This window comes from Bufo bufo, chromosome 9, assembly GCF_905171765.1.
Source record: "Bufo bufo chromosome 9, aBufBuf1.1, whole genome shotgun sequence".
NCBI classification, from domain to species: domain Eukaryota; kingdom Metazoa; phylum Chordata; class Amphibia; order Anura; family Bufonidae; genus Bufo; species Bufo bufo.
Window position 1 is genome coordinate 185,473,262 of NC_053397.1, and position 144,179 is coordinate 185,617,440.

Genomic DNA, 144,179 nt, shown 5'->3' on the forward strand with positions numbered 1-144,179 from the left:
AGAGGTGTACAATGACACTATATCAAACGATGCCAGAATCGCCCCCTTTGGGACCCGCGTCCCTTCTATCTTGGTGATGAAATCTCCGGTGTCCCTAACATATGATTTAGCGCTCATAGCGTATTCCCTCAAGATTTTATCCAAAAAAACATTAACATTCGAAAAAATCGAATTCCTGCCTGAAATTATTGGCCGTCCAGGAGGGTCAATCAACCGTTTATGTATTTTAGGTAGTATATATATAGTGGGAGTAACCGGAGACTTCACCACCAAGAATTCCTTAAACTGCTTATCAATAATGCCATCCTGTACCACGGTATTCAAAACTGCATCTATTTTCCTGGCTATGTCGAATCTGGGGTCCCTGACCAGTGGTTCATAGACTCCAGGTTCTCCTAATTGCCTTTGTATCTCTTTAACATATCGAGAGGTGTCCATAACCACGATCCCACCACCCTTGTCCGCAGGCTTGATGGTGAGATCGGGGTTCCTGGACAAACTCTCTAAAGCGGACATTTCCTGTACCGTGATATTAGGTTTTACAAATGCATTAGTTTTGCTTCTTTCTCTTAACAGGGCTACATCCCGCTTGACTGACTCTGAAAAACACTCTAGAGCATGTGAATTTACAACAGGAAAAAAATCACTTTTTAAATGCAAACCAAATTGTTTCAAAGTCAACCTCCCATCAGGAGCATTGACCTCATGAGTGTTAATGGCTCCAGAGGAACCAGAGTCGAACCACACCCTCAGTTTTAAATTCCTGAAGAGGCGGTTCAAGTCCAGTTCCAACTGGAACCAATCAGGCTTTGCCTGTGGACAAAAGGACAATCCTTTGTTTAATACTTTCAATTCATGCTCAGATAATGAATAAGATGAAATATTTATCACCACATTTGACTCTATTTTTTCTTCATTGCATTCATCTGCCTGCAGTTGTTGATCCTCATTAGTCTTTGTGCTCTGGTTTTTCCCACCTCTTCTGTGTCTGAGGCCTCCCCTTCTTGTGGGGCGTATCCCGTAGCAACACGTATTCCTAAAAAAGTTCCAGGCTGATTAGAGTTGGCTTCATCATTGATATCTTTATTTCTCCCCCATTTATTTGCTTCTTTATTCCGTTTTGTTGTTTTCTTTAACATCGGACCTCGATCCATATGCCAGGGTTGTTCCCAGATATAGACATGACCAGATCCATAATCATTCTGGTCTCTGTGCCATTTTGACCTTTTAATCTCTTCCAGATCTTTCCGCATTTTATCTAGGAAGGTTTGTTGTTTTGTCAGAAAAGCGTCAACTTCATTAGTGGACAAGGACGATTTAAGCTGTTGTTCAGTGTCCAGCAATTTACTCTTTAGTGCCACCGATTCCTTCTGTGAAAATTCAATGTTAAGTAACATAACATCCATGGCATACTTATTTGCAATGGCTTCAAAACGTGCTCTGAATTTGCCATCTTGTGAAAACATATTAGGTTTTAAACGGGATCTCATCCCTCTCGGTATGCGCTTATTTTTGTAATACTGCGCCAGTGTGAATGAATGTAGCTCAATGGATAACAGCTTTTTAGTAATGCTTTCATAGTCCCTCTTAATATTAATAGCCGAGGGTATATTGAGGAAGGCAGCGTCCCCCTCCACATTTCCCATAATCCTCTGTATGTCCACATCACTGTATGAAAAGACATGTGTATCAATGTCCAGTTGAGGTAAAATACCTTGAATGTTGGTAAGGTCGGGTGCAGAGCCTTCAATCGCAGATAGATTCATAACAAAGGTCAGGCAGCACTCCTTTTTCTCAATTATGCGGTGCCCGCGGTGGTCCCTCGATACAGGACGGATAAACTAATAAAGAAAGTCCGCAGCACTCCTTGAAGTAAAAAATGACATTTTTCTGACATGTGTGAATAAACTGCACATTTTTTACTTCAAGGAGTGCTGCGGACTTTCTTTATTTGTTTATCCGTCCTGTATCGAGGGACCACCGCGGGCACCGCATAATTGAGAAAAAGAAGTGCTGCCTGACCTTTGTTATGAATATATATATATATATATATAATATATATATATATATATATATATATATATATATACACTGCTCAAAAAAATAAAGGGAACACTTAAACAGCACAATGTAACTCCAAGTCAATCACACTTCTGTGAAATCAAACTGTCCACTTAGGAAGCAACTCTGAGTGACAATCAATTTCACAGGCTGTTGTGCAAATGGGATAGACAACAGGTGGAAATTATAGGCAATTAGCAAGACACCCCCAATAAAGGAGTGGTTCTGCAGGTGGTGACCACAGACACTTCTCAGTTCCTATGCTTCTTGGCTGATGTTTTGGTCACTTTTGAATGCTGGCGGTGCTTTCACTCTAGTGGTAGCATGAGACGGAGTCTACAACCCACACAAGTGGCTCAGGTACTGTAGCTTATCCAGGATGGCACATCAATGCGAGCTGTGGCAAGAAGGTTTGCTGTGTCTGTCAGCGTAGTGTCCAGAGCATGGAGGCGCTACCAGGAGACAGGCCAGTACATCAGGAGACGTGGAGGAGGCCGTAGGAGGGCAACAACCCAGCAGCAGGACTGCTACCTCCGCCTTTGTGCAAGGAGGAACAGGAGGAGCACTGCCAGAGCCCTGCAAAATGACCTCCAGCAGACCACAAATGTGCATGTGTCTGCTCAAACGGTCAGAAACAGACTTCATGAGGGTGATATGAGGGCCCGACGTCCACAGGTGGGGGTTGTGCGTACAGCCCAACACCGTTCAGGACGTTTGGCATTTGCCAGAGAACACCAAGATTGGCAAATTCGCTACTGGCGCCCTGTCATCTTCACAGATGAAAGCAGGTTCACACTGAGCACATGTGACAGACGTGACAGAGTCTGGAGACGCCGTGGAGAACGTTCTGCTGCCTGCAACATCCTCCAGCATGACCGGTTTGGCATTGGGTCAGTAATGGTGTGGGGTGGCATTTCTTTGGAGGGCCGCACAGCCCTCCATGTGCTCGCCAGAGGTAGCCTGACTGCCATTAGGTACCGAGATGAGATCCTCAGACCCCTTGTGAGACCATATGCTGGTGTGGTTGGCCCTGGGTTCCTCCTAATGCAAGACAATGCTAGACCTCATGTGGCTGGAGTGTGTCAGCAGTTCCTGCAAGACGAAGGCATTGATGCTATGGACTGGCCCGCCCGTTCCACAGACCTGAATCCAATTGAGCACATCTGGGACATCATGTCTCGCTCTATCCACCAACGTCACGTTGCACCACAGACTGTCCAGGAGTTGGCAGATGCTTTAGTCCAGGTCTGGGAGGAAATCCCTCAGGAGACCATCCGCCACCTCATCAGGAGCATGCACAGGCGTTGTAGGGAGGTCATACAGGCACGTGGAGGCCACACACACTACTGAGCCTCATTTTGACTTGTTTTAAGGACATTACATCAAAGTTGGATCAGCCTGTAGTGTGTTTTTCCACTTTTTTTTTTAGTGTGACTCCAAATCCAGACCATGGGTTGAAAAATTTGATTTCCATTTTTAAATTTTTGTGTGATTTTGTTGTCAGCACATTCAACTATGTAAAGAACAAAGTATTTCAGAAGAATATTTAATTAACTCAGATCTAGGATGTGTTATTTTTGTGTTCCCTTTATTTTTTTGAGCAGTGTATATACTCTGTATATAGGTTGACTTAGGGCTACAATTCTCCTTCCACTGTAAATTATTCTCATTTTTTCTACCAAGTGGGTCAGCTGTTTCTTTTCCTTCAAAGTCATACCTAATCCCAGTAGGCAGATAGAGAATTGTGAACTCCTGCATCTATATTGGATAGTCGTACCTTTTAAATGCAATGTCCTCTTTTTTATGTGGTCTCACCATAACCACAGCAAATGGAGCTAACAGCCATTTCCTAATTTTCTGCCCCAATGAATTAACTCCACCAGTCAGAAATGCCCATATTCTACATGAACTCTCTTTAACAAAGCAAAAAAATATTCTTTCCTTCCATTATTATGTATTTCTACATATACAGTACCTGGGCTAGATCTTGTCTTTCAATACAATAAAGAGAAACAACGCGTTTGCCCATCTCTTGTTATATTCTGATAACTATAGCGGTTACAAAGGCTGCGGGGGGGCTCATCAGCCACATCACTGCTTAGGGCTCTTTCACACTTGCGTTATTGTCTTCCGGCATAGAGTTCCGTCGTCGGGACTCTATGCCGGAAGAATACTGATCAGGATTATCCTAATGCATTCTGAATGGAGAGTAATCCGTTCAGGATGCATCAGGATGTCTTCAGTTCCGGTACGGAACGTTTTTTGGCCGGAGAAAATACCGCAGCATGCTGCGCTTTTTGCTCCGGCCAAAAATCCTGAAGACTTGCCGCAAGGCCGGATCCGGGATCAATGCCCATTGAAAGGCATTGATCCGGATCCGGCCTTAAGCTAAACGTCGTTTCGGCGCATTGCCGGACCCGACGTTTAGCTTTTTCTGAATAGTTACCATGGCTACCGGGACGCTAAAGTCCTGACAGCCATGGTAAGTGTAGCGGGGAGCAGGGGAGCAGCATACTTACCGTCCGTGCGGCTCCCCGGGCGCTCCAGAGTGACGTCAGGGCGCCCCAAGCGCATGGATCACGTGATCACATGGATCACGTCATCCATGCGCATGGGGCGCTCTGACGTCATTCTGGAGCGCCCGGGGAGCCGCACGGACTGTAAGTATACCGCTCCCCCGCTCCCCGCTACTACTATGGCAACCAGGACTTTAATAGCGTCCTGGGTGCCATAGTAACACTGAAAGCATTTGGAAGACGGTTCCGTCTTCAAATGCTTTCAGTACACTTGCGTTGTTACGGATCCGGCAGGCACCTCCGGCAACGGAAGTGCATGCCGGATCCCAACAACGCAAGTGTGAAAGAGGCCTTATTATTCTATCTGTGCTCATTACCTCTATACTGTGACATCACTGTGTGCATTATCCATGTATTATCCATTTTGCTACGACATTACTGTGATCTTTAGCCGGTGGCTGTGGCTGTGACATCCATGTGGGACATGCAGGGGCGGATTGGCCATAAACTCTACAGGGAAACTTACCGGTGGGCCGATATTCATGGGGCCAATGTTGTAGAGGTAGAGCACCGCACACCGTTATTGCCAGGGCCAGCAAGGACTGGTAAGTTGTAGCCAAATAATAGAGAATTGTGGCACACAGCTTCTTTTGTCAGCAGTTTATAGCAATTATTAGTGGATTTATGATCCAGTTACATTTCAGAAGAAAATTAGGCCTCATGCACACGACCGTTGTTGTGTTCCGTTCCGCAAAATGGGGTTCCGTTGTTCCGTGATCCGTTTCCGTTTTTGTTTCCGTGTGTCTTCCTTTATTTTTGGAGGATCACCAGACATGAAGGAAAGTAAAAAAGTCAAGTTTGCCATGCAAATGATAGAAAAAAAACTGACGCGGATGACAATCTTGTGTGCCTCCGCGTTTTTTCACGGTCCCATTGACTTGAATGGGTCCGCAAACCGTTTTCCGTGAAAAAAATAGGACAGGTTATATTTCTTGGACGGACTGGAACCACGGATCACGGACGCGGATGACAAACGGTGCATTAGCCGAGTTTTCAACGGACCCTTTGAAAGTCAATGGGTCCGCAGAAAATCACGAAAAACGGAGCAACGAACACGGAATAAAACGACGGTCGTTGTGCATGAGGCCTTAGTCACATACACTAGATTTGGCGACCGGACGTTTCCGTCTATCAAGGCCTTCCTCAGCGGTCTATTATCTAAGATGAAACAATATGGATGCAATAAGTGACTGGATATATACGGTATGTGAAACAATAAAATTAAGAAATTCATAATCAAACAAATCAATAGAAAGTTAAATAACTGAATCAAAATATATGCATAGTCGACAGGAGAGTACACGACATCCAATGCATAAAACTGAATATAAATCAGAGGTTATGGTGTAGGCAGGTATGGTGGGAAGCTAAATCCCAGTTCCTGGTGGGGCTTCTATGGTGGAAGTATAGGAGGGATGCTAATCACCTTTATGGCTGTGTAGGGTAGACTGGACATCATTGGTAATGGTACATGAGGTCATCCACAGGTGGCTAATATAAAAATAATTTACCTTAGGCCTCTTTCACACGACCGTATGGCTTTTTCAGTGTTTTGCGGTCCGTTTTTTTTACGGATCCGTTGTTCCATTTTTTGTTTCCGTTGTGTTTCCGTTTCTGTTCCGTTTTTCCGTATGGCATATACAGTATACAGTAATTACATAGAAAAAATTGGGCTGGGCATAACATTTTCAATAGATGGTTCTGCAAAAGGAACGTATACGGATGCATTTCCGTATGTGTTCCGTTTTTTTTGCGGACCTAATGACTTGAATGAAGCCACGGAACGTGATTTGCGGGCAATAATAGGACATGTTCTATCCTTCAATGGAACGGAGAAACGGTAATACGGAAATGGAATGCATACGAAGTACATTCCATTTTAGTTTTTTTTGCGGAACCATTGAAATGAATGGTTCCGTATACGGAACGCAAAAAACGACCCGTAAACGGGGAAAAAAAACGGTCATGGGAAAGAGGCCTTAGGCTACATGCACACGACCGTATGTGTTTTGCGGTCCACAAATTGCGGATCTGCAAAAAAACAAATCGGACACGGAAACGAAATACGGTCATGTGCATGAGGCCTTAGTGTGACTGCTTGTACTCAATGGCGCTGGATCACAGACACCTGTCCGTGTGCGCGCCATTTTAAAATGTATGGGATCCCGGGAGCGCTGGTCACGTGATCCGGACGTCCCACGACGCCAGCGGCACTAACGTGCGTTCCACCTCTGCGTCATCTGGCTCCGGATTCCGCGTCCAGCGCTCCACGGGACCACACAGAGGAAGTTAATGAGGGATTATACAACGTGGACGTCTCGTGATGAGAGTGGCGCTAGAACGCGTTCCCCCTGGGCGCCACGTGATCCCAATCTATATGTTCTGTATACCACTGTGGTTGGCAATGAAAACTAGATAGTAGGGTTTGATTTATGTGTCTCTGGGTGTATACAGACAGTGCTTCTGCTTATATATGGTATACATGTAAGGAAAGCCCGAACTGGGAAGAAAACCACAAATATTGATAAAGCACTGAGCACATGAAGGTATAGATTGACAGATTCCATATTGGAACAACCATATCCTACACTGAAAATACCCTAAAGACATTTCCTGATTATAAGGATGGGGCCGTCTGAGCCCTCCCAGTCTTTAGGGATGTATTTTGTGCTGCCGAGGCAGTATATTGAGATGGACTGTGGTATTTGGCTCTGCTGGGGTGGTATAACGTGCAGCCATATGGTATTGTTGGTCCTGCCTTCTGTCAATTTGGACAAAATGGGTCCACTTTTAGTTTTTCTTTTTCAGGGCCACTTTACGTTCCCAGTCTGTACTGTTGCGTGATTGCTATTCCTGTTTTGTCTTCATACTGTGACATAACTGGGACTATTATGCCTGTTCTGTTACTTCACTCTGCTCATTACCTATGTGCTGCGACATCACTGTCTTCATTATCCTTCTGCAGGTAATGAATTCAATTGATTAAATTAAATTAACCTTGTATTGTGACATCACAGTTTTTTTTATCCATGTGGGATCATTTTGTCCATTATTAAGGTTGCCTGTGCAGTGACATCACTATGGGCAACTTTAGGGGAGTAATTATATGAGGTGCAACAGTTTGACTAACGGTTCCTCTGCCAACCTAATACTATAAATTACAAGTTGGGGGGGGGGTTTTAAACACTTTGGAGGTTATTTACTAACAGAAATACATCTATATCAGATGTATTTACGGTGCAGATTGCGGCGCAAAGATTCTTTGCACTGCAGTCTGCAACTTTTGGCTGTGGCATGGGCGGCCTGGCCCGTCTCATTCATCATTTTCTATGCCTGTTTTTCTATGTCGCATGGTCTGCCGCTATGGTAGTTACGCCCCTGGCGGCAGTAGATTCGCCAAAGTTATGTAGAGGCCGATATAACTTCCGTGGATCCACCGCCAGCGCAGGGGTTTTTAAGACTGGCATTTTAGACCCCCTTTGTATCTGATATAGAAACTAAATGCTACAGTATCAGATTTCTGGTATTGATTGCAGCATTTGTAATATTACTTAATTATTGGTTCACCTTGCATGGACAGTTTCGTTCTGAATGTATAACGTTAAATATACCAAGGTTCTCAACAGATATTGTACAAATCATGAAAATATATCACACAGAGGCTTCTAGAGTCTCTCTAAGGTACTTATTCTCCTTGTGAAGGAGACTTTACAGCAATGCTTCCCATAAAAAGACATAGGGTGTGCTGTGATCTGGGGCTGCTGCCTTTTGAAAGAAAACCAGAGTACGAAATGTTCTTAGAACTGATTCTATAGAGAACTGCATTGCAGAACGGAACGGGCTGGCGGAGAGTAGAGGAACAAGAGGAGAGGTGAATTAAATGTCTAGACTACTGCGACATCTTTCTCAATGGCCTTCACACTAATACCAATCCATCCTCCTTAAAGGGGTTCTGCAGTTTGTTTAAACTGATGATGTATCCTCTGGATAGATCATCAGCATCTGACCGGCATCTGACCGACCACCGGGACCCCCGCCGGTCAGATGCTGATGATCTATCCAGAGGATAGATCATCAGTTTAAACAAAGTGCAGAACCCCTTTAAGGAGGATGGATTCGTATTAGTGTGAAGGCCATTGAGAAAGATGTCGCAGTAGTCTAGACAAGATGTGATGGGGGCATGCCCTAGCATTTTTGTTCGGGCACAGGGACTGGCAAAGACTTTGACATGTGGTGTGAGAGAAGAGGAGGAATCAAACATAATACAAAAGCAGCGACCCTGTGAACATTTGTCAAACCCTCTACACAAGAAAAGTGATGCCAAAAAGCGACAAGTTTTCACAAGCCCCCTTTAGTGCACTTGTATTGGTCCCGCAGTCTGGCTATGTTAACCACCTACAGCATAGTTTTTTTTTGTCCAGGGTCTGTTTACATTTCAAATCAGCCCATGAATATACACTGCTCAAAAAAATAAAGGGAACACTTAAACAACACAATGTAACTCCAAGTCAATCACACTTCTGTGAAATCAAACTGTCCACTTAGGAAGCAACACTGAGTGACAATCAATTTCACATGCTGTTGTGCAAATGGGATAGACAACAGGTGGAAATTATAGGCAATTAGCAAGACACCCCCAATAAAGGAGTGGTTCTGCAGGTGGTGAACACAGACCACTTCTCAGTTCCTATGCTTCTTGGCTGATGTTTTGGTCACTTTTGAATGCTGGCGGTGCTTTCACTCTAGTGGTAGCATGAGACGGAGTCTACAACCCACACAAGTGGCTCAGGTAGTGCAGCTTATCCAGGATGGCACATCAATGCGAGCTGTGGCAAGAAGGTTTGCTGTGTCTGTCAGCGTAGTGCCCAGAGCATGGAGGCGCTACCAGGGGACAGGCCAGTACATCAGGAAACGTGGAGGAGGCCGTAGGAGGGCAACAACCCAGCAGCAGGACCGCTACCTCCGCCTTTGTGCAAGGAGGAACAGGAGGAGCACTGCCAGAGCCCTGCAAAATGACCTCCAGCAGGCCACAAATGTGCATGTGTCTGCTCAAATGGTCAGAAACAGACTCCATGAGGATGATATGAGGGCCCGACGTCCACAGGTGGGGGTTGTGCTAACAGCCCAACACCGTTCAGGACGTTTGGCATTTGCCAGAGAACACCAAGATTGGCAAATTCGCCACTGGCGCCCTGTGCTCTTCACAGATGAAAGCAGGTTCACACTGAGCACATGTGACAGACGTGACAGAGTCTGGAGACGCCGTGGAGAACGTTCTGCTGCCTGCAACATCCTCCAGCATGACCGGTTTGGCATTGGGTCAGTAATGGTGTGGGGTGGCATTTCTTTGGAGGGCCACACAGCCCTCCATGTACTCGCCAGAGGTAGCCTGACTGCCATTAGGTACCGAGATGAGATCCTCAGACCCCTTGTGAGACCATATGCTGGTGCGGTTGGCCCTGGGTTCCTCCTAATGCAAGACAATGCTAGACCTCATGTGGCTGGAGTGTGTCAGCAGTTCCTGCAAGACGAAGGCATTGATGCTATGGACTGGCCTGCCCGTTCCCAAAGACCTGAATCCAATTGAGCACATCTGGGACATCATGTCTCGCTCTATCCACCAACGTCACGTTGCAACACAGACTGTCCAGGAGTTGGCAGATGCTTTAGTCCAGGTCTGGGAGGAGATCCCTCAGGAGACCGTCCGCCACCTCATCAGGAGCATGCACAGGCGTTGTAGGGAGGTCATACAGGCACGTGGAGGCCACACACACTACTGAGCCTCATTTTGACTTGTTTTAAGGACATTACATCAAAGTTGGATCAGCCTGTAGTGTGTTTTTCCACTTTAATTTTGAGTGTGACTCCAAATCCAGACCTCCATGGGTTGAAAAAGTTGATTTCCATTTTTTTTTTTTGTGTGTGATTTTGTTGTCAGCACATTCAACTATGTAAAGAACAAAGTATTTCAGAAGAATATTTAATTAACTCAGATCTAGGATGTCTTATTTTTGTGTTCCCTTTATTTTTTTGAGCAGTGTAGTATTCCAGTGGAGCCTGCATTTGAGTTCTTATTGTGGTTTTTGCTGTTGTATATGGGACATTTTTCCTGCCGTATTTGCATACAGTGGGGGGAATTTATCATTTACTAGTTTAAAAAAGTTGAAAAAAGTTGCAATCCTTGTGTTTGCAACTTTTTAAACACACTGTGTCCAGTGGCGGATCCAGAGCCTGGTCTCGGGAGGGGCACTTCCAGATTATTTTCTGTCTGCTGCCACAAAACAATGGTGCTTATAGAACAGACTACACAGTGTAGCTGTATACTGTATATTGTGGGGCACAGTGTAGAGGTATACTGTATATTGTGTGGCACAGTGTAGGCTATATGTGTATAACATAAACATATTTCACATGAAAACTTACAATTACTTGGCTTGGCCCTTGGGGATCTCGGACGCCACTTCAACACTTTGGCCGGGGGCTCGGTGGAGCTGATGTTGTGTTTTATCCTAATGAGAAAGATTTCATAATAAGGATTTGGAGGCGCAGAAGGATAGAAGAGCAGGAGAGGCTGGTGCTGCTACTAGTGGGTCATACCATGGGGGAGTAATAAAGCCCCACCCAGTAAAAATAATTCTCGTTCTAATGCCCCAGTTGAGCTAATATCCTCGTAGTGCCTCCATAATGTGCCAAGATAAAATACCCCGATATAATGCCCCCAGTAAATGCCCCCATAGTGCTCCTCTCCCCCTTCCTCCTAGTGCCCCCCCATAATGTACCAGTATAAAATGCCCCAGTAGATGCCCTCAGTGTCCCCCATAATTTGCAAGTATAAAATACCCCTTCTTAGTGCCCCCGTAGATGACCCCATAGTACTCCTCTCCCCCCTTCCCCATAGTACCCACCATAATGTGTCCCAGTATAAAATTATACTGTACAGAGCCCCCCATATTAAATACCCCTTCGTTTTGGCCTCAATAGATGCCCCTATAGTGCCCCCAATCATGTGCCAGTAATAAAAGCACTCCCCCCAATCATGTGCCAGTAATAAAAGCACTCCCCCCCAATCATGTGCCAGTAATAACAGCCCCCCATTATGTGCCAGTAATAACAGCCCCCCCCCATTATGTGCCAGTAATAACAGCCCCCCCATTATGTGCCAGTAATTACAGCCCCTCCCCATTATGTGCCAGTAATTACAGCCCCTCCCCATTATGTGCCAGTAACAACAGCCCCCCATTATGTGCCAGTAATAACAGCCCCCCATTATGTGCCAGTAATAACAGCCCCCCCATTATGTGCCAGTAATAACAGCCCCCCATTATGTACCAGTAATAACAGCCCCCCCCATTATGTGCCAGTAATAACAGGCCCCCCCCATTATGTGCCAGTAATAACAGCCCCCCCATTATGTGCCAGTAATAGCCCCCCCCCCATTATGTGCCATAAATAACAGCACCCCCCCCCCCCCCCCCCACTACTCTGAATTCTTATTTGGGCTACTAGTCTATCCCCTTTCCATTCCCCCCCCCCCCTACCCTCCCTTTATCCCTATTTTTTCTGTCTTGTCTCCCCTTCTCCTTTTATCACTTATCTTTGGATTGATGTTTTATTGATCTCTATTTGTATGAAAATATTGTATATGAGAAACACAAACCTCTTATGTTTCACTACATTTCCTGCATACTATGGGTTTCAATAAACACAAATTGAACCATAACAGCCCCCCCATTATGTGCCAGTAATAACACCCCCCCCCCCCCATTATCTGCCAGTAATAACAGCCCCCCCATTATCTGCCAGCAATAACACCCCCCATTATGTGCCAGTAATAACAGCCCCCCCATTATGTGCCAGTAATAACAGCCCCCCCATTATGTGCCAGTAATAAAGCCCCCCATTATGTGCCAGTAATAACAGCCCCCCCATTATGTGCCAGTAATAACCCCCCCCCCCCCCCATTATCTGCCAGTAATAACAGCCCCCCCATTATCTGCCAGCAATAACACCCCCCATTATGTGCCAGTAATAACAGCCCCCCCATTATGTGCCAGTAATAACAGCCCCCCCATTATGTGCCAGTAATAAAGCCCCCCATTATGTGCCAGTAATAACAGCCCCCCCATTATGTGCCAGTAATAACAGCCCCCCTATTATGTGCCAGTAATAAAACCCCCCATTATGTGCCAGTAATAACAGCCCCCCATTATGTGCCAGTAATAACAGCCCCCCCCCCCATTATGTGCCAGTAAAAGTATTGTATATATATATATATATATAAAAAAAGGAATAAACACTTATACTTACCTCCTTGGCAGCGATGGCTGCAGCAGTCTCGTGAACAAGAACGAGTCTCCATCATTTCTAGTCTGCCAGTTATCACCGGCAAACTGGAAGTGTTTTTTATTTCGACAATACTATAAGGTTTAAAATTAAATGCCATATATTGTCCTGTAGCAGTCACCAGAGTGATAACGCTCCTATAAAGATAGGTAACCCATTCTCATTTGACTACTGCTGTGAGGGGCAGATGTTATCTGTTAGAATATTAGTAGGTGTAAAATTGGGATGACAACATGACAACTCTATTTTCTTCTTTATAGTCCTAGATAAAGATGTCCACAGAATAGCACTGCACTTACCAGTGTAACGTGTGACCAGGGGCGTAACTACCATAGCGGCAGACCATGCGACTGCTATGGGGCCCAGGGCAAGAGGGGGCCCAATTGGGATCATCAACTATTTATCACGGTCGGCGTGACTATCACATACGTGACGCAGAGGGAGGGAACAAGGAAGGCCCTGCCCAAGTGAGAGGGAAGGTGGTGACCCCTGACTCACCTAGCGGCTGGCACCTGGCTGCCCTGACGTCCCTAGACGGGTTCCTCACCCGTACGCCGTTCACGTGCCTAAAGCCCTGGCTTTCCCTAAGCTGAGCCCTAGATAGTGAACAGGGCGGTGGGAACACTAGTCCGCACCACTAGCTCTAAAGGAAAACACCAAGGGAAGGACAGACAATACAAACTCAACATATAATCCCAGGTGGGCGACAACAGGAGACAACAAGAAGCCCAACAGGGATCCGGAGGGTAGCACTCTGGAACGACAACCAGGATTCACAACTCCAGTGGGTCAGTATAGATGTCCAGGCAGGAAGCTCTATAACTGGCAACTAGAGAAGTGTGAGGGGAGAATATAAGGAGGTTGGGAGTGGCAGACAAGAAACAGCTGAGGAGGAGAAGCTACGGATCCCTGATTGAGACAAAAAGGATAGCAAGGCAAACACAGAAAACAATCACTAAGAAACAACGTGATCTTTAGATATAGAGCGCGCAGCCACCTGCTGCGACCTCCTGACCCCGGGTATAACGGAGTCGGACGTGGCTCTTGATACTCTCGTGACACTATTCTACCGGGGGTGAAAACTTGGTCAGGACTCTACCCTCTAAAGGAAAAACTGTTAGCAAATGAGGCAGTGGAATAAATGGCCCAAGGGTGAATGAAAGGGGGTTAGGTGGAAACCCTTCTGTTTTGTGTGGGGGGCCTGGTTTGATTTTTGCTATGGGGCCCTTACTTCTCTATGTACGCTACTGCGTGTGACGCTCTAACTGAGTCACTCATCCCATTTCCTCTCTGGCAGCAGTGAATGGTCTGACTAAGAAAGTCAAGCGCGGCCGTTTGCTGTGCTTAAAGTCTGAATAAAGGAGAAAGATAAAGAGTCAGGACAGGAAGTAGAATACATGGAGTAACTTCAAAAAGGATATCCAGAAAACCATCCACACGTTTTCTGTAAAAAAAGAAAAATACATAGAATATTCACTAGAGATGAGCGAATTTCCCATTTTGAAATTCGTTCACACTTCGTTTGGTGGTAAAAGGTGAATTGCTTTATGGATTCCGTTACCACGGACCGTAACACAATTCCAGGTCAGTTTCTAGGGAATTTTACCAACAGGGCGAACATTAAAAAAAAGCGCCCTCCCTCCCTCCCTCCCAAACATCAAATAACACTGACTTAAACAATGTTGCATAGCATACACAGCACAGAAAAGGTTTTGTCTGTCCATGGGCTGTGCCTGGTATTGCAGCTTAGCTCACTTCTGTTGAATGGAACTGAGTTACAATCACATCCATATCTCATCATAGGTAAGGGTGGTGGAGTTTCTAATCATGGACAGTGATGGTCACTTCGCAGTGTTCGTCAGCGAACACATGCGGGCTGCCATCTTTAGTAAGGTAGACTCACCCGTCCGGCGATGCACAGGTAACCACTTACGTGTGCCGGGAGCCGGTCTGAAATCAAATGCAGTCACTGGGAGCAGGCAGTTCAGAGAACAGCCCGATGAAGGCCCCCGGCGGCTTTTGTCGGAACTGCCTGCTCCCGGTGACTGCATTTGATTTCAGACCGGCTCATGGCACAAGTAAGGGCTTATCTGTGCATCGCCGGACGGGTGAGTCTACCTTACTAAAGATGGCAGCCCGCATGTGTTCACTGGCGAACACTGCGAACTGACCATCACTGATCATGGACAACCATTTTATGTATTTCTTTAAAAAGTGTCTATAGCAACACTTATGCAATAGATTGTTTTCTTACTGTGCAGTTGTAGTCCAGTGGGTGTAGTAGTTCAAATGATGCCGTCAAATTGGCGTAGTTCAGAATGTGCCGTCCAAGTTGGCGTAGTTAATTTGCTGCAGATCTGTGTTTCCACTCCTGATACAGAACAAGAAAGAACCCGTGGATATGGAAATGCTTCCCATAGACTGAGTTACAGCTAATGCCAACGCTCTCTCCCACCGCTGAACTATACAGTCCAGTACCCTCCACTATGATCAGTGTTATAAAAAAAATATGAAGAGTGATTGTCTAGGATTAGAAAGAAACACATGCTTTTGCCCAGATTTTGTCTGTCCATGGGCTTTGCCTGGTATTGCAGCTTAGCTCACGTCTGTAGAATAGAACGGAGCTGTGTGAGGGCTTGATTTTTGTGTAACGCCTTGTGGTTTTCATTTTGGGGTACATAGCGCTTTTTGATTGCTTTTTGTTCCCTTTTTTTGGTGGCAAATAGACAAAAAGCAGCAACTCTGGCTATTTTTTTAAGCCATTGTTCACTGTGGCAGTAACGCAGCCAGCTGCTCTGACATGAATGCTTGCCGTTGGCCAGGCTAAAAATGCTGCAGCATGCATTTGTTGTCTGGATGAACACCGACATTTATGCCAGAACTTGTTGTGAGTGTATAAGCCCCTGGCTTGCACTGGCTAGCATTAGGCTACCTGCATACAATGTGGGTAGCATTGGTTTTTTCTCCATGGATTCTTGTGTGGAAAACACGCAGCTTAAGAGCTCATGCACACGAACGTGTGCAGGCCGCAAACAGCGGGTCCACAGTATACGGGCCCCAGCAGTTTGCGCACCGCATCACGAATGAAAGGTGTGGTGGAGAACGGAGGCACGGAACCCCACAGAAGCACTATGGAGTAGCGCTTTGGTGTGGTTTCTACCGCATCATAAAAAAATAGAACATGTTCTATTTTTTTGTGGTGTGGATGGATCAGTGGAAACCGCACACAAATTGCGGTCCAAATGAATGGAACGACTGGTCAACAGCCGTATGCATGAGCCCAAATACAGTACAAGAAATGTGTATGAGATCCGAAATTTCATTCATGTACACTTTGCTTCTGGGACTGTATGTTGGAGGGGCTGAAGGGAGGCGTAATGTGATTTACATGGGGCTGCATTGGAGGGGCTGATGTTATATACATGGCACTGTAATATAATATATACAGTACAGACCAAAAGTTTGGACACACCTTCTCATTTAAAGAGTTTTCTTTATTTTCATGACTATGAAGGCATCAAAACTATGAATTAACACATGTGGAATTATATACATAACAAACAAGTGTGAAACAACTGAAAATATGTCATATTCTAGGTTCTTCAAAGTAGCCACCTTTTGCTTTGATTACTGCTTTGCACACTCTTGGCATTCTCTTCATGAGCTTCAAGAGGTAGTCCCCTGAAATGGTCTTCCAACAGTCTTGAAGGAGTTCCCAGAGATGCTTAGCACTTGTTGGCCCTTTTGCCTTTACTCTGCGGTCCAGCTCACCCCAAACCATCTCGATTGGGTTCAGGTCCGGTGACTGTGGAGGCCAGGTAATCTGGCGCAGCACCCCATCACTCTCTTTCATGGTCAAATAGCCCTTACTTTCAAAGTTTTCCCAATTTTTCGGCTGACTGACTGACCTTCATTTCTTAAAGTAATGATGGCCACTCGTTTTTCTTTACTTAGCTGCTTTTTTCTTGCCATAATACAAATTGTAACAGTCTATTCAGTAGGACTATCATCTGTGTATCCACCTGACTTCTCCTCAACCCCACTGATGGTCCCAACCCCATTTATAAGGCAAGAAATCCCATTTATTAAACCTGACAGGGCACACCTGGGAAGTGAAAACCATTTCAGGGGACTACCTCTTGAAGCTCATCAAGAGAATGCCAAGAGTGTGCAAAGCAGTAATCAAAGCAAAAGGTGGCTACTTTGAAGAACCTAGAATATGACATATTTTCAGTTGTTTCACACTTGTTTGTTATGTATATAATTCCACATGTGTTAATTCATAGTTTTGATGCCTTCAGTGTGAATCTACAATTTTCATAGTCATGAAAATAAAGAAAACTCTTTGAATGAGAAGGTGTGTCCAAACTTTTGGTCTGTACTGTATATATTATATGCAGCATAAGTATACATGCATGCTGCATAGCTGATTATATATATATATATATATATATATATAGTGTACGGCAGCCTTTGTATTATACAGATGTAGCAGGGGTAACACTCACACTTAACTTAAATTTCTTAACTTATCATGTTATCTTGAAACAAAAGCCATTGAAAAGCAATTGCTTAACGCATTCAGTTTAGATTACATGTCTCATAAAGCATGAGTGTTAACCCTGCTACATCTGTACATACAAAGTTGAAAGGTTGCCTTGGGCATTAGAGAAGTATATATATATATATACTTCTTGCAGCCAGATATTAGCATGATCCGCCATAGTGGAGCGCAATGGCACTTTTAGCTTAGCCTGTAAATAGATGCCGATGGCGCCCCCCTCTTCTTTCTTGAGACACGCGCCCCGTGCGGTTGCACCCCTCGCCCGGCTATAGAAACGGCCCTGCACAATTCTATGATGGAATGCATAACGGAATGCCTTTAGAGGCATGCTGTCATTCATTCCGTCATAATAGAAGTCTATGGGCTGCAAAACGGATCCGTCCCGTTTCCGTCAAGCAGGGGAGTCCTCTCCATTATATCTCACTCCACAGCAAACTAGATCAAGTCTTGTCTTAGATTTTAGTCTTCCCACTGTGGCGCATACATTATTCACATAATACTTCTAACTCCTATATGTCAATGACGTTCCATTCTTCCTAGGCCTCATGCACACTGCAGAGCAATTTTCATGGAGGCTGCACAGCGGTCCATGGATTCCCGCAGCAGCATACTACCAAGCTGCAGGCTGTCATATGGGGAGCAGCGCCATGTATAGACAAAATAAATGGTGCGGTAGTGTCCTAGAGACATCAGTAATCAAAGTTCTGGTCCTCCTTTTGAATCTAAGGGCAACATCCGCATGGGGTTGTATGTTCGCCCTGTGCTTGTGTGGGTTACCTCTTGGTACTCTGGTTTTCTTCCGTGCTCTGAAAACATAGGTAAATGGAGACCTAGTACAGTCAGGTCCATAAATATTGGGACATCGACACGATTCTAACATTTTTGGCTCTATACACCACCACAATGGATTTGAAATGAAACGAACAAGATGTGCTTTAACTGCAGACTGTCAGTTTTAATTTGAGGGTATTTACATCCAAATCAGGTGAACGGTGTAGGAATTACAACAGTTTGCATATGTGCCTCCCACTGTAATAGGGCTCCATAGGAAAGTAGTGAAATCATCATAGATTCCAATGCAAGTGCATTGGAATCTATGATAATAGCAATCTAATGATTGCATATTATGGTTCCTATGGGAACTCTAAAAAAGTGTAAAATTTTTTTTTTATAAAAGTTTAAAAAAATATATATATATAAAAAAAAATAATTTAAATCACCCCCCTTTTCCCAAAATAAAAATAAAATAACAAAAAAAAATTAAATACACATCACAATAAAAAGTGATTAAAAAGTTAAACACACCCCAGAATGGTATTTATGAAAAGTTCAGATCGCCCCGCAAAAATGACAAAAAAAATGTAACTGATTTTTTCCCACTTTTAATTTTTTTTATCACTATTAAAATGCAAGAAAAACTATACATATAAGATATCACCGGATTTGTACTGACCTGTAGGATAAAAGTAACGGTTCAGTTTTATCGCACATAGAACGTCGTAAATAAAAAAAAATGTAAAACTGTGGTGGAATTACTTTTTTTTGCTTCCCACTACATCATATGCAATACTAAATTGTGGCATTGGAAAGTACAACTAGTCCTGAAAAAAAAAGCCCTCATATAGCTATGTGAACAGAAAAATAAAAAAGTTATAGCTCTGGGAAGGCAGGGATCGCAAAAACAAAAGCGCAAAAAAAACTACGGGCCTAAAAGGCTTAAAAAATGGTTTTAGTGGTGGTACCCAGGTGTAGGAATGGCCTAGTGGTATAGGGTGGACTACAATGTCCCTTAATGTTTTGTGCACGTGTCACGGTGCTCCTACCTGGATACGCTGGACCCCAGGAGTTGTGGTCCCAAGCATAAAAAGGGTAAAAGTTAACTTGGGGATGAAGAATAAATTGGGTCCAGACCTTGTGATGAAGTTGAAAAGCAGCTTTACTTTGCATAAACGAGTCTCCAAACGATTTACAGACTTTATCTTGGTTCCAGCAGGCTTTAGCATTAAAACTGTGGCAGGCAAACTCTTTTCTGCTACATCTGTTGCTCTGCTGTACTGACAGGCTGGCTATAGAACTCAGCTTCTTCTTTATGCTGTACTTCACTTTGTAGTCTGGTCTGTCTCTAGAATTGTCCAGGAAAAAACTCCTGGCTTCTAAGGCTTTAAGCTGTGGCCTCCATGTCCAGCAGAGCTAAAGGTTCTCTAGCTGGCTTGCTTTGCTTAGCTGGGGCACGTCCAACGTCCAGGTCCAACGAAATAGGAAATGCACAGTTTTTGGACCTGGAATAAATATATAGGTGACATACAGGTTAACCAGTAAAGACAGTAGCAGGGTTCAGAAGTGGTAATTACACTCTGGGGCGTTACACATTTGCCCATGCAACAGGTCAGCCAGTTTCATAGGTACAAATCTGGTGACAGATGCCCTTTAGAAGAAGATCTGTGTGAACACCTGACAGGTCATTTTTACAGGTATCCATACAGACTAGATTTGGCAGGAAATCTCTAATGTATGTGGGGGCCTTCTACCTCTCTCTCAGAGAAAGAAAATCTTGGAAAAAGAATGATTGCAAATGTTAGATTACAACCTGCCCAATCCTTTTTCCCTACAGGTGTCTGGCAGTTAGTCTGCTGTGGGGATTCGCTCTGGTAGGCAGATTAGCAGACGCAGTATAGAGACAAAAACAAAGTCTTTGACTTAAACAGTGCAGTGTTTATTCACACAAACAAAAATGACCGTTCGTCTTCTTGGTGTTCATTCACACCATGGCAAGTACACAGAAAAGAAAACATTCATCTTGTCAGCGGCTTTGGCAGTAGCAGTCCCCAACAGGCTTTAGGACCTGCTTCCCAGCAATGCGGCTCTCAGCCGCAGCCCTTACACTGCACTTTGGCTGCTCCCAATAAGAGAGCGACCCGGCTCTACAGCCATACTAACTAACCAATAGTGTCAATCAGCACTAACTGCCACTGACACTTAAAAATAACTGGCTCTTACCTCACCGAGGCCAGGAATCTCGGTGACACATACCTTCCGTCAATGACAGACCCTTGCGCCTTCCTACACTGCCCATTGAATTCAAATATATTCGCATGAGCCAAGCATGCAAGTAGAGGAGTCAGCAAGCCTAGCTGTTATCAGACGAGCATCCAGCACACAGCTTTCTAAAGTATATGGGAAGCCTACTACGGTTAGTTATTCTTTAAAAGGCTTCTGTCACCAGAATCATTGTAGTGAAACAGGTTGACCTGAGACATGTGTGCAGGTCAGCAGAAGCTTGCAGTCTTGGTCCCATCCCCACCTGTGGCTTTATTTCTGAGAAAACTAAGCGTTCAATGTATACAAATGAGCCTCTAGGAGCAATGGGGGTGTTGCCATTACTCCTAGAGGCTCCGCTCTTCCTGCTGCTGTCGTACCCCCTTGCACTTTGACAGGGCCAGGCAGTGTAAACGCCATCACGCCTAGCCCTGATTTCTCCTTGTCTAGCGCAGTGCCGTGCACAGTACAGAGGAAAATGGTGATACTCTCTCCTGTACTGCACCTATTTCGGGTACTGCAGCGCTTGCCAAAGGTGCAAGACTAGGAGAAGCCAGGAGGGGTGTGATAACGTTTACACTACCTGGCCCTGTCAATCAAAGTGCAGGGGGTGCAACAGCAGCAGGGAGAACAGAGCTGCTAGCAGTAATGGCAACCCCCCCTTTGCTCCTTGATGCTCATTTGCATAGTTTTAAATTAGAGGGGCAAAGGTTTAAAAGTAATATCAGGAAGTATTACTTTACTGAGAGAGTAGTGGATACATGGAATAGCCTTCCTGCAGAAGTGGTAGCTGCAAATACAGTGAAGGAGTTTAAGCATGCATGGGATAGGCATAAGGCCATCCTTCATACAAGATAGAGCCAGGGGCTATCCATAGTATTCAGTATATTGGGCAGACTAGATGGGCCAAATGGTTCTTATCTGCCGACACATTCTATGTTTCCATATAATAAAACTTCACTTTGGATGGGGATGGGAACAAGAGCGCTATCTTCTGCTGACCTGCGCACATGTCGCAGGGCAACCTGTTTTAGTACAATGGTTCTAGTGAAAGCACAATGGTGTTTTTTATCTTCGGCAAGGGCATCAGATACCTCAGTTCAGAGGCGTAGCTACAGGGGGATGCTACCTTACTTTCCCTTCTTGTACGGTGGGGGTTTTCCCCACTTCCCACCGTGACAGTATGTCCCATAAAGGCCACTCTGTTTTTTTGCCTTCGGAAGAGGGCTCAGCTGTATCTTCCAGAGGGAGGGTTCTTGGTAACAGGTTTTGCCATTGTTGTGAACCGTTGCTTGTGTTGATGTGTCCCCTCTTCCATTCTCAGTGGTTCCTTGCTCTTGGTCTGGTTGCTGGCAGCATTCCTTTGGTGTACTGGCTGTGTGCTGGTTGGGGAATGCTTGCTGGCAGCTGCCCAGAGTGTGAACTGTGTTCTAGATGGATGCTCAGTACAGTTTCTCCTGACTGCTTGTTGGCTGGCTGCCAGGGGCCTAGTTGGTGGTCCTGGCGTGCTGGCGGCAGTTTTGAGGGACGTGCTGACTCTGAATCTGTACTTTTTTCCCCCCGTTATGTTTTTGGGAGGGCTTTGAGGGGAGGGAGTGTCACAGCTTGGTTGTTTGCAATGACACTTTAACAGCGCATGATGGTTGCCGGTGGCAATGTGGTGTTTGTTATGCATGGATGTGGACTTCCCCTTTAAGGCTGTTTCCCTTCCCATTTCTGGTTTGTATGGGGTTAAGGTGTGTGCAAGGTGGAGCTGAGTGTGGCCTCTTGGCTCAGATACCTCAGTTCAGAGGCGTAGCTACAGGGGGCGCAGAGGTGGCAGTCACTACCGGCCAAGGAGCCTAAGGGGGGCCCAAAGACCCTTGTGCCACATAAGAAGACAATGGTATTATAGAGAGTGCATGCAGGTCAAGTTACACCATTTCAACTTTTGCCCCAGGCAGCACAAAGGCTCTGTGCTTCTCTGCCCCTGGCCACAAAGCACTAAGGGAAGGGGGGCCCAAGCGGAACTCTTGCACCAGGGCCCATGAGCTTTTAGCTACACCCCTGTCTCAGTTCATACTAAAATGTCTATTCCTAGTACAGAATGTAGCTGAGATGTATTGTCAGGGCTTGGTGGTAGTTTGCCGTGACACTTTCGCCGTGCACGATGGTTGCTGGTGGCAACATGTTGTTTGTTATGCATGCGTGTGCACTTCCCCTTTAAGGCTGTTTGTCTTCCCATTTCTGGTGTGTATGGGGTTAAGGTGTGTGCAAGGTGGAGCTGGGTGTGGCCTCTTGACTCTTATTGTTCTGAGTTGTGAGCCTGAGAGCAGATTGTCTTCAGTGTCTTGAGGAGCTGATGCTTTTCCATCTGCCCAGTCCTTGAGGGCCACCTTATGGGACATTGATGTCCCCTGATGTCACCCCGTTGTGTCTGTTTCAGTTACACTACCTCACTTGTTGTATGTTTCGTGTGAGTTTATGTTTGGGGTTGTTGTTATGTCTGGTTTGGTGTTTCATGTCTGGCCTGTTTGGTATTTCATGTCAGTATGGATGCCAGACATATCCTTTGTATGTCCTTTCCTCCGGAAGAGGGTCCCAGGAGTTCCCCGGAGGGGGAACTACAAGCAGCTCGGCCTGGTGCCACCATGGTTCTTGCCGCAGGGTGGTCATGGTTTTTATTTCTGGTGTTTGTGTTTGGTGTTCGTGCTGGGTCCTGCCTGGTGTTTGTGTTTGGGCCTATGCGCATTACCAGGATCTAGTGGTAGCAGTGTGGACGGCTCGAGTTCCTGTTACAGCTGTTTCAGGTAGGTGTCCATGTGGGTCCTGTTGGCAGTGGTGTTTTCTGCCTCTGGACACTTACCTGTCATGTTGTGCACTGCTGGCTGCTTTCTTCCCCTTTGGTGCTAGGCCTGTTGGAGACTCAGGTTCCTCTGTGTTGGGGAGGAATCGGTGGTCTCCACATTCTGACGTGATATTGCAAGGACCGTTAGGGTCCGTAGGGCCCAGGTTCGAGAGTATGAGCCCACCTACCATCGAGGGCAGCTCATACAGTCAGGAGATCAGGGATAGGATTTAGGGATGCTTAGTTAATTACCATCTCCATTTTCCCTGTTTCCAGGCCTAGCTGCTACTTTATAATCCCCACATTGTACGGTGGGGGGTTTCCCCCACTCCCCACCGTGACATGTATTTGTTGTTCTAATACAAACCTTGTGATTTGTATATTGATTTATAGAACACTCCTGGACATCTATAGAATTTAACAGAGGCTTTTCTGTGATCCAAGACAAACTGGCTGCTCTTCTTCTGCATCCTAGGAGTTTCAACCCATCAGCTCTACCTTGACCGCCAGTATTTGTGGTATGACTCATTTCTGCAACAACAATCATATATCTTTATTACGGTACAATGTAATTACCCCATGTTTATTGCACTAATATGTTTAAGCCCAGCAAACAATTCATGTTCTTCCTTAGACAAGCCTGTAGTGACTTCATGAAATAATATAGCAAGGGTAAATCAGTGCACCCAAGGAGACAGACTACATCTTGTCTCATGGGAAAAATGATATTTCTTAATGCAGAACACATAAATTTTAGAGAAAAGGCAGATTGCTATTGTATTCTTGGACTTCATATGGGTGTTGTCAAGGACATCAGCACTTCATGAGAACAAAATTTATGTGGGAAATAATATTTATTAATGCATGGCTGTATTAAAAAAAAAACTAGAAGAGGTAGATATTCTAAATTTGTAAGAAAAGGCAGATTGCTATTGTGTTCTTGGCCTTCATAGGGATCGTGTCAGGGACATCCGCACTTCATGAGAACAAAATTGCAATATCGGCAACTACTGGAATGATCTGCACATCCAATACATTTCAAACAGCAAGATAATGTTCTTTTCACCTATAGTAGCTCCTGAAATGTTCATAGAAATTCAGTTGCCGTCAGGCCTTCCTGCACTCGGTTGCCCTCAGGCTTCTACATGAAGAGCATATTGTATATCTGATTAATGGTGACTTTCAGCCAGGAATACGGGTTTAATCAAGTCATGGTCAAGGAGAAGAAACCACACTAGCAATAGTCAAGTCTTTATGCAGTCTCATGTATGTCACAAGTCGCTGAGTGTGTTTTAAGCAAATTTAAAATCTAAATTTTTGAAATGGTATCTTAACAGGATTTAACTGAATTGCTAGACACAGTGTCAGCGTACCAAATGGCAATTTAGCAATCTTAAATATAATCATAAATTCTGATTTAGACAAGTGACTCATCCTTATTGTTTTAAACTTATCTAAAATATTCTGACTCAGTGATCATATTGTAATGGACATTTAAGCCAAATTATAGATGATTACTTACTCCTTAGTACATCCTGGATTATAGACATCCCCCAAATGGGTTGAGAAACACCATGATGTATTGGAAGTATCTAATATGAGTGATGTGGATGAGATGTAACTCTTCTGTCTGTGCATGTGCTCAGCAGGTAGCAGCCAGCGGCTTCGTGTACTCTCTATAGTCTTAGTTATACTAGATGCATTCATAACACCTATGCATTGCAAAAAAATATAAATTCTGATTGTGTTTGTTAGTTTATCCTAGATTTAACTGTGAAGCCATTTTATATTTTAGTTGAAACCTGCTTTCATCAAATATGCTCCAATTGCCAAATCAGCATACATTTCAGGATAAAGATTTATTAGCCCCTCAGTTGTCACACATTGATGATTGCCTCCAACTTGCGATTAGGGTTTTCTAGGCATCAAGAAGTGCAAATTTTTGGCCTCTACAGCCATATTATTGGCTTCACCATCAGACTGAACAGAAATATCAGGCCCTATATGGGCAGCTTTCGATATGACTCCAACTTTTGTTTTTTGTTTTAAGTATGAAAATATAATAACAAATACATTGTTTATATTTTTTCCCACCGTTGTGTAGATTCTAAGGTCCCATAACAATAAGGGCTCATTCACACGACCGTATTTATGGGTCCACATCCTTTCTACAATTTTGTGGAAAGGACGCGGACCCATTTATTTCAATGGAGCCGCAAAAGATGCAACAACATACCGCGTGCTGTCCGCATCCGTACTTCCATTCCGCGGCCCTTCAAAAAAAGATAGAACATGTCCTATTCTTGTCCACAATTGCACACAAGAATAGGCATTTCTATCATATGGCTGGCCGTGTGCTTTCCGCAAAATGCATACGGTCGGTATCCTTGCTTTGTAGATCCGCAATTTGTAGACCGCAAAACACATATGTTTGTGTGAATTTACCCTAAATCAATCTGAACAGAAAATGGTTAACCCCTTTCTTTTTATGCATTTTAGGCCTCTTTCACACTTGCGTTGTTGGAATCCGGCATGCACTTCCGTTGCCGGAGGTGCCCGCCGGATCCGGAAAAACGCAAGTGTACTGAAAGCATTTGAAGACGGAACTGTCTTCCAAATGCTTTCAGTGTTACTATGGCACCCAGGACGCTATTAAAGTCCTGGTTGCCATAGTAGGAGCGGGGAGCGGGGGAGCGGTATACTTACAGTCCGTGCGGCTCCCGGGGCGCTCCAGAATGACGTCAGAGCGCCCCATGCGCATGGATGACGTGATCCATGCGATCACATGATCCATGCGCTTGGGGCGCCCTGACGTCACTCTGGAGCGCCCGGGGAGCCGCACGGACGGTAAGTACACTGCTCCCCCGCTCCCCGCTACACTTACCATGGCTGCCAGGACTTTAGCGTCCCGGCAGCCATGGTAACCATTCAGAAAAAGCTAAATGTCGGCTCCGGCAATGCGCCGAAACGACGTTTAGCTTAAGGCCGGATCCGGATCAATGCCTTCCAATGGGCATTAATTCCGGATCCGGCCTTGCGGCAAGTGTTCCGGATTTTTGGCCGGAGCAAAAAGCGCAGCATGCTGCGGTATTTTCTCCGACCAAAAAACGTTCCGTTCCGGAACTGAAGACATCCTGATGCATCCTGAACGGATTTCTCTCCATTCAGAATGCATTAGGATAATCCTGATCAGGATTCTTCCGGCATAGAGCCCCGACGACGGAACTCTATGCCGGAAGACAATAACGCAGGTGTGAAAGAGCCCTTAGACATTTGTGACCAAGTAATTATTTTCATTTTTTTATTTTTTGATCGTTGCATTTCAAGAGCTATAACTCTTTTATTTTTCAGCCGATATAGTTGTATGAGGGCTTATTTTTTGCAGGACAAGTTGTAGTTTTTAACAGCATCATTTTGGGATACTGTTAAATCAATGATTAACTTTTATTAACTCTTTCTCGGTAGGGATGGAAAAAGCCAGTAACACCACCAGTGAGTTTTTATGTAGTAAATTTTGCAACGTTCACTTTTCAGCATAAATAACGTGATATTCTCTGTGTTAGCACGATTACATAGATACCAGATACCAAACATATATACATATTTTTCCCACAAGTTTTACTATTTTTTAGCGTTGCTTTAATTTAGCTTAGCTTGAAGGGGTTTTTCTGTATTTTGATACTGAAGACCTATCCTCAGTACACTATCTGCCAGAACGTTGTAGATCTTGTAGATATATTATTAAATGCATATAGTTTTTTATATTTAGGTTTGATGGGGGATTGTTCGGATGACAGCTGGAACTGTTGTGATCACAGGAGGAATCCTAGCAACTGTTATACTTCTATGCATTATCGGAGTACTGTGCTACTGCAGACTTCAGGTGAGTATGACCCAAGTGCTAGACACCTTCTATTATTCATGCCTTGTCCATATAAACAAAATCCAGCTCACTGTATCTTGATGAACCCTCGTGCACGGAACAAACCAGGCAAGTCCTCCAGACGTCAACAATAAGAAAAAAGTTCCAGCACTATAACATAAGTTAGTTGTAATTGCCTTTATTTCCAGTTGCACATTGACACGTAGGGACACATGCTCTCCTGCACCGTTGACGCGTTTCAAACAGTCGTTCTGAATCGTTACGATTAAGAATGAGATTGTTCGAAATGCGTCAATGGTGCATGAGTGAAAGGATGTGTCCCTACGTGTCAATGTGCAACTGGAAATAAAGGCAATTACAACTAAATTATGTTATAGTGCTGGAACTTCTTTCTTGTTGTATTCATGCCTTGTGTCTGCACATACTGTAGCTCTTTGGCACTTAAAGCCAAGTGACTGACCCTATTACATTTTTTCCTGTATTCTATACAGTATTACTGCTGTAAGAAAGACGAACTGAATGGGGAGGCAGAGGAGGATTCTGGTGACCGACCTCACTCACACTTTCCTTGCCATGACTGCTCTTCAGCCCACCTGGATGGAGGGTTCCCTCCATACGCAACCCCAACCTACTCTCCCTACGGCTCTCCATATATCATACGGACTGCAGATACCATGTGTAATGGTAGAGAGAGGGATTCATTCACTCCTACTCACTATACAGAAGCAGGACCCCTTCTTGTGATGGGGGGCACCCCTAGTCTTTCCAGAGGGCTGCAGGCTCTCAGTACACAGGTATGAACTGGAAATGACCAATACAACACGAGAGTTTCTATGTTCTGATCTTGCCAAGGATTTTACACCACTACTGTGGATCCACACGGGCCAGCTATTTTCATCGGCATTCCCTTAATTTTTTTTGGAACTAAAAGTTTAGTTGCAATATGACCTGTAAAAATGGTAAATGTACATAACACCGCGTTTCTCGAGGACAGGATTAACATTGCCATTCTCATCATGTGGAAGTTCAGGTGAACTGTGGAGAAGAACTCGTATTTCACTACCAGATTTGTGTTTGACTTTATTTTTTTCATGGAAAAAAGAACAAAAGATACAACGTTTATGGGGTTTTTAATTCGACATCATTGGGGTGAATATGAATATTATATTGAATATTATGTAGACTTTTTCTTCGGTAACTAGACTGAAAGTCTGCATTGATCAGCTATGGTTGGCCAACTATCAGCATGGAGCACAATTATCACTTGAGATCTGATCTCAGTATGTATCAAAACAAACCCTAACAATCTACTAGTATATAGTGAGATTATGATGGATTTCCTATACACCTATTGTGGACAGCGCATTTGGTGAACTTAACCAGTACTAAGAAGCAGCTGAACAATATAAACATAGCAAGTTAATATCACATTGTACATTGTAAAGCCACTTTGATGATACCCGTTGAATCGGTCACCCCAAGTGAATTTATAGGCTTCTTCCAAATCATTTCATATATTAAACTACCCGATAATCTAATCTGAAAAAATATTTTATTCGATAGTTTAGACCTGGACTAAATGGTGACTTCTGCTACATAACTCCCAAAATAAAGACTCAGCACAAAGCATAACCATGTACAATGGACTGTACAGTGACACAAGGAGTCTACTGCAGCTCTGCATTAGGGAAGCTTCATGTGGGAACATATGTATGTTGGAGATATTCTGTCCTTAAATGAGGTTAGGACAAGTTTAAAACGTCTCTCCTTACAACAGTATAGGGGATAAGCATCATATCGGTGGGTCCGATTCCCCCATATGAATGGAGTCAGGTCACGCATATGTGCTGCTGCTCTTTCCTCCTCTGTGAGACTGCCGGAAATAGTGAAGCGCAGTACTCTGCTATCTCCAGCAATCCCATACAGAATGAATAGAGCTGCTCCATTCATATGGTGATATTGGACCTGTTTTCGTGATTGCTAGGAGTTTCAGCAGTCAAACCCCTACTGATGGTCCCTTTAAACTGCTCAGCTGAGAGAGACCTGCTTGTCAGTGAATGAGACCACTGGATTTACATGCAGCGATCTCCTCCACAGTATGGGAAGAAGTGAGCGCTAATGCCATTGCTCGTCCCCATACTGAATCATTGTTTGCCTGCAGCAGAGGCTGTTTAGACATAAAGATCTGCCGCCGGCAAACAACGATTTAGGTGTCCGCACGAACAATCTTATTACCGCTCGTTCATTAGATAATTGCTGGCACCTTTACACCGGCAGACAATCGCAAACGAGAGTTCCTACGAACGCTTGTTAGCTATGATCTGCCCAGTGTTTGGGCAGTATGAAGAGGCCTTAAAGAGCTTCTGTCACCCCACTAAACATTTTTTTTTTTTTTTGTTACTTTTAATCCCTATACTGCGATTTATGCATACATACTGTAATTAATCATTTTGGTTCAGCAGATTATGTTAAAAACGTACTTTTAAAATATGCAAATTACCTGGCTACCAGCAAGTAGGACGGCTACTTGCTGGTAGCAGCCGCATCCTCCTATCCTAAAGACGCCCCCTCCGCATGTTGATTGACAGGGCCAGCGGGATCTTTCTCTGCTGGCCCTGTTTGCATTCAAAATCTGGCGCCTGCACCGTACCTATCCATTCTCAATGCGCCTGCGCCGATGACGCCGTACCTGTCCATCCTCAATGCGCCTGCGCCGATGACGTCACATCTACACCCGGCGCAGGCGCATTGAGGAAGGAGCGCCGAGCGAGCGTCCCCCTTCTCAATTCGCCTGCACCGGGTGTAGATGTGATGCCCAACTTGCTGGTAGCAAGGTAATTTGCATATTTTAAAAGTACGTTTTTAACATAATCTGCTGAACCAAAATGATTAATTACAGTATGTATGCATAAATCGCAGTATAGGGATTAAAAGTAACAAAAAAAAAAAAAAATGACAGAAGCCCTTTAAGGCAATGTTTGTAGGTGCCAATACCTCTGTAATATGATATGCAATAGAGCATATCGCAGTTTTTTCTGTCTGATTCCATATGAAAGCGACATTGTTAAAGTGTGTTTCTTTGTGATGCATTGAATGAAGGAGAAACAGGTGTTCTGAGAGCTTGCCCTTCTTTCTTTCTTGCACATATTTCTAGTTAGCCAACAGAAGGTATTGCTTTAAGGCCCCATTCACACGTCTGAGTCTGTGATGACATCCGTGACAAGATGGTCAGTGGTTAAGATGTCCATGAAGGATCCTTGCTTGGTCCATATCTTCAATTTTTGCCCCCCCCCCCCCCCCCCCCCCCCGTGTGTCAGCCATAATCCGTGGACACTGCTTAGCTGAAAATTAATTTAAAGAGCATCTCCTAGCATTGATCTGTGAAACGCGGATGAAAAATAGATGCCATCCATGTTGTGTCCGTGTTTTATCACAGATTTATAGACTATAATGGGCGTGGCGGACAAAAATAGGGCATGCTTCTGTGGTGTAACCCTGAACCCCCAGACCTTGGTAAATCATGGATGTGGAGAACACGGACAGCACACATCCATGATTTACTGACGTCTAAATAAAGCCTAAATGAACTTTCATTAGAGGGTTTGTCCCAGATAATTAGAAATCCCGGACAAGTCCTGGAATAGCCTAAAATAAAATAAAAAATCATCTTGTACTCACTAAGTTCTCCAACATTGATCTCTGCAGCTCTGGTCCAGTCTTCCTGCCTCTGCTCGTTCACAAACTACAGTGAGGATGTGCCAGTAGATATCCTCAGTGTGAGGACAGTGATTGGCTATAGTGGTGACATTTTCTACACCTGTACGTCACTGTGACATGGCACTGCTGAAGCCAATCAGCTGCAGCTCGTAAACAAGCAGTGGCAGGAGGACCGGACCAGCGCTTCAGAGAATGGCACTGGAGAAAAGGGTCAATATAGGGTGATGTTAAATTTTTTTTTTTTTACATTATTGCAGAGCTTGTCCAAGATTTTTATTATTTTGGATGACCCCCTTTAATGGCAAAGAAAATACAAAACTCTACTACTTATTGCATTTGAGTCAAATCAGAGCTACACTCAAGTACAATAGGGCTCCACTGAAGACTACGAATGCCCTATTAGGCGCCATAAAATTTGGAGGTCAGCTGTGATATTATCATTATTATTATTATTATTTATGGCCATGTGTATGAAGCCTTAGAGACAGTCAAGCATTTCAATTCACCCTATGTGAATCATGTAAAATGTGTGTGATATTTTTTCTGTGTTACGCTTTAATGTACATCATTTAGGTTTGTGATTTTTGAGTTTCCCGAGAAATGTCATGCAGCCAAAGTCACCATCTGGTCTGGGTCAATATATAACCATTCAGGGGTGTTTGGTGTTATTTGCCCAGGTCCCCAAGATTTAAACATAGAAAAATATTTTAAAATATATTGCTAGATTTATGAATAAATGATATATTAAATGTATTTGTTTTCAGAGCGTATTCTTTAAAAATATAAAGTAGATTTTTTAATTTAATATAGTTAATTTGAAAAAAGGCAAAAAAATAAAAAATTTAAGGTGTTGTCCCATCTCACACACTGGTGGCATATCGCTAGGATATGCCACCAATGTCAGATAGGTGGGGTTCCCCTGTACCTATCTCTACAACAGGGCCCCCAAAGTAAAGGAGAGCACGCCAAGCATGTTTTCAGCTTTTCCCAGGGCTCCCATAAAAGTGAATGGGGAGAGCCTCTCCATGTTTCATAAATAACCAATTCAGCACTCCCATAGAAGTAAATGGAGGGTGGCTACACTTATGCGGTGTGCCCTGGTTCACTTTGGGGGCCCGATGTACAGATTAATGCACCTGATATTGGTGGCATATACTAGCAATATGCCACCATTTGGTACATGGGTTATACATTCTTAGAAATTCTAAAATTGCATTCTGTTAATACTATGTAGCAGAATATACAGGAATGGCAAAGACTAAATACCAAAAAATCAGGGGATATAGAACTTACTAAAAAGCGACACAGTGGTAAAAACATTTCCAGCTAAAAAGGACTCATTGACTCCAGCACTCCGGAGCAAAGGTGATCTTTATTAGAATTTAAAAAAAAATCCAAAATGTTTAAATAGATAACCAATGTATATCTTTACGGACTAGTTCTTCTTATTGTAATTTCCAATAAAGTTATATAAATTTTCTTAAAGGGAATCTGTCACCTGGTTTGAGCATATTAAGGTGTTACTACTGCCATGTACAATAAAATACCTTATTTCTTGCTGTAGTCTTCATTTTTTGTTTCATGGTTTCATTATCGATAAAATCCACTTTTTATGTTATGCAAATGAGTGTCCAAGGTGCCCAGAGGGGCGTTCTTATGCTCAAACCAGGTGACAGATTAACTTTAAGTATGTTTGTGTCAATGAAGGTAAAATTTAAAGCATATCTCATTTCAAAAAATGACAATCCGTCCATGCATCTGGATATTTATGTGCAGTTACTGTGTGCCATTACTCTTGTATGTGTTCAGATCTTCACCACCCACCAGTCCTTCCCAGGTGGGTTCTTCCAATCCATTGTGATTTGAAAACTAGTTGGCTTTCAGCACTCTACCCCACCATTCACCTTGTAGACCTAGAAGTCACTATTTATGTAAGTAGTGGATACACTGCGTACTTCTAGGACCTCACTTCTCAGGAAACCTGGGGACACCTGATGGGTCATTCATTACTCCTATACAGCTGACCAAAAAGTGTAGAGAGAGGCGACCACCCATGTGCATGGTTCTCTGCACTAAAGCCTGTTTATTGTCTCAGTAGGTCCCATAGAACACTCTCTCTTATGTGTGGCCACAATAGGTGGTCAGGAGAGGTCTAGAGGTGGGATGAAGTCCTCCACCATTTTTTTTGCCAATGAACCTCCACCAGCCTTAATGCCCTATCACATTGCCCAATGTTCAGGGAGGACGAGCGCCGATCGACGATAAACAGGTGGGCACTTCTTCACCTACAGGGACAAGCCCTACAGGTGAAGAAGTCCTGCTGATGAGACTAATTAATTCATTAGAATTGATTTGCTCTTCTCTAATGTGGACCAATTATCGGAAACGAGCATTACTATGAACACTTCTTACTGATAATTGGCCCAAAAATCAACCAGTCTAATAGGGTCTTCACTCTGGTCCTGAGTAGCCCATTTTGTTACAGTGTGCCTCAGGAGCTGGATAGACACACAGTATGTAGTAGTAAACTGTATGCTCAGTATAAGCATTCAAATTTTCCAGGCTATCCCTCTACCATAGTCATGAAAATCCACTGCATTCATAGACATAATTCTTATAAAACAGTACAGGACATACTTTTACAAGGCCTAGTGTTCATTTAACTGTACTAACCATGGTAAAGAAATACAGTAACAGTTTTACTTGTAGTAAATGTTATTAAAAAAAACATAGTCCATCAATACAGTAACTAAAATAATGGAAAAGCCATAGGTGCAGTGAATAAAATTAAAAACATATAATATATGGAAAATTTCCTTGCAGTAACAAAATAATATTATTATACAGTGAATAAAATTACCAACACATAGTACATTAATTCTGAATAAAACTACTATATAATGGATACATATCCCTGTGTAGTGACCAAATAATACCACAATAGTCAAGGGCGTAGCTAGAACTGACTGGGCCCACAACAATTTTTTTTACAGGCCCCCCTTTCCTTCAGCCGCTTCCCCAATAGCTACGCCACTGGCAATAGTGATTGTATAGTACAACTATAAAGTAACAAAAAAATACTAACATTGGTATTTTACTGTGGCTAAATAGTAGTCACCTACGTGTAGCTGAATACCACCATACAGTGACTAAATAATACAACCATCATACACCACCATACAGTGACTGAAAGGTGGAATCCCATTGACAGAAACCAATAGAGTATTGTGTGAGGGTGTGGAGATAAACGTTATACTAAAGTTGACGAAAATGGACAATTTCAACCATAACGATCGTTCATCAGGTGAAAATTAACAACGAACACTCGTTTTAGGCTAGTTTCACACTAGCGTTTTAGAGCTCTGGCAGTCTGTTCCGGCAGCTGCCTGAATGCCCGCTAGTCCCAATAACTACAGTGGGGAACGGTGGAGATCCAGCTGCAAACCGGCAAATGTGCAAAGAAACGGTCGGACTAAAACCACTGCGCGAAACAGCCTGCTGGAGATCTCAAACGCTAGTGAGGAACTCGCCTTAGTCGACCAATGATCTAGATCATTATCATCTGACAAGAAATCGGCTGTGTTCGAAATTTTAGTCAAATAATCAGACCAAAGACCTTACGTTCAAAGAAAGATTGTTTATGGATGAAAAATCCTTGAACATTCCCAGAAAGAGCTTTCACCCAAAGCCCTCTCTCCTTGAACATGCATGGCCAGCTTGAACAACTGTAATGGCCAATATGGACTAAAATGTGTATGGCCGTGTCTGCAACAAGATCGTTCACCAGATTTTTGTTCAACTAATAGCCACCCTTACACTCCAAAGTTCAACCATCCTTCTAATAATAAAGGTCCGTTCACCTGTACCCTAAAAGCTGTGGATTTTCCAGACAAATTTGTGCATGGAAAATCCAGAGTATTTACCAGTATCAGCAAAGGGGATGAGATTTTAACAAATCTCAACCATGTGCTGCAAACTAAATTTCCACGTGTAAATTGATGTGTGGTGCAGACCTTTCTGCAGATTTCCTCCACAGGTTTCCCCTTCTGCAATGCATAGGCTGAAATCCGCAACAAATTATGTTGGTAAAGCGGCAAAATTCACAACTGGCTTTTTTGGGTCCTGTGGATATAACCTAGCAGATGATTTAACGGGGTTGTCCAGGTTCAGAGTTCTACCCGGACATAACCCCCTATTTTCACCCAGGCATCCGCCCATTTCATGCTCCAATGCTCTCCTTTTGCCTTGCGATGAAAGGCATTTTTGGAGATCCGGTGACGTACTGGGCTCTCCATAGGGACTGCCATGCGGAGGCTTCTGCCCAGCAGTGAGCCCGGTGATGTCATTGGCTTTAATGGGCGGGCTTTAGCAATGCCCTAGCCTTTAAAACGGCTAGGGCAGTGCTAAAGCCCACCCATCAGAGGGAACACTGATAGGCAGAAGCCTACACCTACTAGTGTTAAAAACATAAACAAAAAGCCGTTGCCCTGCGCAATGCAATCAGGGGGGCCGGAGGGGTGAAAATTGGGCTATGTCCGGGTTCAGCTCTGAACCCGGACAACCCCTTTAAGCACAGATAACCGAGTTCCAAACCTGATACAGAATGGAGAATATATTCTCTAAGCCATGAGACCTTACTATGGAAGGCAGTGCTCCTAATGACACATCACCTCCTAATTATCTATTCATTGATTACTGAGCAACCTGAGAAGAACATCAGAACATGTTTAACGGTGGCACTGAAAATACTTCCAAGTAAGTGGTTTGTGGTTAGCCTCCCTGGCCTTCCTTGAGGCTTGGTCAGTGATTCCCCAGAAGACACTTTTAGCAAGAACTGTCACCTTTACTGCACGGACAGCAACCTCAGCCTGCATGTAAGAGGGTTGAAAATGATTGCAAAAATCGTATCCTTTGACTGTTTTTCGTCTACTTTATCTACTGTGAAGAATGGCAAGTGATTAGTATTTGATATGTTACCTCATGTAAATGTGAGGCACTTTAAAATATCATGTATGATATGCCATTTTATGTGCCTTCATGTGTCTGGGAAGATGAGCACGGTGTCTAATCTGCAGGTGCAGGCATCATAATACAAAGCAGAAGGAGCTGGGCAGATTGATATATAGTTTATGTAACTCTAAGACAGTAATCAATGGTGGATATTACTGGTAGACATTCACAGGAAGATACTGCAGAAAGATTCCAGCTTTTAGACACTGATGACCGATCCTCCAGATAGGCCATCAATATCAGTTCAGTGGGGGGATGACACCCAGCACCCCCAAGGATTAGCTCTTTTCAGTAGCCGACAGTACAGGAAACCAAACAGCTCATATATAGGTTTTCGAAGATCTTTTTACTAATGATCTTTCCTCTGAATAGGTCATCAGTATCTGGTCGGTGGAGGTCCGACACCCGGGACCCCTGCCGACCAGCTATTTGAGAAGGCACCGGTGCTCGCAGTAGCGCAGCAACCTTCTCACAGGTTTCTCTAAGCCATGTGATATCACGTTCATCAGTCACATGGCCTAGGCACAGCTCAGCCCCATTGAAGTGAATGGGGTGAGCTGAGATATCAAATGGACGGCGCTGTGCTTGGTGAGCAGAGAGAAGGCCGTGGCTAAGGATAGGTAAAGATCTCAGAAAACCCTCTTAAGCGGAAGGATCGGTCTACTGTGTAGTGGCCGTGCTGGCATAGTGCAGCTCAGCTCCCATTCAAGTGAATAGGGAGATTACTACAGAGATTATCACCATTTATACCAGTTACTGCCACCAATCTAATATCCCTACCTCACACACCTAAACACAAGGGCCAATTTGTACCAGATAACTACACTAGACCATAATTTTTTCATAGACCACCAGGGAGGCAACATGTTGTCTTGTCAGGAGGTTCAGAAATTCTATGGGCTGCCTGTATTCACATGGGTGCTGTAAGCAGTATTTATCTGGGTGCAGTAAGCAGTATTTATCTGGACGCCACGTAACACTGTATCCGGCTGCTGTATGTCAATTTTGTACTCATGCAGAAGTATTCACAAGGTGGTGTTTTAGAGCTGCCCATCTTGGAAACAGCGCCTAGTTCCAAAACTACCCTGCTCGTTACTGGCTACAGAGGGGAAAGTGGTTTGGGGTCACACTCGCCATACGTGTTTCAATTATAACACACACAACATTTGACAGACTGCAAGAAATAACAAAGCCAAGACAGTATGATGAGGTGATTTACTTTAAACCTAAAATTTCTGGCGAGGCTACAGTTGACTCCATTTCCCATCCTCTGCTCAAAGTCAAAGGGGCCCAGGTGAGATATACGGAGCTATTTTCAGAGTTTTTAAACCATAAACTGATTTACATAGCTGTCTCTATGCCTGCCTGTTTTTTGACCAACAAGATTTTACAGTGAAAAAAACACCATGAAATAAATCACACTCTTCACTTTGTTTATTTTATTTTGAATAATAAAATACATCTCTTACAGCCATTTTCATTAAAGAAGGAGTCACTGTCTCAAGAATATAAAACTAGATTCTGCCATGGACTATACAATAGGATGATGGAGCATGAAGATTTTGTTCTCATCTGTTAAAGATTTGTAGGTACTCCACCTGCATACAATCTGCTTCTCTCATGAAACTTAAAGAAGCTCTGTCACCCGGATCAACCCTATACAACCAGGCATATAGCCTGGTAGGGTTTCTGACGCTGATTAAAACGATACCAATCTGTTATCTGTAGGTAGCAGCATTGTGGAGAAATTCAAAGTTGTATAAATATGCTAATGAGCTATTAGAGCACCAGGAGGTGGGCTTATGTGGTTCGAGCACTGCCCCAGCGACGCCCCTGGTGCTCCATACTGATTCCTCTCTCCTTCAAATAAGGCTCCCCTCTCTTTAGATTGACAGTGCTAGACATCTGGTCTAGCGCTGAGATCTCACGCCTCCACAGTATGCATCTTTGCTCATCGGGATGAAGCTGAAGATGTGTGCACGTGCCGTTCTACAAAGTGAGTGCGCAGGCTGTCAATCTAAAGGGAGGGTGCATGATTTGAATGAGAGAGGTGTCAGTATGGAGCACAAGGGGCGTCGTTGGAGTGGTGCTCAAACCACATAAGCCCACCTCCTGGTGCTCCAATAGCTCATTAGCATATTTATAAAAGTTCAAACTTCTCCACAACGCTACTACCTACAGATAACCGATAGGTATCGTTTTAATCAGCGTCAGCAACCCTACAAGCATATATGCCTGGTTGTACAGGGTTGATCCGGATGACAGAGCCACTTTAAGGACTAGCCAATGGTCTGTGTAGAACACTTGAAACTGGAGAACTCTGCTTGTTTACTAAAATCCCCAAACTTTTAACAAACTATGCATAAATCAATAGTACATGTGCAAATAATAATCTTTGTAATATATATTATCAAAGAAAAATTATATTTCTCCATTTAGCAGCCAGGCTATGGGCAGCTATAATCTGATCCTTTATTCAGTCTGTCTTTCTTTCAAGATGCATTTAGCAGAGAAATTTACCGTAGGTTGAGGGGTAAGATAAGTGAAGTGGCATTTTTATTAGATAATATATATTACAAAGTTTCTTATATTCAACTGTACTATTGATTTATGCAGAGTTTGTTAAATAGTTTTTAACCATTTTACATATATTTTTTGTAAATCTCTTCCCGTTAAACTCTACATTTATGTTCATTTAACATGTTTTTTGTACTTAGCCAGGACATGGTCAAGATCCTTAAGCTGCCCAATATCAGGGATCATCATTATGGTGAAAATGTATAAAAGGCATTTATTAGCTGAAGCACTTTTAGGGCTCTGATACATAATGCATTACTAGGTGAAACCCAAGCATAAAAGATGCTTCAGTGCCCTTACCACAATCCATCCAGCACAGTGCTAGAAAGATAATCACTGAACATACTGCCAGTAAATGGCTACATAGTAGTCTATTCTACATGACATACACATGACTATTATCATGCTGTGCATGTTGTATGCCCAAAAGCAAAAAAAATCTGTTAAGCTGGGTTCACATCACGTTTTTTTCCCCCATTCAATTAACATATACAAAAAACGTATACATTAAACAGATGCCTCAGACTGATGACATACAGCGGCATCCGTTCACCATAGAGCTCGATTATAAAAAAAAAGTATGTTTTTTTCAATTGTAAAAAAAAAACAAAAAAAACAGGCTCTGCAGGATACAAGAATGTGGTGTGCTGCGATCAAATGGAGGCATAAAACATGATGTGAACCCACCCTTAGAGATGGTTTGCCCTTACACTGTAGATCCAATAAACATAACTCGATCAATGAAATATATTTTAAAGGCTTTTATTGAAGGAGAATTCAGGAAATGGTAGAAATGATGTTTCCCATTGTAATTACCCAACAAAGAGTTCTTAAATGGAACCTACAAGGGCAAATTACGATTTGTTTTCTGACCATGTCCCCATACCTGCATTATGTAAAAAAGAAGTTTGAAGATAAATGTACTGCATGAAAATTCCCAGTAAGGAGTCATGGAGGTGGTACTACTGCCTGAAGAGTCACACTGGATTGGTCCCTAGGTAAACACCTCCTGGCTTGACTGATATCCCTACAGGTACAGATATTTTATTACAAACCTGCCCCAGAAGCATCCAGCACATGTACGGCAACGGGAGATGTTCTGGCTGCCAGATGTGGTTTGTAAAGCATCTCAGCCTGTTAGGAGGGCATGGTTAGGAACCCAGCCAGGGTGACTCTTCAGGCAGCAGCGACACAAATGTGACATCTTACTGGTAATTTGCATGCGGCCAATGCTGGCTTCAAACTACTTTTTTCGATAATGCAGCAAATAATAAACATAGGGACACGTTAGAAAAAGTCAACTGTGAAAGAATAAGTCTGGGGTGGCAATGTCATGGTGTAAGCTGCCTTGACCACCAATCTTTAACAAGAAGTGTGGACAGCTTGGCAATGGCAAAAAGACAATGGGACAAGTAGCTAATTGTTTAATTCCTACAGTTTTTCTTTAAGGCTACTTTCACACTTGCCTTGTTAAACGGATCTGTTTAGAGATGCATCCGTTCCGTTATGATGCAGTTGTGTGAAATCAAAATGGAAAAAAAAACGGATCCGTCACTAAGTACATTGAAAGTCCATGGGTGACGGATCCGTTTTTTAGGCTCCTATAAAAACGGATGCGTCACCATTGACTTACATTGTTTTCAGTGCCGGATCCGTTTTTATGACCGGACACAACACCGCAGCAGTTTTGTGTCCGATCACAAAAACGAATGCTGCCGGAACAGATCTCTTTCCATTCAGAATGCATGAGTACTAAGCGGAAATTATTTTTTTCCGGTATTGAGATCCTGTGTCGGATCTCAATACCGGAAAACAACAACGCAAGTGTGAAAGTAGCCTAAGACATAGTTATTCTTAGGGTATGGCCCTACACAGCCTTGGCCACATGCAGCCAGAAGCTACTCCCATTTGCAGTTTTCAAATATACTGTTAATGGCAATATCATTTAATATAAGAACTGTGAAAGAGTCCCACCACACAAAAACAAAAGTTTTAGATTTTAGAAAAACAGACTTTTCAAAAATGAAATTAGTCATAAATGAGTCCTTATCAGACTGGAACGGATTACATGGAGTCCAGGAGAAATGGGACTACTTAAAAGGTGCATTATTGAAGGCAACAGAAAATTGCATTAGACTTGTCAGTAAAAGCAAAAAAAGGAGGAGACCAATGTGGTACTCAGCAGAAGTGGCCCAAATCATTAAAAATAAAAAGCTAGCATTTTGTAATTATAAAAAAACCCAGAGCATTGAAGATAAGGAAATCTACAAGATTAGGCAGAGAGAGGCCAAGCAAGTTATAAGAACTTCTAAAGCGCAGGCAGAAGAAAAACTAGCTCAGTCTATGAAAAAAGGGGATAAGACATTCTTCAGATATATAAATGAAAAAAGGAAATTAAAACAAGGAATAACTAAATTAAAAACAAAGGACGGAAGGTATGTAGAAGAGAATAAAGGGCTAGCCGACTGCCTTAATGAATACTTCTGTTCAGTTTTTACAAAAGAAAAAGGAGAAGGACCTCCACTAGAAAGAATGACTATTAAATCGTTTGATGCATGTATCTTTACAGAGGAAGATGTTCTAAGTTTGCTGTCTAAGGTGAAGACAGATAAGTCACAGGGGCCTGATGAGATACACCCAAAATTATTAAAAGAGCTTAGTGGTGAGCTGGCAAAACCGTTAACAGATTTATTTAACCAATCATTAGTAACAGGAGTCGTCCCGGAAGATTGGAAATTGGCAAATGTCGTGCCCATTCACAAGAAAGGTAGTAGGGAGGAATCGAGCAACTATAGACCAGTGAGTCTGACATCAATAGTAGGCAAATTAATGGAAACCCTATTAAAGGATAGGATTGTGGAACATCTAAAATCCCATGGATTGCAAGATGAAAAACAACATGGGTTTACTTCAGGGAGATCATGTCAAACAAATCTTATAGATTTTTTTGACTGGGTGAATAAAATAATAGACGGTGGAGGTGCAGTAGACATCGCATATCTAGATTTTAGTAAGGCTTTTGACACTGTCCCACATAGAAGACTTATCAATAAACTGCAGTCATTGAGCATGGACTCCCATATTGTTGAGTGGATTAGGCAGTGGCTGAGTGACAGACAACAGAGGGTTGTAGTCAATGGAGAACATTCAAAACAAGGTAATGTTACCAGTGGGGTTCCACAGGGATCTGTACTGGGACCGATTTTGTTTAATATCTTCATAAGTGATATTGCAAAAGGCCTCGCTGGTAAGGTTTGTCTTTTTGCTGATGACACAAAGATATGTAACAGGGTTGATGTTCCTGGAGGGAAACGCCAAATGGAAAAGGATTTAGGAAAACTAGAAGAATGGTCAGAACTCTGGAAACTGAAATTTAATGTGGATAAGTGCAAGATAATGCACCTGGGGCGTAAAAACCCAAGGGCAGAATATAGAATATTTGACACAGTCCTGACCTCAGTATCTGAGGAAAGGGATTTAGGAGTAATTATTTCAGAAGACTTAAAGGTGGGAAGACAATGTAATAGAGCAGCACGAAATGCCAGCAGAATGCTTGGATGTATAGGGAGAGGTATAAGCAGTAGAAAGAGTGAAGTGCTTATGCCGCTGTACAGAACACTGGTGAGACCTCACTTGGAGTATTGTGCGCAGTACTGGAGGCCATATCTCCAGAAGGATATAGATACTCTAGAGAGAGTTCAGAGAAGAGCTACTAAACTAGTACATGGATTGCAGGATAAAACTTACCAGGAAAGGTTAAAGGACCTTAATATGTATAGCTTGGAAGAAAGAAGAGACAGAGGGGATATGATAGAAACTTTTAAATACATAAAGGGAATCAACTCGGTAAAGGAAGAGAGCATATTTAAAAGAAGAAAAACTACCACAAGAGGACACAGTTTTAAATTAGAGGGGCAAAGGTTTAACAGTAATATAAGGAAGTATTACTTTACTGAGAGAGTAGTGGATGCATGGAATAGCCTTCCTGCAGAAGTGGTAGCTGCAAATACAGTGAAGGGGTTTAAGCATGCATGGGATAGGCATAAGGCCATCCTTCATATAAGATAGGGCCGGGGGCTATCCATAGTATTCAGTATATTGGGCAGACTAGATGGGCCAAATGGTTCTTATCTGCCGACACATTCTATGTTTCTATGTTTCTATCATGCAGCCATTAATAATCTCATGTTGATGTGGTTTTCGGTCACATGTGGCCAGCGACCATACCCTAACTTAAAAAAATTGTATCTACAAAAACTTCCCATTGGCACATACTGGGGAAGATCATGATTTAATGTCCCTGACATCAGCACCCAACTTTGGTGACAATAATAACAATATTACTATTATGCTATAGGTATTACAGCTTTCATTATTTTAAAAAACTTTTTGTTAATGTGAAGCACCTCAGAGCAGTAGGTTGCATTCAGTGGTTGCCCAGGTAAAGCTTAGGCAAGTGCTGATTTTTAAGCAGATCTTAGATGAGGCTTTGGTATAGAGTCCCTGTGCATGTGACATGTATACATCAGTAATAGCACTGGTTGGCATGTTCTCGTTTGACAAATGTTCACTAGCATGTGCAAGTAAGCAGGAAGCTAGTAAAAAGTAACACAACAGAGATCAAGACAAGACTACAATATAGAGAACTGTATGTTGGTAAAATTCCTAGAAACATTACACTGGTGAAACTTTTAGAGTTCATTTTAAATGTATGTGGTGTTATAATTTACGCAATCAAATTCTCTATGTATAAATGCACTTTAGCTAGGTTATCCGAGATGCACCAAGATCCCATGCGGCCACCACTTCCATGATCGCATGCCATACAGTGGGCATTTGATCCTAGTCTGGGGTTAGAACCCGCATCGCATGCGTGAGTCTAAATCTCTCATGCTTTGGCGAGAGATTCAGACTCACGCATGCGTTGCAGGTTGTAATCCCAGGTTGGGATCACGTGCCCAATGTACGGCAGGTGATCCCAGAAATGGCAGGCACACAGGATCCTGGCACATCTCGGATAACCCCTTTAAGGGTATTCTAGACTAAAGCATTTCTCACAAATCCATTGGACAAATGATACACGCTAGATCAGTGGGAATCTCACTGCTAGGATCCTCACAATCACTAGATCCCAGTTCCTTGTGCCCTAAAGCCACAAGACCACAGCTAGAGGAAGTATAAATCAAGCGGCAGTGGAGTATGTGCCCTCCATTCAAAGTTCATGGCACTGACAAAAACTGCCAAGAACGGCGCTTAGCTGTCTTCACCAGACCAATGGATACTGAATGGAGCTGCAGGTACATGTTGGATCTCCGCTCCTTTCAAACTCTTCCTAGCGGTGGTCTTGCAACTGGCAGAAATTAGGGCTTGGGGTCCCTTGTTCAGGTAATGGGTGGGGATCCCAGCAGTCATATCTTCACCAAGCTAGCATTTACTTCCCATCCAATGGATAGGTCACAAAAGCTACAAGCTGGAATACCCTTTTAACTGTTTAGACTCGATTACATGGAAATAACATCGGACTAACATCTCACTTCGAAGACACATATATAATACCAGGAACAGATTTGATTTGGCTATTCAGTGGTTGCTTAGATTCTTCACAACCATTCTTATTTTCAGTTAGTCTCCCAAAAGGGGACTGGAAGGGAGCTGATACTCACATAGAGACCACTGGTCTCCATAATGCAGAAGAGGATAGAGAAGGAAAAGCCAAAGATGTTTTTCGTTCCTCTGAAGGGCCAGTCTATGTGAGTTCTACATGATCTCACAAGGCCCGGTCAATTCTAGCCTCTGTCTCCATCCAATACAGAACAGAGTGGGATGCACTAGGGAACACTAATAGGCACACTGGACACAGAAACTGACTAGAAATGCAAGATGCCTTTGTGCCTGCTATAATATAATGCCCATAGTAATATGCAATAAAATCATATGTGAATATAGTATTTGTCCTTTAAAATAGCACCTTCAATGTCAGAAAGATAATGCAGCTGCTTATTGATTCCCTTGGGGTACAGGGCTGACATGGGCAATCTAGGAGTCTCCTGAGCTCCAGCACACAGGGAGATGAAGATACACAGGTAGGGAAGATCTAGTGCAATAGAAGCCTCGTATTCACATAACAGCAGGTTGATGACTGCGCACCATTATTTTTTTTTTATATATAAATGAAGAGGTAAAAAAATAACTTCTGCCAAACACCATCTAATACACCTCAAAGTATGGCAGCAGTGTTATCGCAATAGGAGCACCTGGCATCATCCATAATGTACAGAATTCACAAAAATAAGGGACAAATACTTCAAGAAAACCCAGTCAGGAGGTTTGTCCCCCGCAGGCTCGGCAGCAGGCCTTCCGGTAATACCAGTGTGAGCAAAGCTTCACCTTTAACACCAGGGAACAGTTAGCGGTTGCCTTGTCTTCACAGGTTTCATCTGGAAGGAAACAAGACCATCGATGATCAAAATGTTATTACAGGTACAGTGAGACATTTCTTAATTGAACAATTCAGTTTGGCCCTACTTTCCTTCTGATATTTTTCACTGTTGAGATGCTGGTTGTTAATTTTAACATTACAAAGGATTTAAAGGGTTTATACATTGCTTTACTATAGATAGCCTATCCTCAGGACAGGACACATTAATATCTGATTGGCGCCGGTCTGACACCCCACACCTCCTCCATCCATTGTTTAGAGGATGACTCTGGTAATTGCAACCCTGTTATCTAAGGTATGCTCAAACAGGCATTCTCACTAAACAGTCCTAGGGACTTTCCTTGTTATTGTGTACAACTGGTATCTACTACATTGTAGCAACCACTAATGATCACTTATATGGTACCAAAGTAAATCATTACTACTCTTCTGATGTCATATGAGGTCTTAGTTTTAAATAGAAGTGCACAGATTGGGAATAAGAGTGCTTACATATTGTAAAAGAGCATATTGGGAATAAAACTTCTTAGATGGGTTCATTCTAATCCTGTACCTTCTACCAGGCTCCGCATGTAATGACCTTTGCGGGGGAAAAATAGGCCAAATGGTCAACATGTAAAATGAGTCTGGCACAGCAAATTTTATATTCACATTTAGCAGAGAATGTCATGTTCCTCTCGGTGTGATCGCCATTGGAATCATGCCAACCACAAAAAATACTGGGCTTGTATCTGATATTGCCAGACACATCTCAAGAACAAGAGGGTTGCTCTTTCTGGTAAAGTAACACAGTGGCTTTTCTATGCTCTCATGACCTGTGAGAACACTATGAGACCGTCCTGCACCAATCGCAACCTAGACCCCCAACACAACACCTTTAAACCTATTCCGTAAGAAAGACATCATGGTAAGCAGGTCTTTCCATATTGTAGACACAGGAGAACTTGTGAGTAACAGTCTACATCACAGTGGGATTAACCCCTTTGAAACTGTGGTGAAGAGCAATCATGGCGCCTAAGGGTATAAATTAAGGATAGAGAGTCTATTTTTCACACCATCGGCAGCCCGTGCAAATAGCTTCTATGGGAACGTAATTCATTTCTCAGAGGAGCTATAAAGCAGGAAATGGAATGCCTAAGGGGGCATAATATAAGGCACAGAAACTTTGTAGGTCACTGTACAGGGTTTGAGGAAAAGTAATAGACAGAGCGGCTGTACTGTCACATTGATTTATTATGTGGATAGATATGAGAGTAATGCATTAAATTGAGCAAACGTATTACTAAGGCCGGTTTACACCGGCCAAGAATCAGGTCCAATATCAGAAACCAACACTAAAACAAGCACCTAAAATCGTATCGGCAGCACATCATCCTGTGTAAACAGGGGAGATGCTACAAACACTATGCAACGTGAACGACTGTCATAATGATTGTTCATAACTCCTTTCACTTAGCATCAGACCATGTTGAAGCACTTTAAACAAGCACCAATTGACTTATATGTCGCCAATCCACGCTCATTTATTGCCCAGCACCAGCCTGGATGAGAGGACCTTTCATTTATTTGATACCTTTTTTAACTTTCTCAGGAAAACTAAGGAAGGTTTCTAGTTTTACTCTTTAATCTATGGATGCTGCATATAAACAGATATTGACCAAAGTCACTATATTGATGGGGACAAGGCTGTCACTGACCATTTGAATAGTTACTTTTGTTCATTTTTTTTCAGAAGGTGGCTTTCAAAATTGTAATTTGTATGATCATGAAATTACTGCTAGCTGCAGTGTTTTTGGAGGCTGATGTTATGGGCGAGTGTACTTTCACACTTGCGTTGTGAAAATCCGACAGGCAGTTCCCGCCGCCGGAACTGCCTGCCGGATCCAAAAATCCGTGTGCAAACGGATAGCATTTGTAGATACGGATCCGTCTAACAAATGCATTGAAACACCGGATCCGTCTCTCCGGTGTCATCCGGAAAAACGGATCTGGTATTTATTTGTTTTGCATTTTTTAAGGTCTGTGCATACGCAGACCGCAAAACCGGATCCGTTTTGCCGGAACACTTGGTGCCGGATCTAGCATTAATGCATTTCAATAGAAAATATTGCCGGATCCGGCATTCCGGCAAGCGTGCCGGAATTTTGGACGGTGAAAATACCACAGCATGCGGCGGTATTTGCTCCGGTCAAATACCGTAAGAGTGTCTGAACTGAAGACATCCTAATGCATACTGAACGGATTTCTCTCCATTCAGAATGCATTAGGATAAAACGGATCAGTTTTTTTCCAGTATTGAGCCCCTAGGACGGAACTCAATGCCGGAAAAGAATAACGCTAGTGTGAAAGTACCCTTAATTGGCACATTTAAAGTCTAACAAGGCAATGGGTCCAGATGGCATACACCCCCAGAGACCTTACAGAACTCCAGTCTGTGCTTGCTGTTCATCTCACTGATTTGTTTAACCAGTCCTTCCTGAAAGGGAATATCCCTGAAGACTGGAGAATAGCTAACGTTGTACCTATCCACAAGAAGGATAGAAGAGAAGAAGCTGGAAACTAAAGACCAGTTAGCTTGCTTGACCTCAGTAGTAGTAAAAATAATGGAAACCCTCCTGAAAAATATGATGGTTGACCGCCTAACAACTAGCAACTTGTTGGGCCCAAAAAAGCATGGCTTCATTAAGGGCAGATCATGTCAAACTAACCTTACTGATTAATTTGACTATGTCACAGCAGCTTTGGACAAAGGTTGTGCCATGGATGTTGCCAACCTTGACTTCAGCAAAGCCACTGATACAGTGCCACATAAAGAGCTAATAGATAACTTATTGAACACTGGACTTAATCCCTCAGTGGATTTGCAGTTGGCTGATGAATAGACACCAAGGTGTTGTTAATGGTGTGCATTCTGAGGAGAGACAAGTTACATCTGGGGTACACCAAGGTTCTGTCCTGAGTCTGATTATTTTAATATTTTTGTAGGTGACATGGGAGAAGGTTTGGTAGGCATCATATTGGCAGTTCTGTGTTAGCCAAGACTTCAGAAGAGAAGGATCTTGGGGTCCTGATATCAGTCAGTTTCAAAATGAGTGCTCAGTGTGGGCAGGCAGCTGGAAAAGCAACTTGGCTGTATAACAAGAGGTATAACCAGGAGGAAGAGAGAGATTGTGATCCTGCTGTAAAGAGTGCTAGTGAGACCACATCTGGAATACTGTGTCCAGTTCTGGAGCCCCCACCTACAAAAAGACATAGATAAAATAAAATGGGTGCAAAAGTAGGCGACAAAAACGGTGGTGCATCTGAAGCATAAGTAATATCATAAGAGACTTAAAGAACTTTTAGGCCTGGTGTGAGTGGGGAAAAGTCGCAGATTGCTGTGCAAAGGTCTCGATAGTAAATGACCCCCTTATTCTGTATAGCCTTGAGGAAGAAAAGAATAATGAGGACATGACTGAAACTTTTAAATATGTTAAAGACTTAGGAGTGAAGTGTTTTTAAGGAAAAAAGTCAACACAAGAGCAAAGGGGCAAAATCTATTATTAGTTGGGGGGAAGATCAGAACCAATGTATGTAGGAAATATGTTTACATCAAAAGAGTAGTTCAGGCTTGTAACAAACTTCCATCAAATGTGATTGGGAAATTGACAGTACGTGAATTTAAACATGCCTTGGATAAACACTTGTCTATCCTAAGATTAACCCCTTCACTACTGGGCCACTTTTCACCTTAAATCCCAGACCGATTTTTGCAAATCTGACATGTGTCACTTTATGTGGCAATAACTTTGGAATGCTTTTACTTATCCAAGCCATTCTGAGATTGTTTTTTCATGACAGTACAGTACAGTACTTCGTGACAGTGGTAAAATGAGTCAATATATTTCACCTTTATTTATAAAATAATCCAAAATTTACCAAAAATTTTGAAAAATTCACAATTTTCTACATTTCTAAATTTGAACTTCTCTACTTTGAAGTCAGATAGTAATACCTCATAAAATGGTAATACCTCATAAAATGGTTATCAATCAATATTCCCCATATGTATGCTTTTGTAGATGTCAGATTACAGTAATTATAAGCGTGATTATTTTATTTTTTTAGGACGTTAGAAGGCTTAGAAGTTTAGAAGCCATTTTTTTTCATTTTCAACAAAATTTCCAAAAGCATTGTTTTAAGCACCAATTCAGTTATAAAGTGATTTTGAGGGGCTTATGTAATAGAAACCACCCATAAATGACCCATTTTAGAAACTGCACCCCTCAAATTATTTAAAACTGATGTTGCAAACGTTGTTAACCCTTGAGGTGTTCCACAAGAATTAAAGGAAAATGGGGGTGAAATTTCAAAATTTCACTTTTTTGGTAGATTTCTTTATGTTAATCAATTTTTTCTTTCAACACAGCAAGGGTTAACTGCAAAATAAACCTCAATATACATTACTCTTATTCTGCAGTTTACATAAATACCCCATATGTGGCGGTAAAGTGCTCTATGGGCACGTGGCAGTGGTCAGAAGAAAAGGAGCGTCATATGGATTTTGGAGGGAGATTTTTGATAAAATGGTTTTTAGGCACCATTCTGTATTTGAAGAGACCCAGACGTACCCCTCCAGTGTAAACCCTCAAAAAGTGACCCCATTTTGGAAACTACACCCTTTAAAGAATATATTCAGGGGGGTACTGACCAGTTTGACCCCCTAAGCGTTTTACGGAAGTTGGAAACACTTGGCTGTGAAAATAAAAAGTTTTGTTTCTTCCAATAAAGTTGCTTTAGCCCCAAATGTTTTCATTTTCACAAGGGGTAACAGGAGAAAGAGCACCCCATAATTTGTTACCGATTTTCTACTGAGTACGGCAACACCCCATATGTGGTGGTAAACTGCTGTGGGCGCACATGGCAGGATTCAGAATGGAAGGACACAGTTAAAGCATTGTTTTTGTGTTGCCATTTTCTGAGAGCCCTATTTTTTTAATTTTTTGGGCGATTGTCTTAGGTAGGGGCTCATTTTTTGCAGGATGAGATGACGGTTTTATTGATATAATTTTGGGCTAAATATGCCTTTTTTGATTGCTTGATATTACACTTTTTGTGAGGCAAGGTGACCAGAAAATGGCCTTTTTGACACTGTTTTTATTTTTTATTTTTTACAGCGCTCACCTGATCATTTTTTTTTTTACTTTATTTTGGGAAAAGAAAGCTTTTTTTTTTACTTGAAGCTTTAATTTTTTTTGTAAAACTTTATTTTTTTTTAACTTCTTTTTTCACTTAATTTTTTTGTGCCACTCTGGGACTTCAACTTTTGGGGGTCTGATCCCCTTTACAATGCATTACAATACTTCTATATTGTAATGCATTGGCTGTAAGTATATTTGGGCTGCCTGCCCTGCCATTATATGGCCACCACGCACCCAGCAGGATACCGCACATGCCGCAGTCAGCGCTGTTGGTTAATGCACCAGCATCGGTGTTTTCACCGATGCCGGCGCATACAGCAGGGGTCCGGCTATCAGTGACTGTTAGACCCCTGCAGCTGATCGGGCAGGCGCAGCTGTACGGCGCTGGGATTTGTGACCCTGAGTTCAGTGCCGTATATGTACGGCGCTGGTATCCTACGGGTTAAGCGCAGACTAGATCGACCTTGATGTCATTTTCTGCTGTCAATCTTCTATGTTTCTATATTGAATTCACCAAAAAATCCCACCAAAATGAAACTTAGTAAAAGTACTTAGTAAAAGTAAACTTTTTGCAACCACATAACTAATCTTCAGTAGCCATGTGTCTATAATTTCCTGTTGTTAGATGGTATATCACAGAGTCTAGAAAGAGTAAGTTGATGCATAAATAATATTACAGACACAATATTCTCGGTGACTTTGAGAGTGTGGGACATTTTCAGTTCTTTAGAATATTTGAAAGGTTAGAAAGGGGAGGTCACCGTTGGCAGCTATTCGAAAGCATGTTTATAAGGTGAACTACAGGGAAACTCAGATGCTACAGATCAGCAAGGAAGAGATGCATCAGGCTGGGATTATACAAAGAATCATGTACTGGGCTCTGACTGGCTTAGGATACATATTAACAGGACCATGTGGGCAGATAACACATGGCAGGTATGATGGTAACAAGTAACATAGTTTTGATTTAAAGATATATGACACTATCATTGTGATAAACAATGCATACTTCAGCCATATGCTCTAATAACACTGACAATTACCAGATCTATGCCGCCACCTATAGCTGTAGTACCAAACAGCTGATCAGGGTCCTGGGTGTCAGACCCCCACAAATCAGATACTGATGACCTATTCACTGCTGGATTTTAACAATAGCTCGTAATTAATATTGACTCCACACACAACATTTTTTGCAGGAGTATAAGGGCCCCACAGCAAAAGTTAGTAAGGGCTCACCCAAGTAAGATCTCAAACGAATTTAAGATTTTTTTAATTAACCGGAATCATTTTTTATTTTAAAAGAAATCACACTCCACCTCACCCTCATGCCTCATAAATACGGAGCTCATTCTGAACGCCAAAGGGAATCAACAAGGTAAAAGAGGAGAGAATATTTAAAAAGAAGAAAAACTGCTACAAGAGGACATCGTTTTAAATTAGAGGGGCAAAGGTTTAAAAGTAATATCAGGAAGTATTACTTTACTGAGAGAGTAGTGGATGCATGGAATAGCCTTCCTGCAGAAGTGGTAGCTGCAAATACAGTGGAGGAGTTTAAGCATGCATGGGATAGGCATAAGGCTATCCTTCATATAAGATAGGGCCAGGGGCTATCCATAGTACTCAGTATATTGGGCAGACTAGATGAGCCAAATGGTTCATATCTGCCGCCACATTCTATGTTTCTATATTTCTCAAGGTATTTATACCAGACAACTGGCAAAAATACATTGATAAATCAGTCTCCTTCTTCTCTTCAGTACTTACGGTAATAAAAACTGTCTGCCAGCAGCCACCACTAGATGGCGCTGTGTGCACTGAAATTTATAGAGTTACTACTGAACTCAGTAGCAGCTGGAAAAAGCTCTTTGCACCGTGTTCCATCTGGTGGTGGAGAATGCAGTTTTTAGGAGTTCAGTGCTAGGACCTCTCTCAGCCCTGGCCCCATAGCAATCAAGTGGTCCGCAGCCATCGTTCAGTAAATACGCCACAGATGTTTTATTTTTTTTGCACAGCACAGCCAGAAAATGGAGAGAGTGACTATAATCTATAGTAAAATCTGATTTATAAGTCATAAAGGTAAAATATGACCAGACCCTAATTGTGTCAAAGGTGAAAATACACTGAGTAAAGCCTGATGTTCCATTTTCTGCACGTACAAGAAAGCCACATAGCCTCCAGGCACTGCTGTCCAGGCTCCAGGCTCATCACTCTACTTGTGGTCATGAGGCATTTTTCCTTAAAAAATGTTTAGACAACTACAAGCACCAGGTAAAGGATTTTTCAGTTTCAGTTTACAAATTTTGAGATTTGGGATGGATGAAGACTGCGAAGAGGCAGGGGATGACTGCATGGAAAAGAACTGCAGGCAAATAAGATCACAGTACATATTTTGACAATACAAATGAAGCATAAAGACTGATAAGCTAGTGTGCCCGAAGACAAATCTGCTGAGAATACTCCCATGAAATTCAATGCATGTGTCTTATTTCCTCTGGGATATGTCATGTCAGTATGTTTAGAAGTTGTCTGCGCACATTACCAGTATACAAACTGTTTAGTTTCCACTCTTGTCATGTGTGGAGTGAAGCATCCAAATCTGTTTACTTGTATTGTGTTCCTTGCAATGTGTGTGGGTGTAATCTCCATGCACATCTCTCATCAGGTTCCGTCTCAGGCTCAGGGTTCGACTGGCCCACCATAGAATTCTTCAGTGGGCCCAGTACCTGAAGCCATAGGGGGCCCCAAAGGTCCAGGGGAAAAAAAAAGTACATTTGGAGCCACTTGCCGCTAGGGTTTATTTATTTAATTAAAAACCTATTAGACTTTATTGGGGTTTCGTCTGGTGAGCCCAGGGCACCCCAGTCTGACACGGCTCATGCTTATCCCTTTATCCACTTGGTTGGGTTGTAATAGATTAAAATAAAGTGGCTGCTTTATCTTGAGGAAGACCCCCTCATTGGGTAGAAACGTTTCTGGTCATAGTCATGCATAGTCAGCACTAAAGATTATCTTTGCAGTTTGGAGAGCTGCTATTTCTCTCTACCATCTTTAGAAACAGCGCCACTCTTCACCATGGGCCATATAATGTATTGCAGCTCAGCCCCATTCAAGTGAAATGGACAATATCTTAGCTAACTCCCAATTGTTCCCTTCTTCTCACAAATTCATAGAGAGAATAGATGCACTGAAGCTGGACTGTACTGCGGTCTTGTCACACTCAATTGGTTACACCCAACAACAGCTGGAGATGTCTTAAACGGAATATGTCATCAGAAAATAACCTAGTGTTATTCACTTGAATGGGACTGAGTTGGAGAAAGGCCATGTGACCGATGGACGTCAGGTCACAGGCCAAAGGAAAGATGCTAATTGACTCTTATAATATATAATATCATATTGAAGTCCTGGAAAATCTCTTAAATAATAGACTTGCAATTCCTGTACTGAAGAGATCACTTTTCAGCAGTCGTCTCATTATCATCACAGGAAGGATTATAATGACAGGCAACACCTCTACATAGATAGCATAGGATAAATTATGGCCACAGCTTATATACTGCCTCTCCCTGCACATGTCAAAGAAAATGTCTAGAAAAGTTAATGAACATCTCATATCTATTCTGTCTGTGGTCTATATGGCTTCTGTAATGCATATCTCTAAATGCTATTAACAGCAGCGCAGGCAAGATGTCCGTCCCAATATTCATGTACAGAAAATAACATTCAAAAATCTACAATAAGAAAATAAAATCAGATTACAGAAAAAAAAACATGTTTTACTATCTGGTTTAAATTTTTTAAAAACATAGGCGATAATTACATTTAAGGTGACCATACACATTTAACTAATGATAGCCGAACTCTCGTGCATAAGCGCTGTCAGTCACAGCGAAGGGGCAGCGAGGGGGGCGCGGTTACCGTGACTTCAAGCATGTGTGGAGAAGCGTGCCGGGGGCAGGGGATAAAACAACGTTTTCAGTACATAGAAACATAGAATGTGTCGGCAGATAAGAACCATTTGGCCCATCTAGTCTGCCCAATATACTGAATACTATGGATAGCCCCTGGCCCTATCTTATATGAAGGATGGCCTTATGCCTATCCCATGCATGCTTAAACTCCTTCACTGTATTTGCAGCTACCACTTCTGCAGGAAGGCTATTCCATGTATCCACTACTCTCTCAGTAAAGTAATACTTCCTGATATTACTTTTAAACCTTTGCCCCTCTAATTTAAAACGATGTCCTCTTGTAGCAGTTTTTCTTCTTTTAAATATTCTCCCCTCTTTTACCTTGTTGATTCCCTTTATATATTTAAAAGTTTCTATCATATCCCCTCTGTCTCGTCTTTCTTCCAAGCTATACATGTTAAGGTCCTTTAATTTTTCCTGGTAAGTTTTATCCTGCAATCCATGTACCAGTTTAGTAGCTCTTCTCTGAACTCTCTCCAAAGTATCAATATCCTTCTGGAGATATGGTCTCCAGTACTGAGCACAATACTCCAAATGAGGTCTCACTAGTGCTCTGTAGAGCGGCCTGAGCACCTCCCTCCTTCTACTGGTAATACCTCTCCCTATACACCCAAGCATTCTGCTAGCATTTCCTGCTGCTCTGTGACATTGTCTGCCTACCTTTAAGTCTTCTGAAATAATGACCCCTAAATCCCTTTCCTCAGATACTGAGGTTAGGACTGTATCACTGATTTTATATTCTGCTCTTGGGTTTTTACGCCCTAGGTGCATTATCTTGCACTTATCAACATCAAATTTTAGTTGCCAGATTTTTGACCATTCCTCTAGTTTTCCTAAATCCTTTTCCATTTGGTGTATCCCTCCAGGAACATCAACCCGGTTACAATTCTTTGTGTCATCAGCAAAAAGACACCTTACCATCGAGGCCTTCTGCAATTTCGCTGATAAAGATATTACACAATATGGGTCCCAGAACGGATCCCTGAGGTACCCCACTGGTAACAAGACCATGGTCTGAATATACTCCATTGACTACACCCCTCTGTTGTCTGTCCCTCAGCCACTGCCTAATCCATTCAACAATATGGGAGTCCAAGCACAAAGACTGCAATTTATTGATAAGCCTTCTATGTGGGACAGTATGAAAAGCCTTACTAAAGTCTAGATAAGCGATGCGTACTGCACCTCAGCCATCTATTATTTTAGTCACCCAATCCAAAAAATCAATAAGATTAGTTTGACATGATCTCCCTGAAGTAAACCCATGCTGTTTTTCATCTTTCAATCCATGGGATTTTAGATGTTCCACAATCCTCTCCTTAAGTATGGTTTCCATTAATTTCCCCACTATTGATGTCAGGCTTACTGGCCTATAGTTGCTCGATTCCTCCCTACTACCTTTCTTGTGAATGGGCACAACATTTGCTAATTTCCAATCTTTTGGGACGACTCCTGTTACCAGTGATTGGTTAAATAAATCTGTTAATGGTTTTGCTAGTTCACCGCTGAGCTCTTTTAATAGCTTTGGGTGTATCCCATCAGGCCCCTGTGACTTATTTGTATTTATTTTAGACAGCTGACTTAGAACCTCTTCCTCTGTGAAGACACATGCGTCAAAAGATTCATTAGTCTTCCTCCCTAACTGAGGTCCTTTTCCTTCATTTTGCTGCATCTGCCTTCAGGAAGAAAGGCATCATCAGAAACACGCTGCTGGCTACACGCAGGTCCTGCTGGACGCTTGGGATGGTTTTGGGAGGTGACAGGTTCCCTTTAACAAAGAGTTCTACTCCACAAAGATCTTGATCCTATTATCTTTGCTATGGTGCCAAACTCTGTCGTTACATCATGTACTCACAGCAGCCTTAGTTGTAGAACTTTGCCATTGGAAACCTCATAAAAACCTCTGCTACATTCTTTACAGGATCACATAAAATGGAAAAACTGTTTATAACAAGAACAGAATGCCATACTTCTCAACTAGTATTTGAAAATACGATTCGGATGCCTTGCCAATTTTTTTTTTTTAAATTTGCTTTATGACGAATTACTTTGTCATAAAGCACATTTCTTTGTAAGAAGTGGGTGCAATGAGAGGGAGAGGCGATTGTGCTGCTTCCAGTCATTGTACCCCTCAGATGCCGCGTTCATACATGATCACGGCATCTGATTTACATAACAGTATAAAAAAAAAAAAAAAATCATACTTCCCTGATCCATTTGCTTGCGACGGGGCCGGCCGCCATCATCTTGCTCGAAGAGCTGGCGTGAAATCTCACGCGGCCCAAGATGACGTCACCGCGCATGGGATATCGGCCGAATTCTTTAAGCAAGATGGCGGCGGCCAATGCGTTGCAAGCAAATGGAGCAGGTAAGCATGATTTTTTTGTTTTTTGCACTATTTCAGGTTAAATCAATTCGTTACCATGAAGCACAAGGAAATTCGGCTTTGTGACGAATTGATTGTATCCTGAAATTTGATTTGCTCAAAACTATTCTCAACAATGTCATGAGACTGGGCTCAGCCTATACACCATTCTACAAAAAGTGTGCAACTCAGGGGACATATTCAACACATAGTTCACAATGATTACATTAAAGAGGTTTTCTGGTAATAAATACTTTTTATCTAATGCTTGCAGCCTGCCTGCTGAAACAGAAAATTCATGCTTAGCTGCTTCCCGCCACTCCAGTCCTGCGCGCTGCCTCCACTGTGTCCATGTTCCAGTCCCCAGAACATCTGGTGCTGCATGGGCATGGTCACATATTATGCTGAAGCCAATGACTGGCTGCAGCAGGGATGTGTTGCTTGTGGCCACATCAACACTAAGGCCAGTTATTAGCTGCAGCAGAACATGTGACTATGCCCATTCAGCACTGGATGTAAAAACTCGGGACAGGCAGCACAAAGTGGTGGGGAGCAGGTAAGTATGAATCTTCTGTTTCAGGAGGCAGGCAGCCAGCATTAAATAAAAATGATTACCAAAAAAAACCTTTAAAGGGAACCTGTCATCTGGATTTTGGGTATAGAGCTGAGGACATGGGCTACTAGATCGCAGCTAGCAGATCCGCAATATCCAGTCCCCATAGCTCTGTGTGCTTTTATTGTGTAAATGAGGCAAGAAAGAAGCCCAAGGAGCTGTTAATAACATCTCCGGAGCCCAGCCACGCCCACTGTGAAGGAGACCAGCACCGCCCCGCATCCTCCGAATCTCCTCCTTGCTCCCCGACGTCACAAAGCTAGAGCGCCGTTATCTCGCAATGCGCGAGCTAGCGCATGCGCAGTTCGTTCCCTGAGGCTGATGCCAGCACAGGGAAGGAACACTCATCTCTCCAGCATGGAGGAGACAGGACTCATCTAAGGTTAATTTACATATCTATAAAATCATTTTTTTGACACAATAAAAGCACACAGAGCTATGGGGACTGGGTATTGCGGATCTGCTAGCGGCCATCTAGCAACCCATGTCCTCAGCTCTATACCCAAAATCCAGGTGGCAGGTTCCCTTTAAATAGGAACTTCCACATTTCCTGACATGTCTGAATGAAAGACCGATGCTGCAGCATTGGGAAATATCAACAACCAGGAGGATAATTTATTCACACATTTTCAGGAGGAATAACATAATGACACAACACAGACTTCTAAGAAAAGGTACTCCAGCATTATTACTTCACGAGATAGGCAAGTATTCACAAAATGAGATACATCGATAAAATAAATTGACAACTGGTGAGTCAATATTGGTGATTAAAAAGAGTAATCAGAACGTAATGATAAGTATTCCCATCTTAGACATTTCATAGGATATGCTATAAATGTCTGACAGATGCAGACCTCACTTCTGGGACCTGAGCCAATCTCCAGATCTGGGGTCAGGGGCGTGCACACTTGCTCGTCTGTTTTCCGATCTCCCACAGAAGTGAATGGAGAAAAAGGCACAAGCATGGCCACCTCTCCATTCACAGTGGCTGCCTCACCAGGGTGGGATAGAGGTTGGAGGACCCCTGCTTTGGAGATAGGTAAGGGCCCTAGAGGTGGGACCCACATCTGCCAAACATGTGAAGAAGATGGGACTACCCCCTTGATGAATCAGAGTTTTCTTACCAGGGGCCTCGGTGGGACATTGGCTAATATTGCAGACCTGTCTACTCTCTGGTTTAGCAGACTGGTCACATCCCTGGCTCAGTTCTTCTCCTTGATAACACTTCACTTCTCTAAGCTGGTGTCCTGATCCACATGTCTTACTGCACTGTAAAAGAGACATAAGAAAAATACACCCACCTTTAAACACTGCAGGAGCTCTCATCTAGTAGGAGATACAGAACATTTATGTCAACCAGATGCAGTTCCATGCTGTGGGACCCAAAGCTCTCCTTTTCTCATAGAAGAGGTAAAATATGGGCACCCTGAGAGCAGAAGGCACTTAAAAAGACACTGGTGTACCTTGAGCCTACGTTATTAAAGGGGTCGTGTCACTTCAGCAAATAGCATTTATTATGTAGAGGACATTAATACAAACTACTTGCTAATGTATTGCAATTATCTGTATTGCTTCCTTCCCTGGATGGATTCATTTTTCCATCACATTATACACTGCTCCTTTCCATGGTTCAAACCATCAGTGGCGGTCGTGCACTTTTTCCTATAGTGTGCAATCACAACCACCACTGATGGATTGCAGGGTGATCGTTACCATGGAAATGAGCAGTGTATAATGTGATGGAAAAATGAATCCAGCTAGCAAAGGAAGTAAAATGGACAGTCACAATGCATTAGTAAGTGCCTGATATTAACTTTCTCTACATGATACATGCTATTTGCTGAAGTGACACAACCCCTTTAAAGGGAACCTGTCACCTTGATTTTGTGTATAGAGCTGAGGACATGGGTTGCTAGATGGCCGCTAGCACGTCCGCAATATCCAGTCCCCATAGCTCTGTGTGCTTTTATTGTGTTAAAAAAACGATTTGATACATATGGGCTCTGTGGATGTAAACTTCCCGTTTGACGCCGGGGGGTATTATTCTTACTGGGGGCACTAATGGGGAGCATTATTAATTCTGGGGGGCACTAATAGTGGTATTATTCTTAATGGGGGGTACTAATGGGGGGTATTTTTCTTACTGGGGGGCACTAATGGGGGGTATTATTCCTACTGGGGGGCACTAATGGGGGGCATTATTAATTCTGGGGCACACTAATGGGGGCATTATTCATTCTGGGGCGCACTAATGGGGCCATTAGTGTTACTGGGGGGCACAAATGGGGGGCAATAATTCTGGGGTGCACTAATGAGAGCATTACTATTACTGGGGGGCACTAATGGGGGCATTACTATTACTGGGGGCACTAATGGGCCAGTATTTATTCTGGGGGCGCTAATGAAGGCATTAATATTATTGTGGGGAACTAATAGGGGCATTATTAATTCTTGGGGGCACTAATGGGGGCATTACTATTACAGAGGGCACTAATGGGGGCACTATTAATTCTGGGAGGTGCTAATGGGGGCATTATTAATACTGGGCGGCACTAATGGGGGCATTAATATTATTGGGGGGCACTAATGAAGGCATTAATATTACTGGGAGCCACAGTATGACAGCGACTTAACACCCTGTGTTAAGCCGCACCCCCAAAACCACCCCCCCCCCTTTGGGGTTTAGCTTAACTTGGCCTGTATTTTTTGCTGGGAAAGGTGGCAACCCTACATGTGACACAGCGGGAGCAGAACACCGCTGAGGAGAACAGGAAGTTTATATACAGGGAACCCAGCAGAGCAGCCAGGAAGACGGTGCCAGGAAGCAAGTAAGTATGCTTCCCTTCGCAGGTCTTCCGAGAAGGGCTAAAAGCACTTCCTCTTCCTCCAAAGTTGTACTTCTCCTTTAAATCTTTACACATCTAAGAATTATATTCCTTTTGGATATAGATGGTCTTTGTAGTACAGTGTTTCAGCTGTCATCCTTAATCAATGGGAATAATGGAATTAGGTTTGTTTGGGGCTTCAAGGATTTAAAAAACAATGCGGGTCAAAGATAGGGATCTAGAGGGGGAGGCAGGTAAAAGGAGAAATGTTTCTATCCAATTTGGATTCCTCAATGAAGTGTATTTTTTCTGGAATTTTTAGCACTGCCAGGATGAGGCTGGATGATGTGTTGCCATAGTGTGTTTCTGTCTAACCTGGCCCATAGTAGGATTGGTACAGATTTTTAAAAGCTAGCAGGAATCTGGTGGGCAACCAAAAAGGTGCTGCTATTTAATACCCATTAGTGTAAGACCACACCATGCGGTTGAGCACGTGCAGCCAAGCCCATGGAGGTCACGGCAGAATGGCAAACTCATGAAGCCATTAGCCACCGATGTAGGCCTTGCTCAACTGCGTTTAGCCGCACCATGTGGTTTTACCTGTATCACACTGTATAACCCATTCAGAACACTCACCGGCCCCCATTCGGGTGTTGTCCAGTGATGATCACAGGGTGGGCCCAGGCAGGGCTTCTCACTTGAAGGCTTGATGCTTTCATCACACTGGTTGGATTCTGCCGAGCACTTCACTTCTCTCTTCATTACTCCCTCAGTTCCACAGGCAGCAGAACACTGAAAACATAGGGACAAAAAAGTTATATCTGTGGTATGGTGAGTTTGGAAAAGAAACCAGCTAGAAATATTCAGTGAGACTAAATGATGATGATAATATGATCCTTAGATGAATCACAACTGATCCAATGTAAAAATACGCAATAAAAGTGTGATTTACAGGAAAAAGGGCAATATACTATAGTACAGTATACCATATGTCACCCATCATGCCAATGTAGTGGTATCAGAAACAAAGGAAGAAAGACAGCAAGCTCCGTCGAAGCGGAGCGGAGGATGGGAGTGGTAATGGCTGCAGCAGTTATTCACAGTGGAAATCCTCAGCCTGATGATCCATAGGGCCAGACAGTGACACAAGGGTAGACCCTTCCCTGCCTCGGGGCACACCCCGATGTTAGGGCTCCTGCCTGATGGCAGCTGAGGTGCCCTTGGTGTTATGACTGGTTGTACAGGTGCAAGGCAGGAGATGTAGGTGCTGCGGCCAGCCTATGGTGCTGGAGTCAGTGACCAGGCCAGTTGTAGAAAATATACAAATCTCTCTTTAGTAAAGTGCAGAATGGGAGTTTTAGTATAGTCAACAGTATCAAAGACAGTCCCAAACAATTCACAGTGCAAATCTTCCTAGGTAGCAATGTACGGGCAGAGGCCAGGATCGGGACTGGGGTCAAAGTGTACCGTCGCATTAGACACAGTATCCAATAATAAATAGGCAGGGACACCGCATGAGGTATACACTTATTGTCATGAGTTATATACTCACATTACTGTAAGACATACATCACTGCTGTGAGGTCTGAAATAACGGGACACCACTGCGCTCAGCCCACAGCTCACACTGCCGTCGCATCAGACACAGTATCTAATAATAGGCAGGGATACACCATGCCGCATAATAGTCGGCATTTGTATATCTCATAGCGTTTACCACTTCTTCTTGCCACATCCCTCCCTGCCAGCATAGCCAGCGAGCGATCCCCGCACACTTCATCCAGTAGCCAACAATACCAAGCAGAGATACACATGCCGTAGCATAAGCGACACTTGGATTGTACAGAGCTGCGCTGAACACCTCTCCCAGCCTACATAGACAGAGATACACATGCCGTAGCATAAGTGGCACCTGTATTATACAGAGCTGTGCTGAGCACCTCTCCCAGCCTACATAGACAGAGATACACATGCCGTAGCATAGGCGGCACCTGTACTATACAGAGCTGTGCTGAGCACCTCTCCCAGGCTGTCCCCTCCCTTACCATATCGCTCTCCGTCAGCTGAGTCATAGAACAATCCTCAGTATCCAATAATCAAAGATAAATAAGTAAAAGACAGCAACACTTGGCACTCGCACAATACAGTGCTGAGCACCTCTCCCTGCTAACACTCTTCCCTCCCGCATCCTCCTTAAACAGAAGAATCATAGAGCGATCTCTGCTACATAAAATAAAATGAAGCACAGATACACAGATAAATACAACAGATCGTTTTATTTCACTTATCCACCGACTCATTCATTTAAATTGTCTATCGATGTCATCCTCACAGTTCCAGCGTTATGTGACAGGGCAAGAGAGGAATGTCAATTAACCCGACCCTAACACACCCACGATCCTCCTCTTGGCCTGCGCGCCAAAAATCGTTGTTTTAAATGTACTGTGAAAACCATTTGTGTACATAGTCCTGAAGAAGGGGGCAATCCAGTCCCAGAAACGCCTAGACTGTTATTAAATAAAGGTCATTGTTTATTATTATAAACATCAATCCTGAAGTTTTTATTCATCCGAGTCCGGGCAGCGCCTAAAAAGATCCTGAACCAATTTTTAAAAGTTATCCACTTTGCCTGTTGATTTCCCTGGAGCAAGCACAGAGGACCACGGCTGCAGCCTAGGACAACCGCCCGCTAATCGGGACATGAAATAACCAGCCAAGCGATCTACAGTTGTTGTGACTCCTCACAACACCATCCGGTAAGCACATCTTTACCTTTTACCTAACACCAAACAACTAAGAATAAGCGCCTTATTCTCCCTATTTTTATTTTCGCATACTTGAACCAGAATACTCAATCCTGAGACACCTACAACAAAGACAAAATCTGGTAACCCAATACACGACCATAGACAACATAACCCACAAGGATATATCCAAGAGGAATAAAGTAGAGACCTTTGGGAGGGAGGATACAAACAAAATGCTAGATTTATTTAAGACTTTTGAAAACAACCTTAAAAATTAACTATTCCACCAATTAGATTTTCTATTCTTAAGAATATATTTACAAGAAAATCTAGCCCCTAGGGGATTAAGAATAGCCATACCACCAACATTCCCTGATGATCCCATCTTTAAATACGTGTGGAATGATCAATGTGCAGCGGGCCTAATCAGGATGCTTATGAATAAACGAGAAAAAATAACAGAAACATACATCAAAGATATAGAAAACAAACATCCAATCCCTATCACAATAATCTAAACACCCTGACTTCATTACCATAAACCACAATCTTATAAATAGAATCTATCAGATGGAATCAGACACAACTGCCACAAAATCCCGTAAACTACAAAGAGACGGAAAGGACAAAGATCAAGATTCCTACCGTAATTGGAAAAAACTGAAACCATACACATCAGATGATGCTCCACAATCACTTAGTCCACATAACAACGAAAACATCACACAAATACGGGACAAAAATCCCCGACACCATAATAATCCTACATTAAACTATCTGAGCAGGAAATATCCCACTCCTCTCCAACTTAACCAAAGGAGCCGCCACTTCATAAATCAGAAATATCATAACCCACAAAACAGGGGCCAAAATAGACCTGCCAAGACTAATACCACCAACCCTACCAGGGGTGTCCCCCACACTACCCAACCAACACCACCCTGCGAGACATCAACTATGCCCCACCCAAGCCAACATCCAGAAAATACACACTTTAATCTTCTCCCCCCATCCGAAACCATACATAATTATCATAAGACAGAGACCTCCCCACCGAAAGAAAACACTAACACATCTACTTCAAACTTGGAAACTCATCCATCATGTACCGAAACCACAGACACAGATTTATTTCTGGAACGATTTGGGGCCCTCAGGTCAAAATACTTAGAAACTAAGAACCGAATCAGAGAGGGCACACTCAAAAAAAAACTCCAGCCAAATCCCATAGAGGACACATCACATCTCATTGAATTTCCCTCTACTATCCTAGATTACTCATTATAGCTACCAGAGGGAACCCCAGCTATAGATCTCACTCTAGTGCCTTTTTTTTATGTCCGGCCATTACGAACCAGTGCTCAACTCCAATCAACAACAAAAAAAAACACCCCAAGATCACACACTACTACAAACCAGCACCCGGAAAAAGAAAAATAGACCTTGAGGAAAAAGAGGAGGCACATAGAAAACAAAAATTAGAAAAACATCAATAAATCCCACTACCATCAGACCAACCACAGACAACAATATTCAATCTACCAGTAAGATCTTTAACCAGACTCTTACAAAAAGGCCTATCTTTTTGCCCCCAAAATAGAGCAAATCCCCTAAAACTATATACAGACACACAAAAATTTTGAAGAAACATAACCTTTTAAAAGACATTTTGAAATAGAAAATACCAAAAACCCTCAAAATCATACCACAGAAAACAATCATACCAGTCCAACTTACAAACACCTAGATCAGACCAAAGTCAAACTTTTTCCCCCTACAGAGCCAGGGGCACATCATCCCTACCTTTTTCAAGCTAATCTCACAGGAACTCAAAACAAAAATCAACGACAGTGATACCCTAAATTATAACGGAAACCTGAGCAAAACAGAACTAACAGCCTTAAAGGGACACTGACAGGGCCAAAAAGCATATTAAGGTATATATATGACCGTACAGGTCTTATAAAGTGTATAAGAATCATGTAAGTATCCCCCCTGTCCACCTTATAACTACAGTAATGTGAAGTTTTATAACCTGTTGGAATCGGGTTCAATCTGCCCAAGGGGCGGTGTTTCACCTCAGCTTGCGCCCAGCCAGCCTCGCCACAACTGCCGTTTGAAGCGCCGCCCAGCTCATCAATATTCACTTCGCTGGGCGGCGCTGGGCGGCTACTAGTGTCCCCGGCTATCTTCAGCGCATGCGCCCGGCACCCTCACTGGCCGGGATCGCATCGCGCCTGCGCACAGTCTCATTTTGAGAGGCTGCCTCTGAGAATGAGACTGTGCGCAGGCGCGATGCGATCCCGGCCAGTGAGGGTGCCGGGCGCATGCGCTGAAGATAGCCGGGGACACTAGTAGCCGCCCAGCGCCGCCCAGCGAAGTGAATATTGATGAGCTGGGCGGCGCTTCAAACGGCAGTTGTGGCGAGGCTGGCTGGGCGCAAGCTGAGGTGAAACACCGCCCCTTGGGCAGATTGAACCCGATTCCAACAGGTTATAAAACTTCACATTACTGTAGTTATAAGGTGGACAGGGGGGATACTTACATGATTCTTATACACTTTATAAGACCTGTACGGTCATATATATACCTTAATATGCTTTTTGGCCCTGTCAGTGTCCCTTTAAACAACCTCTAAAATAATAATGACATAATCATACGCCCTGCCGATAAAGGCGGAGGAATCGTAATACAGGATGTTCATGACTACGAACAAGAAGCCGAAAATATCCTCTGGGACCCCTGTTACTATGAAAAAATCACGAACGACCCCTTCCCCGAAGTAACCAAGAGACTAAATCTACTAGTGAAAAATGCCTTCACCAATCAGTATATAAATAAAAAAGAAAAAAACTTCGACACCCAAAACACCATGCATCCCATACTTCTACCATTTACCAAAAATACACAAAAATACTACACACCTGCCAGGACGACCAATAGTCTCAAACACAACATTTGCCACTAGTAACTTATAACAATACCTTGACTTATTCTTGCAGCCATACGTGAAACAGTTACCAAGCTATCTACATGACTCCAGCCAACTCATCCGGGAATTACAATCAATAGAGTGGCTACCTGATTATGGTCTCCTTACACTTGATGTTACCGCCCTCTACTCTTACGCCACGAACTAGGGATCCATTGCGTTAAAAACACTCTCTCCAAGGATAAATCCCTTAAACCACCCCAAATAGAATTCTTATCAGAAGGTATTCGATTCATCCTAGAGAACAATTATTTCATATACAACAATAAAACTTACCATCAACGCACCAGGACTGCTATGGGGACACGAGTAGCACCCTCGTTCGCTAACATCTTCATGGGCAAATTCGAGGAACTACACATATGGGGGCATCAGACATACAAAAAGGGGATCGTCTACTACAGAAGATACATAGACGATTTGTTCATTATCTGGAATGGTGATGAGGGATCCGCCCTTGATTTCTGCAGTAGCCTCAAACTCACCAACTAGGGCATCACCTTCACACCCAAATTTAGTAAAGAAACAATAGAATTTTTAGATATCATCATTTCCAACCAAGACAATAAACTGATCAGCAAAACATGTTTCAAAACCGTAGATACGAACAGTTAAATCCAATACACCAGCATCCACCATAAAAAATGGCTTAAAAATATCCCCTACAGGCAATAAAAACGCATTAGACGAAACTGCACTAACGATACCGACTTCACTACACAAGCAAAGATACTGGGAAAAAAGATTCAAAAAGAAGAAAATTCCTGAGAAGATCATAAGTGACGCATACAAAAAAAAGCCTACAACTAACACAAGCAGAATGCCTCAAACCAAGTACAAAAGAACCAACCACTCTGAAAAAACTCCATTTCATCACACAGTACAGCACATCAAACTCCATCATCTTACAGATCCTTCAAAAACATTAGCACATCCTACTGCAAGACCCATATCTCAAACAACACCTCCCAAACAAACCAAAAATCACATACAGACGTGCCCCTACCATCAGAAATCTATTAGCACCTAGCAAACCAAAACACCATCAGAAAGGACACGACCCCAAAAAGGAAACGACCCCAAAATACTAACAACGTGGGAAGCTACAAATGCAACACCCCACGCTGCCTCTGCTGTACAACCATCACACATAACAAAACATATTTCTCTTCCAATACGAACAAAACCTCCTTCATTATCAAACACCATCTAACATGCCAATCCTCATATGTTATCTATATGATCGAATGCCAATGCGGTTTGCAATACATAGGACGCACAACCCAACCATCGCTTAAATCAACACCGCCGCAATATACAAAAACAGTATGTCAAACATAGTCTATCTAGGCACTGCGCTGACACTCTAGAAAAAGAACAACATAATCACGCCAATAGATTTCATACTCCTAAACCCATACAATAGACTTCAGAAACGAGAAGTATACTGGATCTACCAGTTAAACACACTTAAACCCCCTCCCCCCCCCACCTGACCCCTCCACGGCCTGAATGAAATAAATGAAATGATAATATAAATTAGGGTTTTACACACCTAAAAACAAATATTGTCCAAATACATGAAATTAGGTATACACAAAGTTATGTACCTATACTCAGTATAAGGTACCATGGCATAATACCCCCGGACATGCACCCCTAGACAAAATACCTTCAGACATACACCCGACCATAACAAACAAATAGCAGCATTCACCAAAAAAACTAATAAAAAGAGGCAAAATTACAAGAATCTAGAACAGGGACAACAGGGACTACAGTACACATCCCACCGCCTAAAAATAAAAGACAGGAGCACACACCACGGGCAACCCAAACAATAGCGCACATTGCGCTCCCACTAAACTATTAATAACACTATAATTTATGAAGTAATGACCTTCATTTGAAGTAAATAATCCAGTGAACCCAGTTATTATTCTTTATTATTCTTTATTATTTTTTCTAATCTAATTTTATTTTTATTTTATATTTATTATTTCTATTTTTATCCAATCTAATGTCTACCCTTCTATTGATTTATACATCTTCAACACCAAGTAACAAACACACACACACTTACACCATATACATTTTCAATCTCATGTCACTGTTGTGAGGTATATCACAGTATCTAATAATAGGCAGGGATACACCATGCCGCATAATAGTCGGCATTTGTATATCTAATAGCGTTTACCACTTCTTCTTGCCACATCCCTCCCTGCCAGCATAGCCAGCGAGCGATCCCCGCACACTTCATCCAGTAGCCAACAATACCAAGCAGAGATACACATGCCGTAGCATAAGCGACACTTGGATTGTACAGAGCTGCGCTGAGCACCTCCCCCAGCCTACATAGACAAAGATACACATGCCGTAGCATATGCGGCACCTGTATTATACAGAGCTGTGCTGAGCACCTCTCCCAGTCTGTCCCCCCCTTACCATATCGCTCTTTTGATGCAAAGCTTTAAGTTAGGAGAACATATAGCTCCTCTAACTTCCTTAGCTAACACGCACGCTGACTGAAGTGGCGAACCTAAGTCCATCACCCAGCTTCCTACAGGCATAGAGTCATGACTGTTAACTCTGACTAATCTATACAGAGCTAAACTGGGTAGTACAATACATTAGAACATTATACAATAAGAAACAATTCGCAAGTACTCTATTTTGGGATACTGAAGAGGCTATATGTCCAACCTCTGCATGAAGAAGCTGTGGGCATATCACTAGGATATGCCATTATTTTATGATAGGAGGGGAACCAACCTCTGGAACCTCAAAATAATGAATTAGCATTACAGCCGCATCAATGCGCAAGGAACTGCAGCTATCTCCACTTACTGGAGTTGTGCAGCAGGACCCCTGTCCAGTAGACATCTGGGAGCACCACTGTGCAGGGAAAGAGTGCAAGGGCGCTGCAACACTGAATCGGCGCTCCTGCCCCTTTGCTCTAAGAATCGTGGGGTCTCATAGGTCTGCCCCCATGATCATAAAGTGGTGCCATAATCTATTGTTATGCCATCACTTTATCAGATGGGAACACCCCTTTAAGCATTTATGTCTAATCAATCACCAATAAATCTTTCTAAAGTAATGTAAGGTCTTAAACATACCTCTGTCCAGTCTGAGAACTCCCATTGAGGTCCACATGGTTTATTCTTACATGCTTTCTTCTGGGGTGGTCTTGCTAGTTGGGCACCTTCACATTGCTCATCATAGACAGAACTGTCAAGCCCCGGAGCAAGCATCTTCCAGCAACGAACCGAGCGTACTTGGACTCCTTGACCACAGGTTCTTGAGCACTCACTCCAACCACTTGACTCCCATCTCCAAAAAAAAATGAGAAAAACGAATGTAAGCCAATAACCGAAGTACCTGCTGTAGAAATATGAGAGTCTTGCATAATTGCAGTCCTAAAGCTATAAAGCTATGAAAAAATGTAACAAAAGGGGAGACAGAAGGGGAGAAGCAGAATAGAAGAAAGGGATCAGGGTTGGACTAGCCCACTGGAGTACCAGAGAATCCTTCAGTGGGCATAGCCTCGGAAGTCATAATGGGCCCCAAAGGCCTAGGATAAAAATTCTATTTGGAGCTACCTTTGAGCTAATCACTTGGCACTAGGGTCTAAGACGTTATTAGACGTTATTTATGATATAGGGGTTTTGTCCCAAGAATAATTTCCTCTAGTGGGCCCAAGGAACACCAATCCGACACTGGAAGGGATGTTGTTAGAAAAAGGTTGCCAGAGCATCTCCGCCCACATTTTATCCATTTTCTCTTAGGTATGTAATCCAGGAGGCTACATCCTACAATTAAACATGATATCAATCCAGTTATCCAGGTAAGTTCACATTTAACCAGCTTAGTATTCATTGCTGGAGAACGATGAAAGAAATCAACCTAAAGTAGGTTGAAGTATATTACCAGGGCATAAAGTAGTAACCCTAATACAAAAATTTGAGACTTTGGGACATTGACATCAGATGTGAGTTCTCACCCTCCTGACCATGCTTCTCACTGTTTATTGAAAAAAAAAATTAAGAGACAGGCCAGTGCCCAATAATAAGATGCTGCAGTTGCGAATTTTCTACCATAAGCATCCTTCAATATACTGAACATCAGCATTAAAGGGGTTTTCCCATCTAGACATTTATGGCATATCCACAAGATACTTTGCATTTTACACAAGTTTAAAAACAGTGGCGGAGAGAGCCTCACATGATCACATCTAGTGGGCATTTGTGGTATATCCAGTGGATATGCCATAAATGTCCAGATGGGACCACAGTTTTAAAGAGGACCTTTCACCTTGAAAAACATTGTGAACTAAGTATGCTGCCATGGAGAGCGGCGCCCGGGGATCTCACTGCACTTACTATTATCCCTGGGCGCCGCTCCGTTCTCCCGTTATCCCCTCCGGTATCTTTACTCACTAAGTTATAGTAGGCGGTGTCTGCCCTTGTCCTGTGGGCGTCTCCTTCTCCTAGGCTGTAGCGCTGGCCAATCGCAGCGCACAGCTCACAGCCTGGGAGAAAAAAACCTCCCAGGCTGTGAGCTGTGCGCTGCGATTGGCCAGCGCTGCAGCCTAGGAGAAGGAGACGCCCACAGGACAAGGGCAGACTCCGCCTACTATAACTTAGTGAGTAAAGATACCGGAGGGGATAACGGGAGAACGGAGCGGCGCCCAGGGATAATAGTAAGTGCAGTGAGATCCCCGGGCGCCGCTCTCCATGGCAGCATACTTAGTTCACAATGTTTTTCAAGGTGAAAGGTCCTCTTTTTAAGCTTCAATTAGTTAGCAATTTGTGGATTTCAAATGTAGCTATGCTATTATTTTTTTTGCAAAAAAGTATGTTTGGTTCATCTTTCACACATAACCCTTATTTTACTGAAAATGAATGGTAAATTACAGTGTACCCTTCTCCCATACCGTGGCATACACTCTCGTCCTATACAGAATTCCTGAGTAGGTTCTGGCCTTGTCAATGGATCGCAGTGTGACTCGTCTACTTCCCTTCCATCATAACGGATGCATAAGGCATATGCAGAACTGAGACCTGCAAACACATCAACATAAATGGTTTCAGATGTTCAACGGAGCACAACCAAGATGTAGAGGGTCGTAGCTGGAGGGCAACCGAGACTTGTTTCAAAGATGCCGAGAGCCAGTCAGTTTGCCTTGGCGAGGGTATTTAGATACAGGGATAGTGCAGCAAGCTGAACCTTTTCCTCTGGGGAAAGCTTAAAAGCTATGTATACCTTTAGGGGCATTTTTTTTTATTATTATTGCATTGTACTCATTTTGAGTTAAAAATTATTCTTAAAATTTTTCTGTACAGAGCTGACAGATGCTCCAGTAGCACCCTTTAGATTTTCTGTCTTTTCCGTCAGACCAGGAGCTGACGGCTCCTTATCTCTTCTCTCTGCCCTTATAAATACTCATTAAAGCCAGTTCAATTCTTATCTTACTGATAAGAATGTGGCTTAAATAAGTGTTTATGACCTTAGGCTTATTAGATGACCAGCACAAAGCACACAGCTAGAAAAACAGTTAACCCTTTGAGACAGAACAGCTCAATATTTTTAATAAAAGCCAATTGAAAAAATTATTTTTGCCAAAAATGAGTAACATGCAATCATAAAAATATGACTCCGAAGGTGTACATAGCCTTTAACTATGGCTCTCAGGGCCGGCGTCAGCACCTGGCAAACCCGGGCCCACTGCTCCTAGGGGGCCCACTCAGGTCTATGCGGAAGATCGCTGTACGTGGAATCCCCCAGTGTTACTGAACAGTCAGGACTCTAGTTCCCAGCTTTGGAGTCCCTGCTCTGACTCCATATATGGCTATGTCCATATATGGAGTCAGTGCTATGAACATGAAGGGGGTATCCCCAAGAATTGTCAGTATGCTTGGGGACACCCAGTGTATCTAATTTAGCCTCTATTTATGAAATGTTTCTGCCAGGATTTGAACTCACAACCTTCTACATTAGAGGCAAGAACTTTAAGCACTGAGCTATGGAGCTCAATGCTAAACTGTGCTAGAAAAACCTCATTGTAGTTTCTCATGTATTAGGTATTCCTATATAGCAGAAGTATAATTTAATATTTTTTTTAGTAATTGTAAAAAAATGTATGGCACAAAATAAATGTGTAATTATAAAAAATATACAGTATTTTTCGCCCTATAAGACGCACCGGCCCATAAGACGCATCTAGATTTTAGAGGAAGACATTAAGAAAAAAATATTTTTCATTACACCTCAGGTCAGACCACCAATCAGACCCCCAATGTTAATCAGACCTCAGCTGACAGCCCCAATTGTACCCCCAATGTTAATAAGACCCTCAATCAGACCTCAGATCAGACCCCCATGCCTCAGATCAGCCCCCAAGCCTGATGTATGCAGGCTGCAGCCTCATGCACACAGTCCCCAGCCTCATATATGCAGCCCCCAGCCTCATGTATGCAGCCCCAGCTTCATTTATGCAGCCCCAGCTTATGCAGCTGCATCTTATGCAGCCCCAGTTTATGGAGCCCCAGTTTATGCAGCCTTAGCTTATGCAGCCCCAGCTTATGCAGCCTCAGATCAGATAAAATAAAAAAAAACATTTTCCTCTCCTGCTCCTGGACACCACCGCTCCACACCGCCCGCGATCTTCTTCCTCCTGCTGTCGACTGTGCTGTGAACCGGCGCGCACAGCATGACATCACAGAGCGCCTCACGCTGTGCGCAGCCTGCACAGCCGACAGCCGAGGACCAGGAAGCGGTGAGTACAGAGTCTTCACCGCTTCCCGGTCCTCCAGTACTAATGAGCGCTTCCATAATGGAAGATGCAGGGCATTTTTCCCCCACTTTGGGGGAAGGGGGGATTGCATCTTATGGGGTGAAAAATACGGTATATATATAAAAAATAATACTTCTGATATATATGAATGCATAATATGTGGGAAACTACTACTGAGGTTTTTAGCCATAATATATGTACAGCAGGCTAACATGAAGCGCTATAGCCCAGTGGTTAAGGTTCTTGATTTTTAATGTAGAAGGCTGTGGCTTCTACATTAAAGTAGAATCATTTCATTCAGCAGAATCATTTGAAAAATAGAGGCTAAATAGACACACCAACCTCTTTAATTTGTGTAACTATTATTTTTTGTTGGGAAAGGTGGCAACCCTAACAGAACTTTTTTATAGTTATGTCTACGGAGATGTGTGGGGGCTCATTTGAGGGAAATCTGTCTATTTTGACAATACCATTTTGGGGTGTGTATGACTTGATCACTTTTTATTCAATTTTCTTGGGAGATAAAGTGATGAAAAAATGGCAAATCAGCCTTTTTCTGTTATATCCTTCACCATATGTGCTAACTTTTTTTTATATTTTATTAGTATGGGTGTTTTCGCATGCAACGATGCCCATAATGTTATTTTTTTTTGTTCATTTTTATTTTGGGGAAAGTGGGGTGATTTTAAATATTTTCAAAACTTTTTTTATTTTTATTTTTATTACTTTTCATTAGACTGCAACTTATACAGAATAATGGAAATTGCTCCATTATTCTTTATAGAAATCAGTATTTCACAGTTTAGTGCTGCCACCTAGTGGCCTGAACGGGGATATACTAACAATGAGCCTGGAAGCCTAGTACAGGCTGCGGCTCATTTTTAGAACAGGGTGCTTTCCCTGATCTCTGCTGGGGGAAGGTGCATCTGAGCAGGAAGCCCGCTCTTCCGTTTTTTAACACTCTCAGATGCCGTGGTGACATTTGACAAAGGGGGCCGTCTGAGATTTATCGAGCAAGGGCCCACATGAACCTGGAGCCGGCCCTGATGGCTCTGATGTATATAATCACATAATACATATTCATAAAAAACAGCATAAATCAAGAGGTACTCCACATTTCTATTATATAGTCTATGTTACTCTATGCGCATATCAGTTGTCTATAAAGTCCCCACCGCTCATCCCCAATTCAGCCTATGGATACAGCACGTCTTACGCGCCAGTATTTCACCTGTATCTGTGCTATTCCGAAGACCCATTACCTGAGCTGCAAGTGGAGCTGCATGGTGAATAGGCAGAAAGTTTCCAGCGATACATATCGGCCCGGCTGATATCATGACTTGATAGCAAATCACTACAAACAAGAATATATGTGGAGGTCAGACAACAGGAACTTGCCATATGGATAGACCCTAGAATTAAACATTTTGATTACTACGATGAATAATGAGCCTTTAAACTCATCTCTGCGCAGTACTTTTTAAACACCTTTAATGATGGCAAACCTTCCCAAAAACCACCCCTAACAGAAGACCAACTCTTTAACTATTCCAGATTTCAATGATCGATTTTCACGTCAATTTTACACTATGCATACTAACTGAGAGGACCATCCCTTTAAAAGAACATTTTTCAATGTAATGTTAAAGTAAATGTTTGATCAGAAAATGACCTGTTGTTTAAATCAAGTTTTTATGTTAAACATATTCTTTTTAGAATTTTTGGTGATTTTTTCCCCCATATTACTGTCTATCGTTAAGTAAAAATTCAGCCGTTTTCACACTAGCCACTAGACCTAAAATATGACTTCCTATTCCTTGAGAGCAGTCACACAGGCCATAGACACAATGGACGGGAGGGGACCTTATTGACTTCCATGGGAGAGTTTTCTAGGCACTCTCTTTGACCTGTACAGTCAGGAGGGAGGAGATAAACTGCCATATCACACATTATTAATGGTCGATCCTGTTATTTTTATAGAGGTGTTACTTGTCATTGTAATTTTGCGGTTGAAGATAAATACTGGAAAGTTACCTGAACAGAACAGGGAATCACGATGTATTATTAGGAATAGTGGCCAGTGCAAAAATTGCTGAATTCTATACATTTTTAAATATAGACACATAGAAAATGTAAAAATAAACAAATAAATAAATTTTAAAAATCTCATAAAAATTTTTATTAAAAAATATATATTCAAAAATATATTTAACATAAAATGTGATTTAAAGTGTAACTGCCATTTCACTACCAAAAATGAAATTCCTAACATATGTAATGCTGAAGGGAAGATATTAATTTTTCAGCTAATTTTACCTTTCTGATGTCTGTATTCAGCCCTTAGCAACCATATTTCTCTGTGCCTCTATTTCAGCAACTTCCTAAGATGGCCTCTGCTGCTCTTCTGTGATGATCTTTGCCCTTCCTTGAGGCCATCCTGTATTTTCCTTACTTCCCATAAGCCCTTGCTCTCCTCACATGAACTAGCAGGACCAATCAGAACGCAGATAACTTCCCACAGTACCCAGAGCAGTGTATCCTCACATACAGCTAACCAGAGACAAGCCCTGCAATTACATTAAATCAGTAAGCATTTCTTTTAACCTCTTAATAGCCAGCTGTCCATCATTCTCTTCCAGACTGACAAGGAGGAGGGGGGGGCTGCTTTAGCTGCTTATATCTCTGGTTTCGTACCAACTAGAAATATGGGCTTTGTATTGTCTGAAAGCTGACAGACAATACCAGAATGACATAAATCTGTTCAGGGGAAGATATCAATGATAGAAATCGGGATGCTGTGAGTAAAGCTGAAAGTAAAAGCAGATTTTACCCGTGATTATTCCCGACTCTATTTCTAACAGTGATTTCTCCTCTGTTGCTTTGACTAGAGCTGTTATTCTGGTCGTGTATGAAAGCCTGGACTGTCAGCTTTCAAACAAGACCAGTTGCATATTTCTAGTTGCTACCATTGAGAAGATATCACCACCTAAAGAAGCCCTCCTTCCTCAACTATCTGCCTCAGTCCAGCTCCAGGCTGTCAGGGCTGAGCTCATCCCTCTTGTTATAATACTGAGAAGACGGACTGCACATGGCAACGCTGTGAGATGAGAGCTGCTGAATAGGAGAGTAGCATGCATTTGTGGGAACTATTAGCAGGTAAGACTGAAAATGATCAAATTTTAAAGCACAAAAGCACTTATACAGCATGGTGTACTATACCTTTAGGGAATAAAAAATGAAACGGCAGTGGTCATCTCAAAGAAGTTCACTTGATATAGAAGTTTTACTAAATATTTTACTATGCTGCTGAATTATCTACGTAACGAATGGTTGGAAAGGGTCAAAGTGAAATGAGTCTCTAATTCTTGTAGTCAAGTACTTTTCATCAAACGCAGAATAGTCCTTCACAGTCCTTCAGAGTTGCCTTTCTAGAAAACTCCTAAAGACGTCAGTGATGGTGGCAGTGGTCACATGATGTATCACGTGATCACTAAGTCCATAGTGTCCCCTCTCATTTTTGCCATCTGTTTAATGGATACCTTGTAAAAAAGATAAAAATAAAGTATACAAAAGCGCAGCACACTATGCTTTTGTATCCTGCAGAGTCACGTTTACTGGACTCTGCAGGATACAAAAGTATGGTGTGCTGCGCTTTTTGTTTCCTTTTTTTTTTACAACGTATCCATTAAATGGATGACAAAAACGGGATGTGAACCCACCCTTAACTGCCACTTGTATATGTGTGCACCTGTGGAATAGCAAGGGAGGGGCTGGAGGGGCGGTGGCCCTGTGACACCATGTCTAGAGCTGGCAGGCCTGGTGTAACGGGCCTGGCTGACACTGTTAAAAAGTGACTGCCATAGGCTCCCTGCCCTCTCGCAGGCTGCAGGCCTAAACCAGCCTGTGGTCTATGAGAGAGCTGGGCACATGAGTCATCAGGACGCATGCAACTGGCTCTGTCGTGGGCCACAGGCCCAAACTAGACTGCAAATAAGGGGCTGTGGATAGGAAACTCATAGGAGGAGCACAGAGCAAGGGGCGCAGGGAGGGGGCTTGTCCGGCTGGGGCCTAAATGGGAATTATCGCTCAGTGGGGCTGGAGGCATGGCTCCTAAATGGGAATTATTACCGTAGGGCCTAAATGGGCATTATATTCAGTTGGGCTGGGCCCTAAATGAGGAATATTATTAGTGGGGCCTAAATGTGGATTACTACTGAGTGGGGTTGTGCTCTAAAATGTGGATTATTACTTTGGAGGCCTAAATGGGAATTATGGATCCAGACCGTGGGGCATGGTTCTATAAAAAGAAGAGTATCCACAGGTTACAGGGAGCAATTCTTAGCTTGCCCCGGGTGCTGGCAATCCACACTACACCACTGGTGTACACATGCGCAGCTAGAGGATGCTATGGATGGAATGGTCATGTGATATATTATGGTACTGTCACCTCCATCACCACCGCCTGCAACTCTCTTTTTTAAGGCATACACCAGGTCTGTTTCTTTAACTAACCAGCCCCTTTACATTTGTTGCCTGTCTATGCTGTATGTGTGTACTAGGACTGAATAAAATGAACTTGTTGACTTAAATGTTAATATATTAGGGATATATAAAACACACACAGTATACCAATTTATGTCCAAGAACACTGTGCACAGCTGCGTACCTGCTGAACCCGGGAGCTTGGAGCGGCTCTGTCATGGGAACTGATCCAAGATGTTCATAAGCAGCTGGCAACATCAGGCTGTCCCTGAGTTGTTCTGCTTCCTGTGTGGACTCTGCAAGGGTTGGACCCCCAGGACTGCCACCAAAGAGAGACTGGCAGAGAGCAGAGTGGCTGTGTTGATCACAAAGTCTCCATAATTCACTCTGCAGTAATCCCTGAGGAGCATCTGTGCTGGTCTGGAGGCCTGAAACAGGGAAATGAAGGAGTGATGACATTTGCACAGTGTTGGACATTGCATATGGAGAAGGGTGAATCATTTAGCAAAAAAATCCACGAGGAAAGGCCAATGTTCTTGAATACTGTACAGTGAACGTATCGGCATGTGGGTTTTATTTCTTTCAGAGATAAACAATATGAATCTACTTGCGGATGAACATGTGGATATATTTATAAGAGCATTGCTGCAAGAACTTAGGGGGTCATTTATTAAGACCGGAGCTTTAGACACCAGGACCTTTCACTAGAATAAAACATCTAAACTAACTATACAGACGCGTAGAGCGGCGCCCAGGGATCCCCCTGCACTTACTGTTATACCTGGGCGCCGCTCCGTTCTCCCGGTATAGGCTCCGGTATCTTCATAATTAGGCTCCACCCAGGGGAACCTCCAGGCGTCTCATTCTCCCATGCTGTAGCGCTGGCCAATCGCAGAGCTCAGCTCATAGCCTGAGAGAAAAAAAAGCCTCTCAGGCTAGGAGCTGAGCGCTGTGATTGGCCAGCGCTACAGCATGGGAGAATGAGACGCCTGGAGGTTCCCCTGGGTGGAGCCTAATTATGAAGATACCGGAGCCTATACCGGGAGAACGGAGCGGCGCCCAGGTATAACAGTAAGTGCAGGGGGATCCCTGGGCGCCGCTCTCCATGTCTGTATACTTAGTTTAGATGTTTTATTCTAGTGAAAGGTCCTCTTTAATACCCCTTTAGCTGGCGATGGAGGCCCTAAATTTATGTAGAGGCGCCGGCCTCTACATATTTTCGCTGTATTCGCCACCTGTCTAAATCTATGTCAGCTCCTTCCTTGCTGGCGTACATTTAGACCATTTTCTACGCCTAAAACAGGCGTAGAAAATTATAAAATAGATGGGCGTTACGTAAACGTAAAAAAAAAACATATGTATTTGATATCGCTGTAATCGAGATATTATGTTATTTATCCCGAAAGATGAACGCCACAAATTTTATAATGTAAAAACTTTTTTTTCCCCTCCCAGAAAGAGTTAATAAAAGCTAATCAGTAAGCTATGTGTACCCCCAAAATGACACCATTAAAAACTACAATTTGTCCCACAAAAAAACAAGCCCTTGTACAGCTACATAGACAGAACAATAAAAAGGTTATAGCTCTTGGAAGGCAAGGATGAAAAATGGAAGAAAAACGCTTGGTCAGTAAGGCCAAAAACAGGCTGGTCACTAAGGGGTTAAAGGGTCCTATTCACTTCAATGGGAGTAGTGCTGCAGTAACTACAACATAGACGGAGCTGTGCAGTTTCAGCACCAGAGTTACTCCTGAACAGCTGATCAATGGGGTAGTGGGGTGTCGGACCATGCTGATCTGATATTGGTAACCTATCTTAGGGATAGGTCATCAATTGTCGAATTCTGGAGAACCTCTTTAAAGGGGTCGGGGCAATTATCAGTGACGAGCATTTGTACAAACTTTTGTTCCTGATAACTGCCCGTGTAAAGGTGCGGCTGATCACTCGACGAAAGAACAAACATATATTTATTGGGTGACCACATTTTTCACAGGGCAGAAAAAATGCTGACTAGTCAAGAGCACATTGTCCTGTATAAACAAACAAGGATGGTGGCTCAGTGGTTAGCACTGGTGCCTTGCAGCGCTGGGGACAGCTTGTTGCTGATGTCTGTAAAGCGCTGTGGAATATAGCAGTTATATGAGTGCATAAAATAAACTGTATGAGGCTGAATGATCGTAGTAATCAATGTTCAGCCCCAATCACTGCAAAATGTAAATGTAGCTAACAAGTGGGCAATGATAAGGAACATTCATAGCAATGGTTGTTCCTGATCACTGGGCTTCATGTTTCCCAGACCTGAATCTAATAGAGAACCTCTGGGACATTGCTTCCGACTTTGCCAAGTAGTGCAACAGACTGTCCAGGAGCCCACCGATATCCAGGTCTGAGAGGAGATCTCCCACACCACCATCAGGAGCATGCCCAGACATTGAGGCACATGGAAGCCATACACACTACTGAGTCACGTTATGAGTTGCCATGAAGTAATTCATGCAAATAAGATCTGCCTGTTATATGAATTTGCTTTTTCAAGGTGATTTGAAATGTGGTCGCTGATTTTGGTTTCCACTGACCATTCATACTTAATGTTCTTAATGAATGACACAATGTATATGTCACGGGACGCCGACAAGGCGCTCGCTCTCCTCAGCGCTGTCGGAGTCTGTGCAGGACGTGAGGACGTGTGCTGCGTCCTCGTCTCCTAGGTGATAGGGGGCAGGACGGACCGGCCGCACATGTCTCCTCAGCGCGGCCGGCGTCTTCAGTTCCCCCGGCAACCAGGGGAGGTCTGAGCACCGAGCTCGGTGCTCAGCTGTATTCAGCAGCGTGGGTCATGTGGCGCTGGCCACGTCATATGACCCCAGCTTGTCAGTATTTAACAGGCAGCCTGCTGGCCACAGGTTGCCTGTTAGTATGGTTCATTTGCGATTCTGTTACCTGGTATAATTACCTGTTCCTGTGTTCCCTGACGATCCTCTGCCTGCTCCTCCTGTACTGCGCTGCTCTCCTGGTATTCTGACCCCGGCTTCCACCTGACGATTCTCTGCGAACTCCTGTGGTACTTTATTACTCTCCTGGTATTTGACCCCGGCTTCTCCTGACTATTCTCTGCTTACTCCATTTGTACTTCGTTGCTCTCTTGGTATTGACTCGGTCCGTTCACTATCCGTTGTTTGTCTTGTCAGTCCTCCCAGCAGGTATTCTAAGCTAGGGACTGCCGTCCAGTTGTCCCCTGTCATCAGGACTTGCGAGGCAAGTAGGCAGGGCCAGGGGTGAGGGTGGAGCGCAGTGGTCACTATCCTTCCCCCTGTGTGTGTGTGTGTGTGTGTGTGTGTGTGTGTGTACGTGACCGTTACAGTATATTATTAGAGATATTCAATTTGAATCTTTCATTCATCAAGATCCGATGCATGATTTAAAGGGTTTTCCAGGCTACAGATATGGACGACCCATCCTCTAAATAGGTCATCAATATTAGATCGGTCCAACATCTAGCACCCCCAACGATCAGTTGCTGTGGGTAGTCGCCAGCTCCGAAAACTATATAGTGGAGTCAGACAGCTCTGTACACAGTGTAGTGGCCATGCTGGGGTACTGCAGCTCAGCTCCCATTTAAGTGAAAGGGAGCTGAGCTGCAGTATGCCAGTGCTGAAAGCTACACAGTGTATTCTGCATCCGCTCCACACACTGTATAATCTCCAGTGCCGTGGCTGCCCGAAACAAGCTGATCAGTGGGGTGCCAACACCCAGCACCCTTCTGATCTGGTACTGGTGGCCTATCCAGATAATAGGTCATCAATATATGTAACCCAGACAACCCGTTGAAGTCCCCTTTTCTTGAACAGTGCATGACCTTTAGAGTTTATTCTCCATTAATGAATGTTAAAGAAGCACTCCCACAAAATGTTTTATTCTCTGAACTGTTAGAGAAGTACATGTAAACTGTGGAGAAGGTAACGTTCCTACCAGTGACTGTATTTGTGAGTTATAACCTCCCTTCTGATCCTTAGCTGTGTCATGTGATTAACGCTCTGATCTCCAACTGACACAGGACAGAAAGTCAGTTATTTCTCTAATCATTCCTATGAGACTGACATTGAGGCTCCCATAGGAATACTGTACATAGAGAAACTGTCTTCCTGTCCTCACATAAGATGCTGTGTTTTTTGGAAAGTCAGAGTGTTGGTCACATGACATAGCTGAGGATCAAAAGGGAGGGTATAACAAAAAAATACAGTCTCTGGTAAGAAAATTACCTTCAATACAGTTTACATCATGTTTCTTTCTAACAGGTCAGAGAATAAAATTTTTCTTTAAACTTACCGTCTGTTTGGTCTTCTGCTATCTCTTGTTCTTTCACAGCTCCGTCTTGATGTACAAATGATCTTTCTGTGTCCTCAGTGTTCCCCCAGTTAAAAGTGTCAGTAGACTCAGGCAGATTGCTCTCAGACTCTCCCTGAGCTCCACTTTGTATATTACTTGGAGACTGAGCAGCAGACTGTTTTGGTTCGGAAAGAGGAGGTAGGGGTGCTTCTGGGGCACGAGGTACCGTGTATTCATATGTAATGTGTGGACTCTTTCCATTGAAGTTATAATACTGAAAAAACATAGATGAATTAATATTTTGTAAAGATCAGTGATAAGATTGGAAACATTCACCAAACATTTTCATTTTTCTACAGCAAAATATCATGGAAACGTGCCATGGACATATACCATAACCAGAGGTGTCCACAATTATATATGATGTTTGCATCCTGATTACTCCACCCACATAGGATGATTGACAGCTTTCTGTGTAGACGCACCGATACATGGAGAGCTGTCAATCACCCTGTGCGTGGGTGGGGTAATCAGGTCTTTCACAGTGTGTTCCAGGAGTCCCGTCAGGATTTACTCTGCTCCAAATCATATAAACCTATATATTCCAGAGCTCAGCTTCTCTCCCTTCGTCTGCTATCACAGGGCAGCAGAAATCACCCGACAGGTTTGCTTAAAGGGATAATCCTACCTGGGGAATTTATGGCATATAGATGGATAGGATATGCCATGAATGTCTCATAAGGATGCGTCCCATTTCAGGGACCCATTTCTTATCTCCAGAAGGGGGCCCAAAGTGAAAACAGAGCAAGCCGCGCATGCGCAGCCACCCTCAATTTACTGCTATGGGACGTCTATAACACTGGCTCAGCTTTTTTTTTTGTCCCACAGTGGTGAATGAAGGGGTGGCTGTGCTTTCACAGCTTTCTCTTCATTTACTGCTATGGGACCTCGATAAATAACCAAGCATGGTCGGTGGGCTCTCCATTCACTTGGGGACCCCATTCTTGAGACTGGAGCAGGTCCCAGAGGGGGGATCGCGCCTATATAACATTTATGGCACAACCTAATGTGTCCTCGATGGGACAACCCACTTAATTATTTTTGGTAAGATGTAAGAAGTAATGCTCTATTACTCATTTACATGATTTGTTGGCCTCTAAAGCAGTTGGTAACGTTCTGAGAGTTCGTTCTCTCTGGCAACCTAACCACATGTAGCTAACGGTAACTGGATGGCAACTTGCCATAAGGAATGTAAAATCTTCTACAAACGTTCTATACTCATAAGAAATTTCACAAACTTAAAGATCTAGTGTAGAATATAAAACGGTTAGATCGATCTCTTTCATTCTGTGACCCAAACAGATCAGTATGGGTACCAACACATTGTAGTTCTCCGGCAAGAAAATAACCATTAGTATTGTCACATATGAAACCATGCTCTTCAAAGATCTTCTCAAGACTGTATTGAGAAGTTCTTAACATCAACTACGTATCTGATTTTATGTTTATAGGCATGCAGATAGGCTGGGGTCTCACACACACACCATGACACTGAGGGACTGGTTGGTTGGCCCTGGTGTAGTTAGGTATTCCAGTCCCTCACTGTGTACATTTGAGGGTCGTCGATACTTGACCAAGGTCCCTGCAACGCGAAAGTTCTGAGGATTGTCCATCATCATGTTTCCATTAATGTAGAAATTTCCAGCAGAGTCTGCAAGAGCTGAGAAGATGAAAAGTATATGAAATAGAATAAGGAAGGGAAATAGTAAGAAATAAAAATAATATAAAATGGATGTAACGTAATAAATGCTTACACCAACTTGTCTCCATGTGCCCAAGGATCCCCAGCCCTGACTTCAAGATCGCGCTTACCTGTTTCAGCATGGTGATTATTAACACTTTCTGTACAGCTTTGAGATATCAGAAACCTCAATGCATGTTCCCATGCAAGGTCAGGCTGCCGCACAAGAGTACCAGAGGACCCTCCGATAGGCACAAGTTCAGACAAAATAATAGGCTCCTACAATAACAGGGGCATTTTAGGGTCTTTCATTTAGTTAGGCCCAAGGTACTCCCCCTGGAAAAATAGGTGTGCTGGTTTACATGTGCAGGTTGATGCAAAGAGAATAGAGACCTCACAGAATGAGGTTTTCCTTTTTAGTAGTAAAAACATGCTGAAACAATTAAAAACCAATTTGGAGCCATACAGAACCCCTTTAAAACAAGGCTAACAAAACTAAAAATGGACAATTAAAACAAATGGAGACCCTTGGAAATACTTCAATATAATTGAAATCCCTTATCATTAGAAACACTGTCTCTCTTTCACAAATGTCAAACAAAAAACTTCAAACAGCTGATTGGCGGGGGTACCGGGAGTTGGTCACCCACCGATCTCCTAATGGCTAACAGAAATAAATGCTGAAGTGTACATCTCTGGACAAATATATAGCGTTCACTGCCTGAGAAAGACGTTATCCAACGGTGGGTGGGTGGCGGCAATTCAACTCTACATGCCAGTGGTGGGGAGAGGGAACCCAGTGATTCTGGTAATTAGTTCCCTCTAAGTGTGCAGGGACAATGCCCAGTGCAAGCCCCTCTGGTAGACGTGTGGTGATGCTTGCTGTGCATTCACACAGTGCTAAGTACGCACTAAACCCCACCAAATTATAAAGCACCCCTCACAGAGTTGGCTACAGCCAAGGGGATGCTGAAAACCTTCTACTCAACTACCCCAGTAGTGCTCAACGCATTTCCATTGTATATAATTTCATCAGGAGCATAATCTATGGAGAATATAAGGGAGAAATCAGGAGGGAGACTGCAGCACTAGTGGAGCGCAGCGGCGTCCAGCGCTGTTGTGGCCTCTGGGGTTATATTCCCTAAAGATTATGCTCCTGATGAAATTATACACAGTGGAAACGCGTCAAGCACTACTGGGGGTAATTGAGTAGGAGGTTTTCAGCATCCCCTTGGCTCTAGTCTTGTAGCCAACTCTGTGAGGGGTGCTTTATAATTTGGTGGGGTTTAGTGTGTACTTAGCACTGTGCGAACGCACAGCAAGCATTACCACACTTCTACCAGGGGGGCTTGCATTGGGCATTGTCCCTGCACGCTTAGAGGGAACTAAATACCAGAATCACTGGGTTCCCTTTCCCCACCACTGGTGTGTGGAGTTGAATTGCCGCCACACACCCGCATTGGATACACTGGGGTGTGTGATAAACTGGTTGGGGCAATATACCCCTATACTTTACAGGCGACTCAACCCTCACGCTTTTGTTCTTTGCTCCAGTCCCTCCAGCAGTTTTCTTTTTTTCTTTTAACGTCTTTCTCAGGCAGTGAACGCACCCACCGATCTCCTACCATATTGATGACCTACCCTGAGGATAGGTCATCAATATGTAAACCCCGGAAAACCTCTTTCATTTTACTGTCTGTCATCTGATATCTCACAATTTTAGGATCTAAACAGAGAATTTCAGCCTTTCAATCTCACCTAGAATATTTTCAGTGTTTCTCTTTTCTGTGATAAGAATGTCAAACGCCCCGGCAGGAATTGTTGTAATAAGTGCATAACCTGGAATATAGGAGAAAAAATATATAAAAGCAATTGCATAACGTGATGTTTGAAAGTTTGTGAACCCTTCAGAGTGTCCATATTTCTGCGCATATTTGACCCTAAAACGACATCAGATTTGCGCACAAGTCCTAAAAGTAGATAAAGATCACCAAATCAAACAAACAAGTCAAAATATTAGACTTGGTCATTTATTTATGGAGGAAAATGATCCGATATCACAATTTCTGTGAATGGCAAATTATGCTGGCTTGAGATATTTTTATTGTACACTGCCCATTTCCAAAGGGTTGCGACCACCCTGCAATCCAGCAGCTGTGGTCGTGCTTGCACTCTAGGAAAAAGAGCTGGCCTCTCTGGTGGCCACGACCATGGGAGCACACATAGGCACGCATGCACAGCAGCTCCCATCCTGGCCGCCTCATATCCGTGCTGCAGCAGTGGCCATCGCCCCTGGAAATCAGCAGTGTATAATGCCCTGGAAAAATGCATGAAGCCAGCAAAGGAAGCAATATGGACAATCACAATACATTAGTAAGTGCCTTGTATTAACTTTGTGTCACGGAACCATGAACCAGACGTACAACAAGAGATAAGTGAAAATAAGAAGGCTTTATTGAAAATAAAGCTGTAAAGCAAAAGTCCAAACGGATGGTGAAACCGAGCAGAGTCTTTGCGAAGCCAGAGGTCAGGAACCAGAAGGGTAGTCAGACGAAGCCAGGATCAGGAACCAGCAGGGTAGTCAGACGAAGCCAGGATCAGGAACCAGCAGGGTAGTCAGACGAAGCCAGGATCAGGAACCAGCAGGGTAGTCAGACGAAGCCAGGATCAGGAACCAGAAGCAGCAGCAGTCTTAGAAGCATGTGAACACAAGAGGACCAAGCAAGGAACTGAAGCCACAGACCTCCTATATATATGAGCTAGGCATCCAGCTCCTCCCAGGGGAAGGAGGAGCCGCAGGGTGGAAGGCTACAAGAAACCCAGAAACCAAGATGGCCGCCAGCACATGTCAAACGAAGGAGAGCAGCAAGCAGGTGAGACCATGACACTTTGTCTACAGGATGAATGACATTTGCTGATGTGAGACAATATTTATAATGATGATACTATGTGTTTCCACAAAATGATATTGTCTCAAATGCACTGACACAAAACACATTGATGGCTGTGGCATCAAACTCCAGCTGCCAAGATGGCACCTGGAGAAATTGATCTTTGCCTAAAGTAGATATCTACTTTTTAATACCATATCATTTTTAGGCCCAAACTACTAATTTCTTATCATGCCTTTATTGCGGTTGGCAGTCCAAATCCCATACATAGCCATAATGTTAAAAGGGGTTGTGCCAAGTATTAAAGTTATCTGCTATCCACAGAATAGGAGTTGACTAACTGATTGGTGCAGGTCCAACTATTGGGTTCTCTACCGATTCCAGAATGAGGTCCTATTCCCCCAGTATGAGTCGAGTGACAGGTCTCGCTTGCTCGCTGCTGCTCCATTCACTCTCTATGGGACTGCTGAAGATGGACTGCATTCAGTTATTTTCACATTCCCATAGAGAATGAACAGAGCGGAAAAGGGTGGGGGAAGAGGACTGCCGTTCTCGGAATCTGTGGGGGTCTTAGTGGTCAGAACCCCACTGATAAGTTAGTTATCCCCTATCCTGTGCAACTTCAATACTTGACACAACACCTTTAAATGGTAAAATTAAATGCAGCAACCACTAGGAGGAGCCTAGGAGATTACTGTATACCGCTTTACTATTGAGTTCAGTGTACAAGGAGTATGCAGCAAGTTCCTGAATTTGCCCTAGTGGTGGCTAAATGTTATCATTTGACTCTATGGGGAGATTTTTCTTAATATTTTTGCTATCCTGTGCTTTGGAGGGATATTTGCCAAATGTATTAAGAGGCAAAAGCCACAATATCCCATGACTAATGTAAAATATGGAAATCAGTCACATATAGTACATGGCAGTTTCTTTCTATCAAGGTTTTTTTCTCCCAGGCCGTGAGCTGTGCGCTGCGATTGGCCAGCGCTACAGCCTAGGAGAAGGAGACGCCCACAGGACAAGGGAAGACCCGCCTACTATAACTTAAGGAGCAAAGGTACCGGAGGGCATAACGGGAAACAGAGCGGCGCCCGGGGATAATAGAAAGTGCAGTGAGATCCCCGGGTGCCGCTCTACATGGCAGCATACTTAGTTCACATAGTTTTTACAAGTGAAAGGTCACCCTTAATGACCAGACCACTTTTTACAATTCTGCACTACACTACTTTCACGGTTTATTGCTCGGTCATGCAACTTATCACCCAAATGAATTTTACCTCCTTTTCTTCTCATTAATAGAGCTTTCATTTGGTGGTATTTCAAAAATATCTCACCCATTTTAGGAGCCCTAATGCGTGAGAAGTAGTTTAAAATCAAAATGTGTAAAAAATGCCCTGTGAAATCCTAAAGGTGCTCTTTGGAATGTGGGCCCTTTTGCCCACCTAGGCTGCAAAAAAGTGTCACACATATGGTATCGCCATACTCAGGAGAAGTTGGGCAATGTGTTTTGGGGTGTCTTTTTACACATTCCCATGCTGGGTGAGATAAATATCTCTGTCAAATGACAACTTGTATAAAAAAAAATGGGAAAAGTTGTCTTTTAGAGAGATATTTCTCTCACCCAGCATGGTTATATGTAAAAAGACACCCCAAAACACATTGCCCAACTTCTCCTGAGTACGGCAATACCACATGTGTGACACTTTTTTTGCAGCCTAGGTGGGCAAAGGGGCCCACATTCCAAAGAGCACCTTTAGGATTTCACAGGGCATTTTTTACACATTTTGATTTCAAACTACTTCTCACACATTAGGGCTCCTAAAATGCCAGGGCAGTATAACTACCCCACAAGTGACCCCATTTTGGAAAGAAGACACCCCAAGGTATTTCATGATGGGCATAGTGAGTTCATGGAAGTTTTTATTTTTTGTCACAAGTTAGTGGAATATGAGACTTTGTAAGAAAAAATCATCATCATTTTCCGCTAACTTGTGACAAAAAATAAAAAATTCTAGGAACTCGCCATGCCCCTCACGGAATACCTTGGGGTGTCTTCTTTCCAAAATGGGGTCACTTGTGGGGTATTTATACTGCCCTGGCATTTTAGGGGACCTAATGCGTGAGAAGTAGTTTGAAATCAAAATGTGTAAAAAATGCCCTGTGAAATCCTAAAGGTGCTCTTTGGAATGTGGGCCCCTTTGCCCACCTAGGTTGCAAAAAAGGGTCACACATGTGGTACCGCCGTACTCAGGAGAAGTTGGGCAATGTGTTTTGGGGTGTCTTTTTACATATACCCATGCTGGGTGAGAGAAATATCTCTCTAAAAGACAACTTTTCCAATTTTTTTATACAAAGTTGGCATTTGACCGAGATATTTATCTCACCCAGCATGGGTATATGTAAAATGACACCCCAAAACACATTGCCCAACTTCTCCTGAGTACGGCGATACCACATGTGTGACACTTTTTTGCAGCCTAGATGCGCAAAGGGGCCCAAATTCCTTTGAGGAGGGCATTTTTAGACATTTGGCTCCCAGACTTCTTCTCACGCTTTAGGGCCCCTAAAATGCCAGGGCAGTATAAATACCCCACATGTGACCCCATTTTGGAAAGAAGACACCCCAAGGTATTCAATGAGGGGCATGGCGAGTTCATAGAAGATTTTTTTTTTTGGCACAAGTTAGCGGAAATTTATTTTTTTGTTGTTTTTTCTCACAAAGTCTCCCTTTCCGCTAACTTGGGACAAAAAGTTCAATCTTTCATGGACTCAATATGCCCCTCAGCGAATACCTTGGGGTGTCTTCTTTCCGAAATGGGGTCACATGTGGGGTATCCACGGATCTGTAAAACACATACGGACGTCTGAATGGAGCCTTACAGTGGGGTGATCAATGACAGGGGGGTGATCAGGGAGTCTATATGGTGTGATCACCCCCCTGTCATTGATCACCCCCCTGTAAGGCTCCATTCAGACGTCCGTATGTGTTTTGCGGATCCGATCCATGGATCCGTGGATCCGTAAAACACATACGGACGTCTGAATGGAGCCTTACAGGGGGGTGATCAATGACAGGGGGGTGATCAATGACAGGGGGGTGATCAGGGAGTCTATATGGGGTGATCAGGGGTTAATAAGGCGTTAATAAGTGACAGGGGGGGGGTCGTGTAGTGTTGTGCTTGGTGCTACTTATTACAGAGCTGCCTGTGTCCTCTGGTGGTCGATCCAAGCAAAAGGGACCAGAGGACCAGGTAGCAGGTATATTAGACGCTGTTATCAAAACAGCGTCTAATATACCTGTTAGGGGTTAAAAAAATCGCATCTACAGCCTGCCAGCGAACGATCGCCGCTGGCAGGCTGTAGATCCACTCGCTTACCTGCAGTTCCTGTGAACGCGCGCGCCTGTGTGCACGCGTTCACAGGAAATCTCGCGTCTCGCGAGATGACGTGTATATGCGTCTAGGAGGAATGAAACAGCCGCCTCCGGAACGCGATCCTGCGTTAGGCGGTCCGGAGGCGGTTAAAGAGGATGTCCCATTAAGACAAGGATAGGATATAACTGTATGATCAGCAGGGCCGGACTGGGGATAAAAACCAGCCCTGGAAAAAGTTGCATACCAGCCCCACAGCATTGCGTCATTATTTACTTGTTTATAACAGGGGAAAGCGTTCATTTTAAAACACGTGTGTAAACACGAATATGAACTTTGCCCCACGATAGCTCTTTTGTAGAACCCCCATTGTTCATATCACAGTGTTTTCCCAACCAGGATGCCTCCAACTGTTGCAAAACTACAACGACAGTGTTTTACCACGCCCTTTGACCCGCCCCTTTTTTGTTGGCAACCTATTTAATGATTGTTGCATGCAACATTTTACTTGACCAGCTATTTTAGTTATTCTACGGCAGCCCTGTTACAATCCCCCCTCCCCCCCATGAGCCTTTCGACCAAATATTTATAAAATATGCTGCAAAAAAAATAAAAAATCTGCAATGTAAAATCGATAATAAAGATCAACTACAAACAAACATATTTCACATGAAAACTTACAGTTACTTGGCTTGGCCCTTGGGGATCTCGGACACCACTTCAACACTTTGGCCGGGGGCTCGGCGGAGCTGATGTTGTGCTTTATCCTAATGAGAAAGATTTCATAATAAGGATTTGGATAATGGGCTGAGGGATAGCAGAGCAGGGAGAGGCTGGTGCTGCTACTAGGGGGTCATACCATGGGGGAGTAATAAAGCCCACCATAATGCCCCCCACAGTAGTAATAATTCTCCTTATAATGTGCAAAACATACCCCTTTGTAATGCCCCCAGTTGAGCTAATGTTCCCATAATGTGCCAATATAAAATACCCCTTCTCAGTGCCCCTGTAGATGACCCCATAGTGCTCCCCCCCTTCCCCATAGTACCCACCATAATGTGTCCCAGTATAAAATGCCCCTATACAGAGCCCCCCATATAAAATACCCCTTCTTTTTAGCCTCAGTAGATGCCCCCAATCATGTGCCAGTAAGATGTGCCCCCATAGATGCCCCCCAATCATGTGCCAGTAAGATGTGCCCCATAGATGCCCCCCAATCATGTGCCAGTAATAAGAGCCCCCCCCACCATCATGTGCCAGTAGCCAGAGTGCCCCCCTATCATGTTCCAGTAGCCCCCCTTATTATGTGCCAGTAGTCGTCCTTAAGTGCCAGTAGCCCCCCATCATGTGCCAGTAGCCCCCCTTATGTGCCAGTAGCCCCCGCTTATGTTCCAGTAGCCCCCTTATGTGCCAGTAGCTGCCCCTTATCATGTGCCAGTAGCCCCCTTATCATGTGCCAATAGCCCCCACATGTGCCAGCAGCCCCCATTATGTGCCAGTAGCCCCCCTTATCATGTGCCAGTAGCCCCCCCATCATGTGCCAGTAGCCCCCCCCTTTTGTTCCAGGAGTCGTCCTTATGTGCCTGTAGCCCCCCCTTATCATGTTCCAGTAGCCCCCCATCATTATCCAGTATTGTACCTATATATATAAAAAAAACAACACTTATACTTACCTCCAGCGATGCAGCCTCTTCCGGCTTGTGTCCCTCGCTATACGGCTCAGGCAACGCGATGATTTCATCGCGCCGCCTGCACCGGCCTCTGATAGGCTGCCGGCCTAGTGCTGGCAGCCTATCAGAGTAACAGGAGGGGACACACCTCTCCCTCCCCTGCCGTAGCATAGACATCTGTATCGCCGTCCTGATCAGCAGGGGTCTGACCATTGGGGCCCTCTTCTAACACGAGAATGGGGTGCAGCCCTGAGTGCAGCGGTAGCGCATATGGGTGGCCGCCACTCCATTTAAACTGGGAAGCACAGGCCTATGTTCTTGTGATTGACACTCAGACACATACCCTATACCTGGATAGGGTATAAGCTGTCTTAATGGGACAACCTCTTTAAGAATACCTGGGTAAACAGGTTCACCTATGCTTTGCTGGATTGACACTTGATGAATGGGCATTCCGTCTATTCATTCCCAATACCAATATAACACTACAAGAAAGCCATAAAGATTCTGATCAGTGTAATATAACAGAAGGACACATTACACTAAATGTAGAAATTACACTGCACTTTGATTAACAGGGCAAGGCAGTGATAACATCATTACACCTGACACTGTCAATCAAATTGGAGATAGCGCTGCAGTTGCAGAGAGAGCAGATCCTCTAGGTGTAACAGTAATGCCCCCGTTGCTCCTAGAGGCTCATTCGCATATATTAAAACATCATTTTTCTGAGCAATGCGGACATATATGAACATGGGACCAACACAGATGCCTTCAGCTGCCAAGTGCACATGTAACAGGTCAGCCAGTGTCATAGGTACAAATCTGCTGACAGATGCTCTTTAAAATATATTTTACTTTATAGCACTTAACTATTACATTCTGGTGTCACGCAGTTGCAAAACTTACCCAAGACACATTTCCTAAAGCTTCCCGAAACTCTATAGCATGTACTTCCATCACCACCACAAACACCACATCTGTCCAGGGACCTGGATGAATACAGCTTTCCATCACATCCTACTGGCTGCACATAAAGAGAGATACATGTGTATGAAGTATGAAAACCACACAACCACAATATTGACTATAGAATATAGGACATAGACATCAAAAATATTCTAAAATCTACAGATGTGTTCACTGGGCAATTATTACATCTGTCAACAGAATTTCCAGCATAATTTCCAGGCAAAGTATGAAATAGGGTAACTACATTCTGACATGATATACTATACACCTAAGTGTTACATTTTTTTCAGGTAAAGTACGAAATAACCATGAACCTTTAGGGCGGGTTTACACGTCCCAATGTAACAGCCGATTGCCGGGACAGTCGGCTGCTTGTTCAGAGGAGGAGACCACTGCATTTACATGCTGCAATCTCCTTCACACTATGAGGAAGAATGATCGCTATTGCGATCGCTCATTCCCCTACAGCTGTATTGTTTCTGGGCAGAAGATCGCTGTTTACACAGAACAATCTGCTGCCCAGAAATGATAAATGGTGTGCCTGCACCCGATGAACGAGCATTCATCTTGTGATCGTCAGCACATTTACAAGGGCAGATTGACAGGAATGAGTGTTTGCAGGAACGTTCGTTCCCGATAATCTGCCCGAATATCGGGCCATCTAAATCCACCATTAGTGTGTGCTCCACCCGCTTTAACTATATGTAATAAAGTTTAAAGGCTAGGTGGAGGCAATTATATTATTATTGTATTGTGCTCATTTTGAACTAAAAACTATTTTCAATTGCTCTTTATTAAAATTTGTGAGCCCCTTTCTCTGTACAGCCTTGAGATTCTCTAGTAACAGGGTCTGTATTTTTACTGTTTCCAGTCAGGCAGCTCCTTATCTCTGATTTTCAGCTAATAAACATTCATTATAGCTGAATTCTTATCTAACTTAAAATAATGTGTTTATGACCTTTTAGTAATTTAAAGAGAAGGTTTATTAGAAGACCGGTACAAAGTGAAAGTACAATGTACACATCTAGACAAACCTTTGTGACAGAACGGCTGAATATTTTTAATGAAAGACCAATTGAAAAAAAGAGTTTTAGCCCAAAACATAAAACATTTCCCCCGAAAGTGTACATAGTCTTAAAGGGTTTGTCCACTTGCAATAAAGAAGTGTTCATTATTTACCTGGCATATTCCACCACAGTGCTCCAGTTCTCCTGCCAGGATCTATTTACCTGGCTGCAGCAGTGATGTCCAGTCGACAACACTTGACCGCTACAGCCAATTACTGGTGGATCCCGTGAGACAATCCCATTAACTCTCCACATAACAAATCCTAACCCTGAGGTAGATTGTGTTATACCTGACGAAGGAGCCCATCTGGTTCTGAAATGCGTTGTTTTTACACAATGAAGCATCTATATTGGAATTTCCTGATGAGTGCCTCCCTTCAGCAGCACCGTATCTGTTCCCTAAAACCTCAGGTAGGGAGAGGCAGTGGGTAGTATCCCTATATGGCACAGAAAGTGTCCCTAATTGGCATGCACATTGTCCCTAATTGGCAAGGATAGTGTTCAGAATTGGCATGGATAGGGTCCCTAATTGGCGTGAGTATTGTCTCTACCTGGCATGGACAGTGCCCCTAATTGGAACAGACAGTGTCCATAGTGTTCACACCAATCAGGGACAGTCTCCAAGCCAATCAGGGTCACTATTCATGCAAATTAGGGACAGCAGCCACGCCAATTAGGGACAGTATCTAAGTTGTCTCCCTATCTTAGGATCAGGATTTCTTGTATGGGGTTCCACCAGCTCAGTGTACGTTAATTATCTGTATTAGGTACAGACAATTAACTTATACTGAGCTGGTGGAGCCTGATTTTCTCAGTCCAGCTTTCTATTTTATTTTTCATTGGTTGGGCTTTCAAGTTCCAATCTCTTAATTTATCAGAAAATGTTGGTTTCATTTAGGTCTCAGATATCAGTTTCAGTGCAGATGTAAAAAAAGTGCCCAAGACATGTCTCTGTTAAAAAATACTTTTACTAATTAATTCAAAATGTCGTTCAATTTTAGACTAGACTTTAGAAGACTGAAATCTCTGCAGTCTATTATATTTTTAATTAGTTTGAGTTTCCCAAGTTTCATTTAGTTAATAATAAATGGTGGTCTATTATATAATCCTAGGAAAACCTGTGTAAAGTATATATTTGCAGAACAAAATTAACTTATTTTATACTTTGCCTAAAACTTACGACGGATTGAACATAGGTCATCAAGTTCATGGAAGTGGAATAACCCACATGAGCTCTGCAGTCCCTTCTAACATCTGATTGACAGGGGTGCAGGGAGTCAGATCCCCACCAATCTGAAATTGATGACTTGTCCTGAAGATAGGTCATCAAGTTCATGGAAGTGGAATACCCTGCATGAACTCCAAAGCCCCCCTTCTAAAATCTGATCGACAGGGGTGCAGGGAGTCAGATCCCCACCAATCTGAAATTGATGACCTGTCCTGAAGATAGGTCACCAAGTTCATGGAAGTGGAATGCCCTACATGTGCTCCACAACCCCTTCTAACATTTGTTCGACAGGGGTGCTGGGAAGTCAGTTCCCCACCAATCTGAAATTGATGACCTGTCCTGAATATAGGTCATCAAGTTCAAGGAAGTGGAATACCCCGCATGCGCGCCGCAGCCCCTTCAAACATCTTATCGACAGGGGTGCTGGGAGTTAGATCCCCACCAATGTGAAACTGATGACCTGCCCTGGGGATAGGTCATCAAGTTCATGAAAGTGGAATATCCCTTTAAAGAGTTTAAGCTGATTATCAAAATCTTGGTAACAGATAAAGCTAGCTTTCACTGTATGGATGTATAAAATAACCATTCACAAAAGATGCTTGTGATGTATACAGCCCCAGAGGTACCTCACATTTGCCGTTGATACAAACTCCCTGATGTGTCCGGTCTCTACAGCTTGTTCCATCATGGGCTGGTACCAGTAGTTGTCTCTCTCTGGTGGTACTGGTGCACTGAAGATCACACGGCTTGCTGGAAATGCTGGTGTAGTCATCTAATAAGGAGAAAGTGTCATTTTCTGCAAATTAAAACGTCACTGATTTGACAGGCCTCCCTCATCAAGTCCCTGTTTCTGAAGAAACTATTACCAGTCTGGGTCAGTTGTCACTAAAGGGGTCAGCCAAGTCAGTTTTTGGCAGCGAAATCGCACTATTTGACTTGAGCTCTTCCCATACCCTTTAAAGTTGTCACATTCACCCACCTGGATATAGTGGTACCCAACGGTGATACAGTTTCCCAAAGGCCTTAGCATTGAAGGCAGAGCACTGATACTGTTTGAAGCTTGCAGATCCAGAGGGACAAAACTGGGGAGAAAGAGCAAAACCTATGTTACGTTTTAGGAACTACATACATTCCTCATGTGATAACAATTGTGGAGCATCTATTCTTATGACTGTTGTGCAGTTCCCATGAAGTTGTGCCCGTCATACCCAAAAGCATTAAAAAAAATACTATACACACATTGGCGTAGCACAGCTTGCAATTCTGTAAAAGGGGGCGAATTAATACAAATCGTATTCCACTTCAAAGGCCCTGCAGAAATCTGTGGCATGCCTCCAGGCTACACATGCTTGTGAATGAGCTAGCCGTAGTTATGCGGTGTCCATACAGTGATATATGAGTTGGGCAGGATTATATGTGGGTAATTACATGCTTTATGAGGAGTAATGACAGGGCTACGTGTGGATAATTACAGGCTTGTACATCACAGTTATGTAGAAAGCGTAATGGCTAACAATCGCATTACACTCGCTCATTCATTCACCCGAGTTACAATGATCAGTTACAAACAGTTGTCTGCAGTTTACAAAGGACCCAGACCATTTGCTTATTTAGTGATAGACACTATAACGACTTTACTGTAATACCGCTCACGTTTCACTACAACCCCCTACCTCCCAACTTACTACTCTGCAGAAAATGTTGGCACCTTACAAAAATAACTCTGTTTTGGGTGAAGAGGAATGCAGACTGTGCTATGTATAGTTTATACATGGGTTGGAGGGGTCATAAAACAAGTATACGGATGCTATAAAGGGGCACATGGTGATCTTATAGTAGATATGCACTTTCTATGGCTTAAAAGCAGCCCGTCTCCTATTACCACTGAACTAGGGGCTACCCGTAGTGAAAACAAGCACCGCAGCTCGAAGTCTATGGTAGCTCCGTGATCGCAGTGACTTCTATATATAATAGAGGGTCTACAACAGATTATAATGAAATAAAAAGAAGGAGCTGCAGATCAGAGGTGTTTTTTGTTAATGTGATCCTGTGACCAAAAATGAACCGCGTGCTGTAGATCAGGGGTAATGGAGAATTCTAGCCCCCATTGTCTGATAGGTGCGGGTCCCACCGCTGAGACCTGCACCTAAATCGAGAATGGAGCCCCGAAAGTGGTGGAGGGCGAACTGCACATGCGCACCCGCCCTACATTCATTTCTGTGGGGCCGCCTAAAATAGTCGAGCACTGGCTACCATATCACACCACACCATATCAAACTATAAATAAAAATAAAACTATAAATAAAAATAAAATTATAAATAAAAATAAAAGTATACCGACGTTGGCTTAAGCTAGGTTTACACCTGCGTTATGGTATTCCAGCAATCTGTTTTGGCAGAGGAGGAGACTACTGGGATTACCATATCTGGAACAGCCGGACACTCTCGTGGCCCACTGTATCCCAATTCACTATAATAGGATCCATCCTGGCTTCAGCATGAATGCTAGTTTTCCTCTGGAAAAATACTGCTGCATGCTATTTTTTTTTTCAGCCTTGCTAGACACCTTACATATACCATTATAGTGAATAGGTATCCGGCGGGCCACGGCAGTGTCCGGTTATGCCGGATACAGCACTTCCGGTACTCTTCTACTCTGCCAGAACAGCTACTGGAATGCTAATATGCAAATGTAGACATAACCTTACTTTGAGACAGAATTTTACTGCAAAATTGTGGTGCGATTTTGGAGTAAGATGTTGTAACTTACAGTAGGCCCTATCCCTGAAAAGCCATCTCTACTTTCCTGCTATACACTGTTCCCATTTTGAATGAGTCAGAAACATTTGGAGAAACTCTAGTTCCGCCAAACGGAGCCAATTTTTAGACAGGTTCTAGGCGCAGACACATTAGTAAATCTGGGCCAATGTGTGCAACAATAGACTACCGCAGGGCTTCAAATCGTTATACAGCACAGTCTACTTAAGATGTGCATAGAGCTTCAATATCTCATTCAGCTGATCCCAACTCCCCCATACTCGGTTCGGCTCAGCATGTATGTGTTTTTATTGGGGAGAGAAGACAAATCTGCTACCTGACACCTCTGAGGACAGCTTAGTTCCTTGGACAACAAAAGCATTGGGTCTACTCCGTTTCCTGCTGAAGGCTGAAGTCATCTGTACTGTGCATGTGTGCACCGTTGCTTCTCTAATCGGCATGCACAGATTACTTCAGTTCCGGCAAGCACCAGGGCTGTTCTGCATGTGCACCGATCACTGAAGCGCCGCCGCACGGCAGTAACACAGGGCTAGGCGTGACTACATTGATGCCTGGCTCTGTCCCTCAAAACTGGGGGGCAGGAAGGTCAGGGGTGAGGGGCGTGGTTTACAGTACAACAAGGTGCAACAGTGTGGCCCACTTTGCACCAACCAGCTAATTTGCATGTGATAAAAAAGATTAATTTCTCCGAAATGGGGCCAACAATCAAGATAGGACCGGGAGTGTTTTACTCACAGGACCATCACACACCTAACAATTCATTTACATGGATATGGAGGTACATGGTGACAGTTTCCCTTTAAATTCACCATTCGTTCAGTACAGGACAGCACTATGCAAGAATTAAAAAGTGACATACAGTAATAGGACGAGATCTGTCAACAGCACCGTTCTCACGGTTTCCTTGTAGCAAAAATAAAGTTTAAAAAAAAAAAATACAAATGCACTACATTCTAAGAAAATTGTAGGCGTTACCTGTCTTATAGGAATCCTTAATTACAACATAGCCCATTAACATCCAGACTGGTATTAAAAATTTTGCTGGTTGTTAGTGGAACCAGTCAACAGTCTGTTGACAGATACTTTCCTAACAAGTTAGTTGAGCATCTGTAATTTCCCCTCATCTGATTGTTGTACAGTGCTTGACGTAAAAAGTACATTCTCAATAATTTAACTTACCAGATCCAGCCTTAGAGAAGAACTGAGCCAGCAGAAGATGCATTGAAATGCGAGCTCAGCAGCCGGCAGAATTGTGTTTATTGCCATAAGCTTTTATCAGCCATTTAAATGTCTGTTGCCTACCTGTTTCTGACACAGCTGATATTGCCTGGCCTGACCTCCACATACAGTGTTATCCTGTCCAGCAACTGTTTGGAGTCTGTGGGAAATAAAAAAAATTTAAATCTTCAGATCAAAAAAGAAATCATTTGTCTTTATTGAGACAGCATCTATGAAAAACCTGAAGTTGTCGGCATTCTGCATATAATGTCCAGCAGGTGTCTGATACTTGATAGTGACAGTACAGTAATTATGTATATTTAAAAAGTGCGGCAAAAAACAACAAGGTGTCAGCTTGTGTATGTGATCATATGTGAGTTGGCTCTTCTTTCAGAAGACATTTTATTACAAGGAAATGTTACTGCTATTACATATGTGGCGAACTACAACTAACAAGTTTCAATGCCACAGTCATACTAATATAAAAGTAGAGAGATCCAGCCCCAGGAACATCCAGTAGCTGTGTCTCATCCAGTTAGCCATACTCACCCGCAGCACTGGCCTGAGAGCATCCAGCTTTACTTTCTGAACCACTGGATAGTATTTAAAGGTTTGGGGGGGAGGGGTGGGTTCTGAGGCTTAGGCCCGGATGTTTGTGGGCCGCATCACGGATGCGGACCCATTCACTTGAATGGGTCCGCAATGGGGAAGGTGCGGTGTGGAACGGAGGCACGGAACCCCACAGAAGCCCTATGGAGTGCTTAGGTGGGGTTTCTCTCCGTGCTTCCACACCGGAAAAAAATAGAATGTGTTTTCACTCGGTTGATCGGGTGATCGGTGGCACATTTAGATGATTATTGATGCGTCTAAATGCACTAGGACCACCCCAGGTCTATGAAATTATCAATGCATGGTAGCCCAGAGGTTTGCAATGATGCCTCGCAGCACAAGTCCTGAGGTTTTATCTGACCAGAACAACAAATGCCCGGATGTTCTCTAGTTCCCAGGGACCTCCGGATTGCACAACATTTCAAATGCATTTTGATTCTTCAAGTGAATTCCTATGAACTCTTTCTTAGTCTATATGCGTGTGTGAAAGCATGAGATAGGGACCTTGGTCTATTAGCCCCCAGTCATAACTGATCTGTGGAGTATGATACAAAATGATATACACTAAGAATAATAACATATCACTAAATGATCCATATTTAATATGACTGTTACCTGATCCAACCAATTTATCCAGTCTCCGGAACTAGTCCTATGTTTTTGGTCATCAGAGAACCCTAAGAAACTGATTTAGGGCTCATGCACACGAACGTATGTATTTTGCGGTCCGCAAAAAATACGGATGACATCCGTGTGCATTCTGTACGGAACAGCTGGTCCTTTATAGAACAGTCCTATCCTTGTCCGTAATGCGGACAATAATAGGACATGTTCTATTATTTTGCGGAACGGAAATACAGACATACGTAAACGGAATGCGCACGGAGTAAATTCAGTTTTTTTTGTGGACCCATTGAAGTGACGGCACGGACATGGAAAGAAAATACGCTCGTGTGCATGAGCCCTTAGAGATGAAATTGCAATTGGTCAGGTTAGGCTGGGTTCAGCTTTCTATCATCTGCTTAGCAGATTCATTTAAGGGGCTAATCGCATATTGTTTTTAAAGTACATTTAACTTATTCATAAGGCCGGGTCACATCACTGTTTGTTTTTCCGTTCTTCTGGTCCGTCAAAAGAACAGGAGAATAAAGAAAAAACGGATCCTATACTTAAAGCATGCGTTATGCACATTTCACATCTGTTCTAACTATTTCCATCTGAGATCCGTTATTTTAGACGGAGAAAGTTCCTGCATCCAGGACCTTTTTTCCGACTAAAATGACAGATATCAGACAGAAATGGCTAAAACGGATGCCAAAAATGAATAAATGTTCTTAAATATGCTTAAAATACAGGATCCGTTTTTGTTTATTTTTCTGTTCTTCTGACGGATCAGAAGAACGGGGGAAACAAATGGTGATGTGACCCCAGCTTAAGACTTTTCTGAAAAACTTTTACAAACATGCAAGTTTACGATTATCGTTCAATTTTTTTTTTTAACATATACATTTAACAGATGTAGATGTGTTTTAATATGTTTGTGTCCAATGAAGTGTCTGCAAAACTGATGCAAACAGATGCCCTTTTGATGGCATCCGTTTGCATCCCTTTTTTGAGTATCTGTTAGGCTGGGTTCACATCACGTTTTGTCTTACGTTTAAAGTATACAAAAAACGTATAGTTAAACAGACGCCTCAGGCTGATGCCTTACAGTGCCATCTGTCACCATAGAGTTCCTTTGTAAAAAAAAAAATATATATATATATATATAGACGTTAAAGTATAATTTTTTTTTACAGGACTCTATAGGATGGAAAAGATGGAAAACCGTAGGGGGTCATTTATTAAGACCAGCGCTTTAGACACCGGTTTGGGTAAACCCTATATCTGGCGGTGGATCCGCCAAAGTTATGAAGAGGCGCCAACTTCTACATAACTTCGGCTATCCAGCGCCGATCTAAATGTAAACCAGCTTCCTTGCTGTTTAAATTTAGACCATTTTCTATGCCTAAAACAGGCGTAAAAAAACATGAATGAGACGGGCCTGACAGCCCTTCCTCGCCACTTTTGTAGAGTGGGCGGGGAAAAGTAGCAGATTGCACCAGAAATACGCAGATTAGTAAATGACCCCCGTAGTGTACTACCCTTTAGCATCCTTTTTCCCCAATAAATACCAGAACAGTACGCGTTCTGTAATTTGCCGAATGTCCAAACCAAATACGCACGTCATGCAAAAAATACGGATCTACTGTATGCATGACCCATAGAAATGAATAGGTCAGTGTGCTATCTGCAAAAAATGCGTATAGTGCACGGATGAAAACGACAGTTGTGTGCATGAGGCCTGAGGAAATATCTTATTAACCCACGCCTGAAAGAAAAAAGAAGGTAAGAACATTTTCTATCAAAATGGGAACCAAAATCCATTATGTGAAAGCAACAGTATAGTGTAAAGATGTGTAAGATCACCCACCTCTGACGTAAGCAGTGCCTTTCTCGAGACATTACTCCCCCTCCACAGGTTCGAGAGCATGTGGACCATGAACTCCATTCTCCCCACCATTCAGTCACATCTTCATCCCACACCTCACTGCTGTCCTGACAAGACCAGAGAACGTCAGCAAAGAAAACAGCACTGCTGCCATGCAAGAGTAGTCATTATAAGCAACGTAAGAGAAGAGTGTGATATCGGTAATGATAAATCCATGCCGACCAAATTCTAACTGAAATGCAATAGAAACCAGATACAAACCTTGCAATACAGAACGGCAATAGTAAAATACAATGCAATCGGAAAGCCTTCAGATCCTTCCACTTTTTTTTACATTTTGTGGCCTTGTGCTAAACGTTTTCCCCCATCAATTTTCTGTCAATATCCGAAAATAAGACAGTGATAACACAATTTCTGAAATGTTTGCAAATTCATTAAAAAGGAAAAACTAAAATTTCACATGGACATAAATATTCAGACCCTTTGCAATAAAACTTAATATTTGGCTCATCTTTGATTTAAGTCCACCTGTGATAAGTTCAGTTCCCTGGACATGATCTGGAAAGACACAGCCCTGTCTATATATAAGGTCTCACAGCTGACAATGCATATCAGAGCAAAAACCAAGACACGAGGAGGATGGAACTGCCTGTAGAGATCAGAGACAGGATTACGTGGAGGCACAGTTCTTGAGAAGGTTAAAAAAAAATTCTGCTGCACTGAAAGTTCCCAAGAGCACAGTGGCTTCCATAATTCTTAAAGGGAGTCTGTCACCAAAATATGACGTTGTACACCACTTACATGGCTCTCTAGCATACCTATCCATTATTCAAATGGTATCTTTGTAATTTTCTTCTGACTTTCACCAGCAGGAAAAACGATGTTTAATCCATATGTAAATGAGGGCTCGCAAGTGCCCAGGAGCGGCGTTCGGTGTGTAGGAGCCCAGGCTGCTCTGCCTTCTTGTTACATAACTCCTCCACAGCCTCTTTCTTGGCCCGCCCTGCAAGTCCCTTGCTTCAGCCACAGGACCGGCCGATATCCCGCGCGCAGTGCACCGGTGGCCTGGGCATGCACACTGTGATGCCCATTGTGGGCACGGTATCGCTACATGTAGTGCGCAAGCGCTGGCCTCCAGTCCTCCTGCATGCCCGGGCGCGCGGGATATCGGCCGATCCTGTGGATGAAGCAAGGGACTTGCAGGGCGGGCCAAGAAAGAGGCTGTGGAGGAGTTATGTAACAAGAAGGCAGAGCAGCCTGGGCTCCTACACACCGAACGCCGCTCCTGGGCACTTGCGAGCCCTCATTTACATATGGATTAAACATCGTTTTTCCTGCTGGTGAAAGTCAAAAGAAAATTACAAAGGTACCATTTGAATCATGGATAGGTATGCTAGAGAGCCATGTAAGTGGTGTGCAACGTCATATTTTGGTGACAGACTCCCTTTAAATGGTAGAGGTTTGAAACAACCAGCACTCTTCCTAGAGCTGGTTTGCCCTCCTCCCCAAAGTAATTGGGGAGAAGGGCCTTGGTAAGAGAGGTGACCAAGAACCCAATGGTTACTCTGGCTGAGCTCCAAAGATCCTGTGTGCAGATGGGAGAAACTTCCAGAAGGTCAACCATCACTGTTGCACACCACAAATCTGGGCTTTATGGCAGAGTGGCCAGAATGAAGCCTATCCTCAGAATAAGGCTAGATGCACACAACCATATGTGTTTTGTGGTCCGCAAAAAAAAACGGATGACCTTCCTATGGCATCAGTTTTTTTTGCGGATCCATTGTAACAATGCAAAATGGACAAGAATAGGACAGGTTATATTTTTTTTTGCGGGGCTACAGGACGGAAATACAGATACGGATAGCACGCGGTGTGCTGTCCGCATTCTTTGCGGACCCATTAAAATGAATAGGTCTGCCTGCTATCCACAAAAAAAACGCAACCGACAAGGGAACAAAATGCGTTTGTGTGAATGTAGCCTTAGGGCTCATGCACACGCATGTATTTTCTTTCCGCTTCCGTTCCGCTTTTTTTGCAGACCGTACCATTCACTTCAATGGGGCTGCAGAAAATACAGAAGTTACTCCGTGTGCATTTCGTTTCCGTATTTCCGTTCCGCAAAAAAGTAGTGCATGTCCTATTATTGCCCGCAAATCACGGTCCGAGGCCCCATTAAAGTCAATGGGTCCACAAAAAATACGGAATGCACACAAAACACATCCGTATTTCATCCGTATTTTGCGGATCCATACTGTAAAAATGCTATGCCCAGCCCATATTACTCATGTGTTTGGTGATGAATAAGTAACTGTTTCTGTATACGATCCGCAAAAAACGGATCAAATACGGAAACCATACGGATATGTTTTGTGCAATAACGAAACGGAAGAGGACTTAAATCAGAGGGAAAAAAAAACTCAGATACGGAACAACGGATCAGTGAAAAACGGACCGCAAAACAACAATGGTCGTGTGCATGAGCCCTTAGGGTCCATTCACACATCCGTGTGTGTTTTGCGGATCCACGGATCCGCAAAACACGGACAGCGGCAATGTGCGTTCCGCATTTTGCGGCCCGCACATTGCCGGCACTAAGAGAATATGCCTATTATTGTCCGCTATTGCGGACAAGAATAGGACATGTTCTATTTTTTTCAGGATCAGAATTGCGGACCCGGAAGTGCGGGTCCGCAATTCCTGATAGGGGCTGCACGTCGTGCGGCCCCATAGAAATGTATGGGTCCGCAATTTCGTTCCGAAAAATGCGGAATGGAATTGCGGATGTGTGAATGGAGCCTTAGAGACATGAAAGCCAGCCTGGAGTTTGCAAAGAAGACCTAAAGGACTCTTAGGCTGGGTTCACATGGGCGTTGCGGGAAAATGTGCGGGTGCGTTGCGGGAACACCCGCCATTTTTACGCGCGAGTGCAAAACATTGTAATGCGTTTTGCACTCGCGTGACAAAAATCGCGCATGTTTGGTACCCAAACCCGAACTTCTTCACAGAAGTTCGGGCTTGGGATCGGTGTTCTGTAGATTGTATTATTTCCCCTTATAACATAGTTATAAGGGAAAATAATAGCATTCTGAATACAGACTGCATAGTAAACTAGCGCTGGAGGGGTTAAAAAAAATAAAAAATAATTTAACTCACCTTAGTCCACTTGATCGCATAGCCCGGCATCTCCTTCTGTCTCCTTTGCTGAACAGGACCTGTGGTGAGCATTAATTACAGGTAAAGGACCTTTGGTGACGTCACTCCGGTCATCACATGATCCATCACCATGGTAAAAGATCATGTGATGGATCATGTGATGACCGGAGTGACATCACCAAAGGTCCTTTGCCTGTAATTAATGCTCACCACAGGTCCTGTTCAGCAAAGGAGACAGAAGGAGATGCCGGGCCGCGATCAAGTGGACTAAGGTGAGTTAAATTATTATTATTATTATTATTTTAACCCCTCCAGCGCTGTTTTACTATGCATTCTGTATTCAGAATGCTATTATTTTCCCTTATAACCATGTTATAAGGGAAAATAATAATGATCAGGTCTCCATCCCGATCGTCTCCTAGCAACCGTGCGAGAAAATCGCACCGCATCCGCACTTGCTTGCGGATGCTTGCGATTTTCACGCAGCCCCATTCACTTCCATGGGGCCTACGTTGCGTGAAAAACGCAGAATATAGAGCATAGCAACGCACAAGTGATGCGTGAAAATAACCGCTCATGTGAACAGCCCCATAGAAATGAATGGGTCGGTATTCAGTGCGGGTGCAATGCGTTCACCTCACGCATCGCATCCGCGCGGAATACTCGCCCGTGTGAAAGGGGCCTTAGAAACAAGATTTTCACCCGCTCCATCGCTTGGGTAGGGAGGGGGGGGGGTACTGGGCTTTAGTTGGGTAGGGAGGGTTGGTTTCCTGTTGATAAATTATTGAATGGGAAATGTGGTTCTGTACCAGATATATTTTATTACTTATGTAAGTAACTATCTGTCCGATCATGTAATGCTATGGTATTTTTGTCATCTACTGTTGCATGTATGCTGTACAGACTGTCTTCCTTTGTTTTTTTGTGATTTTTTGAAAAACCAAATAAAAATTATCTGATTTAAAAAAAAAAGAAACAAGATTCTCTGTTCTGGTGAAGCCAAGATAGAACTTTTTTGCCTCCATTCTAAGCATCAGGTCTGGAGGAAACTAGGCCCTGCTCATCATCTGCCCAATACCATCCCTACAATAAAGCATTGCGGTGGCAGCATTATGCTGTGGGGGAGGAGATTTAGTGGCTAGGACAGGGAGACCGGTCAGGGTTGAGGGAAAGCTGAATGGAGCAAAGTACAGAGATATTCTAAAAGCAAACCTGGTCCAGAGTGCTCTGGACCTCAGACTGGGCAAAAGGTTCAGCTTCCAACAAGGCAATGACACTAAGCACACAACCAAGGCAGAGTGGCCCAGCCAGAGCCCTGACATCTCTGGAGAGACCTGAAAATGGCTGTCCACCGATGGTCCCAATACAACCTGACAGAGCTTGAGAGGATCTGCAGAGAGGAATGCAAGAAAATCCCCAAATCCAGGTCTGCAAACCTTGTAGCATCACATCCAAGAAAACTGGAGGCTTTAATCACTGCTAAACGTGCTTCTACTAAGGGCTCATGCACGCGACCGTATCTCGTTTGCGGTCTGCAAAAAACGGATGACGTCCATATGCAAAACAAGGATGACGTCCACAGGGCCGCTGATAGGCCAGTACAGCTGGCCCAGTTGTACCGGGCCCGGCTGGCAGGGGGGCCCGGGCTGCCGACTCCCGAGCCATTTTAATTTTTTTGCTGTCAGTGGGCTGGCTCCAGTAACAGCAGGCAGTGTGGGGGCGGCGCTCACTCACTGACGTCACACGCCTGCTCCTCCCACTAGGCGGCGCAGGCGCGTGACGTCAGTGAGTGAGCGCTGCCGCCCGCACTTGTTACTGGAGGCTGGAGGGTGGAGGGAGGAGGCAGGAGCTGAATGTAAGGTAGTATTTTAGTAAAGAGATGAGCGCTGTGCCTGTGCTAAAATTAAAGTTACTGTCTGCAGCCTGCACGGCTGCACCGATTTATTAATGTATACTACTGTGAGTGGCGGGGGGGGATCTATATGGATGACGTCATGACGGCACTGTTATAGGGAGGGCGGGGGATCCGTGGATGGCACTGTTATGGGGGGGGGGGTCTGTCATGTGGATGACACTTATGGGGGGGGGCCGGGGGGTCTGTGGATGACACTTATGGGGGGGATCTGTGGATGGCACCATTATGGAGGGGGATCTGTGGATGACACTGTTATGGGGGGATCTGTGAATGACTGTTATGGGGGGGATCTGTGGATGGCACTGTTATGGAGGGTATCTGTGAATGGCACTGTTATGGAGGGGTATCTGTGGATGACACATAGCATAAGATGCTATATACGGTATGTGTCATCCACAGATCCCCCTCTATAACAGTGCCATCCACAGATCCCCCCATAACGGTGCCATCCACAGATCCCCCCATAACAGTGCCATCCACAGATCCCCTCCATAACAGTGCCATCCACAGATCCTCTCCATAACCGTGCCATCCACAGATCCCCTCCATAACAGTGCCATCCACAGATCCCCTCCATAACAGTGCCATCCACAGATCCCCTCCATAACAGTGCCATCCCCAGATCCCCTCCATAACAGTGCCATCCACAGATCCCCTCCATAACAGTGCCATCCACAGATCCCCTCCATAAAAGTGCCATTCACAGATCCCCTCCATAACAGTGCCATTCACAGATCCCCTCCATAACAGCGCCATTCACAGACGACCCCCCAGCGCCATAAATATCACTTGTAGACAAATCTGCATGTTGTTTCAAGGCGGCGTCTGGGGAGGGGCCAAGGGCGGGGCCAGGGGTGTGGCTGAAGGAGGGATCAGGGGGTGGAGCTGAAGGGGGCCCCGTCATGTATGCTGTACGGGGCCCCATGATTTCTATCAGCGGCCCTGGACGTCCATATGCAAAACACGGACGATGTCTGTGTCTGTATGCATTTCGTATTTTGCGGAACGGAACAGCTGGCCCCTAATAGAACAGTACTATCCTTGTCCATAATGCGGACAATAATAGGACATGTTCTATTTTTTTGCGGAACGGACATATGGAAACGGAATGCACACGGAGTACCTTCTGTTTTTTTTGCGGACCCATTGAAGTGAATGGTTTTGCATACAGTCCGCAAAAAAAAAAACGGAACGGAAAGAAAATACGTTCATGTGCGTGAGCCCTTAAGTCCTGAGTAAAGGGTCTGAATATTTATGTCAAGGCAAGACTTTAACTTTTCCTCTTCAATGAATTAGCAAAGGTTTTGAACATTCTGTTTTTACTTTGTCATTATGGGCTATCGAGTGCAGAATGATGGGAAAAACTTGATTTTTTTAGTGAAAATGTGAAAAAAGTGAAAAGATCTACAGATTTTTCAAATGGATTTCGCATGCATTTTCAATGAGCATATTTTTATCATTTTCACTAGTTCATTTTTAAAGAACATTCCCAATTAACAGAAGGTCTGATGTCACTTGCTTCAGCAGTTGCATGAGTAGGATGGAGTTCAGTCTGGACTTAAGAATTCAACGTAAGAAGCGTGTTTTAATATTACGCCTGATATTAGGCTACTTTCACACCTGCGTTTAGGTCGGATCCGTCTGGTATGTGCCCAGACGGATCCGCACCTATAATGCAAACGCTTAGATCCGTTCAGAACGGATCCGTTTGCATTACCATGAACAAAAAAAAAAAAGAAAAACATTTTTTTTTTGTTTTTTTTTTTTGTTCATGATAATGCAAACGGATCCGTTTTGACTTTACATTGAAAGTCAATGGGAGACGGATCCGTTTGAAAATTGAGCCATACTGTGTCAACTTCAAACGGATCCGTCCCCATTGACTTACATTGTAAGTCTGGACGGATCCGTTTGCCTCCGCACGGCCAGGCGGACACCCGAATGCTGCAAGCTGCGTTCAGGTGTCCGCCTACTGAGCGGAGCGGAGGACAAACGAAGCCAGACTGATGCATTCTCAGCGGATCCGCATCCACTCAGAATGCATTAGGGCTGGACGGATCCGTTCGGGGCCGCTTGTGAGAGCCTTCAAACGGAGCTCACAAGTGGAGCCCCGAACGCTAGTGTGAAAGTAGCCTTAGACTGCAGCAACCTAATATAAGTATAAGTCAGCATTTCCGGAGAAAAAAAAATTGCAGTCCCATGTAAAAAATCATGTTTGACCACACAAGACTCAAAGATGCATATGGGGACCTAATGAATGCCCTCAGGGTAAAGACAGCCTGAACGTGTTTCCGTTTTCAGCTTCAAAATGTACAATCCTTTGTTCGCCCAATGAACTGTGGAATACTTCCCCAAATATCTGTCCACTCAGTTTGCTTTAAAGAAGACCTGTCACCTCTCCTGAAATGTCAGTCTTAGTAACTACTTGCATCTCCCATGTAATAACCATTCTGGAGAATCTTTTCTTATGGCTCTACATTGTGCCATTCCTTTATTATTCCTACTAGAAGTTTACAAATAAACTGCCAGCAGTCTGCAGTATAGGTACTGCAGGGTGATACCAGTAGTGGGTGTGTCTGACTCTGTCCAATTGGTGCTACTGGTGTCAGATTGTGCAGGGATAGCCCCCAACTGATAACACCTATCTGTAACTTTACTGCAAGCTGCTGGCCATTAATTCATAACTTGAAATAGAAATAACAAAGGAATGGCATAAGTCATAACAATACATGCTCCAGAATCATTCTTAGGCTACATGCACACGACCGTATGTGTTTTGCGGTCCGCAAATTGCGGATCCGCCAAAAAAAAGGATGCCATCCGTTTTGTTTTTTTTGCGGATCCATTGTAACAATGCCTAAAACGGACAAGAATAGGACATGTCTATTTTTTTTGCTAGGCTACGGAACGGACATACTGATGCTGTCTGCTTTTTTTGCGGTCCGCATCCTATCGGCAAAAAAAACTGAATGGACACGGAAACAAACAACGTTCGTGTGCAATGCATGAGGCCTTACATAGGAAATTCAAGCAGTTACTACAACAGACATGTTAGGAGAGGTGACAGGTCCTCTTTAACACCTTTAAAGGCTACTTTCACAGCAGCGGCAGCCTTCTCCTCAGGCTGTTCCGGCGGGTGAACAGCCTGCCGGATCCGTGCTGCCGCTAGTGCATGAGTGCTGCCGGAGGTCCGTTCCGGCTCCATTGACTATAAAGGGGGCGGGACGGAGTTCCGGCGGCAGCACGTCAAACATGCCGAAAGGCGGCCGGAATAAAACTACGACAAGGCTGTCCACCCACCGGAACAGCCTGCCGGAGAAGGCTGTCACTAGTGTGAAAGTAGCCTTACACAGGCAGATGATCAGGCAAACATTCGCCAATTGAAATGCTCATTTCCCTGTGTATAGGTGCCTAGTGATCAGCTGGTACGGAAACCTATGTGATAAAAGACAAAAAAGAAAAAATGCATGTTGTGTTTAAAAAATAAGGTAAAAATGGTCAAATGCAACACAAAAAAATGGCAGGAAAAATACTTTGTCTGTGCTGAATTTCATAATACACTGTAGGCTCTAAAAGAACCTTTGGCTGCAGTAAGAAACACTTAAGGGGTTGTCTCATCTGAGACAATGGGGGCATATCGCTAGGATCTGCGCTTATCTCCTAAACGGAGCCCCGCAAAGTGGTGGCTGGAGGACTCTGGTCTGGCCACCGCCAAACTCTCTCCCTATAGAAGTGAATGGGAGCGCACTGTGCATGACCGGCCACCGTTCCTATTCACTTCTATGGGCCCAGCTCAGCTATTTTCGGTGGCCACATAGAAATTAATGGAGGGCAGCTGCAGCTCCGAAGTGCACCCTCCACCACTTTCGGAGCTACATTCTTCCACCTATCAGACAATGGGAGCATATCCTAGCAACAGAAGATGAAAAAACATCCAAAAAAAAACTAATCAGGGAGATATATCTACCCCATACGCCAGTTTTCTGGTGTGAAAAGGTCGCAAACCCAGGGTTTGTGACTTTTTAAAAGCCATTGCGAGTAAATGTAGTCGCAATTAGCGTTCATGCTTCCCTCACAATAGGGGGCGTGATGAGGGTGATGTGTGGGGAGGGCCAGTTATCATCATTGATGACAGTTTTTCGGTGTAAATGATGACTGTAGTCTATGCTAGCTACAGGCCTCTGTTTCATAATAAATTAAAGGCATCCTCCAGCAGATCATGTTTCCCTATGGATTGTTAAAGGGGTATTCCCATCACATACAATGGGGGCATATTGCTAGGATATGCCCCCATTGTCTGATAAATGCGGGTCCTACCTCTGGCACCTACAACGAGAACGGAGCGAGGAGAGCTGTGGCTGGAGGACCCCAGATTTCGGATGGTCCGTCCACCACCAAGCGCTGCTCCCATAGAAGTGAATGGGAGCGCATCGTGCACGCGCAGCCCCGCTCCTATTCATTTCTATGGGGCAGACGGTCCCATAGAAATTAATAGAGGGCGGCTGCGCATGCGCAGTGCGCCCTCTGTTCATTTCCCTGCTCCGTTCTCATTGTAGGTGAGGGTCCCAGAGATGGGACCTGCACCTATCAGACAATGGGGGCATATCCTAGCGATATGCCCCCATAGTGTATGATGGTAAAACCCCTTTAAAGAGTATCATGGCTCACAATTACTGGTGGATCACAATCCACCATACAATAATTGGTACATCATTGAAGGACCTCCTAGAAAGGAGCTCTTGGTTGGCCAATATGAGATAGTTCTCTTCCTTCCAAATGAGAGCTAATTTGCATACTTCTTCCCATGAAGCATTACCTGCAAGTAAGTCTTCATACAATCGCAACATCTCTTCAATGAGAACCAGTACCTCTCAAAGCACAGGCGCCCTTTGCTGACAGCTATTTGTCATGTGTGGCCAGCGTTAGGCTGAACAACTATCTCTTGACCTTCACATCCAAAGATATCACAAACTACATTCTTAAAGGCGTCTTCCAGGAGTTTTATACTGCTCACTTATCCTATGTATAGGTCATCAGTATCTGATAGGTGTGCGTCCGAGACCCAGGACCCCCGCCGATCAACTGTTGGAGAAGGCACGGCGCTGATGGTATCACCATGGCCTTCTCTCAGCTTTTTAGGCCAGTGACGACACGTTCATCGATCACGTAGCCTAGGCGCAGCTCAGACCCATAGAAGTGATGAGGCTGAGCGCGATATAAAGCACAGCGCCGTCCATTGTATAGCGGCTGTGCTTGATATCTCGCTCAGCCTCATCACTTCTATGCGGCTCAGCTGCGCCTAGGCTACGTGATCGATGAACGTGTCGTCACTGGCCTAGGAAAAGCTGAGAGAAGGCCATGGTGATACTATCAGCGCCGTGCCTTCTCCAACAGTTGATCGTGGCGGTCCTGGGTGTCGGACCCCCACCTATCAGATTGGCAAGCAGGGAGAAGGCAGTGGCACTCACAGGAGCATCAGCGCCTTCTCAAAGAGTTGATCGGTCGGGGTCATTAGTATGTAAGTCTCGAAATACCGCTTTAACCAACAGTTCTTCACGTCTTGTCCATGTAGATCACTCCCTGACTGTATATGACAATAAAGGCAGCACTGGCTTTAATCAGAGTCACTCTATTAAAAGGGGTTTTCCGGGTGTCTAATACTGACGACCTATCCTCAGCTTAGGTCATCAATATCGGATTGGTGGGGGTCCAACCGCCAGCATCCTCGTCGATCAGCTATTTGAAGAGGTTGCGGCACTCCAGTCTCTTCCTAGGCCAATGATGTCATGTTCATTGGTCACATAACTCGGCGCAGCTCAGCCCCATTCAAGTGAATGGGACTGAGCCGCTATCCCGAGCACAGGCACTATCCAACGGACGGCGCTGTGCTTGGTGAGCTGCAAGGAGAACTGCGGCCTCTTCAAACAGTTGATCGTGAGTCAGACCCCCACCAGTAAGATACTGATGACCCATGCTGAGGCTAGGTCATCGATATTAAACACCCCTTTAATTCACCCACCATATTCCAAGCAGTGACTGCCATATACCATTGTTATGGCGTTTAGTCGGAGAACCCTCCTAAAGTAGTTGCAGTGCCAACCCAACCTATCCCTCTTTTCTTTTGCTGCTTTCATGGTGGCAAAAAAAAGGGAGCTGAGCCATCCATGCCAGGAATTTAGAAAACAATTAGAGAGGTGAGAGCCGAATAAAGCACAGGATTCCCAGAAAGAAAGAAAAGCCATCATATTAGGATTCATTAGAGGTAGGGAAAAGGCTCCCTAAGTGTAGGTCATCTGTCTTCCCCCTTTTTCTCTTCCTCCTCTACCCCCAGGCCTGGTGGTGCTAGAAGCTGTAAACCTCTCCTCTCGCAAAAGCGTTTGATCTCCTACTTAAAAGGGACGCCAGCAGAGTTAGAGGTTCCACTCCTTCAGTGCTGGAGGGGCAAGAGCAGAAGGAAAGGATTAAGAAGATGGTGTGAAGTGATAGATGGGGGATGAGAGGAGCCGGAAAAAAAATGCTTGGTAAATGCTGACAGATGAAGCACTGGGGCCACAGCTGGATGACGGGTGCTCCTTCCAAAATAATAATAATTTAAAAAAAAATTGAATATCTCATGTTCCGAAAAAAAAGAGTTAATGTATGCATTGCTAAGGCAGAGTAGCTGAATTTGGAGGGGGGGTCTGCGAAAAAAAAAAAAAAAAAAGGTCACGTGACTTCTATGCTAAGGGTAACCTGAGGTCTTACAATTCACAAACCACTGATTTTGCAAATTCCATGGTGATTCTGCACAATGTACACAAATGGAGGAATATCGTGTGGCTCAGTAGTGCAGAACCTGAAAACTCGCTGCCCTCTGGGCAAGGGGAATTATTTTTTCTTTCTTTTTTAATGAATGTAATTTATACGCTTTCTGAAGATTAGACGTACACGCGGTGCCGAGGGTATTCGTGTTGTCATCTGAGGATAAAATCCCATCGCCTGTGTGCTGTAAACTGAGAACTGTAAAGTGTGACCTGTGAATCCGGGGTTACGCGTCACGCATGATCCGCTCCCTCATCCATATATATTCGCAGAACTCAGAAGGTCTTAAAGGGGTATTCCAGTTTCGTGATATTGATGGATTATCATCAGGACAGGTCATCGATATCAGATTGGTGGAGGTCAAACTCTCAGCACCCCCTGAAGATCAGCTGCTTGAAGGGGCCGCGGTGCTTGTGCACTCGCTGCGTCTTCTTCAATATTTACCTTCCCGCCGTCTACATCGTAGCGGCGCTGTGAGGTAATTACACCACCCTCTCCCATTAATTTGAATGGGATGAACAAAAGGTGCCGTCACTACAATGGAAATGGTGTGCAGGTAAATATTGAAGGGGGCGCAGGATAGGCCCCTTCAAGCAGCTGATCAGAGATTTTGAGATTCTTCTGAGATTTTGACCTCCACCGATCTGATATCAATGACCTGTCCTGATGATAGGCCATCAATATCATGAAACTGGAATACCCCTTTAAGACCTTTGCAAGTCCTGCGAAAATATATGATCTTCGGGGGTGCCGACAGTCTGACCTCCACCAATCTGATATTGATGACCTGTCCTGATTGGGATCTGCGGAGGTGACGAGAGCTGGATCCCACACCATCAATTTCAAGGTCATCAATTTCAATTAACTAGAAAACCCCTTTCAATACCACTTATTGAAGGGAGCACCAATAGCATTCTATAGTGGAGAAGTTTGCAGATCCAGGGCCCTGATTCACAGGGGGATATTTATAAAGACTGGCGTCTCCTGCGCTGATCTTGATATCACCTGAACTGACGGAGGATGCTCCTAATTTATAGTGGGGGCATAGGACTCGTCGTATATTAGGCGTATTCTCCAGCAGTACGCATACATGATCTGAGATCTACTGCTCTAATTTTGAGCTGCGGCAGATTTCTGCGTTCGTTTGTGTCAGAAAACTGGTGTAAATGAAGATAAATGTGCGGGACCCCCAAAGCCCCCCTGATCAAGCCCCCTGACAAACGATACTTGCGACAATATTTTGTCACAATGTCTGTTAAAAAATTGCAAAGACTATGGGGAAGATTTATCAAGGCTGGTGTTAAGGAAAACTGGCTTAGTTGCCCATAGCAACCAATCAGATTCCACCTTTCATTTTTCAGAGCTCCTTTGGAAAATGAAAGGTGGAATCTGATTGGTGGCTATGGGAAACTAAGCCAGTTTCCCTTTTACACCAGTTTTGATAAATCTCCCCCTATGTTTGTGAATTTTTTTCATCAGAAAACTGGGGAAGAGAGATAATCATGTCCCTCAAAAACTGTAATAGAGCCCTGTGGCCATCACGTGATTTATAGTACTACCATGCTCCTATGTGGCACCTGGGCCTTAGTGTGACCACATCCTTGGCCATTTCTTCTAGTGTACCCTAATGTCTTCCATTAGTCGCTCTTGTGAGGGCTGTACGAGACAGGGGGCCATGTCATGTTTACATACATGTTGCCCATAGTAACCAATCACAGCACAGCTTTCATTTTTCAAGGGCACTATAAAAAATGAAAGCTATGCTGTGATAGGTTGCTATGGGAAACCTTTCAGACAGTTTTCATAAATCTGCCCATCTATAAGGATTAATATGTCTCAAATTTGCAGGGACTGTCCCTAATTTTCAGAGACTGTCCCTGTAAATTCGCTACTCACAAAAGGGATGGATCTTATGGACGCCCCTCCTGTAAATGAGTGGCCTCATATGGTTTGAGGGGTATTCTTGGGAGTGGAGACAATTTCTTAAATGGATAAAAATATGAGCCTATAATACCCAAGGACCAAATTTTAAGGCCTCTTTCACACGGCGTGACGGATTAGGTCCGGATGCGTTCAGGGTGCGTTCAGTGAAACTTGCGCTATTTTGCAAACAAGTTCAGTCAGGTTTGTCTGCGATTGTGTTCAGTTGTTCAGTTTTTTCCGCGCGGGTGAAATGCGTTTTGATGCGTTTTTCACGCGCATGATAAAAAACTGAAGGTTTACAAACAACATCTCTTAGCAAGCATCAGTGAAAAACGAATCGCACCCTCACTTGCTTGTGGATGCAATGCGTTTTTCACGCAGACCTATGGAGCCAGGGCTGCGTGAAAAACGCAGAATATAGAACATGATGCGATTTTCACGCAACGCAGAACTGATGTGTGAAAAACAACGCTCATGTACACAGCCCCATTGAAATGAATGGGTCAGGATTCAGTGCAGGTGCTATGCGTTCACGTCACGCATTGCACCCGCGCAGAAAAATCGCTCGTGTGAAAGTGGCCTAAGGGTATGTTCAGACGATATGTAAATTGGAAGAGGACTAGTACTGGCACTACGGCTGAAAGATTAACCAGTATGTGGGTGTCCCATATTGCCCAAGACAGATTATGCCATAACAAGACCCAGCTCCTCAGCAATGATATATCGCACCTTAGTAGTTAACCAACACTTTTCTGTGCAGAATAGAAAGCTTTATTTTAATATAAAGTGCCACTCGGAAGGCACAACGCAAGTCACAATGCAGGATGAATGAAATTGCATTCAGAAATATGCCCCATTCTACGTACTACGGAGTTTACAGTGCTAATAATAAGAGATAAATCATTCAGATGTTGTAGATGTAGCAGTGCTGGACCTGTCATTGTAAATGCAGTTCTGAGTTGAGATATAATGCAGTGAACTTACCTGGAGTCCTATGTAAACCCCTTCTAGGACTTTGTGACATCTTATAGTTGTACTAAATGATGTACATGTATTACAGAATATAATAAAATGGGGATTTCCACAATTGTATTAACTAAAGTATCATAATAACTTATTACAGAAGAAAAATAGTGCATCATATTGTAGTGACCCTGTGCTATGCCAATAGACAGATATTAGATGGATAGATAGATAGATAGATAGATAGATAGATAGATAGATAGATAGATACAGAGATAAATAGATAGATACAGAGATAGATAGATAGATAGATAGATAGATAGATAGATAGATAGATAGATAGATAGATAGATAGATAGATAATAGATAGATAGATAGATAGATAGATAGATAGATAGATAGATAGATAGATAGATAGATAGATAATAGATTGATAGATAATTAGATAGATAGATAGATATTTGATAGATAGATAGATAGATAGATAGATATTAGATAGATAGAAGATAGATAGATAGATAGATAGATAGATAGATAGATAGATAGATAGATAGATAATAGATTGATAGATAATTAGATAGATAGATAGATAATTAGAATAGATAGATAGATAGATAGATAGATAGATAGATAGATAGATAGATACAGAGATAAATAGATAGATACAGAGATAGATAGATAGATAGATAAATAGATAGATAGATAGATAGATAGATAGATAGATAGATAATAGATTGATAGATAATTAGATAGATAGATAGATAGATAGATATTTGATAGATAGATAGATATTAGATAGATAGAAGATAGATAGATAGATAGATAGATAGATAGATAGATAGATAGATAGATAGATAATAGATTGATAGATAATTAGATAGATAGATAGATAGATATTAGATAGATAGAAGATAGATAGAAGATAGATAGATAGATAGATAGATAGATAGATAGATAGATAGATAGATAGATAGATAGATATTAGATAGATAGAAGATAGATAGATAGATAGATATTTGATAGATAGATAGATAGATAGATATTGGATAGATAGATAGATAGATAGATAGATAGATAGATAGATAGATAGATTGATAAATAGATATTAGATAGATACTTAATAGATGACAGATATTACAGTATATATATACAGAGGAGGACTAGGTGGCCATCTCACCCCCTCCACACGTGCAGTACGATCCGCACACGATGCTGTAGGAGCCCCAGCTACCTGCAGCCATCTGCTGCCTTCCTATCCACTTCCCCCCGCAGCCCTGTATCACAGTGCCCGGCTGACCGATGCCCTCTCCCTCCATGTCACAGGGGCAGAGCTGATCCAGTGCCTGGCACCATCTGTAGGTGGCATTAGTGTTACCTTAGAGGTGGAGGATGATCCGGGGCTCGGGCACAGCAGGATGAGCAGCAGGATGAGCCCGGGGGGGCGGCGGCGGTGAGGTGCACACATCCCTGTACTGCAGCTGCAGCAGGAAAAGCCTGGGGACCGGCTGGGGCTGCCCGCTCCCTCCCCGCATGGCCAAGTAATTACAGGCTCTGAGCTGTGTGAGGCTGGGGGAGCTCCGGGACAGGGGGAGGGGAGAGGGGGCACAGGAGGGACAGGGAGAGGTAGACAGATAGCAGGACAAGGGGGGAGGCCGAGGGTGGCCACTTGGAGAACCCCAAAGGGGAGGACATCACATTGGTGCCGGTGACAGTGGTGCACAACAGTTCAATACTACAGCATGGAAGATACTACAGAATACAGTACAGATTATGAAGGAGCTGAGGCTGTATATAATTATACATGTATTACAGCTGGTATATAATATATTAGAAGATGTAGAACTTATACCATATAGCTACAATATGTACATTTATAATTATATACAGGAGATGCCCAGGTTATACCAACATGGTCCATAACACTACAGTATATACAAAAAGATGTATAACTTCTACCAGCCGTAAATATATAATTATATACTGGAGATGCCCAGGTTATACCAGCGTGGTCCATATCATTATATACAAGATGTTATACGGTATAATATCTTCCTGTATATAGTGACATGGACCACGCTGATGATATAACCTGGGTATCTCCTGTATATAATTATATATGTACAGCTGGTAAGTTATACATCTTCTGTATATAGTGATATGGGCCATGCTATAACCTGGGTATCTCCTTATATGATTATATATGTACAGATGGTATAAGTTATACATCTTAATATACCAGAAGATGTATAACTTATACCAGGCCAGCTCATATATAATAATATACAGAAGTTACCAAGGCCAGATGGTAACTAGTAGTACCTGGGGCTAGGCCCTAGTGCCTAGTGGGCTGGCTGGCTCAGGCTGAATGCTGCTGAATCGACTTGGCAGTGGGCCAGGGCCACAAGCCTGAATGCTGGAGGCTAGCTGGGCTCACTGTGGGCGGCATGCTCTGGCTGGGTGGTTTGAGGTGTCTGAGACGCTGAGTGACTCAGAGTGAGTGCTGCCGCTGCAACTGGCTGGCAGAGAGAGCGAGGGCAATGGGGGTGAGTCACTGTGTAGTATAGAGTCTACTGTGGGCAGTGGCAGACTAGTAGTGTGGCAGACTAGTCCTGTCCCGCGCTCCTCTGTTCCCGAGTCCCGACTTCCCGCCTGCACAAACCAGAATTGGCCGGTGCAGCTGCAGCGCTGATAATGTTGTGACGTCACATAAACGCCCAGTGTGATCCGAACGTGCTGCCAGGCCCTGCCTATTGCCAATTGGTACTTAAAGTGACCATGCCTGAGCGGACCCACCGTCCCGTCACCCATAACAACAAAAAAGGAGGACTTATGGCCGTCTGTCCTGGCCTTGCACCGGACGGAGGATCAGGAGTCTAAAAACCGGACTGTCCGGTTATATTCTGTCAAAAACCATGACCGGAAGGATGAGGTCTACCAAAATCCACAACCCTGGTCAAAATCCACCAGTAGTGACATAATCAACGACCATTGTCAAAATCCACGACCACTGTCATAATCCTGCAAATAATATTTCCTAATATTTATTGTATTTATCATTGAGAAAAGCTACCAATAAATATGCTACTATACCAAGAAAAAATCTGTAGCCATAAACTTCCCTTAAAATATTTTTTTTTATTAGTTCATATTAAAACATCAAAAATAAATATGATATTGGGTCAACGAAACTTTCCTACAGTCGGGTATCACAAGTGAATTGCAGTAAAGTCAAAAGAAAACTAACATCTGTCCATTCATACTGTATGTAAACTGTGACTACAGTTTGGCTACAGTATCTACAGGAAAAATGTACTAAAAAAGGTAAGGTTAGTGGCTCACCCAACCGACCCACGAATGGACAGGTGCACTCCCCTCAGCACTCCCAATGCTGGTAGAAGTATTTGTGAAGAAATTGGAATAAATCAATGGGGGGCACTCGTTATTTGGCAATAATATGGGCTGCTATACATTTATTAGTAAATATACACTCACCTAAAGAATTATTAGGAACACCTGTTCTATTTCTCATTAATGCAATTATCTAGTCAACCAATCACATGGCAGTTGCTTCAATACATTTAGGGGGGTGGTCCTGGTCAAGACAATCTCCTGAACTCCAAACTGAATGTCAGAATGGGAAAGAAAGGTGATTTAAGCAATTTTGAGCGTGGCATGGTTGTTGGTGCCAGACGGGCCGGTCTGAGTATTTCACAATCTGCTCAGTTACTGGGATTTTCACGCACAACCATTTCTAGGGTTTACAAAGAATGGTGTGAAAAGGGAAAAACATCCAGTATGCGGCAGTCCTGTGGGCAAAAATGCCTTGTGGATGCTAGAGGTCAGAGGAGAATGGGCCGACTGATTCAAGCTGATAGAAGAGCAACGTTGACTGAAATAACCACTCGTTACAACCGAGGTATGCAGCAAAGCATTTGTGAAGCCACAACACGCACAACCTTGAGGCGGATGGGCTACAACAGCAGAAGACCCCACCGGGTACCACTCATCTCCACTACAAGTAGGAAAAAGAGGCTACAATTTGCACGAGCTCACCAAAATTGGACTGTTGAAGACTGGAAAAATGTTGCCTGGTCTGATGAGTCTTGATTTCTGTTGAGACATTCAAATCGTAGAGTCCGAATTTGGCGTAAACAGAATGAGAACATGTATCCATCATGCCTTGATACAGCTGTGCAGGCTGGTGGTGGTGGTGTAATGGTGTGGGGGATGTTTTCTGGGCACACTTTAGGCCCCTTAGTGCCAATTGGGCATCGTTTAAATGCCACGGGCTACCTGAGCATTGTTTCTGACCATGTCCATCCCTTCATGACCACCATGTACCCATCCTCTGATGGCTACTTCCAGCAGGATAATGCACCATGTCACAAAGCTGGAATCATTTCAAATTGGTTTCTTGAACATGACACTGAGTTCACTGTACTAAAATGGCCCCCACAGTCACCAGATCTCAACCCAATAGAGCATCTTTGGGATGTGATGGAACGGGAGCTTCGTGCCCTGGATGTGCATCCCTCAAATCTCCATCAACTGCAAGATGCTATCCTATCAATATGGGCCAACATTTCTAAAGAATGCTATCAGCACCTTGTGGAATCAATGCCACGTAGAATTAAGGCAGTTCTGAAGGCAAAAGGGGGTCCAACACCGTATTAGTATGGTGTTCCTAATAATTCTTTAGGTGAGTGTATATAAAAAACATATAAAATCATATGTGGCATATAAATAGATTACAACAGGAACGACTGCATACAACTCTATATATTTGAATATTTTTTGATATACCGGTGTTAAAATGGTCAGCAGTAGATGTAAAGCTTGTCTGAACATACACCTAGTCTCAATAACGGAATCCTTGATCTCCCATGTATTGAGAAAATAAAAAGTTCCTTCTGGAACAATATAGATAAGATGTTGATCTTCTGTATATAAATCCCGTGATTTTCAATGGGATAGTTGATTATGGCAAAGTTTGTATCACGCACGCTGAGATACGTACTGATCCTCACAATATAAATATATGCAGGGTACCTGGCATATATCACCCGTGCACCGGGGAAAATAATGCAGTTTTTGCCAGTCCCTGAATTTCAATTGTATCCAGGTTTAAACTTATACATTGGTATATGGGGTAATGTACTTTACCACTCCGCAGTTTCTTCAAGGCTCCGTGGTTAAAGGCTGGCTGAGGAGCGGTCCGGGGGCCACATGTGGCCCTCGATATCATTCTGCATAGCCCCCAACCATCTGGTGACAGATAAGTATGTCTATGTCTTTTGGTTGCTCACCATGCATTTCTTATGTGTTCTCCTATTAGATCGGAATCCTGGGGTGGGATGTAACCATTTATAGCATATACTGTATGTATAATACACCATAAATACAGTATTTCAGTTGGTAATACCCCTTTAACTTTTATTTTCATGGTGTGACATGGTGCATTATCCTGCTGGAAGTAGCCATCAGAGGATGGATACATGTTCTCATTCTGTTTACGCCAAATTCGGACTCTACCATTTGAATGTCTCAACAGAAATCGAGACTCATCAGACCAGGCAACATTTTTCCAGTCTTCAACAGTCCAATTTTGGTGAGCTTGTGCAAATTGTAGCCTCTTTTTCCTATTTTTAGTGGGGATGAGTGGTACCCGGTGGGGTCTTCTGCTGTTGTAGCCCATCCGCCTCAAGGTTGTGCGTGTTGTGGCTTCACAAATGCTTTGGTGCATACCTCGGTTGTAACGAGTGGTTATTTCAGTCAACGTTGCTCTTCTATTAGCTTGAATCAGTCGGCCCATTCTCCTCTGACCTCTAGCATCCACAAGGCATTTTCGCCCACAGGACTGCCGCATACTGGATGTTTTTCCCTTTTCACACCATTCTTTGTAAACCCTAGAAATGGTTGTGCGTGAAAATCCCAGTAACTGAGCAGATTGTGAAATACTCAGACCGGCCCGTCTGACACCAACAACCATGCCACGCTCAAAAAATTGCTTAAATCACCTTTCTTTCCCATTCTGACATTCAGTTTGGAGTTCAGGAGATTGTCTTGACCAGGAGCACACCCCTAAATGCATTGAAGCAACTGTCATGTGATTGGTTGACTAGATAATTGCATTAATGAGAAATAGAACAGGTGTTCCTAATAATTCTTTAGGTGAGTGTATATATGTAGAATTGAAATGTCCTCCAGGCCCAGGCCCATGGTTAGCTATTTCTGTCAAGTCAGATTCTCATTTTGCTATTCCGGTGTCTAAGGATAGATATGGGTTCAAGAAGAGGAGCTGAAGTGTGGGTGACACTGGCTGGAGTCTAAAAAATTAGTTTTTGCTGGTGGAGGAGGAGAGGAGCCGCGGAGGAAGTAAGTGTATGACAGTGTATGGGAGCACGGTTATATGGTCGCTATCACTGCCGCTATTGTATGGGCATAAAAGTTTGAGCTAATATATGAATTCAATAACCAGGCAATTTTCTGAGGGCAATGATATGGAGTATGTTGTCATACAGGGACTTTTTACCATTTCACTGTTTTAATTGGGTCCTGCATGTCTGTACTAATTGCACACGATATAGTGGTACTAATTGAGCACCACCCATAGCACTGTTCATAGTATGAGGCTGTTATATTTGGCCAGTGTGAGGCATTGTGGCACTGAATGTAACAATTATGTGAGCACTGTGCGCCATTTACTACCAATAGTGGGGCTATTATTAGAGAGAGAAAGAGAAAGAAACAAAATGAAAGCGGAAGAAACTGAATGAAAGCGAGAGACAGAATGAACCGAGAAAGTAGAATGAAAGAGAGAAAGGAGAATGAGAGAGAATGAAAGAGAAAATAATGAGAGAGAAAGGAGAATGAGAGAGAAAGTAGAATGAAAGAGAGAAAGGAGAATGCAAGAGAGAATGAAAGAGAAAGAAGAATGAGAGAGAAAGGAGAATGAAAGAGAAAAGAATGAGAGAGAAAGGAGAATGAAAGAGAAAAGAATGAGAGAGAAAGGAGAATGAGAGAGAAAGTAGAATGAAAGAGAGAAAGGAGAAAGAGAGAGAAAGGAGAATGCAAGCGAGAATGAAAGAGAAAGAAGAATGAGAGAGAAAGGAGAATGAAAGAAAAAGAAACAGAGAGGGAGAAAGAAAGAAAGAAAAATGAAAGAAAAAAAGAATGAAGAAAAAAAAAGAAAAGAAATACCGTACCATTTAATACCAATAGTGGGACTATTATTTGAGAATGAAAGACAGAAAGGAAAGAAAGAAAGAAAGAAAGAAAGAAAGGAAATACCATTTAATACCAATAGTAGGACTATTATTTGAGAAAGAATGAAAGAAAAAAGAAAAGAAAATGAAAGAGTGAGCGACAGAACAAGGAAAGAAGGAAGTATATATGCAGGGTTTGGGGTATGCTGGGCAGATAAAAGTCATTATGAAACTGGAGAACCTACTTTAAGCTTAAATCATCTTAAAATGAAACCAAACCATTCTATAAAAGCAAAAAATTTCATGAAATGACTTTCTATTCCCTTTAGGACCTCAGCTGTTTTTTCTATCCATAGACTGTTCAGTACTCAGTCAGTTTCAGAAATAAAACAGAACCTTTATTTATTTGACAAATATTTACATTTAAGAAGTTTCCATAACGACAGTTGGCGCGTTGTGGGATTTATGTAAAATGTAACTTATTTATTGTAGTCGTCTTTACTGTCAGATACATAGACGTGTGTTTATTGCAGCCATCACAGTCCAGGATACGTGATCTGATATTGTATGTTTTTTGGTTTAGGACTCCCAATAGCTGCCTCCTCCCGCAGGTTTTCCAGTCTGTCTGTAAGCCCCCAGGTCTTCTGTTTCCCTCTCCTGTATCTGCTGATGTGACTTCCCTCTGTCAAGCATTCGGCACAGACGAACCAGAAGAATATCTCTCCGAAGAGCATTCACTGGCAATGTCATGGACAAGAAGGTTACACTGTAAAAATTAAAGGATGCTTAGTAAGATAAGACTTGTTAAAGTAAGTAGTACCTCCAAAGTACCCCCCACTGTTTACCTACTTCAAGGGGGAGGCTGCTCTTCAGACTTTGTCAGGAGTGGGAGCCCCCTGGTAGCAATCAACCATCCACCTCCCTCCTGACCAAGGAATTATTTAAAGTGGAATCAGGTGTCTGACACGGAGCTGTGAGGGGGAGGTCTGCGGTGCACATGTGGACAGCTGATCTGACGTCCTCACTATCCCCTGCAGATAACTGTCTTCATCTGTTCCATTTCAGGCATCTGTCTCTGGACCAATTCCATATGGTTGACGTTTCCGTACACTTGTGAACACAATCAGGAATAGTACCTACCCCGCAGAACCCATGTCATGTCGCCTGAACATATGTTATTACATTATAAACACATGAGTGACTACATCACAGAGAACATTAAACGGGTATTCCGGTTACTATAAGTTATTACCTATCCACTGGATGGGATCGGACCCCCAGGATCCAGAAAATGGGAATCCCGTTCCCCCGTTGTGCCACTCCATTCATTCTCTATAGCAGGGGTCAGCAACCTCCGGCACTCCCATCATGCACACTTGCTTAGCTGCTCTCTAAACTCCCACACAAGTGGAAAGAGCATGCTGGGAGTTGTTGTTTCACAACAGCTAGAGTGCCGAAGGTTGCTGATCCCTGCTCTATAGGATTGTAGGGTATTCCTCTATCCACAGGCAAGTGCTGTACTCCGTTATCTCCAGAACTCCCATTGAGATGAATGCACCGACACACGCATGATTGACCTTTCGCCCCATTCATTCGGGGAGTGAAACCCCGCAGGTTCCAGGGTACCCATTCTCGTGATCAGTGCAGGTCCTAGCGGTAGGATTCCCTCATGATCTAATAGTTATCTCCTACCCTGTGGATAGGGGATAACTTGCTACAACTGAAATACCCCGTTTAAGGGTGCTGCCAAACTTTTTCATGGGGGAGCGTTTTATGGTCTTGTAAAAACCGCAAGAAAACTCATACATTTTTTACAACCTGTTTTTTGGAGTTGTTGTTCTCAATCCCAGTGTTATAGCAGCGCGTATGGAACCACTGTGTTGGCCAACCGGTTTGACTTAGGGCTAAACCTAAGGGCAGTCCCCAAGTACAGGGATCTAAACTTCGCTGTAGGGAACCACCAGAAAGGTACTACCTGGAATAGTCCCGATGTGGATGACAGTTGACCCACGGGGGTATCAAGGTACTAAGGAATAAGGCAAAAAAAAAAAAAGTCAGAAACAGGCCGAGGTCAAGGCAGGCAGAGTTCCTGCAAATTCGTGATACTGGTCTGAGGTCAGGCTAGCAGCAAAGGGTCAAAACGATAACCAGGTGCAGATCAGGTCAGGCAACTAAAAGTCAGAATCCGGTAAACAAGCACAGATCACTACACTGCAGACAACATAAAACAAACGCCTTATCAGGAACTTAGCAAAGTAGGTCAGAACCACAGACTTCTAGCAGAAAGGTGACTAGCATTTAGAAGCAAGGGGAGGATGGGAGTGGTAGTGAAGGTAAAAAATGGGAGTAGTGTTCACTGAGTAATCTTCCTAATAGAAGTAGCAGAGCAGCGACGGACCCGGACCTGTCTTCTGTGTGCTTTCCGCATCCGTATGTCCGTTCCACAAAAAACAAAACATGTCCTATGCTTGGCTGCAAATGCAGACCACAGACCCATTGAAGATGGGTCTGCAAAAAAAAAATATGAATGCAACACGGACATCAGCTGTATTTTGCGGCCCCAAGTGTTACATACAAAATACACCCGCTTAAAGGGGTTGTCCAAATCATTAAAAATCCCAGACAAGCCCTGCAATAGCCTAAAGTAAAAATGTATCTTCTACTCAGCCCCTTCTCCAGCATCAGTCCCTCCTGCCTTTGTGGTTTTGCTGAGGATAGCAATAGGCTGCAGCGTTGACGTTCCATACTTCTGCACCTCATAGGTCAATACAGATATCTGAATGGGACCTAAACTTGTACAGTTTCTACGTTACTTCTCAAGCAGTCCTTATTGTCTATTGTATTCTTTTAACTTAAAGACAGCCTCCTGGTCACATCACTGTATGTATTTTTGTGTTTCTCGCCTCCAAAAATGATTTCCTTCAAAATGTCTCTTCTTCATACTGTGCCTTGTAGTCTCTTCCTGTGTTTCTTTCTCCAGCTGGCCATTGCTCTTGTACCAGATGTCTCTGTTTGACTGAAGATCTTCATCTCCTGATGTTCTTGCTCTTGTAACACAGCTGATAAATCCATCATCTTATTGTGATTTGGGATTTCACTGTTGATAGCTTCTCCATGTGTGGCCGAGGAGACTGTCTGTAAGACGGTATGGAAGGGGGGTGCCGCCATTATCTCTAAAGCCCTGTTCTTCCTTGCACGTCACACCAGATCACTGTAGTTTTCTAGACTGTGGGAAATCAAACTGTTCTGTCCTATATACAGTCAGGTCCATAAATATTGGGACATCGACACAATTCTAAAATTTTTGGCTCTATACACCACCACAATGGATTTGAAATGAAAGGAACAAGATGTGATTTAACTGCAGACTGTCAGCTTTAATTTGAGGGTATTTACATCCAAATCAGGTGAACGGTGCAGGAATTACAACAGTTTACATATGTGCCTCCCACTTGTTAAGGAACCAAAAGTAATGGGACAATTGGCTTCTCAGCTGTTCCATGGCCAGGTGTGTGTTATTACCTCATTATCCCAATTACAATGAGCAGATAAAAGGTCCAGAGTTCATTTCAAGTGTGCTATTTGCATTTGGAATCTGTTGCTGTCATCTCTCAAGATGAGATCCAAAGAGCTGTCACTATCAGTAAAGCAAGCCATCATTAGGCTGAAAAAACAAAACAAACCCATCAGAGAGATAGCAAAAACATTAGGCATGGCCAAAACAACTGTTTGGAACATTCTTAAAAAGAAGGAACGCACCGGTGAGCTCAGCAACACCGGAAGACCACGGAAAACAACTTGGTGGATGACCGAAGAATTCTTTCTCTGGTGAAGAAAACACACTTCACAACAGTTGGCCAGATCAAGAACACTCTCCAGGAGGTAGGTGTATGTGTGTCAAAGTCAACAATCAAGAGAAGACTTCACCAGAGTGAATACAGAGGGTTCACCACATCTAAAAAAGCCTTCACAGTTCTGGAACAACATCCTATGAACAGATGAGACCAAGATCAACTTGTACCAGAGTGATGGGAAGAGAAGAGTATGGAGAAGGAAAGGAACTGCTCATGATCCTAAGCATACCACCTCATCAGTGAAGCATGGTGGTGGTAGTGTCATGGCGTGGGCATGTATGGCTGCCAATGGAACTGGTTCTCTTGTATTTATTGATGATGTGACTGCTGACAAAAGCAGGATGAATTCTGAAGTGTATCGGGCAATATTATCTGCTCATATTCATCCAAATGCTTCAGAACTCATTGGACGGCACTTCACAGTGCAGATGGACAATGACCCAAAGCATACTGCAAAAGCAACCAAAGAGTTTTTTAAGGGAAAGAAGTGGAATGTTATGCAATAGCCAAGTCAATCACCTGACCTGAATCAGATTGAGCATGCATTTCACTTTCTGAAGACAAAACTGAAAGGAAAATGCCCCAAGAACAAGCAGGAACTGAAGACAGTTGCAGTAGAGGCCTGGCAGAGCATCACCAGGGATGAAACCCAGCGTCTGGTGATGTCTATGCGTTCCAGACTTCAGACTGTAATTGACTGCAAAGGATTTGCAACCAAGTATTAAAAAGTTTCAACCCTGCAGAGACTTAAAACGCAGGGAGGTTTGGCGGTGCCAGACCCATGGTCCTACTATATTGCAGCCCAGTTACAGCATCTTAGGGGATGGGGAGATGAGTCTAGACTGAATAGCTCAGGTCGTATTATTCAGCATTTAACATTACGCACTTGCTTATTGTCTGCTTTGGAGGATGGATCTTTTCGTTCCCATGGCGCTCAATACCCTGTGTTATCCATGATACATAAAATCTGGTGGAAAGCTAAAGAGAAATTGAATATTTCGGGGTATATTACACACACACCTATATGGCCAAACCATCTATATCCTGAATTGGATAAGGTTAGTGGAGTACAGCAGTGGAGTCAATATGGGCTGAATAAGATGGCTCAACTGTTTCTGGGTGGGGCACTGAAAAGTTTTGAAGTGTTAAGGCAGGAGTTTAATATCCCCCATAGGTGTTTCTATGTATATCTACAGTTACGACATGCTATTCAGACCCAAGAAAGGAGGGGAAAGATACGGCAGGCAGCTAGATGTGTTATCAATGAGTATACTGCACGAGCAGGGACCACTGGTGGGGTGATTTCCCTCTATTACAGCACGCTCAGGGAGGAAATTGATAAATCCAATCCATTACAGCTGTATGAAAAATGGAAAAAGGATATTGAGGGCCTGACGGAGGAGAATTGGGAGAAGACATGTGACAACATATAGCCAATAAGCTCAAGCTGCTATTTAATGACACCTGTGTGTTAATTAAAATGATCACTGCTGCCAATAGAAATGTTGCTCCAAAATCATCGACTCGGTGCAGATTCCCAAGAGAGGAGGTGACAGGGAACGTATGCTAAAGAAAGAAGGGCTTAAATGGATTTTTACCTTACAAGCTCAACAACCCCAGGGATTGAACATAGAGTTTAATGCAAACAATGTAGACAGATAGAGTATTTCCTTATATGTTGATTTCCTTTTCAATATATCATGTTTTTACTGGGTATTTAAAGGTATATATATATATATATATATATATATATATACACTGCTCAAAAAAATAAAGGGAACACTTAAACAACAAAATGTAACTCCAAGTCAATCACACTTCTGTGAAATCAAACTGTCCACTTAGGAAGCAACACCGAGTGACAATCAATTTCACATGCTGTTGTGCAAATGGGATAGACAACAGGTGGAAATTATAGGCAATTAGCAAGACACCCCTCAATAAAGGAGTAGTTCTGCAGGTGGTGACCACAGACCACTTCTCAGTTCCTATGCTTCCTGGCTGATGTTTTGGTCACTTTTGAATGCTGCCGATTCTTTCACTCTAGTGGTAGCATGAGACGGAGTCTACAACCCACACAAGTGGCTCAGGTAGTGCAGCTTATCCAGGATGGCACATCAATGCGAGCTGTGGCAAGAAGGTTTGCTGTGTCTGTCAGCATAATGTCCAGAGCATGGAGGCGCTACCAGGAGACATGCCAGTACATCAGGAGACGTGGAGGAGGCCGTAGGAGGGCAACAACCCAGAAGCAGGACCGCTACCTCCACCTTTGTGCAAGGAGGAACAGGAGGAGCACTGCCTGAGTCCTGCAAAATGACCTCCAGCAGGCCACAAATGTGCATGTGTCTGCTCAAACGGTCAGAAACAGACTCCATGAGGGTGATATGAGGGCCCGACGTCCACAGGTGGGGGTTGTGCTTACAGCCCAACACCGTGCAGGACGTTTGGCATTTGCCAGAGAACACCAAGATTGGCAAATTCGCCACTGGCGCCCTGTGCTCTTCACAGATGAAAGCAGGTTCACACTGAGCACATATGACAGACGTGACAGAGTCTTGAGACGCCGTGGAGAATGTTCTGCTGCCTGCAACATCCTCCAGCATGACCGGTTTGGCATTGGGTCAGTAATGGTGTGGGGTGGCATTTCTTTGGAGGGCCGCACAGCCCTCCATGTGCTCGCCAGAGGTAGCCTGACTGCCATTAGGTACCGAGATGAGATCCTAAGACCCCTTGTGAGACCATATGCTGGTGCGGTTGGCCCTGGGTTCCTCCTAATGCAAGACAATGCTAGACCTCATGTGGCTGGAGTGTGTCAGCAGTTCCTGCAAGACGAAGGCATTGATGCTATGGACTGGCCCGCCCGTTCCCCAGACCTGAATCCAATTGAGCACATCTGGGACATCATGTCTCGCTCTATCCACCAACGTCACGTTGCACCACAGACTGTCCAGGAGTTGGCAGATGCTTTAGTCCAGGTCTGGGAGGAGATCCCTCAGGAGACCGTCCGCCACCTCATCAGGAGCATGCACAGGCGTTGTATGGAGGTCATACAGGCACGTGGAGGCCACACACACTACTGAGCCTCATTTTGACTTGTTTTAAGGACATTACATCAAAGTTGGATCAGCCTGTAGTGTGTTTTTCCACTTTAATTTTGAGTGTGACTCCAAATCCAGACCACCATGGGTTGAAAAATTTGATTTCTATTTTTTTATTTTTGTGTGATTTTGTTGTCAGCACATTCAACTATGTAAAGAACAAAGTATTTCAGAAGAATATTTAATTAGTTCAAATCTAGGATGTGTTATTTTTGTGTTCCCTTTATTTTTTTGAGCAGTGTATATACATATTTGTTATACACCCCTTTATTCACTTAAAAAAAAAAAACTTTTTCAATTACATCACCTGTATGATCATCTGCTCCCCAATGTACATGGTTACTCATTGTTTTTTATATTGTTTTTTATGTATATTCTTTCTGGCGTCCGAATTATAGTAACACTTGTGGATAATGGCATTGCTATTTTCCCCATATATGATTGAGTGGCCGATTATATCGACCCTTTACTCCATTGTCCACTTTGTATGTAGACCACACTAGGATACATATGGGAAATATGATTGCGCTTTTTGTGCATTAAATATATAATTGTGGCTTACATAAATAGATCTATTATCATCTTCTTACGGCATTCCAGGACCTTTTGCGGATCAGGTGATGGTCACGTGACTGATGACGCGCCTGACATGTGACCGATAACAGCGATGTTTATTGGTTCACATGCGGTGCTTGTGTCTAGAGGGGTGCAGCTTTCTTGCGGTTTGTGGCGACGGCGCCCCGCCCATGCATCCACGCGATGACATCACGGACATGCGCAATGGGCCCATGGAGACGCCGACATGTATGGCCAATACGAGGACGCAGTTGGAGTTTGTCTAATGAGCACCAGATCCATTTGATTTTGGAGCAACATTTCTATTAGCAGCAGTGATCATTTTAATTAACACACAAGTGTCATTAAATAGCAGCTTGAGCTTATTGGCTATATGTTGTCACATGGGGGGCTTATGTTTGATTGGTTTTGTACCAGTATACTTGAGAAAGGCTACTGCGTAGCCGAAACGTCGTACTTGTGTGTGCACTCTTGGTCCCCAATAAAAGTCACACTGGATATGCTGCTGTGGAATCTTCTGGGTCTGCACAGAAGCTGTATATACTTAGGGCCGGCGTTAGAGGGGGCAAACTGGGCAACTTTCCAAGGCCCACATCCACAGAGGGACGCCTTCCAGTAAGCTTCCTCTGGGCCTCATGTCTCCTCAGGCAGCAGACTATGGCCGGGGCATGGGAGCCTATGGTTCCCGCCTCCACCTATTAGCCTCAGCCTGTGCAGAAGTAGGACAGCGCAGGTGGCCTTAGGACCTGATCACGTACAACTGCATCCTGGAGCAGCTGATCGTGGGCATGCCGGGTGTCGAACCCCCACCCATCTGATATTGATGACCTATCCTGAGGACGGACCATCAGTACTGAACTCCTAAAAAATCCCTTTAACCAAGGCTATGTGCAACGTTTCCTCTGTTTTTAATTCAGACGCAGTGAAGAAATATCCGATAACAGTCCTAATAATGGCTACAGAATGCACAGCAGCAGCGTTCTTTCCTTTTTTCACAACCTGTGTGTGACTCTGTTCACATCTGCATTATAGCTTCTGTTGTGACAGGAGCCACGATGCTGTGACAGATCAGTTGTATGACGGTTCCCTGCAGCATCTGACGGACCTCAATATCTTATACTGGAGTCTGTAGAGCTCTGCAGAAGGTGTATGTTGTCTTGATAGAAATATAGCTCTGCAGGCAGTGCTATCTCCACTGTAAAAAATGCCAGAATTTAGATCAAAAGTTCCTAAATGGAGTTTCCATCACAGATGCCTAAAACCTATACAGGTAGAGCCGACGTTGAACTGTAGGGACATGGTTTCTTATACTCTGCTAAAGAAAAAGTCTTCCCTCTGGTGGTAATATTTTGTATTACATCATAAAAACTACACGTGACGGATATACAGGGTGGGCCATTTATATGGATACACCTTAATAAAATGGGAATGGTTGGTGATATTAACTTCCTGTTTGTGGCACATTAGTATAGGTAAGGGGGGAAACTTTTCAAGATGGGTGGTGACCATGGCGGCCATTTTGAAGTCGGCCATTTTGAATCCAACTTTTGTTTTTTCAATAGGAAGAGGGTCATGTGACACATCAAACTTATTGGGAATTTCACACGAAAAACAATGGTGTTGGTGTTGGTTTTAACGTAACTTTATTCTTTCATGAGTTATTTACAATTTTTTCTTTGTTTACAGCCATTGACATGTCGCTGAGGTGAGGAGGAGGATAGAAATTGTGTTGATATCTGGTGAATGCAGTAACCAGGTCATTGCAGCAGATTTCAATGCAAGACACCCTACGAGACCACCCATCTCCCATGCTACAGTTAGCAAACTGCTTGCTAAGTTTCATGAAACTGGTTCAGTGTTGGATTTGCCAAAATGTGGACGCATGAAATCTGTCTCTAATGAAGAAACATCAGTGGCTGTCCTAGCTTCATTCAGCAAGAGCCCACAGCGTAGCACTCGACGCATGTCACTGGAGAGTGGCATTAGTCGAACATCCCTTCGGTGGATATTAGCTACTCACAAATGGCACCCTTACAAACTCCAGCTACTGCAGCATCTCAACGAGGATGACCCAGATCGGCGCACTGAATTTGCAGAATGGGCAAAACAAAAATTGGAACAGGACCCACAGTTTACGCAGAAGATTTTGTTCAGTGATGAGGCAAACTTTTATGTGAATGGTGAAGTTAACAAACAAAAGCACCGCTATTGGTCTGACACTAACCCACATTGGATAGATCCCTCCAAGACTGTTGGAACAAAAAAAAATGATGGTATGGTGTGGTATATGGGGTACAAAGATAGTGGGGCCATTCTTCATCAATGGAAACCTCAAGGCCACTGGATATGCGAAATTGCTACATGATGATGTGTTTCCCTCTTTATGCACTGAAGCTGGCACGTTCCCTGAGTTTTTCCAGCGAGATGGTGCACCACCACATTATGGGTGTCAGGTCCGAGCATTCCTAGATGAACAGTTTCCTGGAAAGTGGATTGGTCGTCGTGGGCCAGTTGAATGGCCCCCAAGGTCTCCCGATCTGACCCCCTTAGACTTTTATCTTTGGGGTCATCTGAAGGCAATTGTCTATGCTGTGAAGATACGAGATGTGCAGCACCTGAAACTACGGATACTGGAAGCCTGTGCTAGCATTTCTCCTGCCGTGTTGCTATCAGTGTGTGAAGAGTGGGAGAAGAGGGTTGCATTGACAATCCAACACAATGGGCAGCACATTGAACACATTTTATAAGTGGTCAGAAACTTGTAAATAACTCATGAAAGAATAAAGTTACGTTAAAACCAAGCACACCATTGTTTTTCTTGTGAAATTCCCAATAAGTTTGATGTGTCACATGACCCTCTTCCTATTGAAAAAACAAAAGTTCGATTCAAAATGGCCGACTTCAAAATGTCCACCATGGTCACCACCCATCTTGAAAAGTTTCCCCCCTCACATATACTAATGTGCCACAAACAGGAAGTTAATATCACCAACCATTCCCATTTTATTAAGGTGTATCCATATAAATGGCCCACCCTGTATTACCAAAAAATAATATTAAAAACTACAAATGACAAATATTTCATGTTTATACCTGCTTTGCAAATGTCATTCTAAGTAGAGCATTTTTGTAAAAATAAATAAAAATAATAAAAAAGTAAATTAGAAAAGTAACTAGTTTCTTATGCTGAATTGCAACATGTTAGAACAATGTTTATTGTTGGCACAGTTTATTGTGAAGTCGCAGTTTGTTACAGCATGGCTGCCTGTATCTAGGTGATGTTATCATGATGTTAATAAAGTTAACTGCGGGGACTGACAGACATGATGCCGTAGGCAGTTATACTGTATATGGTACGTTCCGCTCGTCAATATTATACAATACACCTGTTGGTTACCTGTTGTTATAGTGCTAGGGATCACATGACACGTGGGTGGTGACAGCTATAGTGGTCTCCTGGTTGGATGCTACATCTGTCACTCAAAGGAGAGGGCTGGTGAATCAGCTTAAAGAGGACCTTTCACTAGTTTAAAAACTAAAAACTAACTATATCAGTGGGCAGAGCGGTCCCCCTGCACTTACTAGTATGTCTGGGCGCCGCTCCGTTCGCCCAGTATAGGCTCCGGTGTCTGCAGCTCCCTCTGTTGTACGGGGCAGAGTTTTTGTATTAGGGTTGTCCCCTGCTGCAGCGCTGGCCAATCGTAGCGCACAGCTCATAGCCTGGGAGTCCCAGGATGTCTGTAGGGTGGGGGAGCTACCTGGAGTGGATGACTGACCAGCGGCTGTGCCCACAGAGGGGAGTGGTGCGGCGGTGGCCACGGATCGCTGCCATAACAGGTATTTTTGTTCAGCTCTCCTGGCCCCTCCCTAGTGAAAGATTCCCTTTAAATACATGTATATTTCAAAACGGTACAATCTTCTATTCTATAACCTATAAATGAGAAAATAAAAATACTCTTTAATCATTATTTGATGAGACATTTTGTTGAGCTGGAATATCTTCATGCTGCCGCTTAGCAAAGGGAGATGCAAACAAAAAGTGACACTCTGTCAAATGGTAGGTGCATATGGTATATTTTTATGCACTCCCATTGTCTGCTAAAAACAAAAATGTTGATACATAAAATATAATATATTTTTATTAGAATTTATTAATTATATATATATATATTTTAACCCCCCAGTTTACAAAACTGCATCCGATGAGAATGGGTGCGTGCTGCCTGTGCGTGTAGTCTGTAAACTATAGGGCTGCAATATAAAAGATGATCTGATTATTCCCGGGGAATTGGCTGTATTATAAGCCGTCTTGACTTGCAGATTCAAGGCCCTTTGACATTAAGAATTATCTGCTCTCTGATGTCTACCCTGATAAGCTGTGCGCTCATGTCTGACAACGCCCTGCTTATGTTCATCGCCCTACTCCTTATAACACAACACAAGCTAAGCCGGCCTGTCGTCATTGATAATGTCTAAGCATAAGGTGTATTGTACTTGGGTCAAAATGCCACGTAGTACTGTACTAGAAGTAATTATCTAATACAAAAGTGTAATGGACTACTGGCAAAACCATGTAAAAAACTGTTTGTCTACTCTTTTACAAGTGATGGCCTATCCCAGGGATCAGCAGCTTTCGGCGCTCCAGCTGCACTACAACTCCCAGCATGTACACCTAATTGGCTGTTCTTGTAAGGCCTCTTTCACACGGGCGTTGCAGAAAAAGGTGCGGGTGCGTTGCGGGAACATGCACGATTTTTCCGCGCGAGTGCAAAACATTGTAATGCGATTTGCACTCGCATGAGAAAAATCGCGCATGTTTGGTACCCAAACCTGAACTTTTTCACAGAAGTTCGGGCTTGGGATCGGTGTTCTGTAGATTGTATTATTTTCCCTTATAACATGGTTATAAGAGAAAATAATAGCATTCTGAATACAGAATGCATAGTACAATAGCGCTGGAGGGGTTAAAAAATAAATAAATAATAATTTAACTCACCTTAATCAACTTGCTCGCGCAGCCCGGCTTCTCTTCTGTCTTTGACACGGGGCGCCAAAGGCGCACTCGGTCTCCCATCAGCCGCAGACCTGCTGCTTAGCTTCGGGAGCGAGGATCTGTGTTTGGCCTCGTTCCCAGGGCGGCTTTGCTAGCTGGGAGGCTCCCTCCTCCTAGGTCTGCCTTGAGCACCGAGCTGATCACTCGGTGCTCGATTTGTCTGTCTGTCATGTGACACTGGCCACGTCACATGACCCTCACTCCCCACTATAAATACAGGCAGCCTGCTGGCCACAGGTTGCCTGTTAATTTTGGGTATCTGGTGATTGTTTTGTTCCTGCATACTTACCTGATCCTGTGTTCTCTGACGATCCTCTGCCTGCTCCTCCTGTACTGCGCATCTCTCCTGGTATCCTGACCCCGGCTTCCACCTGACGATTCTTTGCAGACTCCTGTTGTACTTCGTTTCTCTCCTGGTATTTGACCTCGGCTTTTCCTGACTATTCTCTGCTCATTCCTTAGTACTGCGTAGCTCTCTAGGTATTGACCCGGTCCGTTCACATTCCGTTATTTGTCTTGTCTGTCTTCCCAGCACGTATCCTAAGTTAGGGACTGCTGTCTAGTTGTCCCCTGTCATTAGAACTTGCGAGGCAAGTAGGCAGGGCCAGGGGTGAGGGTGGAGCGCAGTGGTCACTATCCTCCCCCCTGTGTGTAGTGTACGTGACCGTCACAGTCTTCTTCTTTGCTGTGTGCAGGAAAAGGACCTGTGGTGATGTCACTCTGGTCATCACATGATCCATCACATGATCTTTTACCATGGTGATGGATCATGTGATGACCGGAGTGACGTCACCACAGGTCCTTTTCCTGCACACAGCAAAGAAGAAGACAGAAGAGAAGCCGGGCTGCGCGATCAAGTGGATTAAGGCGAGTTAAATTATTTTTTATTATTTTTTAACCCCTCCAGCGCTATTGTACTATGCATTCTGTATTCAGAATGCTATTATTTTCCCTTATAACCATGTTATAAGGGAAAATAATAATGATCGGGTCTCCATCCCGATCGTCTCCTAGCAACTGTGCGTGAAAATTGCACCGCATCCGCACTTACTTGAGGATGCTTGCGATTTTCACTCAGCCCCATTCACTTCTATGGGGCCTGCGTGGCGTGGAAAACGCACAATATAGAGCATGCTGCGATTTTCACGCAACGCACAAGTGATGCGTGAAAATCACCGCTCGTGTGCACAGCCCCATAGAAATGAATGGGTCAGGATTCAGTGCGGGTGCAATGCGTTCAACTCACGCATTGCACCCGCGCGGAATACTCGCCCGTGTGAAAGAGGCCTAACTCCCAGAGAAATGAAAGGAGGATTCTGGGAGTTGTAGTTTCAGAACAGCTGGAGTGCCGGAGGTTGCTGATCCGTGGCCTAGCCTATGGACAGGCCACCTCTATCTGACACCCCACACCCCCGCCACTTAGCTGTTCTGCAACAGCTTCAGTGCAGGAATTGTACAGCTCCATCTGCAGTGCAATGGGAGCAGCGCAATAGTAACCAGCTCTGTCCACTGCACTACAGATGGAGATGTGTAATTCCTGCACCAGAACTACTGCACAACAGCCGATCGGTGGGGACGGGTTTTGCCGATCAGATACTGATGGGCACTAGGCCTTTGCTTGTAAAGGTTTGGACATCCACTTTAAAGGGGTGGTCTTAGGGCTCTTTCACACTTGCGTTGTCCGGATCCGTCGTGTACTCCATTTGCCGGAGGTGCCCGCCGGATCCGTAACAACGCAAGTGAACTGAAAGCATTTGAAGACGGATCCGTCTTCAAAATGCGTTCAGTGTTACTATGGCACCCAGGACACTATTAAAGTCCTGGTTGCCATAGTAGTAGTGGGGAGCGGGGGAGCAGTATACTTACAGTCCGTGCGGCTCCCAGGGCGCTCCAGAATGACGTCAGAGCGCCCCATGCGCATGGATGGGGCGCCCTGACGTCACTCTGAAGCGCCCTGGGAGCCGCATGGACGGTAAGTATACTGCTCCCCCGCTCCCCACTACACTTTACCATGGCAAACAGGACTTTAGTGTCCTGGGAGCCATGGTAACCATTCAGAAAAAGCTAAAGTCGGATCCGGTAATGCGCCGAAACGACGTTTAGCTTAAGACCGGATCTGGATTAATGCCTTTCAATGGGCATTAATTCCAGATCCGGCCTTGCGGCAAGTGTTCAGGATTTTTGACCGGAGCAAAAAGCGCAGAGCTGCTGTATTTTCTCCGGCCAAAAAACGTTCCGTTCCGGAACTGAAGACATCCTGATGCATCCTGAACGGATTTCTCTCCATTCAGAATGCATTAGGATAATCCTGATCAGGATTCTTCCGGCATAGAGCCACGACGACGGAACTCTATGCCGGAAGAAAAGAACGCAAGTGTGAAAGAGCCCTTATCTGAGACATTAGTGGCATATCACTAGGCTATGCCTCCAATGTCAGATACGCGTGGGTCCCTCAAAGTGAGCAAAGGGCAGCCAGGCATGGGCAGCCACCCTCCATTCATTTCTATGGGACTGCTGGAAATAACTGAGCTCAGCTAACTCTATAGAAGCAAATGGAGCGGTGGCCGCACTAACGTGTTTTGCTCTCCATTAGAGATGAGCGAAGCGAGCTTCGGATGTTACGTCCGAAGTCGCTTTGTTCATAACTTTGGATTAATACTGTACAGAGATCTGTCTCCGTACAGTATTAGAATGTGTGGGCTCTAATGGGCTGAAGTTAGTTATTCGCGAAGTCGCGCGTGACTTCGTTGAATAACCATGGTTGTTGATTTTTAAAGTGGAAAACCACTTTAAAACTTGAAACTCTGCTCCTTTATCCTGTATTCGACCAGAAAAAGGAGCGAGGAATAGTGAAGTACCGCAACCACTTTTAAATACCCAGCATTTATTGTATTTACAAAGTTTATAAAATCACAGGCAAATAGTAATGAAAAGTTTTGTCCCACGAAAAATATTCTTCAGTTTTCAAACCAGCACCTGGATCTGAATACTTTTGCAATTGCATGTAATTACAAATTTAGTATGGGCACAGAGTTATTCAATAAAATGTATCTGTATAGCGCCACCTGCTGTTTGTTCTTTTTCCTCTTTCTTTGTCCTGCTCAGTGAGATGGTCGCACATGCTCAGTTCCATCCTTCAACTGCCTCCTGAGTTGTGATAGGTAGAGCATAGACACGCCCCCTGAGCTGCAGCAGAAAAGACACTCCCCTTGAGCTGTCAGCTTGATAAAAATCCAGCAGAGCAATGAGTGGGGAGATCTCTGGATCCATGTGAGGTACAGGGCTGGTTCTAGCTTCGTTAGAAAGAGATTGTCATGTACTATATGATTAAAGATGGCCTTACGGTTCCCCCGACTGGTCATTTTGCGCCGAACTTTGCTCGTTCGCGATTCGCCGAACATATGGCGATGTTCGCATGTGCCATATTCTTTTGCATTGCACGAACTTTGACCCATGACACATCCATCAGGTGGGACAGAACAGCCAATTGAGATGTTTCAGCACATGGACACACCCCCACCCTATAACAGAACCCGATCTGGCAGCCATTTCACATTCTGTGTTTTGTCAGTGTAGGGAGAGGTTACTTTGTGGAGCAGGGACAGACTGTTAGTGACACCAAACGCTAGCTAATAGGGCCACAAAAGTCCTTTAAGGACTGGTTTAGGTGTGCTATCGATAGGTGTTATATACTGAGGGGTGTGATATACTTAGAAAGTATATTATAGTGCATTTGCAAAGAAAAATTGGGGGTCAGTCAGCACATCCAGTGCGCAGGTGTGCGTTGCCATGGCTAAAGGCACAAAGGCAAAAAAAATATACAATGCAACAGCACTGTGCAAACCAAATAATTTTGTACAAAATGTTTTGCCAAGCATCTAAAATGTATTATTATAGTGCATTTGTATTGTGCAGCAGTTGAGTGCGGTTCTGCTTAGAAACCTCAGATACAGTTGTTTTCAAAATTATTCAACCCCCACTGAAATTGAGTGTTTTGGCCAGTTTGACATTGATTTTGATCATTTCAGTCATCTTGTTTACAATTAAATCAAAGAGGCACTTGTAAGGCTACTTTCACACTAGCGTTCGGGTGTCCGCTCGTGCGCACCGTTTGAAGGGGCTCACGAGCGGCCCCGAACGCATCCGTCTGACCCCAATGCATTCTCAGTGGAGGCGGATCCACTGAGAATGCATCCGCCTGCCAGCGTTCAGCCCCTGCTCCGCTCAGTGAGCGGACACCTGAACGCTGCTTGCAGCGTTCGGGTGTCCGCCTGGCCGTGCGGAGGCGAGCGGATCCGTCCAGACTTACAATGTAAGTCAATGGGGGCGGATCCGCTTGAAGATGACACAATATGGCTCAATCTTCAAGCGGATCCGTTCCCCATTGACTTTCAATGGAAAGTCTGAACGGATCCGCTCAGACAACTTTCACACTTAGAAAATTTTCTAAGTTTTAATGCAGACGCATCCGTTCTGAACGGATGCGAACGTCTGCATTATCGGAGCGGATCCGTCTGATGAAACATCAGACGGATCCGCTCCGAACGCTAGTGTGAAAGTAGCCTTAGTCAGACAAATATAACATAACATTTATAATGAAATAACCACAAATGTATTTTCTGTGCTCACATCATTATCAGTTTTATTCAACCCCCAAGTGACATTCAACCTTAGTACTTAGTACAACATCCTTTTCCAGTTATAACAGCTTTTAAACGTGAAGCATAGCTTGACACAAGTGTCTTGCAGCGATCTACGGGTATCTTCGCCCATTCTTCATGGGCAAAAGCCTCCAGTTCAGTCACATTCTTAGGCTTGCGCGCTGCAACTGCTTTCTTTAAAGGGAACCTGTCACCAGGATGTTGTGCATAGAGCTGGGGACATGGGCTGCTAGCACATCTGCAATACCCAGTCCCCATAGCTCTGTGTGCTTTTATTGTGTTAAAAAAACCGTTTTGATCAATATGCAAATGAACCCGATATGTGTCCTGTGTCCGGAGAGGAGTCCAGCGGAAAGGAGCCCAGCACCGCCCCCGCGTCCTCCGAATCTCCTCCTTGCTGGCTGACGTCACAGAGCTGGAGCTGGAGCATCTCGCGATGCGCGAGCTAGCGCATGCGCAGTGTCGGCATCATGTTCATTCCCTGTGCTGGCATCAGCACAGGGAACGAACTACGCATGTGCTAGCTCGCGCATCGCGAGATTTCGGCGCTCCAGCTCTGTGACGTCAGCCAGCAAGGAGGAGATTCGGAGGACGCGGGGCGGTGCTGGGCTCCTTTCCGCTGGACTCATCTCCGGACACAGGACACATATCAGGTTCATTTGCATATTGATCAAAACGGTTTTTTAACACAATAAAAGCGCAGAGAACTATGAGGACTGGGTATTGCGGATGTGCTAGCGGCCATCTAGCAGCCCATGTCCCCAGCTCTATGCACAAAATCCTGGTGACAGGTTTCCTTTAAGTCCCACCAGAGGTTCTCAATCGGATTTAAGTCTGGTGACTGCGATGGCCACTTCAAAATGTTCCAGACTTTAATCTGCAACCATGCTCTAGTGGACTTGGAGGTGTGCTTGGGATCATTGTCCTGTTGAAAGGTCCAACGTCTCCCAAGCCTCAGGTTTGTGACGGACTGCATCACATTTTCATCCAATATCTCCTGGTACTGAAGAGAATTCATGGTACCTTGCACACGCTGAAGCTTCCCTGTACCTGTAGAAGCAAAACAGCCCCAAAGCATGATTGACCCCCCACCATGCTTCACAGTAGGCAAGGTGTTCTTTTCTTCATAGGCCTTGTTCTTCCTCCTCCAAACATAGCGTTGATCCATGGGCCCAAACAGTTCTAATTTTGTTTCATCAGTCCACAGAACACTATCCCAAAACTTTTGTGGTTTGTCCACATGACTTTTGGCATACTGCAGTCAACTCTTCTTATTCTTTGGAGACAGCAAGGGGCCTGGGAGTTCTGGCATGGAGGCCTTCATTACGCAGTGTGAGCCTTATTGTCTGAGCTGAAACTTCAGTACCCACATCTGACCAATCTTTTTTCAGTTCCTCAGCAGTCACTCGGGGACTTTTCTCCACTTTGTGCTTAAGGTAGCGCACAGCAGTCGAAGTCAGCATCTTCTTTCTGCCACGACCAGGTAGCGTTTCAACAGTGCCCTTTGCCTTGAATTTGCGAATGATGCTTCCTATGGTGTCTCTTGGTATGTTTAACATCTTTGCAATCTTCTTATAGCCATTGCTCTTCCTGTGAAGAGAAATCACCTCTTCCCTTGTCTTCCTGGACCATTCTCTTGACTTCACCATGTTTGTAAACACACCAGTAAATGTCTAGAAGGAGCTGAGTATCACAGTCCTTTTAAATCTGCCTAATTGGTGCTTATTATGCTTGATTGCTGCTCCTTGACAGCCACAGGTGTTTTCAATACCTGATCGAAAACACTTGAATGAACCTCTGTTCTTAAGAGTTGTAGTCTTTAAGGGGTTGAATGATTGTGTCAATGAAGAAATCACAAAAAAAAAACATTTAATACTGTATTACAAAAACAATTGATGTCATTTTAGTTGCATTTGGTTCTTTAAAAAGTCCTTGTAAGATTTCATTCTGAACACAATTACAAATGTACACTAAATTCCCTAAAACCCTTTACAGCATTGGGGGTTGAATAATTTGGAACACAACTGTACACTGCGTGCAGAATTATTAGGCAAATGAGTATTTTGACCACATCATCCTCTTTATGCATGTTGTCTTACTCCAAGCTGTATAGGCTCGAAAGCCTACTACCAATTAAGCATATTAGGTGATGTGCATCTCTGTAATGAGAAGGGGTGTGGTCTAATGACATCAACACCCTATATCAGGTGTGCATAATTATTAGGCAACTTCCTTTCCTTTAGCAAAATGGGTCAAAAGAAGGACTTTACAGGCTCAGAAAAGTCAAAAATAGTGAGATATCTTGCAGAGGGATGCAGCACTCTTAAAATTGCAAAGCTTCTGAAGCGTGGTCATCGAACAATCAAGCGTTTCATTCAAAATAGTCAACAGGGTCGCAAGAAGCGTGTGGAAAAACCAAGGCGCAAAATAACTGCCCATGAACTGAGAAAAGTCAAGCGTGCAGCTGCCAAGATGCCACTTGCCACCAGTTTGGCCATATTTCAGAGCTGCAACATCACTGGAGTGCCCAAAAGCACAAGGTGTGCAATACTCAGAGACATGGCCAAGGTAAGAAAGGCTGAAAGACGACCACCACTGAACAAGACACACAAGCTGAAACGTCAAGACTGGGCCAAGAAATATCTCAAGACTGATTTTTCTAAGGTTTTATGGACTGATGAAATGAGAGTGAGTCTTGATGGGCCAGATGGATGGGCCTGTGGCTGGATTGGTAAAGGGCAGAGAGCTCCAGTCCGACTCAGACGCCAGCAAGGTGGAGGTGGAGTACTGGTTTGGGCTGGTATCATCAAAGATGAGCTTGTGGGGCCTTTTCGGGTTGAGGATGGAGTCAAGCTCAACTCCCAGTCCTACTGCCAGTTTCTGGAAGACACCTTCTTCAAGCAGTGGTACAGGAAGAAGTCTGCATCCTTCAAGAAAAACATGATTTTCATGCAGGACAATGCTCCATTACACGTGTCCAAGTACTCCACAGCGTGGCTGGCAAGAAAGGGTATAAAAGAAGAAAATCTAATGACATGGCCTCCTGGTTCACCTGATCTGAACCCCATTGAGAACCTGTGGTCCATCATCAAATGTGAGATTTACAAGGAGGGAAAACAGTACACCTCTCTGAACAGTGTCTGGGAGGCTGTGGTTGCTGCTGCACACAATGTTGATGGTGAACAGATCAAAACACTGACAGAATCCATGGATGGCAGGCTTTTGAGTGTCCTTGCAAAGAAAGGTGGCTATATTGGTCACTGATTTGTTTTTGTTTTGTTTTTGAATGTCAGAAATGTATATTTGTGAATGTTGAGATGTTATATTGGTTTCACTGGTAAAAATAAATAACTGAAAGGGGTATATATTTGTTTTTTGTTAAGTTGCCTAATAATTATGCACAGTAATAGTCACCTGCACACACAGATATCCCCCTAAAATAGCTAAAACTAAAAACTACTTCCAAAAATATTCAGCTTTGATATTAATGAGTTTTTTTGGGTTCATTGAGTACATGGTTGTTGTTCAATAATAAAATTAATCCTCAAAAATACAACTTGCCTAATAATTCTGCACTCCCTGTATATAGAGGGACAAGCGCT

The 144,179-nt window shown here is 43.6% G+C and overlaps 1 protein-coding gene across 1 annotated transcript; it reads right to left on the reverse strand.

Annotated features, from left to right (window-relative positions):
- Nucleotides 1-44,813: 44,813 nt before the first annotated feature.
- Nucleotides 44,814-117,595, reverse strand: LOC120979844 (ADAMTS-like protein 2). The gene is made up of 16 exons (XM_040408800.1): nucleotides 117,506-117,595; nucleotides 101,358-101,482; nucleotides 98,360-98,435; nucleotides 95,259-95,361; nucleotides 94,906-95,051; nucleotides 91,922-92,039; nucleotides 84,839-84,919; nucleotides 82,884-83,059; nucleotides 81,340-81,613; nucleotides 77,198-77,441; nucleotides 73,794-73,885; nucleotides 70,672-70,798; nucleotides 68,855-69,068; nucleotides 60,630-60,785; nucleotides 58,293-58,437; nucleotides 44,814-45,031 (listed from the first exon to the last, which is right to left on the reverse strand). The coding sequence occupies exons 1-16, from the start codon at nucleotides 117,593-117,595 to the stop codon at nucleotides 44,913-44,915; spliced, it is 2,286 nt and encodes a 761-aa protein (XP_040264734.1). The 3' UTR covers nucleotides 44,814-44,912.
- Nucleotides 117,596-144,179: the final 26,584 nt, after the last annotated feature.

Bases quoted from the DNA above. Each gene is read 5' to 3' on its own strand.
- LOC120979844 (XM_040408800.1), bottom strand. From the start codon at position 117,595: ATGTGTGCACCTCACCGCCGCCGCCCCCCCGGGCTCATCCTGCTGCTC. The intron at 81,614-82,883 runs GTGTGTGTGTGA...ATGTTTTTTCAG, and splicing joins ACCAGTCCCTCAGTGTCATG to TATTATAACTTCAATGGAAA. The intron at 58,438-60,629 runs GTGAGTGTTCTG...TCTCTTTTACAG, and splicing joins CAACACCCGAATGGGGGCCG to TGCAGTAAGACATGTGGATC.